At 35.1% G+C, this 121,450-nt stretch overlaps 1 protein-coding gene and 1 pseudogene across 2 annotated transcripts; both read right to left on the bottom strand.

Moving 5' to 3' along the window:
* Positions 1-15,640: 15,640 nt before the first annotated feature.
* On the bottom strand, positions 15,641-25,235 carry LOC106826091 (UDP-glucuronosyltransferase 2A3-like; annotated as a pseudogene).
* An 18,271-nt stretch (positions 25,236-43,506) lies between these two features.
* LOC106838827 (UDP-glucuronosyltransferase 2A2-like) lies at positions 43,507-100,351 on the bottom strand. Of its 2 annotated transcripts, XM_070505719.1 has the most exons (7): positions 99,557-100,351; positions 85,787-86,416; positions 54,567-54,715; positions 51,991-52,122; positions 50,281-50,368; positions 49,593-49,812; positions 43,507-44,923 (listed from the first exon to the last, which is right to left on the bottom strand). In XM_070505719.1, exons 1-7 carry the CDS (start codon positions 100,272-100,274, stop codon positions 44,644-44,646), a joined length of 2,217 nt encoding a protein of 738 aa, XP_070361820.1. In that variant the 5' UTR covers positions 100,275-100,351; the 3' UTR covers positions 43,507-44,643. The 2 variants fall into 2 exon arrangements, with proteins under 2 accessions (XP_070361820.1, XP_044622033.2); XM_044766098.2 differs by lacking the exons at positions 85,787-86,416; positions 99,557-100,351 and adding an exon at positions 64,060-64,829.
* Between the last annotated feature and the right edge of the window lie 21,099 nt (positions 100,352-121,450).

Raw genomic sequence — 121,450 nt, 5'->3', positions numbered from 1 at the left:
AAGTTGCACCTTTATCTCAAGGGCCTTTGTTCTGGTCATAGGGAATATCTAAAGCAGATACACAATGCATGCTCAACAGCCACGGTCAGGCCCTTTTGGAAAGACCAGGTCAGGCAGAATTAGCTTTATACCAAATGGCTTCCTCATATTCTCCAATATATCCTATTGCTTGCCATTTTTATTTGTCAATATATATATATATATATATATATATATATATATATATATATATACAAAATTAAAGCAAATTTATATTTTCTTAGTTTGAGCACCAAAAGGGACATGTAATAATTTTTCAGTCAAAATTTATCAATCATTGAAGAAAGCTTGTGCAAATTATTCTAGAATTCTGTAACACTGGAGATGTAACTCCAATTGACATTGACCTACTGTATTAATATTCTTAGGATTTGTTTATTTAAAGAGCTATACATGAACTATGTTTTTCACAAATCATAATCTCTCTGTTATTTGTTGTTGTATATCCATCCACCCTAAAATTTAGAGTTTGAAACGGTAACCATAGTTTTTGCTCATGAACCTGTGGACCAGCAATTTGGGCGGGGCTCAGTGAATTGTTGCTTCTTTGGGTCTTGCTTGGGCTCACTCATTAGGCTACAGGTAGCTATCAGTTTAGCTGGGTCAGAATGGTCTAAGAAAGTATCACTCAATTGGCTGGGGTTTGGCAGATTAGCAGGACACCTTGTCTCCTTCATGTGGCCTCTCCTATAGTCAAGTTAGTGCTTTTTCAGATAATAGCAGAATTCCAAAACAGCTTGCACGAATGTTCTAGGCCTAGAACATGAATTTCACTTCTGTTACCTTCCACCGGGGAAACAGGTCATGAGACAAGTTAAAATTCAAAGGATGGAAAAATAGCCTCTGCCTCTTGATAGAAGAAGCTGCAAAGAATAGGGAGCCATTTTTAATACATTACAGTAAGAAACTTCATTAAATATATTTAAAAATTAAGAGAAGGTCAGTTGTGATGAAATACATTTTCCAATCTGGCTTTAGTAAAAAATATACTTTATGTATAAGAAACAATGACTAATTGTATAAACTTTATGTTTACTTGTCTTTAAAATTAAATATTTCTATGAGCTTACAGCTAAGTACCTTTCACGTTTCAGAATCAAAGTCTCCGATACCCTTCTTCTAGATTCAATTTTTGTATTATTTTGTTTTTGAAGATTGGCACCTAAGCTAAAAACTGTTGCCAATCGTTTTTGTTTTCTCTGCTTTATCTCCCCAAATCCCCCCTGCATACAGTTGTATATCCTAGTTGCAGGTTCTTCCAGTTGTGGCATGTGGGATGCCACCTCAATGTGCCTGACAAGTGGTGTCATGTCTGCGCCCAGGATCCGAACCAGCAAAACCCTGGGCTGCCGCAGGTTGGGTTAGAGTGCATTAACCCAACCACTCGGCCACGGGGCCAGCCCCGACAATTTTTCTGTTATTATATCTGAATTGTTTCGTCTGTCTAATCATCTAATATCTCTATTAAAAGGGAAAATCCTTAGTTGTGGATGAGTCGTCCCTGAGCATTATCTAGCATTACTCCTCCCTTCTCAATGAATTAAAAATCATCTGCTAAGTAAACCTAAAACTTTGGGAATTACTTTAGAATTATCAATGTCTATTTTCTGATTCTACAATTAATATTTCCCCTCATCTCAAAAAATAAAACAAAATATGAGGGTATAGTATATTTTTCATATCTGAATGGTATCTAATCACGATTCTGTGAGCACATTAATTCAGTAACAAACATTTATTGAGCTTCTGCTATGACTTTGGTTTCCAGGAGTCAGAAGGAAATATGGCAACATTTACTGAGAATTTGCTCCTTTCCAGGAAATATTCTACATCCTTTATATTTATTAACTCACAGAAGACACACATAGAAATTCTTTTAATAGGTACTACTGTTATCCTCATTTTACAGATGTGGAAACTGAAATATAGAAAGTTCAGGTAACTTATCCAAGTTCTCATGGGAAGAAGTGTTGGGGATGGGATTGAAACATAGCAGTCTGGCCCCTGGACCTCAATCCATTTGCATATTGCATTAATTGATAGAAAAGAAAGAGACTTCCTTTAAAAACTCACATGTTAATTGAAGAGACATTGTGCTAAGCATCAAGCATCCTACAATAAAAAGACCAAGAAAGTTAGTTTTTCTTGCTATGGATGGTCTTTTAATCATTTTCCATTGCCAGTGTATATCTTTCAACTACACAAACTTTGCTTTGCCTCGAGGGGTGCTCCATCATCACTATATACTCACATATATAAAGCATGTTTGTTGGGCCCTTTTGTAAAAAATTTGAAACCCAAAAAAAATCCCTTTAAAATGGAACTTAAATATACTTAGCATTAATGTAATAATTATTATCAATGAATAAGAAGGTATGAAAGGTTAATTTAAGATTACAGGGGAAATAAGGATCTGAGTTATAAAAACACTAACTTTTGACTATATATATATTGTATGAGGGTATGGAAGGCAGTGGCTTGGAGAATAAAACCAAAGAACAAAGTCTCAAAGTGAAATTTGCTAAAAATTAATCAAGGATCATGAGTCATAGAAAATACGCTCTTACATGATATCCCAGAGCAAAGGTATGCAAAGTTATGTGAAGGAAAACGAGGCATCAAATGGCAAAAGATCAAAGAAGAAAACTGGTTGGTAAGTGGAGTGAGAGGGTGGGTAGGTCTGCCCGCAATAAAAGACTAAACAAATAATCCAAAGACCAAAGTTTCTAAGATTAATCTGCTAAAAAGTAATCAGGAATCATAGGTCATAGAAAATAAGCTCTTAGATGAGGTTCCATAGTCAGGACATGCACAGTCATGTGAAGGAAAACAGCAATCAAATGGCAAACAATCAAAGTAGAAAGCTGGGTGGTGGATGGGGCAGGTGAGTGGGTTGGAGGGTCTGTGGGAACGTAAGACCAAGCAAATAATCCAAAGCCACAAAGAAGCTCGGGGAACATTTTAGGTAAATAAGGGGACACTGGGGCAAGAGACTGATACAAATAAGCTTTTCCAACAAAGTCAGTTTTCCATCCTGACTTTTCAGAAGTTTTATGTCATTCCTTGAACAGGCACCACCACAGAAGTGCTGATTTACTGTAGAGATAGAACTTGACACAGGAGATCCCCTGGCCATAAACACTTAAAAGAGAATTTTTAGGTTTGGCTGGTGAATCTCCCTTACCACCCATTCCCACATGCTTGATAATGCTTACTTTAGTCTTTCCATATATATAACTTTTCTGTATAACTTTTCTGTGTAGAGGCACGAATTAGGTATAGGAACACACTTGATAGACTGCATGATGGTATAGTGCCTCAGAGCCCCATTCTTTCCTTGTAGTTATCAAGCAGCCCTCCCTTTACATTAAATCACAAAAATCTATCCACGTCAGAATGTTTCAAGTTTCTTCAGAAATAAAATATAAATGACATGGAGATGGAGGTGAAAGACATCATTTCATTCAGTACATCTCATTCATCATGCACTTTCCTGATCACAGATGGTCCGGGACTTTGGTCCTGAAGGAAGCTTTCTTCCGCAAAATATACAAGGGAAAGTGAGTCATTAAGCTGTGGAAGGGAAAGTTCATTGTTTCCTGGTGAGATCTGTATCATTAGGGAGAACACTTGAGACACTGGGGTTTCTCTGCTTTCCTTTCCCTATACCCCTAAAGGGTACTCAGCTTCCCACGTGTAACCTGTTTATTCTCTGGTGCAACTGGAGACCAGATTGAGATGAGTGTGAACAATGCAAATCCTCACGCTGCAGATCCACATTTAATGTGGGAGATCATTATGATGTTTAGAAAGCGATTTCTTATTCAACCAATTTACTTCAATCCTAGGGGATTTCCTTACTTCAATGAGCAGCAAAGTGGATTCTTAGCTGGGCCCATGTCCCGTGTGAAACTGTCACATGGGCCTTACCCAGAGACTCAGAATCATCAGTTAGTGAAGAAAATAAAACATTTTAAGACACAGGATTCAGTAAAGCTGTCACAAATATCATAAAAGAGGTGCAAATCTAATGCTATGGACATGGAAAATGAGATGATGGTCATTTAGAACATAATATTCATCATATATACTTAATTACAGAGAAATATTGACTTTAGAATGTAATGTCTCAGTTATCTTGAATTTGTAATGCATGAAAAGGAATCAATCTTTAATGAATATTTGAACTTAGAAAGGCTGTAGAGATGAGAGTATATTAGCTATTCAGTCACTTACATGGTCTTCTTTTTGCTTTTTTTGGTTGTTTAAATATTTGTTCATATTTTAAATCACTGGCATATTTTGAACATCTTGACCTACAGAGACCTGAAACTTTATTCCTATATTTCCTAAACAAAAGGATATAAATTCACAGATGTAAGTAATTTTCTTTCCCTATTTTCCAGGAAGATCCACTACATTGTGTGAACTGATGGGGAAAGCTGATATATGGCTGATAAGAAACTATTGGGATTTTGAATTTCCTCGTCCACTCTTACCTAATTTTGAGTTTGCTGGAGGACTCCGGTGCAAACGTGCCAAATCCTTGCCTAAGATAAAACATTGGTCTCTGGAAAAGAGCTTTTCTTTCCCATTCCAGATATTGTCTTATAGAAAAGACACGGGGCAATACATAAAATTGCTTCATCCCATTCCCTCACATATTATGCATTTCATTTTTCATTATCACGGAAGATTCTGGGCTACATAACAGTTGTTACAAGGATGAGAGAAATGCAGGATCATGTGGATAGAGCCACTATAAAACAGTCTTTCAGTGTCCAACACATAAAAAAGGATAGCTTTTTCAACGAATGTATATTCTGTGTCTACATTAGATGCTAGATTCTGCACTCTGCACTGAAGAAGAGGCGAAAGACAGAGGCACAGTTAATCCCCACGTGAGCTTATAGACTGGTCAGAAAAACTATAAATTTTAAGCAATTATATGCAATTGATAATAAAGTACAAAATAAATGTTACAAGTAAGACTGAGGTGATATGGGAGCTCTTGTCGTATATTATTCATGTAAATCACAATCAGGTGTTTAAAAGAATCAAATTCTGATAATGTTAAATTAAAGGTGATGCTCTGCCTTGTTGTATGGTTCTCATACTGTAAACAAGTGTTACTTTCCCAGTCTATTTAATGCCACATTTTTTAATTTGTGTGGTTTATTTGATGATTGCACTGTTTAGAATGGCCCCCAAGGATGGTGCTGAAGTGCTTTCTAGTGTTCCTCAGAGGAAGCAAGAAGACTACGACATGCTTTAGGGAGAAAATATGTTTGTTAGATAAGCTTCACACAGTTCCATGAGTTATAGCACTATTTGCTAGGATCTCAATGCTATCAAATCAACAATATATATTAAATAAGGTGTCTTTAAGCAGAAACACACATAAAACAAGGTTATGTGTTGATCAGTTGATGAAAATGCTATAACAAGAGGCTTGCGGAACCTAGCCCTGTTTCCGCTGGGAGCAATGATTCAGTATTCACTAATGATGTGTTTGCAGCAACTTCACAGAAGATAACTGCTGGGAATAATAAGAATCTACTACATATGCAAAGCCCCTACACAGAGCCAAGCACACAGTGCTTAATAAATATTAGCTATTGTGATTTCAATTTGACTAGTGATCCTTTTAATAAAAAGAAATCATTTTACAAAACAAAGCAGATGAAAACGTTAAAACCTATTTGATACTTTAAGCAGTATCACCAGTATCTAGCCTGGAGGGTTTCCTTCTGAGATATATATTTGAATACGTACATATATGAGTGCGTACTGGCGAATTCCTGATGCTGTTTCCAAAAGCATTTCTGAATGCACTCCAGCATTTGATTTGGTCTTATATGAGATCAAATAACTTCATGGCTCAAAATAGAGCAGAGAAGATTGTAGGCTGCTAATACAGTTTGTGAAAATCAGCCTCTCTCCGGAAGTAGCCATAGTGGGGCATTCAGTAGTAGATAAATTACATATGATATAATTCCATTTCAAACATTTAAATTGCCTGATCTCACTAACTGGCTTGGAAATAAATATAGTAAGTAAGATATCAGGGAGGAGATGCCTAGTGTAATATTAACCTGCACAATAGGTCACAGAGTTAGACATATAAATGGAAGTTTTCAATAATTTTATGTCATAGTCTCCAATTAGTTCATACACAACTGATTTTATGTCTCACCCATTTAAATCACACTCTCAAGGAGTAAAATCCACCTGAAATAAACAATATAGAAGCAAAATTTGTCACATTCCTTATCAGTATGGGTTTAGTTCCCTCGAAATATCTGAGCCAAGATCAGATAGAATCAAATTTATACTCAAGATTGAAGTATTCTATATAAAAATAATATTAATACCTGTCGTTGCACCTTCATTAGGACTTTGAATGAAAATAGGAAGAAACAAACTGCAAGAAGTTTTGAAAAGCTGTCTCCTTACTATGAGATGAGATTAGTGTAACACGCCAATATTAGCAGAGCATGTGCCAGAAAGCAAAAGGATATGAGACATTAAGAAAAGGAAAATTATTTCATAAATTCATAAATCTTTGTGTCTTTCAGTTAATGTAATGTCACCAGAAAAAAAAGGTTAATAACATCAGTGTCTCATCTGAGGATTCATGTAGGGGATCTTTTGGTAGTGGGAATCTGAAACAGCTGGAAAGGTTGTGGCAAATAAATTGAAGGTCTTATTTATGTGCATATAGATGATTTAACAGGAACAATTTCCTTCTTTTACCAAAGCAAGTATATGTAGCCTGCAGAATCAGATCACATTACATGTATCCTTCATAATCTGGAAAGCCTACACACCAAAAGAGACTTCCTGAAAGACTGCCAAGGACAGTGGATCAATTCTGTAACAAATATATTGGACATGAAGCGACATATAAGTTCAAGAAGGCTTTTCACTTTATTCAAGGAATTCTGTTAGGAGTTTAGATCCTTTTAAATTCTTAAGTCAACTCTTTATTCCTCGAAAGAACATCAGGGCCAGGCCAGTGTTATAGTGGTTAAGTTCTCATGCTCCACTTCAGATGCCTGAGGTACGTGGGTTCAGATCCTGGCATGGACCCATACACTGCTCATCAAACCATGCTGTGTCAGTATCCCACATATAAAGTAGAGGAAGATTGGCACAGATGTTAGCTCAGCAACAATCTCCCTCAAGCAAAAAGAGGAAGATTGGCAACAGATGTTAGCTCAGGGCCAGTCTTCCTCACCAAAAAAAAGAACATCAAAAAAACCCCAACCTGTTGATTGAAGAAAGATAGGTTTATTTGACTTATTACAGGAAGGGGGAACAGCACCTTGACAGGGTTTCATTTCTGTTCCAGAAAAGGGAAGTCAGAGGAAGATAATTCTAAGATGTTGGGGCCTATGTTGGTGATATCAAGGAGGGCTTTGAAGTAGGGAATGGTTATAACTGAGCAAAGTCTATGACATAAATTTGGATTGCTGGACACAGCAAGGTCAGGTCTGGAATCTTGTGTAGTGAGAAAGCTATGTGTTTTAATCAGTACACTATAAAATAGCTGATCACATGTTGTCATCCTGGGACTAATTACTAAGCTATTTTTGCTGGGTGTTATCTAATGCAGGACTAGGAAAAAAATTCCTAGTCCCAGTGTTTTTTGACACATGGAATGCTCTTTTATGCACTCATTTAAGAAAATTAACCATGTGTGCCACAATGGTCACCGTTTATTCAATGAAGTCTTTCTCTTTACTAACATCTCTTCTTGAGAATGGATAAATCATCATACTTATCAGGTGCTAATTATACCTCGCCTACAAATTTGCAATAGTTTCTTGATTAGTTTTCTCCCATTTTCCCCTATGTCAAACTACCTTCTTTGCTTCTCTGTCAGAGTTTTTTCCAAAGATGATATAGGAAATCCTCACTACTTTTCTTTGGTATAGTATCTATTTTATCAAATTGGGCTCTTTTTTAGGGCAACTATTTTTTATTCAAAATATCTAGGAATAATTATATAACAATGTTAATTAAAACTTTCAATAGTTGTAAAAATCTAAATTCTCATAATTCTTAACAGGTTTACTGTACTTTTAATGTCATATTTAGTGAATTTCATAGTAGCTTAGTGACCTCTGGTGGCTTAATGGTATGAGTAATATTTGCGGTAATGTTGAGACATGACTATAAACACGTTTACAAGCCCTGTTGTGTCTCCTCCCCTTGAGCTTTGGCAGGCCTTACAGCTGTCTCAGCAAAAAGGATGGAGTTGAAGCGATGCAGCTTCAATTCCAAGCTTGGTTAGAAAATGTGATCCATTCTGTCACTGTCTCTTTCTCTCTCTGTCCACTCACTTTGGAGTGCTGTGCCACACCCAAAGTTTCTGGGTCTAAGAGGTTATGTGATGGAGAGATTGCACAGAGATGCCTAAGGAGTCCGTTGTTGTTTCAGTCCCCAGCAGTCTGAGTCTTCTCAAACCAATCTTAAGGGATCTCTTGCACATACACAAAAAGAAAACTATGCAAGGTGATAGATTAATTAAATTGATTGTGCTCAATACTTAACAATATGTAATATATCAAATCATCACATCATACACTTTAAATATAGACCATTTTATTTGTCAACTACACCTCAATAAAGGTGGGGGAAGAAAGAAATTCTTCTCTCAGTTCCCTCCAACTGCTTTTTTCTCTTTCAACAGTAAATGGTTAAGTCAGCGGTACCTTGTTTTACTGTCGAGTGTCAGAGAAATACTTGATATCATTTGTTGGTTCCTGTAATTTTAAGTAAGTTACATGACAAAAAACTACCTACATAAATTTATCAATCTAACTACACATTTGTAGCTTTTACAGTAGTCCCAGCCCTTTCATAACTTTATCTCCTTGTGCCCTTTAAACCAGCCTTGCAAATTCGCCCAGAAAACAACCAATCCTCATTTTTCCTTTATAACACCATTCTTCCCCATTCCCAGAAATTAGATTAAGGGAATCTACATTCCTTGCTAGATTCTTGGCCTGAGTTTTTAATCCATCACCGGGAAAGGAACTACTGGCAAGTCTGCTTTAAACACTGTTTGACGTGGCTTGAAAGTCACTGTGATGAACCCATCATGGCAGTTGTATCTCAAATGTGCAAGCACTTACTTGAAGCAGGCACACTGAGGATAGTCCTAAGATAATTAAAAGTTCCTAGTGTTTTTGAGACCCACAATCACCTGTAATTTAGTAGTAAAATCTAAAACTTAAAAACACTAAAAAAGGCATTATCTTAACCTAGAATTAGTTAACTCATTAATATTCATAACATACAAAATGTTTTATTTCAATTTAGGAACTGCTCCTGTTATTAAGAACTCTGTTGTAAAGAAATATAAAAAAATAAATTAACTAACCCTAAAAAACTCAAAATATTTTCCACTAAATACTGATATAAACATAACAAAGACTATAAAAAGTTATTCATTTAAATATATGACAACTTTTTAAACTCAAATCTTGTTTTAACACTCATCAAGAATTTAGATGAGATGAAGAAGGTATATTGAAAGAGCATATATTGCAATAGCCTAGACAGTGCTATTAACTCTATTATGCTGCATATGTTTTGTGATAAAAATGCCTTTTTCATTCCAATGTGGACAGAGATTTTGCTTATGGCCATCTGTAGCTAATTCTCAGCTGAACTCATTCTTTTGTATTTAATGAAGGCCATGCCATGTGTCCACATGTGAGTATTTAAGGCAACGCAGTTACAAAAGTTTTTGTGCACACTTTGCATTTTCTGTTTGACACATCATCAGATGAGTTGTCCTTGTGCCTTGGTTTGTTCTCATGCTCTTTATCTTCCCCAGACCCGTTCTGCTTGGGCACTGGCTGAGGTCCCTTCCTTCTGCTTGTGTACACTGAAGAGGTATCTGGACAGAGAGGCTTGGGACATATAACAGACAGAGGCCACATTTGGGCTCTGGCAGGAAGAACCATATGATTTGTGCTGCAGGATGTACTCATAGAACTGCGGGAGATCTTTTGTGGTGAAGCAGCACACAGCACATTTGTGAACCCTACAAACACTTCTCTTTGGCTTTTCCACTGATAGGGTAATGCTTCCTCTGGGAGATGTGAACTTTAAAACTCTTTCTTCCACCTTCCCATTTAGACTGGTAAGCTTGGCATCTTCTTTTGTTTCTGTTTTTTCATCATTTGTTGATACTCTTGGTTATTATTTTTCAGAGTTTTTTGTTATTAGCTTTTAGAATACTTACCAAAATTTATAATTTTGTATTAGAATGATAATGCGTTTATTTTAAAATCTTCAACAGCAATTATTGATAATTGTTATACACTGTGTATGTTGCCCAAAATCAGAGAACTTTTCACATGATGGGCCATCTGATTGGAGAGTGGAGGTGTGTGACCAAGATAATTAATCATTAGAGGTAATGGTTTTATAAAATTAGATTTATTCAGCATTTAATACTATTCTTACTTCAATCCTGCTCTATTTATTATGTACACTGGCTTCTCCACTTAAATTTCACATTCAAATGTACATGCATAATTGCCTTTGTATGTGTTTAATTTTCCCAAAATAAGTATTTAAAAAAACACTTCAATTCAGTCACGGTATTGAAATTATTCTGTTATCCAAAGATTATATTGTGAGTTACCCTCTAACAACTTGTATATGAAATAAAATGCAAAGGAGAGACTAGAAATCACGTATATGAGGAACGCATGCATGTGACAAAGAAAAAATATCAAAGCTACTACAGTCCTCATTTCTGTAAATTGGTCATGATGTCATTGTTGATATGTGTGGCTTCCTTCTTTAGTTTCCATCTAATATTTTCCCTTGCCTTCAACCAGAAACTTTTCTGGGTTCTTTATCTGGGGAGGTAACCCATATCTTCCTTCCTAAAAGGTCTGAGTCTTTAATCATCCTGACTTTTTCTGATAGCTGTTGGTGTTCCATTAACATTTAAATTTGCATGGAAGTAAAAGAGGCATTCCAGAGAATCCCCTGGGTTCCAGACATAGTCCTACTTACCTCCACTGTGGAGCAACAACTAAGCTTTGCCTTAGTAATCAGAATGAATCATCCATACAGTATATTGACATAGATTAACTGATTTTTTTTTCTTTTTTGTCTATTGTTTCAGTGGCATAAAAAGCCCTAAATAGCTAAAAGGTGGCTTTATCTTTCAATTCAATGGAACCATTACTGTATCCTCTGGTGGAAGCATTCTACAGTGAAGATTAAGATGAGTTGCTGGAATGCGAAGGCCTAGAATAGCGTGTTCCAAGGACATTTGAGCCTACTAATGTCATCTTCACAAGGCAATAATGACACCCACCATGTGGAATTGCTGATAAGTACAAGTTAGTGTATGAAAATCATGTAATACGATTCTTGGTAAATTGCTGTGCATAGGAAATGGAAGATATTGTTATATCACTAATGCAGTATTAGTAGTATATTTGTTAATTAAATAGAAAAACAAATAATGATGTTAAATCATAAGTTATTTTCTTTTGCAGAAAGCAGAAATGGGGGAAAATAAAGATAGATGTTAAAGAGAAGATGGCCATTCATGAATAAGATTTTTGAGGTGGATACAAGACATACAGTGGAATATAAGGGCAAAGTAGGGAGCAAGACATTAACAATATTGTCTTCTTACCTCCACTTTATCACAGAAAACTGTTTCTGAGAAAGAGACATTAAATAAACTGGTTCCTGAACAGGCCAATAGATGACATCATTGGACTAGATAAGATTAACAAAATAAGGACCTGGTGAATGTAGAAACAGAGTGTGACTAAATTAATTTGCACTAGTTAATGACATGGAACCAAGGGATGCCACTCTTTTCATAGTATAAATATTTTGGAAGGAATCTTTTAAAATTTATTTATTTTGCACCAATTTAATTAAACTGTAAGTAGGTTTTAAAGACACAGATAGTTAACATTTAATTTAGACAATGAGTAACAGAATGGCTGATACTTAATATATGGATCTTGATGCCATGTCTTCTTCAGGCTCTGTGTTAACTCCCTTGCCCATTCACCATCAAACTGTTTACTTCCTAACCTGAATGCTACTTTTGGAGCATTGTCTACAGATTTTGTCTTAGTTCGTGTGTCGCATTTTATAATCTAGTCTCTGCCCTCATTATTTCACTGAAATAGCTCATACCAGGTTTAGCAATAAAATCTTAATTCAGATAAAAATGTATCAGTTGTTTTGCTTACATGACCTAGAATTTAATACTATTTTCCTTCCTCCACTGAATTTCTTACTTGGTTCCTGGTTTAGCATACCCTCCAGGTTTTTCGCCTACCTTCTATTTGCTTTACTCAGTGTTTTGTTGCCTTTTTTTTTCTTTTATGGCAGCCTTTGTTGGTCTAGTAAACGTGAGTATTCTTTACTTATTCACTAATTTATTTAGGAATTACCAGGCACCTTTTGTGTCTTTCACTGGTGTTAGTCTCTATATGCCTCATCATTTTTGTTGTTCCCTTCACTATCCACACATTTTGTAAGTATTCTCTTTGTTAAAATCTCCTTACTGGAATCATTTGGAGAGAATTTTATTATCCACAGGGAAACTGAGTTATTCTGAGTTGGAATAATCACTTCAGCGTGATTAACATTGAACTGACCGTCATGTTAAAAGAGGGTTCAAAGCTTACTAGGCTCTTCTTGAATATTGGGAGCATCAATTCCACATATGTGTATGTGACCATAACCTATTTAAGAAGTAACCTGTAAATTACCAATTTTTAGTGCATCTAGGGCATGAGTGCTCTCTACTATGTATCCAGGCTGCATTAGAAACTATTCTGTGACAATCCTTATGATTCAGAAAATATGATTTTATATACTGTATCTGTGGCAAATAGAAATGCTAAATCTCTGACAAACCTTAAAAAGGGAATTGTAGGATTTTGGAGCAAAACCATGCCATATTCTCCTGACTGCCCTTCTACATTTGGGAAACAGCTCTTGGGTTTTTACTGAGCTCTAGTAGAAATTGAATGAATGGTGATACAGATTAGTAGGGCTCCTTTTTAATACTCTGATGTCCAATCATAAAAGTCATCGTAAAGGTATAATAAACCAGTAAAAACAGATCATCCCTTTGATCCTGAGTGAATAAACTTTTGGATCATACCGCTAATTGACAAACATTGAGCAATGGAGGAGCTGCCCAGGATAGAGGGCAAATGGAATTTTATGGACAAAAAAAAAAGTTAAATTATAAGCTTCAATCTGCTGAGCAACTCTAGGAGCTGGTACTGTCAAGGCTGTGCCAAAGTAATGAGGCTAATGGTGCCCAGTCTCTGCTTTGTTAGAGATGAGAGTTTCCTTCTCTGAACAACTATAAGAATGACTGCTAAGGGAAGTCCATTCTCAGCCTTTTTTACCCTAGTCTATTCTCCAAGGACTCTGACTAATGCAGTTTGCATCGCCCAGGAGTTTTACCAGCTGAGTTTGATGAGATTGAGCCAAAGGTGAGACCTACAGATAATCATGGCAGGAGGAAAGTAATCAGGTATTATCTTACCTGCTCCTTCTCTGCTTTGGCCTCATCTCACTGTAGTAACTGTGTCCCTCTACAACACCAGGTCGGCGATGCGATCCTGCAACCACGCTCTATATTTCCTGGGGTATAATATTTCTCTTGTCCTTTCCACACTATGGTTAATAGAGAGTTTCTTCTGTACACTGATAATTCCTTGTTTATAACCTTGGCTATGCCAGAATTTCTGGAAGTTGTCAAATCTAAAGTCTCTAGAGTTGAATTGTCTTAAGTAAATACTGTTTTCTGTTGGGATCATAATCGATGTACAGACCTTCTTAATTTCTCTAAACATATGATTTCTTCCAGTCCCATGGAGGAATTTATCAAGGCTATATATTATGGATATGCAATTTTAGATTTCTGGACCAGAGTGCCTCCCTGAATTCTAGACTTGATCTATCTTCTTGGACTTCTAATAGGCATATAAAACTCAGTACATAGCAAAAGGAGTTCTTAAATACCTTCAATGGCAGATAGTTAATTTGGTGGAAAAAAGAGGGTACTACAAGCCTAAATCAAGTCTGATTAAAATACGAATAGTAATCTTTCACTAGAGCACTGCATTGATAAATATTTAATATACCATATCTTGATGAGGCAGTCTTCTAATATCCTGTATTCTTAAATAACAATTGATGAATTAAAACTTGTAGAAAATGGCGACTGTAAAAATTATAATGATCTTAATTATAGAGTAAATATTTCTCTTTTGCTGTAGGAAACTATTTCTTTGATTATATAGAATTATTAGGTTATAAATACTGGTGATTTTTAAATACAATGAATTGACATTGAACTTTAAGGTTATCGATTGCACTGGTCTTTCAAAAATCTCATTAAAGTTACGAAATATTGTTTCTATATTTCTTACATTTATTCCTCTTAAAATAATCTGTTTACCTTTAGAACATTGCTATATCTTCACTTACTAATAGAAAGAAATCATTCCATTGATTCTCTTTATTGTTTTAAGTCAATGCTCAGAATTGTCTCTTATAAATAAAGGACACACAAGAAATATTTGTTGATTAAAGGCAGAAACAGGCCACAGTTGTCTGGTAGAGCTTGTTAGGGACTGAATTGTGTCCGCCCACAATTTATATGTTGATTCCAGCCCTAACCCCCAGTATGACTCCATTTAGAGACAGGGCCTTTAATAAGGAAATTAAGGTTAAATTAGGTCATGAGGGTGAGACTCTAATCCCACAAGATTGATGCCCTTATCAGTAGAGGAAGAAATACTAGATATCTTTTTCTGTCCATGAGCACACAGAGGAAAGACCAGGTGAGGACAAAGGGCAACAGTGGCCATACACAAGTCAGGAAGGGAGGCCTCACCAAAAACCAACCCTGCTGGCACCTTGATCTTGGACTTCTGGTCTCTAGATTTGTGAAAAAATAAGTTTCTGTTGTTTATGCCACTGAGTCTGCAGTATCTTGTTATGGCACTTAGAGTAATATGGAGCTCTATGGAAATTTTGTACACTTTCCCAAGTATGATGTCCCATTACCATTATTTTCAATTTTTGTCCTAATCCCAATAACATTGGGTAAGTAAAGAGGTTTATTTTTATTAAAAAAGGAAATTATATTTTTCATAGCAAGTTAAGCTCCAAAGATTCATATGGTCCATTGCAACTTGTGAATTATACTATTCTGAGCACCCTATATCCATGAAATTTAGTTCATATTTTATTCTCTCCAGCAATCAATGTACTGTGAATCAGCATGTTGTGAGTCAACACTTAAGGTTATAAAATGAAAATAATGATATCATGAATAGAACTTTTAGAGTTACTAGTGTCCCTGTGTCAGAAAGTAGGCAAAGAGAAAGAGGGTAAAGACATCTGGGACTAGAAAAAGGAAGAATGGGACATGTTCATTAGTTAATGATCTTGTTGAATTCTAGGCTTTCTCTGAAGGCTGAGGTAAAAGAAAGGAAAATTTGAAAATGTAAGGGAGTGCTGTGTTCTCACTAAGCTCTTTGTGGCTAGAATGAACGGAATCGTCCTCTCAGGCCTTTGCTAAACTTGGAAAGATCTGTTCCCTCTTTACCTTCTTTCCTGCTTTACCTAGTTTTTGACAAGAAAACAAAAAACATCTTGCGACCAAGAATACAGCAGTTGCTACACAGGCCAGCAGGAACCCAATCACATCCAAAGAGTGGTACTGAAACCAGGTGAGGTCGTGCGTGGGAGGCTGGCCGCAGGTGTTTGGCTCCTTTATGGCACATGACAAACTCGATCCAGAAGACTGCTCAATCCAGGGGCTTTACAGGCTGATCATGGTGAATCCTTCATAACTTCATAGCGTTCTCCTTACAACTGGATAGTAAATACAAAGAAAAATTAATGAAATTTTGTTTCTGTAAAAGCTCGTTATGTGATACATATTATAAAAATTAATCTAAGAGCCATAGAAATTATTATTATAAGAACTTTGTTCTCTCCGTAGGATTTTAACAGGCACAGTAGGGAGATTGAAAAAATATATATTTTTAGCAGAATGTGGTTAAATACAGACAAATAAAAAATTGGAATTAACTAGTTGTTAATTCAAGTCTAATTTTTCCTAGAAGGAAGTTTGACTCTGTATGAACTACAGTTTCGAGGAGATGTCCAGCACCAAGATGGTGAATGACTCAGGACTGTGGGAAACGATCTATTAAAAGGTCCATAAGCATGATTTTTAACATTTTTCTCATATGGTGCATAACACAACCAGTGGTAATCCTTTAGAAAGCAGTAGTACTTACAAAGGATCATTAATGACTGCTCTCAAAGTGCTGAGCAAATCTGCACTTGTCATCGTGTTCATGTTCCACTCTACAGCTACTCCTTTGGCTTTCATGTGAATGATAGTGTCATCCTGATCACCAACCATGGCAATCCCTACCATAGGGACTCCATGATAAATAGCTTCATAGATTCCATTTATTCCACCATGAGTGAGAAAAGTGTTGGTTTGGGGATGACCTAGTTTGGGGATAGAATGAGAAGTAGGGTAAAGATTTCATTATAATATTGTAACAGAATTTCAGAGGCAGAAGAAGAAAATCTATGGGATAAGTCACTGAAGAAGGCAGTATTTTCGGGGCCAGCCAGGTGGTGCAGTGGTTAAATTCACACGTTCTGTTTCAGTGGCCTGGGATTGGCTTGTTTGGATCCCAGGTGGGGACCTACGCACCGCTTACCAAGCCATGCTGTGGCAGGCATCCACATATAAAAAGAATAGAGGAATATGGGCATGGATGTTAGCTTAGGGCCAATCTTCCTCAGCAAAAAGAGGAGGATTGTTGGCAGATGTTAGCTCAGGGCTAATCTTCCTCGAAGCTGACCACATCGGGTATGTCCACCATAGAAAATTGCTATCTCAGAAAAGGAGGCATTAATTCCTCCTGTGTTGCCTTAAACTCTTATCTGAATCATAACAACTATGCATCTATAAAATTAATGGTCAAATCTTTAGTTATATATTTTAAAATTGAAGGTTAAATGAGAAACATTTACAATTATTAAATATTTGTTGTATTTATTAGCTGTTAAACAATTATTCCACTTGTCCATAACCCAAATATACAGCTTTTCTTCCCCGTAGTCTTACCAAGAAGATCATTCTGGGGTATCCAATCCTAGAGGTGAGTATTGGCTCCTAATGTGGCTGGTTTCTTTCCTTTGTATTTCCATAAAACCTGTGCAAGATGGTACATATATTTCACAAGTAAAACCATAGGATAATAACATTTTAAGGTTGTAGAGTTATTTATAAATCATGAATTCACCTTACTGTAGGTGATAGTTGAAAGGGGAGTACATAGGTGTACTTTGTAAACATTGAAAGAAATAGTAGGACTATTTACAAACACCTTTCTAAATGGGCTTGTGCTAGTTGTCTATGAGGTTTACTATTATCATTTTGACTATTATCACTTACAAGCTTCTAGAAGTGAGATTACAGGTGAAGAATCAGAAAATAAAGCAGTACTAGTCTAATCAATCAGAGTGTCAGAGTTAAAAATTGTTATGGACCCATGATTTCTGTATAAATTTAAGTCACTGATCATCCTAGCTCTATCTTAAAATTAGTTTTTCTCAACAATGTAATTTGCTTTATATTTTATCTACTTGTCTTTGGATAATTGCTTATCTTTTCTTTCTTCTTTTCTTCCTACATCCTTCTTTCTTTCCTCAACTTCTTTCTTTTACTACTGTTCCTTTTTTTTTTAAAGTAAGAATGAGATAATGTGTTTCTTATAGGCCATTATTCAATGAAGTATCTTATTTGGTTTTGTTTTTGTAGTTAGCATATTTGCCTACATGGAATTTAACCAATATAAAAAGAGCTCTTGGGTATTTTATAAATAGCAATAAATAAAATCGCTAAAATTTGTATACAAAATCTATAATTGTGGTGATAAAATTAAAATTAATTAAATATCATAAATTAGGTCATGAAAATTGCCAGACTATCACATTAAAATTCCAATTATCTTTTAATTCTAGAAAATTCTAATTAATTAGAAAGACTAAATGAATCAAGGCTTGTAATTCTATGCTCAACTATAATGCATCAAGTCCTAATTCAACCAAAAATGTGGAGGGCATTCTTTAGCATGATCCATCTCTATCTTTTTTTATTTCAGTTCTCCTTTTTCCTGGTCCTTGGAGTGAATATGCTTAAGAACTACATCGAAAATAATCAGCATAGGCCTTAAGATTTCAAAAACTAAAATATGAGCAAAGGGCTTAATGTTTTCATCTCTATTTCATTAAAAACAAATGATTCCAAAAAGGTGTGTTTCCATAGTAATGGTAATGCCCAGTAGGCAAATGATCAAATGTGCCTAAACACACGATTGTAACGTTTTACAAGTTTTTGTTTAATACTGGTGCCTGTTATGTTAAGCATAAAATGAGATTCAGCTTTCAAATGGAAAGACAATTGGAAAATAACTGCCTACAAGATCAAAGGTTGTATAGTAGTCCCCCCATGCGCCCCATCCGTGGTTTCACTTTCTGAAGTTTCAGTTACCCAAATTCAACTGCAGTCTGAAATTATTAAATGGAAAATTCCAGAGATAAATAAATCGTAAGTTTTAAATTGCATGCTGTTTTAAGTAGCATGATAAAATCTCACTTCATTCTGCTCCATCCTGCCTGGATTGTGAATCATCACTTTGTTCAGGGTCTCCATACTGCATATGCTACCCACCTATTAGCCACTTAAAGTAGTACCCCCTTATCCATGAGGGGTACATTCTAAGACTCCTTGTGGATGTCTGAAACTGAGGACAATATTGAACCCTATATTTAGTATGTTTTTGCCTATACACACATACATATGATAAAGTTTAATTTATAAATTAGGCACTGTAAGAGATTAACAATAATAACTAATAACAAAATAGAATTACAGCAATATACTTTGATAAAAGTTATGTGAATGTGGTCTCTCTCTCTCAAAATCTTATTGTAAAGCACTCATCCTTCTTGTGATGATGTGAGATGATACAATGCCTATGTGATGAGATGAAGTGAGATGAAAGATGTGAGCATTGTGACAGGAGCATTAGGCTGCTACTGACTTTCTGATGATATGTCAAAAGGAGAATCGTTGAGTCTGATGATGTTGATGGTTGGATGTCAGGAGCAGATGATGTCAATTTTTTTTTCTTTCCTTATTAAGCTGAGAATTTTCACCTTTTCATTTAAATGAAGCACTTTACGGCTCCTCTTTGGCAGATCTGAATTGCCAGCAATCTCTACTCTTGCTCTTTGGAGCCCTTATTAAGTAAAATAATGGTTACTTGAACACAAGTACTTCAATACTGTGACAGTCAATCTGATAATTAAGAGGGCTACTGAGTGACTAACAGGTGGGTAGGGCACAGAGCATGCATAAGATGGACAAAGGGGCAATTCACATCCAGGGCTGGACAGAGCAGGAAGGTGTGAGATTTCACCAGGGTACCAAGAACAACAACAATTTAAAACTTATAAATTGTTTATTTCTGGAATTTTTTATTTAATATGTTTGGATGGCAGTTGATTGCAGGTAACTGAAGTAGCAGAAAGTGAAATTGAGGATAAGAGAGGACTACTGTAGTAGCTTTCTACCAGATAGACATAAATCGGTATGTATGTGTATTGGAAAAAACAGTATATATTGTGTTAGATACTATCTGCGGTTTCAGGCATCCGCTGGGAGTCTTGGAATGTATCTTCTACAAATAAGAAAATTTACTGGGCTTACTTCCTGTGGAATCTGGGCAAGGGCTGAGGCAATAAGATTGGTCTTTTCTTCTGTGAGATTTTGGATTATTGTACCCAAAGAAAACACTACAATACCATCCGAGTTTTGGACAAATTCTTCCATTTCCTGCAGAGAAAAAATCCCTCTGTTACAAAGGTGCAGCATCACGGGAAATAAAATAAAGCTTGCTTACACTACTAAAATGAAGATTCATGGGAATTGGAGGCATGGCTAGACCGTTTTTATCTTTTGACACCTAGAACCATCTAGTCTTTTTAGGAGTAAGTATGTGTCTAAAACATATGGCTTAAATACATAATCATTGATTTCTAAATAGTCATGGAACAAAACATTATACAAAAAGATAAGGTGATAAGAATACAATGTTTTCCATGGCTGATGGACATGGTTTCCTACCAGGTTTAATTTTGTTAAAAACTGAGTGGCTTGCAAACTCATCAAAGGATTTCTCAAAAGAAAGTCTCAAAATGGGTCTGATTTATGCTTCTGAAATTATTATTATGACAGTTTACATCTAACAAATCATTACTGTGTTGATCTACCTTTTCTTTTAGATATGGCTTCCATGGTAATTTTCCCATGTTTAGGTCTTCCCTTATTAATAGGGCTAAGAAGATATCTGTTAGAATTGTGATATATAGTAATGTAGTGTAAAAGGAGAGAACATTTAAACTATCACTATAAATTACTTATAAGAGACAGTGATTATCTGGCATGCTGATGTATAAAAGTCCCACCTCAGCAAATGCTATCTGCATGTTCTTAACTTGAGCCCTAGCACAGAATTGGTATGTAGTTTCCTCTGTAAATTAAATCCCCTGCCTCACCATTTACCATTGTGCACCTTGGCCGTGGTAAACGCTGGGTTTTTGGGCTTAGTCACATCATATTGTATGAGAATGACATCCTCTAGACATGTGTCATGTATTTGTTGTGAAACCTTTTGTGGCACCTCTAGAATCACCATATTCTCCAACTAAATGTTGTTAAATGATCAGAGAAGAGACGATGTCAAAGTTGAAAGTAAACTTGTATTTTCAGCTTCATTAATGTAAGAAGAATGTCTCCCACGCCTCAGAAAATATTGTCTTATTTTGGTTTATCTCCCCAGACATAAGGAGTTTGAATAAAATTTATGTATGTATGTATGTATGTATGTAAATATATGTGTGCCTATGTATTTATATATGTGTATATATGTGTTCATATATCTGTGAATGTATGTATAGGCATATATACAGAACCATATATATACACACACATATATACATATATACTAAATTCGTTGGGTTCTTGATTGGAGAACCTCTAATTGCTTTTTAATCTGTGTATCCAGTGACTAGAATAATTCTTACATAACAGCCATAAGCTATGATTGTTACTCATACCATATAAACTTCTTATAGTAAATTGATGAACAGGTAAGTTGAATTTAGAAGCGGATAATTTCCCCCTTCTCTCATCATTTTATCTAAGATGATTTTGTGAACTTACATGACTTATTATTGTATATGTGTGAGTGTGTGTGTGTGTGTGTGTGTAAAAACGAGAATGTAAGGATAAAAAAAAAATTGGCACGGTAGGTTGTCTAGAGAATAGAAGCTATCACTATCAAATAAATATTTAAAATGGAAATCCAGGAGTCTTCCTTAATTTTTTCTCTTCCCCCAGCTCTTACTTTCTCTCAATCACTAAATGCTGTTAAACTCACCCCAAAGTGTTTCCTGAAAGCATTTTTATCTCTCTACCATCATGATGAATGCCCTGTTCATGACCCCATCATGCTTGTAAGGAAGACTATAGCAGTCTGCTTAGTGACTTTTATGGTTTTAGTCACTTCAATTATTATCCACGCGATAAAGGTTTGGTGGGTTTGCGTGCAATCCTCCAACAAATTCAAAATTAGGTAAGTATGGAAGAGGAAACTCAAAATCCCAATACGTTTGAATTAGCCAAATTTCAGCTTTACCCAGAGTTTCACATAATGTAGTGGGTCTTCCTGGAGAAAACAAAACGGTTGGGTGGAGGGAATTAGCCTATAAGTTAAATGGGAAAATTGCAACACAAATTTACTGATAAACTGCAAGTGAAAAATGAGTTTAGATCCTCTGGAATAATATGGCTTCTAGCTGTGAAATGAAAAGGGGCATTAATGCAATAACATGGATTAATAGAAAGAAAGAAGTAAAAATGAAAGAATGAATGAAAACAAAAAAGAAGAGTTAAATGTAAATTTATTTTCACAACATGAAATAAATAAAAAATTTAACCACAACTCCAAACTACAAATAAATTTACTACTCATTTTTCTCCAATTGAATGGCAGATTAGCCCCACAATACCTACACCAAATCACCTCAATGGTTTCTAGTCTTCCAGACAAGGATATGTCCATGCCACCCAACTTGTTGTAATCTCAATATTAATTATGTTATTTTAAGATCCATCAGTATCATTCCACCTTATCCTTGTAAGTTCTGTCTCATCACTTCAATTGATGGGCCATTATTTTATTAGTAAGGACTCCTGGAATAATTCATACTCATGATGATCCTCTTTTTGGGACATGAGGTACCCAAGTATATACTATGATTATCACATACTTACTTTATTGTTGTCTTTAAATGATGTGTTTTAAAGTGGACACATCCTAAGTAATCTTAGGATTTTTATGCAGAAGAATTGTTAATTGCAAATAGCCAAGTCAATCATTTCTATTTACAAAAAAAATGTTTTTTATGTTTAATGTTTGAAATTATGTCCGAGGTCATACAGTTCAATGCCTATCACATCCTGCCTTGATTAAAAACCCCTCAGTGATTTTTTTTTAAATTAGTCATTCTCTTGTTTCATTTAATTGTTTTTTCTACCTAAGTAATTTTGTTTACATGACCTTAGGCTTCATTTTAGAAAGATAGAGCTTAACACAGTTAGAGAAATGATATATTTAAAGCAATGATTCATGATAACAAGTATAGAAGAGATGAAAGGAAAGAGAAAGAAAGTGAATTTAAGTACAAAAAGTAAATAATCTTGTGTTTTCTTTGAAATATTACACGAGGAATTACAGACATAAAATTGACCAATACCTCCTTTCCTTTAGTTATATCATTCACATACAATTGAGTTATAATCAGAATGGATAATTCTATAAAATATGTATAATTAATTTATTATTAAACTTCAGCTACCAAGTAGATATTATTATCAAATGCATTTATTATTTTAAGCTACCCAGTGAATCAAGTGAAATGGTTTGTAATTTTAAAGAATTCTTAGGGGTTGCCTAAATGCATGGCCAGTATAGCTTTTGCTTAATAGAACATGCCCTTTCCCCCTTCTTCATTGATAATGTTTTTATTCTCTTGTTGTCAGCTGGAGACTTTCCAGTGGTCTTTACTCATAATCCTATTACAGCAAAGTGTGGGAGTGACCTATTATAGTTCTATCTCTTCAGTTTATCTCTGAGAGTAGGCTTGAGGCCAAGATTCTTGTCTTTTTTACCTAAATCTATAGAGCTTAGCATGTAGTCTGCATCCAGGCAATGCATACTGATTTTGAAATTAATTAATTATAGCAGATAAAGCCAAATCATGTCTGAATCAAAGGAATTTTCAAGTGGATTCCTTCGAACATTGGTTCTGTGAAAAATAAATGTATTCAGTGAATTAAATCAGACCATACTTTTAGTGTCTAATATGATCCTTTGTTAGTTCATGTCTGTGCATACGTCTCAAAGATAGCTCAAGTAGAAGACCATCTAAATCGACTGATTCAGATCACAGCCAAGTGTGTGAAATTGCAAAGCAAACTTTTTAGTAGAAAAGTCAAGGAATTAAAAATAGGTAGAATAAATGTATATCAGCAAAGTAAAAAATAAAAATAAAATCTACTCTTTTACCGCTCAAGACACGAAGTCTTTTGGAATTTTCTAATTACTTTTTCAGGTTTTTGTGTAGCACTCCCCCAAGAAGTATAAAACAACCTAGTAATTTTTTCAGTGACCAAGCATGATGAATCTGGTTTCCGAAGTTTCATCTAAAATTGATGATAGGGATAATGGTGGGCACCCCGTTCCAAGAGCAATGACATAAGGTTGAGAATAATCACAACCAATTATCAAACATTTTTTGAGCAGATTCAGGTGAATTAAATACATTTTCTTTGTTATTTCAGCTTACTACTGGTATCAGGCAAGTAGGTTATCTTACTCTTAGAATAAACCTTATCCTCTCTTTATCAGGAATAGCTACAACTTCCTCTAATATGGAAACTCATTGTACTGGACTTATATGTAATATCCAAATATAACAAATGAACTTCTAGAAGATTAATATTTTTTGTGTTTTGTATTATTTTGCATGAATCTAACAAGTATCAAGGTATCTTATGGGAAATGGTTTGACTACTGTAAAGAAAAAGTAACCATGGCAAGATATTTTTTGTCCCCATTTCCACTTAATTTTTGATAACTAATTCATTGCCATCACTTGTAGAGTTTAAATGGAAGACAGATATTTTAAAATGTTTTCCTTTCATTTACCTAGATTTCACTTAAATCTTTCTAAGTTTCATTTGATAACAAGTTTAAAATGAAAAGCAGAATCTCTTACCTAATGCTTCACTATAAAACTGGTCCCAAAGATGGATATCACAATCCCAGATCCAGAAGTCAAAGAAAACTGAAAGCATTGTATTTTTCACTCTTTCTAGAAAGGTCATTCTATCTGTTAGTCCCAGCATGTGAACAGGTGCATAAGAAGACGGAGCTGGCAGTTTCCCACAGTGTTTCTCCTTCATGCCTCCTACAGAGTCTCTCAGTGTGAGGACAAAAGGGACTGCAAGCAATTCAGCCACCCGCTCTCCACAGGGTATCACAGGATCTATAATCATGACACTAGAGTTGGTTTCCTGGAGCTTCTTCGTGAGTGTCTGATTGTAGACTACACACTCACACATGATTTTCAAACTTCCAGTTATTTCAAAGAAGTAGTCTGTCAGTTTTATAGCTGATTGCCAGGGTGCTATGCTTGGCAAAACATTCAAAATTAGGTCCAGAAATTTATGATTTAAGTTCTCAGATGATTCTTTGTCATATGGCAAATAATACCTCAAAGTTCAGTGCAGAAGGCTTCTTGTAGTCAATGAGTTTAGTATATGAATGAGTCAACACTGTTACCTCATGGCTTCTCTCTGTGAGTTCCTCCAGAATGGTCTTTACAGTAAGCCAATGGCTCATGTCACAGGGCCACACAAGAACTTTCCCACAGAATCCACAGCCAGTGCAACAGAGCTACAGCAGCACAACTGCCAGAGCCCACTTCTCAGACACCATGACGAGAGCTCCCTCACACACTGCTCTGCAGAAGTTTCAGCCGAGCACAAAGGTGAAATGGCAATGGAGACACAGGACAAATTAAACACTAATTTTTAAAGATAAGCTTTTCAGTTGCTAGCAAATTTATTGTTTGTTGAGTGAATAAAACAGAAATGCAAAAATATCTGGGGAAAAATATTCCAAACTTCTAGAACTTAAAAGTAAAATACATGAAATAGAGATGCATTCATTCTCTAGATTGACAATGAGGGCAATAATAAATAAAAATCCCCTAAGTTAATATTTCACACCCAGACACACCCACACCCATATACACAAACACACACTAACACTCATTCCACCCTATATTCAAAGGTTCCAGGTGATTTAAGTGAATACATATTCCACATCGTTTTCGCTATGTGGAATAGCAACTAAATTACTTAAATACATTTGGATATCCATGGGGAATATTTTGATAAAAGTCATATGAATAGTACAAGGTGTTCAGAATTCTGGAGAAAAAAATACAATTACTCCTATATGGAATAATTAGGAACAGTTTTAGCAAGGCAGATAACAAACAAAATGAGATGAAATCTTTGGTAGGATATAAGCAGAGTGTGGCAAAGGACATATTTCACAATAAATAGAAGAATGAGAAAAGTTCATGGATATATGGAAAGCATTTCAGTGTATATAAATCACAGAGAAGTCATGGGAAGTAGGTTGTAGAAGAAAGTTAGATTGAAATAGGAGAAATTAGGCAGTCTTGATTAATATATTATGGGCTTGGATTTTAATTTACAGGCAAAATTATTTACTCAAGTTTTAAAGAAAAGTAATCTAAAGATCAAAATTTTCCTTTAGCAAACAACTCTGGCAGTGAAACATAGACTGGCATACAAAGACAAGAGTTTAAAAAAAGGGGAAAATGGTTGAAAATGTGAATTAGTAAATTAAATGTAGGATCATGGCAGCCTGAAACAAGGACTGATAATAGTAAACGTGAGAAATACAGTTGAAATTTGTGATGACTGATTAAATATAAGACTGGGAAAAAAATGTATAAGAGTGAGGATATATGGCTTTGTACAAAGATGTAAGAAACGTGATTTTCGTGTAAATGAACAAAATGTTGATAATATAATTAGGTAAAATATGATACACAAAATTAGCAGCAGATTTAGCAGTTAATATGATCTATCTGAGATTTTTTTTTCCTGCAGCAATTGAATTAATAAAACAACGCTATGTAAATGTTTATATGCCCCTTGGATATTCAAATTTAGGCAGCTAGTAATGTTTCAGAATATGAAGTAGGTAATCATTCGTCTATCTGCTCATCTATCTACCCCTCTACATCAATAATTAATGAACATCAATGTAATTCTTTTTGCATTAACTCACTCAATAAACATATTCTACCCCCTACTAAATCTAAATTTTTACAGAAGAGTTATAAGCCGTGATGGATATTCACACCACACAAACTTTTACATTACTAGACAAATCTTTGTGGAAGAGAACAGTTTTTCCCATCTTATATCACTTACATGAGATGACTTTGTGAAAAATTGTGACTCATTGTGTGGTATGTGTGTGCACATGCACGTATGTGCATGTTTATGTGTGAAAAGTGGTATTAGAAGGATAAATACAATATTACAGAATGGAACATTATCTGGGGAGCCATGAAAAATGTCATATGTCATTCAGTATGTCTAATAAATGTTGATTCATTATCCTCTATAATTACAACTCTCAAAAGAGATTGGATTGCAGCTATCTCTAGACTAGAAAAAAAAGAGGATGTTCTAAATCTTGAAGTGAAATTTCAAACTTCAATTTTCAAACACAATTTTCCATAAATAGAAATAAAGAGCTCTCCTGGAAAGCTATTTACCTTGCAACTTTCCTAAAGAGATTTTTCTCCTGTTCCTACAACCCAAGTAAAATGTACCCCCTTGCCTTAGTCCCTGTTAGATAAATACCGTATTTTTAATCACATTTATTTATTACTGTCTTTTCCTTCTCATTACTATTTCCTTCCAAAATCCCTAACACTCAACATTTCTTCTCTGAAGAATTGAAATGTGTTATACAATTTTCCTTTTTATTTAAAAAAATCTACCATTATGCTGGTAAAGAACCAACCCAACGTTTGTTTCGCTTATTTCCGTAAACTCTCCTTTATGCTGTTGACCCTCAATCTATTTCTTTTTCTCTTTGCTGAGACTGAGAATTTGTGTTATCCAAATGACTTATAAAAATCCCCACTTAAATATTGCTTTGACTCCTCAAAGTGAATAAATCCAAAAGAGAACACAACATATTAATCTCAAAGAAGTTATTCCTCCTATTGTTTACTATTCCAGTAAAAGCCATCACTATCCAAATAAGCACACAATATAGAAATGCAGGATTCCACCTTAATTCCTTCTCTTCTCTGAACATTGAACTCCTTGAAATCTTTGAATTTACCCCATAGTGTCTCATGAACGTATCTTTATCTCTCTACCATAATAGTAAATACTCTTGTTCTGATCTCAATCTCACTTGTTAGGATTACTAAAGCAGTCTCTCTAGTGATTTATATGGTTCTACTTTCCTACACCTACAATCCAGTATCTACACTTTAATTCCACTGACATTTTAAGATGCCACTTCATTCATGCCATATTTTACCTAAAATTCTCAATGCTATTTCTAAAAGAGCTCATATCACTTATAAGATCTCCTGTGATGTGGAAAATGGATTAGGAGGCACGTCACCATTATTGAGGCGGTAACTTTTAGGGAATGCCGGGTGTCGTATCATAAGGTATATAAAAACTCCACGATAATAGGCTTACCTTAAGTAAAATGTTGGTGGGTTTGCAGTGCAACCCTCCAACAAACTCAAAAGTAAGTAAGTATGGATGAGGAATTCAAAATCCCAATATGTTCAGATTAACTAAATTTCCACTTTCTCCAAGTCTTAACATAATGTACTGGGTCTTCCTGACGAAAATAAAGGGTTTGGTGGACCCAGTTAGCATATAAGTTAAAATGGGAAAATTGCACCAGTAATTTATTGATAAAGCTACTAAGGAAAACATAAGCTTAGGTCCTCTGGAATAATTATGGCTTATAGATATAAAAAGAAAGGGGATATCAAATCAATAATACAAAGGAAGGAAGTAAGGAGAGAGAGAGAGAGAATGAAAGAGAGAAAAAGAGAAAGGAAGAGAGAAAGGAAGATGGAGTAAGGTAGAGAAGGAACAGTTATATGGTAGCGTACTTTTGCTATAATGAAATCAACTAAAAATTTAACCACAACTCCAAACTATTGATGAATTTATGACTCATTATTTTCATCCAATTAAATTGAAAATGTTAAATTAGTTCCACCATATCTGCAACAAATCACTATCAATGATTTTCTAGGCTGCAGCCAGGGATGTATTCCTGTCCTCAGCTTGTTATTGTCTCTGGTTCTCTCAAATGCTCGAAGGATCTTTTGAATATCAGTCCATCTCAACTCCCTGAGTCTAATCTCACTATTTCTCTCTCTTTTTGGGGGGTGGGGGGGGGAAGATTGACCCTGAGCTGACTACTGCCAATCCTCCTCTTTTTGCTTTAGGAAGCCTGGCCCTGAGCTAACATCCGTGCCCATCTTCCTCTACTTTATATGTGGGACGCCTACCACAGCATGGCATGCCAAGTGGTGCCATGTCCGCACCCGGGATCCAAACCAGCTAACCCTGGGTCGCCAAGAAGCGGAACGTATGCACTTAACCACTGCACCACCAGGCACGCCCCTCACTACTTCTGTTGATGGGCCACTATATTCATAACAAGAATTCCAAGAGTATTTTACAATTTTCCTTTTTACTTAAAAAGGAAAACCCACAACTACCAGCCTTTTGGGATTTGAGGAATTCATGTATGTCCTGAACTGCTGCACACTTGCTTTGATGTTGATTTCAATTGATGTTTTTTGAAGGAAGATCCAGATGAGGTATTAATTTTAGGATTAACGATGTTCAAATTACTGGGGAAATCATTTAGATGCAAAAAAATCCATGCTTTTCAACTGAACTAAAGAGAAAAATTCAAATGAGAGTACTTTTCTCTTTAGGATTCTAAAGAAAATTGGTGGTGATACACACCCCAAGGTGAAAGTCTCCTTTTAGAGTCATCACATTTTAGTGTCCAAAGTTAAGTCTGAGGTCGTACAGTTCAATGCCTTTAATTTAATGGTGGAGAAGTTTTTCCTGAGGACACTCAGAATGAAATCGCCAGAGGTTGATGAGAACTGCATCTCACAGCTTCTAAGCCAACGTGTTTATGTTTTCTAGATGCCTCATTCCTCATGCCTCACATTCTGCCTTCACTACCAATTCCATTAGTGATTTTGGTTTGCAAGACCTCTAGGCCACATTTTTAGAATGACAGAGCTTATAACACTTACCAAAATTCTATATTTAAAGGGGTGACTCACAATTATAAATATAGAGCATATCTAATAAAATAATAAAATTGAGTGAAACTATACAAAAATTAGTTAATTTCATAAGGCTTATTTGAAATGTTATATGTGAGGTATTGTGGATCAAAAGAGTGAATTAGATGTGATTAATAATCTTTTTCCTTCAGTTATATTATGCACATACACTGAAGTTATAAACACAGTGTACTAATATAGAACATATTTAATAATCAGTAGTTTGTTAAATTTGAGCTACTAAGTATACATTTTTAGTTAACGACTATGTTTTCCAAGACCATATAGTAAATCAAATGAGATGGTTTTAATTTCAAAGAATTCTTGGAGATAGCCTGAACACAAGACCAAATGCTTTACTTTGGATGAGGCAAAAGGGAGCGGGTCTTCAGTGGTTAGCAACTACCAATATTTCAGATACAAGTCATATTAGGTAGGTAGATATCTAGGGACAACTTTTACTAGGCTGTTTATGTAGGATCAAGTTATTAAGTTCTTGCTAAACGCATGTGAGCAACCTGTGTACAATCTCTTGATTATGTGATTTAAACAGGAAAATATTTGTTCTTCACTTCCTTAATATCCCGAGTTCAGATTCTAGGTGTCCTTACCTAAGTATATGGGCAAGAACAGCAGCCCAAGTGATGAAGAGAAGCCAAAGCAATGAGATGATCAGTGCCTTTATGCCTGGATGGATCCTTCAGTACAGCTTCCTTCCTTCCTTCAGACATTTATAGTAGAGAGAAATAAGCTTCTATGCAACATCAAGCATGATATTTTACCTCTCATTTTACTGAAGCTTGTAGTGCTGTGTCTATTATTTTAATCCAGATGAGAGACAATGGCACTTTGAATGAGGGAAAGCAAATGTAGGTGATGAGAATGGTGCAAATTCTAGATATACTGGGAGGTAATGCTGACAGATATTCCTGGCCAATTGTGAAAGAAAAAGAGAGAGATAAATAATGAGCCCAGTATTTTTCACCTGAGTACTTGAAGGGACTAAGTTGATTTTTACTGAAATAAGGAAGATTCCAGGATCTCTTGTTTGGGGCAGGGTAAAAGTAGGAGCTCAGTTTTAAATAGCAAATATGTAACACGCATGTGAACATTCAAAAGTAGTTGTGGAGATGGCAGTTGGACTTTAAGTCTGCAGTACAGGGTAGATAAACCATAAATTTCATAGTCAGTGACATACAAATAATAATAAAAACCAGATAGTTGGGTGAGACCATCAAAGGAGTTAGTAATATTAAAAACATAATGATTAAAAACAAAAAAGAAAACTGAGCCAATTCAAACTTAAGAGACACACAAACTTGAAATGTGGCATGGTCCTAATACACACTAATGTTCTTATATTATTAAGCAATGTGGTAAAGAAATTAATCATCTTCTTGATTTTTAAAAATATGTCACTAAAATAATACATGATTGAAGAAAAATAAATAAAAGAATTTCATGAAAAATAATAAAAACTTCAACTGTTCCTTAACAATGTAATAAAAAAACAAAAAAGAAAAAAGAATTGAAAAAATCAGAGAAATAGAAACACGTAAAATGATTGCAAAAATAAAATATATCAGTTATCTTAGCAAATACACTTGGATGAAAATTTCCAAGTAAAACATGTAAAACCTAAATTAGATTATAAAAATTCAGTTACATAATTGTTCAAAGAGGCACACCTAAATATTAGTACAGTGTGTAATTTCCAAATAACTAGAAGAAAAAATTGGAAAAGTTCAGCAAAACAAAAACCAGTCTATCAGTTATAAAGACCAAAATAAAGATGGGGAAATATAAACACTAAACCAGAAAATCCATGAAAAGATATTGAACATGAAATACAGTGGTTTCCAAATAAATAAAACTAGTTGAAAATCTTGTGTTTAGAAAATACCCATAAATAGTAGATTTTAAAAAGACTAATTATATTCTGGATAAAAAGAATCTAAAACATTAAAGCATATAAACATTTAAAGTAAGTATATAAGAAATATATCACAAAATAACACAGATGTTGTTATACTGATATTAAAAAATAATTGATTTTAGTTAAAAATCATTACCAAAATTAAAAGTCATTTAAAAATAAAATTTTCAATTCACTAGGAAATTATAATAATTCTATGTCAATGCATAGAATATCACCACCTTAAACTCTATAAAGCGAACATTGACAGAACTATAAGGAGAATTTAAAAACCCACCATCATGGGGAGAGCATTTATCACAGATCTTTCAGAAACTGACATAACAAGTGACATGTCAGCTGTAGAATATGATAGATTTGAGCAGCAAAGCTAACACATTTGATCTAATATGCATATATAGCATTTTGAATCAACAATCAGAGACTACACATTCTTAGGTAAAATATTATTGATTGGTTGCAAGTATAATTAACTCTCTTGCGTAATGAAAAAAATTCAAAAATATTTGAGAAAAATTGTTCCAGCCTTCTAGAACTTGAAACCTAAAATACACAAAATAGAGGTGCATTCAATATCCAGGTTGGTAATGAGGAAAATAAGAAATTAGAAACTTTGAAAGTTCATTTTCTTCACATACCAACACTCACACATGCACTCACACACACATTCTGCACAACCTAAGTTGGAATGTGTTAGGTGTTTAGGAGAATGTAAATCCCCAACTGTTTCTCCCAGGAGGACAATCAAATAGTTTAGTGATAACATCCCTGAACAATGTACTCTGAGCAATATTGTGATGGTCATATAAATGGTGCAATGTGCTCATAAATCCAGAGAAAAACACTATTATAGGAGCAATGAGGAAAAGCTAGTGCCACGGCTCATAAAGGCTGAGGCTTAGTTTGATAGTAGTAAATATGAAGAACAGAGTTGAAATTTGTAATTACTGACTACCTCTGAGACTGGAGAAATGCATAAGAGCAAAGGCACTGATGTGATTTCTACTTGAATGAGTAAGAGACTGATAATATCATTAGGTAAAATGTGATACACAAGATGAGCAGCAAGTTTGGAAAAAATATGCTCCATCTGTGATTTTTAGCCCTGCAGTGATTGATATAATGATAAGACTTCTCTATGGAAATGTTTGTATATTTATGGAGACTCCTTTTTAGGCAAAGTGATGGAGTTTCAAGGAACAGATTGGATAATTATAGATCAGCAAGGATATAATAGGATTTTTGGTGGAACTGGTAGGGAACGTGGTACTTCACAGAGAAAGGAAAAAAGTTGCCTAAAAAGATGATGAGAGAACCTAATTTCTCAGAAGAACGTGAAGCATTTTTCAAATCTTGGGTAGGAAACATTCTTTCCAAGTTGGATACAGCCCAGAAATGATAGGAATATAGACTATATCACTACTGGGAAAAACGTAATTGGATGAAAGCACCTTTAATAATACCAAAGACTGAAGTCAGGCTGGAAGATTACATCTGGAATATGTATGACAAATAAAGGGTTAATTTCTAATAATAATGTAAGAACTTGTAATAATGTGTAAGAAACTTGACCCTATCCAGGGAGGTCAAGCAGGCGCTCACATATGATTTGGTGAGATAATACCATTTTTTTTCAAATTTTCTGGAGACTAGGTTGCCAATATAGACCAAATTTGAAAATGTGTTCTTTCCCAGGAAGTTACTGGAAGACACAGGAGAAAGAAAAACAAGAGGAAAATACTGGGCACCAAAAATTGTGCACCCAACCAAGAACAGTGGCAAAAATATATTGCAGGTTTAGAAATGTGTATAATGGCTAGAATGTAAAAATCCCAGATGGGAGATTGTACTTTGAGGATTCTAAGAAAAATAACTGTGGAAAATAGGGAATCTTATTGAATTGATCTACAGGTGCTCCTCGAAATAAAATAAGATTAAGGTACAGTGTATAAGTAAAAAGATAGGCAATAAGGAATTCAATGAAGAACAAGCAAAAAATAGTTAAAGTTGCAAGACAGAAGTGTAATCAAAATGAAATACTAGACTGCAGTGAAAAGAATTTGCAATGATTTGCTGACAGTGGAGATTTAAGATAATTTAAGGAATGAGTGGAAAATAGATGGAGAGATTTAAGGGAAGTAAAAGTCAGGTATGGAAATACAATATAATTGGCAATATGTGAACTTAATAAATCCAGAAAAACAGCTTATATTATGATTCATTATGGAAAATGGATATGACTCTATTTTAGAAGTCTGAGATATTTAATAGTGTTTGTCTCTGTGGATGAGTCCTTCAATACTCTTCAATTAAATTAACAGTCAACATGTATCACTATATTAAACAATAAGAACAAATTCTAACAATATTCAAATCTTTCAACTAGAAATCACACTGTCAGAAATGTACTCTAGAATTTATTTAAAAATATGTCCACCAGTGATGTTCACTGAACCATTATCATTGATAATACCCATGTCAAATGACTAATATGTCCATGAGGTGTTCCTGATTAAGAATATTATGATACAACTATATGGTGAAATGTTCTCCTTCATTAAATAATAACAGAGGAATCGTGCTTGTGCTCATATAGTCAAGGAGTCCATAGACAGTATTAAGAAAAATATTGAGGTGAATTTTTTGATTATATCTGCTGTGTTGTAGTAAAGAAAATTGGGTATTGAAATCCATTTTAGATTTACTATGCAGATATATGCACAAATTTGGGCAAATTATTGTGGTATATTGATGTAATGGGATGTTACAAAAGTAAAAATGAACAAAATACAGTTTTGTATGCAAAAATGTAAATAAATCAGGAAACATATTGAAGACGTTAGATGTGAGATATTTTATAATCAAATTGCTTTATTGACACGGTTGCAAAACCACACAGACTTTGCCTCATTAGCCAGAGGTGGGGAGAAGGGATCAGGGGTCACATCTGATGAGTAATTATATGGTTAATTATTCTCCAAATGAGTAACTCCAAAGCAAGATTTAAAGACTTCCAGTTTATAGTCTCTGATGTAGTGATATTTGTCCTTCTATGGTCTGTGCAAGTACTGAATTTGCTTTTCCAAAAGTGAATCGGTAGGACGAGCAGTTAATCCAAGAAAACAAACAGGATAGACAGCAGGTAGGACGAAGGACAATTAAGGTGTTAATGAAAGAGTTTTAGAAAGGTCATGTTAATTTTAAGAAAATTTCCCTGGATTACTACTGAAGCAAGTATGGAATTATATTGATATTTTAGGAAAATTATAGGAAATAGACAAGCTTATGTGAAAAGGACTTATTTTCTTTGCTTTGATAAGTATTTGGTATTTATCTCTGAAGCTGGAAATCAAGAATAATTCCCCTGCTGCTTAGGGTCACTACTCATTTGCCATGAATGATGACTGCAAGTTAAAGAAGTGTCTCCCCCGACCATGTGGGATGGCTGAACATGGAGAAAGAGAAGTGTTACCGCAGATGGAGAAGAGGGAATACAGAGTGGTTCACAAAGCCTGGGCACACTCCTAGTAAAACAGGAGGGGAGTCACTGCCTAGAGCCGGGACAGGACGTGGAGTTCACCAGGAGTGCCAAAAGGTTTTTGAAGTGCTGCCAGGTGTAGTGTGGTGGCAGAAAAGATGAATAAAGTGTTTCTCAGTCTATGGAAGAACATGTGTGTAGCTTGAGTCTACAACACTTGAGTGCACATGAAACTTGAAGAAAATGTGAAAAAAAACATACTTTATCTTATCTTTGCAAGAAATCAAACTGTTTACTTCCTAAACTGAATACTACAAACTTGCCTACAAGAGTAACTTCCTTTCCTCCTCCTCCACTTTACATTGAATGAATGTCTATGATGAGACTCATTCCTGTTAAGGTTACGCTTCCTGACATCCTCACCTTGTCTACATTATCCCTCTCCTTTCCTATATCTTCAACTTGTCCTCCATAACGGCTTTTTTTTTTTTCATTGAAGAGCTATACATTCATAACTCAGAAATATCTAATGTAATATCTAATGTAATTTTTAACAGTATTGATTCTGGGCTCCAAGTGTTTATGCTAAACCCTCTCCAAACTCTAACCAGTAATATCACACTGGAAAAATTATTTAATCTATTTGTGCCTCAATTTCCTCATCTGTAAAAATGATATCATCTTCCTATAATGTTGTAAGAATTAATGAAGCTAATACACTTAAAGCACTTAGAATAATGCCACGTGTTTACATGTTAACTTTTTTTCAATCCACAGCTTTATTTTATGAAATTTGTCTATACATTTCCTCTTATTACCTTACTTTCTATATTGTAATCCATTTTCTGTTTCTATTATTTCATGGAAATAGCTCATGCCCAGAATGAGCAACAAAATCCGTAAATCAGATAAACGAACCTTTTGGTGATTTTGTTTACATGACCTAGAATTCAGTGCTATCTAATTTCATATACTGAAATTCTAATTTTGGCTTCTGATTCACCACTTCTCTAGGTTTTCTTTTATCTTGTATTTACCCTATCTCAATCTCTTTTTCTGATATGGCAGCCTCTATCTACCAATAAATGGGAATGTTCTTTATTTATTCACTAAATCAGTTAATATTTACCAGATACCTTCTGTATACCCAGGTGACTGACCATGAGACACTGGGGATTTGGTTACAAACAAGATAGATGAAGGACCTTGCTTTTCATTACCTATATTTTATTGGTCAATACATATTTAAGAAAAAATAAACAAGATAAATAGAGTAGTTTTAGAAAGGAATTATATGTGGTGGGAAAAGATTACTTTAGGTAAGAGGAAATTTAAACTGAAATTTGAATAATTAGACAAGAACTGGAAAAAGCATTCAAGAGAAAGGGGACAAAATGTGAAAAGAGCCTGAGTGTGAGCTTTTTTCTGGCTGGGCAGTACAGGAAGGGTCCATATATCAGGAGCACGGTGTGCCAGAGAAACAGTAGTGGGGCAAAAGGACGAGGTGGACCAGAGTTTCCTCATTCAGGAGGGGCCTAAAGGACATGGTATTGAAGTGTAGTTAATGATTAAAGAGTTTGGAATTGAACAGCAACAAATTTGATTTAAGGTTTAAAAGATCACTCTGGTTGCTGGCTGAAGAATGGATTGTGGAAAAAGAGGGGCAAATGTGGTAGCAAGAAGTATAGTCAGGAGACTGAAGAAATCCACTTAAGAGTTGATGATGAATTCAAAGAATGCTGTTGAGAAGGAACCAAAAGGACTTGAGGCTGCTGGAATGCAGGTGCAAGCTTGAAGGAACGAATGGAAACCAGAGTCATCATAAAGTTTTGATGCTAACCTCTAATAGAATGTGCTGCCTTTTGGTATGAGAACTTCAAAGAATGGAAATGTTGATTACGTGACTTGCAGAGAGGTGAGAACTAGGCATCATGTTCTTGTTTCCATTATTAAATAAGTTAAAATCTCCAAAAAATGAAACATACACCTATGTCCTTATGTAGTCACTGTCTGCTAAGTCTTGCATACACTGTGTGGGTAAACTTATTCATCCTTAAAGATTTTAGTCAAGCGTTATGAAGCTGAAATGTCCTCCTTTAATTTTCTTTCCCTCCTCTCATCTCCATTCAACCTCCCCATCCTCCCACAGGGAAAAAAGTTTTATGAGCTTCCATAATATCACTTGCTTCACTGTATATTGCTTGTAATTTTCCTTGGTCTGAGCAAGTAAGCCCTTGTAAAATTTAAAGTCAGATTTGTGGATTCTAACAGCATTTCATGTATGCTATTTGATTGAATGTCTTCAAAATAAGAAATTAACACCTCAGGAAAAGTTTCCTGGGTTAGTAATAACTTCTACTTTTGCTAGTCTCTGGATGCCTCACCCTTTTTTTCAGTTCCCTTCACACTGACCAGATATTTTCGAAGTATTCTTTCCATTAAAGTGTCCCTATTTGAAACATCTGAGGTGAATTTTGTTATCTGAATGGAAACTGAGTTATTCTCAGTTTGATATAATCATCGCCCCAGGAAAGAGACTATGTAGTTAGACTCTGAGGTTGTTATCGTATTTGACTAATATGGATACCTTCCCTGACAGAACAAAATAAGATAATTGTAATGTTTTCGTACAGTGGTGTGTTAGTCTCCTCAGGCTGCCATAACAAAATACTGTAGACTGGATGGCTTAAACAGCAGGAATTTCTATTTTCTCACAGTTCTGGAATCTGGGATGTCCAAGCTCAAGATAGTGGCTGATTCTGTTTCTGGTGAGAGCTGTCTTTCTGGCTTGCAGACAGCCACCTTTTTGCTATGTCCTCACATAGTGTTGAGAGAGAGAGCTCTATGGTGCCTATTCTTATAAGGAAACTAACCCTATTGGATTAAGGTTCCACCTTTGTGACCTCATTTAACCTTAATTATCTCCAGATAGTCCCTGTCTTCAAATACAGTCATATAGTGGGTTACAGCTTCAATAAACAAAATTTAGGGGTGCACAATTCAGTCCATAGCAAGTGGTATCATGACTCCTCAAATCATCTTAGATTGAAATGTGTTATGATTTGAAATCTGTTGAAATGTTTATAGTGGGAAAGTTTTGTAAGTTCAAATTAGCTCAATATGATGTTAATGGAAGTTTCAGATGTTTCTGACTAAGTTTGAAAGCAAAAATAGAAAAACAGATTAGATTAGGCCGCTGAACTCACAACTCATTGATGGAGAAATAAAAACCTGTATGGAAGTTGTAAAATGATACCTATGTCATGTAGCTGAATTGAAATCATGACTATCAGGCCCCAAATCTAAACGTGGTGGTGAATTACAATGCCTGTTGTATTTGTTTTCAGGGACTGCCATAACAGAGTACCACAGATTGGGTGGGTTAAACCATAGAAATTTGTTTTTTCAGAGTTCTGAAGTCAAGAAGTCTAGGATCAAAGTGTTGCCATGGTTGGTTTCTTCTGAGGCCTCTCTTCTCAGCATTTATGTGGTTATCTTCCCGTTTACATGGTGTTCTTACTCTATATATGTTTGTATTGACTACATTTTCTTGTTTCATGTATACTTGATTCTCTGGTATTTGGGGCCTTGATCCTGAAGGGATCCTGGAGCTAGCCCTTCCAAGGTCCAGCTAATTTCTAGAGATAGCAAATGACTGCCTTATGAGTGTACCTTAGATATACAAACCAACAATTCCAGAGCCCACATAAGCAAACATCTCCTTATATCAAGTTTCCCCACACTAAGCCAATATTCTCCTGCCTTAAATTACTCCAGGGCCAGGTACCAGACAATTAGGGACCACCTCTATAGCCCAGAGCTTGCTGAAATTATTCAAATTATCCAGTCATAAACTCACACAGGCTACCTACCTCGCCTAGGCCATTCCTTCCTGAAAAACTCCAGTAAAGGCTCTGGGCCATGCTCTGCCCTCTCCTCCTCCTGCCTTCTGATCAATCCTGATCCTTTCCTATGTGGTGCTGCATGATGTATCATACCTCGTGTTTCTAGAGATCGGTAAGTGTAAGTACTTCCTTCATAACATTTCTATATGTTCTGTCTTACCACTTCTGATTAAAACAAATCCTGGATACATTTGAACACAAGTATGTGTTCAAATTTCTTTCTTAAAAGGAAACAAGTCATATTGTCAGCCCATAAAACGTGTTAAATGTGTAACCTCACAAATTTCCCTGATCTCATATCAGGGTACTGATTAGGAATGAATGAGATCCTGAGTTTTAGAAAGTGATATTTCATCAGTCACAGATATAACTGAGAAAACTGTTTTTTTAAAACACCTTGAGCTTCTCTTAATGGCACAAGTTTACTCTCCTTCCCTAGCTGAAGAAACTACCTTATAAAGACTTTTTATTGACTTCTCTTGGAATAGAGACCCAACAAGAGCATCTATACTTTTCTCATGACCCAACTCTACCATTCCTTATTGCTTCAGCCCGGGTGGAGAATAATAAAGTTTGCTTTGAGAGAAGCTCACCTACACAGCAAAAAGAATCAATATTTTATCAGTTTGATGGAATGAACTAGAGGCCTATTTTTCAAGGTGTTAGATCAAAACAATAAAAAAAAAAGTAAGACTGAATCATGCCAACTTCACATAAGTTTACTCTTATCCCTGAGTTTGAAGTTAATGTGTTGATCCAAGCAAATAGTGATGCCAAATCAGTCTGTTGGGTTGAATATTTGAAGCTGGGACATAATTGTGGCTTTTAGTTAATAAAATTGAAATGCCAGAACCTCTTTGATATACTATATGAGAAAGACTCTATAGGCTGAGGGAGATTGGAATGTTAGAGAGGCTCTATCAAGTAGAAGCTGCTCAGATGTCATTTCACTATACCACGGAAATGCATTGGTGAGAGGCACAGCAGCTTCCTTGAAAACCATTGTCATGGTTTTCTTTTGTAAAAGATGAACCTGAGAAATGCAGCAATGGAATTGGAGTCCCCAGTTTCACTGGGAATTGCTGGAACTCATAATGGTGGAGGCTGAATGGATTTCTTTACCATCAAAGATATAATTCAGAAAAATTACCAAGTCTAGCCACAAGACCAAAATTGTAGAGTGATTTAACATTCAGGTAATTGTGACATTGACTAATTAATCATATTATCTTTGGCACAAATTATATGAGGCGGCTACTATGGTATTGCTTTACCCTTTATTAATATATAGGATATATCCTACATATAAGCATATATATATGAAATAAGAAATGCCTATATGTAAGAAATAATAAATAGGTATATAGATAATATAACTTTAGATGAGATTTTCCATGGTCACTGTGTGATATTCATCTTATAACTCAGAAAATCCATAGGGATGCTGACCTCAGAAAGATAATAGGATAGGAAGCCCTGGACCCTCCTTCTCCAAATAGGTGCACTGACTCAACAACAATACACAGATGAATTCCCTTTGTGAGAAATTCAGAGACCAGCTGAGCTCTTACACTCTGGGAAATCCTGAGACCAACCACATTAAAGCTGGAAGAAAAATATGTGGTGCCTTTTGCCATAATCTCTCTCTTGTGCTGGGGGGATTGGGGGGAGGACTGAATCATATGTCCAATGTTCTCAATTATCGGGTGGCTGCCGAAGGACTGGTTTTTGTCTTGCCTGAGTCTGAGCACTACAGGAAAAAACCCCAGGGTGGGACCTGCTGAAAGCAAAGGCGACGGTTTGGACTAATGTGCACTTCACATTTGACAATATTCAGACAAACAATCCTAGGATTTTGGAGAAAACTATAACCCATTTTCCTGACATCTCTTTCCATTAAAAAAAAAAAAAAAAACAGTCCTGAGTTATTATTGAGTTCTCTTTGAGACCAAACACCTGACCATGGGCACCAAGTGCTACTTATGATGGTTGTTATGTTGTGATAATAACAGAATATGACTGAATGTTAGCAATAACATTCTATAATTAAATAGATATAGTGTATAGTACAGTAGATCAGAGCAAGTCCAGAAAAACGGGTAGGGACATTGTCTTTGCAGGTGGCTTATACTGTCATGGAACCTACTAATGTCTTTAAATAAATCTCAGTCAATCCCCAACTTCAGATTTATGGTGAAATTAGCAATTGAAAGCAGGAAACAGATCCTCAGTGGCAATTTATGTATGCTTATGCATGATATTCTTGCAGCAGTATGAAGTAGCCATTGTTATAACCTCAGTGAAAGGCATTTTTGAAAGATGGTGAAACAAACCCTTCCTAGGGGGTAGAATTTCAAGTAGTATATCTGGATAACTCCTTTCTATGGAGGAAAAAATGACCTGCTTTACAGATCTACAGATTCATGGGCATTAACTAATGGATTGATTGGTTGACCAAAGACATAGGAAGAATCAGAAGGAAGATTAAAGGCAAGAATATCTAAGGTAGAATTATGTGGATATACCTCATGGAATTTGCATATATTGTGAAGATACTCATATTCTATGGGAATTCCCTCCAGAATTCAAGTGATGTTAACAACTGTCTCAATAATAAGGTGTTCTGCATTAGCAATTCTGTGGATGTCAGTGTCTTTTTCCAACCCTCCAGATTTTGATCGTAAAGCTTATATACAGAGGAGCAGTGGAGAATGGGATGGCTGCACAACATAGACTTCACCTCACCAAGGCTGTCTGGCTACTCCAACTGTTATATGGTCAATCTGTTAATAGAGGATATCTCCTCACCTCCTTCCCAATATGGCACAACTCCCTAGAGTTTTAGCCAGTCAGAAGGTAGAAGATTGCATTGGTCACCTTCCATCCTAGAGGATGCATTTGTTTTCCTTCATAGAAGTAGTTCTAATTTCCAAATAACAGATTTCCCCCTCCTAACCTCTCTGTAGTATTTCTGTCAGCATCACAAACCATGGACATGCAGTCTTAGTAAAAGTCACAGTATTGATATTAACATTGTGTATGACTAGGAAATGCAACAAAATCTAATGTCCGTGGAATATGCTGATTTTATCAAGTTTCCCAGTAGCTGTTAAAAGCTTTTTAGGGTTTTAGCTGGGAAACAATACCCTACATATTTCAAGTGCTGTCTTAATGGACGTAGTGTACGTTTTAAATCAAGATTTTAGTTTGAATACATGGGTTCAGATCTCAAGGGGTTGAAAGTGAGAATGGGTCCTCTAACAAGTGTGCTTCACTATTTCCTCAGACAAGTTTGTCTTCCGTTATTACAACTTGGAGTCAAGCAGTTTGGAAGGTGCATTTCTCAAGAGAAGAATATTTCCACCCAATGATACAGCCATAATTTACTTATATTGGAAATTGTGCATGCTTCTTGATTATTTAGAGCTCCTCTGCTTCAGAATTCAATCAGAGAAGGTGTTACTCACCTGGCTGTGGTAAATAGTCCAAAACACCAATGATAAACCAGGTTACTGACACATGATAAGTGTAGGCAAAATTATGTCTAGTATCTAGTAGACTACCAGGACACATCTTAATACTCTAATGCCCAATAGTAAAGGTCAGTGGAGAGCTGTGGTAAATGATTCAGACAGGGCATATTATCACATTCATTTGGAGTGGATGAAGATTTGGATCATTCTACCAGGTGAAGAACTCTGACTAGAGGAGATGCTGGCAAAGGATAAGGGGCACATGGAATGTTTATAAACAAAATAAGTAAAAGCATTAAGTTCAGCCTCCTGAGCATCTCTATGATCTGAGAATGTAAGAGCTGTGGAAAAATACCCTGGATGACGAGGCTTGATTTCTGCTTTTTAGGAATGAGAGTTTCCTCATCCGAACAGTTAAGAATAATTGCTAGGAAAGTCCATTCTCAGCTTACTTTTTAATCCAAGTATATGCTGCCGTTACACTAACTAACGCAGTTGGTATCACCCAGGAATTTTTGCCAGCTGGCTTCTGATAATATTCAGGCAAAGGAAGAAACCTATAGATAATCAGAGAGCAGTAGGTGAGAGACCAGGTGAGCAACAACTATTAAGCAGAAGCAAGTCTAGTGTGCAATGGGTGTCCAGTTTCAGAACCCAAATGGGTGCAGAACATAGGTAGTGTCCTGCCCCAGGGATGGCCAGCCCACCTCTCATTAGATCTTAGCCATTTCCTGCATTCTAACTGCAGAAATTTGGTGTAGAGCAAGCATAAACAGCTCTTCCGAAAACAAAATAAAATTACAAAAGTCAAAATACATCAACATGAATCAACTTTTAAAAATGTTAACATTTAACAAATACATTTTCAGCCTTCACAAAAAATTGTAGAATTTATTTGCGTGTTCAATAATATACATATTCAAAAGAAGCACTTGTATGTTTCCACTATACTGTCAAATTGGAAGTAATTTTTAATATACCAGAATGAAATGAATAAGAATTTCAAAATTTTCAATAAGCCAATGGATGTAATTTATTGCCTCAATTATATATCAAATATGAAATTAAAATTTTAGTTAGACATATGATTTATAAATAATAAAGCAAGCACAATCTTTAATCTACTTTTAAATTAGTTACATTAATGAAAGCTGATTCAAACATGATCATTTGCCTTTAATTAGTGCTTTGGGTAAATACTTACTATAACATATCCTTGACTGAGCAGATCTGCTAACATCTTATATCCATAACATAACAATTAATTGATGAATTTAAATTTGTAGAAGATACACACTGGAAAATAATATAATGATCTTATATTTTAGGTAAATATTTGTTTTTTGACAGAAAACTGAATTTGATTTTAAATAGTGATTATGGATTATGAGTATTAATGATTTTTAAATATAATGAATTGACATTTAACTTTAAGGTTATCAGTTGTACTGTTAATTAAAAATTTCATAAAAGTACTAAATTTTTTTCTATATTTCCTATTATTTCCTCTAAAAATGATTTCTTCACCTTTAACATATTGCTAACATTCTCTTTCCCTGAGAAAAAACAATGACTCAATCCATCTCTTTTGTTTGAAGGAAATGCCCAGACTCTTGCACTAAATGGCACTCGAGAACACTTGTTGACTGAAGGCAGGGGCGTAGGTCATGATTATCTATGAGTTCAATGGAAATTTATAGACCTTTCTTAGTGCGATGTGCCATCACAGTTATTATCAATTCATGCTCTGACCCCAGTAACATTAGGCAAGCAGAGAGCTTATTTTTATGAAATATCAAATCATTACTCTTTTTATAACATATTAATATCCCGTGATAATTTCCTAAGTTGCACGTTCTAGGAGAACTTATGAATTTTATTCTTCTGTGTTCTCTACATCCATCAGCTTCAGCATATATTTGTCAGGAAAGTTTGAGGAAGAAGGTAAAGCCACCTGGGAAAAGACAAAGGAAGAAAAGAGCATGCTCACTAGTTAATGATCTTGTTGAATTCCAGGCTTTATCTCTAAGCTAAGGTGGAGTGGGAATTTTGAAAACAGGATGGAGATGATGTGTTTTTATTAAGGTCATTGTGGCTAGAATGAACAGGATTGCCCTTTCAGGCCTTTACAAAACTTAGAAAGATCTATTCCTTCTTTTTCTTCTTTCCTGTTTTACCTAATTTTCGACAAGAAAACAAAAAACATTTTGCAACCAGGAATATAGCAGCTGCTGCACAGACCAGCAGGAACCCAATCACATCCAAAGAATGGTACTGGAACCAAGTGAGGTCATGGGCGGCTGGCCGCAGGTGTTTGGCTCCTTTGTGGCGCATGACAAACTCGATCCAGAAGACCGCTCGATCCAGAGGCTTCATTGGCTGATCATGGTGAATTCTTGATAATCTCATAGCATTCTCTTTATAACTGGTAGACAAAAACATAGACAGAAATTAGAGCTTTTGTTTTCATTAAAGATAAGTATGTGATATACATTATATACGATGTAAGCCAAAAGCCATAGATGTGTTAAGGAAAAATTTAATTCTTTTTTTTTTATTTCTTTAATTGCAGTAACATTAGATTATAACATTATATAGCTCTCAGATGCACATTGTAATATATTTCAGATTGTGTAGATTACATCATGTTCACCAACCAAAAACTAATTATAGTCCATCTCCTCACATGTGAGCCTAATCACCACTTTTGCCCTCCCCTCCCTTCCCCTATGGTAACCACCAATCCAATCTCCATTGCTATGTGTTTGTTTGTCATTGTTTTTGTCTTCTACTTATGAGTGAGATCATACGGTATTTGACTTTCTCCCTCTGACTTATTTCACTTAGCATAATACCCTCAAGGACCATCCATGTTGTCACAAATGGCCGGATTTCATCATTTCTTATGGCTGAGTAGTATTCCATTGTGTATAAATACCACATCTTCTTTATCCATTCGTCCCTTGATGGGCACCTAGGTTGCTTCCAAGTCTTGGTTATTGTGTATAATGCTGCAATGAACACAGAGGTGCATGTATCTTTATGCCTTTGTGTAGGAAAAATTTAATTGTTGCTGTGACATGAACTTAGCTGGTTGCATAGCGTTTTAAGAGTTGTTAAGGGAAAAGCACGGAAGAAATATATTCTTAACAGCATGTGATCAAATGCAAGCAAAACAAAATGAAATAAGCCCAATTTTTCTATGAAGAAATTTTAATATTGTGTAAAGTTAATTTCCAAGATTGTTCCAAGACCAAGATTATGACTAACCCAATACTGTGGGAAAATATCCATTAAAAACTCCATAAGCATGGTTTCTAATGTCTGGCTAGTTAAGCACAGGAAATTGGTAGTCAATATCAGCAAGTCATTTTTGCAGCATCTGAGATCTTGGCACTGTAAGAATCCCTCCATTGCAGACACTTTTATGTTTGTGATGCAACAGACATTGTCTATATTGGCAATGTCAAAGTTGGATGGAGATGCTAGGGTAATTTTAGAAATGGCAAGAAGATGAACTTTAGGCTTTTAGGGTAAATAGAAATATCTCACTCGAATTAGAGCCCCTAATCAATGTGGCATCACAGTACCAAAAGTTATAGAGTTAATAGCTCTAATGGTCTCTGAAACAACAATGGGCATAAGTATGTATTTGAAAGACAAGTTATGTTTTCACTTGACATTTCTCAGTGGCTGAGCCAGAATCAGTGTGTTTCCCTTTGGTTTTGTGTTAAATACGATTTCCAACATGGAAACATGAAGATGACAGAAGGTAAGTGATTCGTGAATAAATGTCCTAGTGTGAGCAGGACATTATTGGAATTAGGGAAAGAGAAATGTGGCCATCAATCACCAGTGAACATGGTACAGTAGATCCAGCAGCAAGGGGTAATTTACTTGTGTTCTTTTTTGTTCATAGTGAGAAAGATTAATCATATACTCTTTCAAGTGTATTAAAATATAGTAGAGTCAAAAGTGTAATTTCATGGGGCCCATCCTGTGGCCGAGTGGTTAAGTTCATGCACTCCGCTTCGGCGGCCCAGGGATCATGAGTGCAGACATGGCACCACTCATTAGGCCATGTTGAGGTGGCATCCCACATGCCACAACTAGAAGAACCCACAGCTAAAATAAACAACTATGTACTAGGGGGATTTGGGGAGAAAAAAGCAGGAAAAAAGAAAAAGTGTAATTTCACATGGTTCATCCTAATACTTTTTAGGCAAACTACAGTGGTGATAAAAGCCTATCTCTTCAAATCACATTTTTGTTCAAGATTTTCTCCATTTATAGATAGAGATTTAAATTTGAAATACACCTACACTAGATCGATAAACTTGCGTATGTGAATCCAAATAAAAATAAAGTATGCTTTCCTATAAATGAGATAGGAAAATAAAGGACTATGCTCATAAATAAAATGATTATTTACTTTAGTCTGCACTAATGTGTTATGACTATCTTATAATATTATGAATAATTGAAATTATCATGACATGTATTTGAATATAATATTTTGTGCTCTTTAATTCCTTTAAGAAATAGGAAAATGGAATACAAATACATCTACATGTAAAATCTACACTAGACTCTTTTTCTTCCCAGATAATTTCAGAATTAGTATTAGGTTTAGGGTTAATGTTAGGATATTTTTAGAATAAATAATTTTAGGTATTTTCTTGGAAAATTCTGAGTATTTATCATTCTATCTTTTGCATCAATCATTTCAAATCAACAACAAACTTTAATGAGCATTCTGTGAAATGAATTAGAGCATTAAAAATAATTATAGACCCTAACTACTCTGATACTTAGTAAAATAAACCAAATTATCAGCAACCAACAAACTGATAACAATCTAATAGATTAGACATGAAAGTCATCATTTACGAGAAACAAAAGATCATGCTAAGCCTTGCTGAATCCTAACCCCCTACTCAGCTCCTGAGTTGATATCTATAATCTGAAAATTATGGCAAACATGCATATTAATAAAAGTCATTTAATTGGACTGTGAATGGGAAGGAAAATTAGGCAAACAGGGTTGACTTTTTAGGATGGATTCGAGGCAAATATTGAGTGTTGTCTCCCTTTTGGAAATTAATACACTGACTCCTTTGTCTGGAAAACCCAAGCACTAGGTCTTTGAACACTTGGTTTTACATCGACTAGGTGCACAAAATTCCATCTGAGTTTACCTTTTCCTCTACCTCCTTGTTTTAGTAATATGAATGGAACGTTACAACTAGCCTTCAAGTTTTGCCTCTGAATAAAAATAACTGACTCTGAGATAACCTGGAAATAAGTTTAAGTATAAGGCACTTATACAAAGTCAGAGCAAATACTGAGACAAGATGAAAAACATTCCTTGAAAAAATGTGTACAATATTGGAGAAAAAAACATAAAAACAACAAACTTAGAAGGCAATTAGGCATAGTACCTAATTCAAAAAAGAAGAGATTTTCAGTATAATAAGAACATGAGGATTATGAAATAAGATAAAAATCAGATTATAAAACAAGGAGATGTGATAAAGGATAAAGGTGAGCTGTTGAAATAAATTGTTAAAAATAGTGCTTTAAAGGATTATAACGGAATTAGAAACAGCAAGCAATGTTCATGGAGAAAAAGTGAATTCACTAATTTGTGAACTACTCGAGGAAATGTCAGGGAATTAATAAAAGTAAAAATTGATTAGAAGAATTAGGAAATAACAGAGAAAGAAAACAAATCAAAGTATTTTAACATAGAGTACATTGAAATCTGACATCCCTGAAACGGAGAAAAAAAGTGGCACTAAAAGACAAAAAATTAATTTCTGAAAAGAAAAATTGAATAATGTTTATCCTAGATTAATGGTGTTCAAAGGATACACTATAACCCAGGGAAATTGTAGGGAATGATTTATAAAGATACATCACAATTAAGTTTCTAAATTAAAAAAAAAAAATTTCTTTTCCAGACTGAAAAAGAAACATTTAAAAAGAAAAAATAATCAGCTAGGCCTCAAAATCCTAGAGCAGCATTTAATGCTAGAAGACCATGAATTGTACTTACAGAGTTCTGAAGAAAAGAAAGTGAGAGCTAAGTATATTATATTCAGATAGGTGTCATTTTCATATCAGGGCAATGAGCAAATATGGCTAAACATGATCTCAGGGAAGTCAATATCCATGAGTCTTTATTGAAAGAAAATTCTATATAATATATTCAGTTAAGAATGAATCCAAATATTTTGGAATAAAAAATCTCTATTTCAATGGTGATTACTGATTCCCTTAAAATATAGCAAAAAAGACTAAATAAATGTGAAGAAAATAAGTGCCATAAATATTTACAAATTAAAATTTTAAGTAATACATATTTGAAATAAGATTACTCCCGTAGCATAAGTTCAACTGTTACTGGCTAAAATTAAAACACATAGTTAAAAATAAACACTCAAAACTAAATATACGTACATTATATTACTCCTAACCTTGGTGTGATTTTCAGAGAAAAAATTGAGATATAATGATATATTGTATCTAAAGCTCAACATAGTTTATAGATTCATTTCAATTTATCTTAAGCTAAATCAAATAAAATTTAAAATTTTGTTTAAAAATCCACACACTGTACCAATCTATATTTAAAAAATTATTAACTATTCTAATCTCTTCTCTCCCTATATATGTACATACTGATGAAGGGTATATGTCAGTTTTAACAATGATTATTTTTGAATAATTAATATGGGGCAAATTATCACTTCCAATTTTGTACTTACTGAATGGCTATAATATTTAAATAAGCATATATATTTATAAAAATAAGCATATTATCCAGAAAAAGATGTGAACATTTATGTAATCATTAACATTATTTATTTTGAAAAACATTGAAAGAATATTTGAAATCTTAGCTTTTTTCCCCAATTTTAGCAAATTACTTCAGCAATTTGGGAAACAAAATAATCAAGTAGTTTTTGTATTGGTCATATTACAGCTGTTATTTGAAAATCGACCAGTTACAAAGGCATGAAACATTGTACATTTTCCACTATGAAGGGTAATATAATCAATGGTAAGCCTTTGAAAGCAGTAGTACTTACGAAGGATCATTAGTTACTGTTCTCAAGGCATTGAGCAAATCTTCACTTGTCATTGTGTTTATGTCCACCTCCACAGCCGCTCCTTTGGCCTTCATGTGAGCAATGTTATCAGGCTGATCAGCAAACATAGGAACTCCCACCATAGGGACCCCATGATAGATAGCTTCATAGATACCATTGGTTCCACCATGAGTGATAAAAGCTTTTGCTTTGGGATGACCTAGTTTGGGAATTGGGGGAGAACAAGGTGAGGATTTCATTATAACATATTAAAAGAACTTCAGGGAGAGAGGAGGAAAATCTACAGGATAACTCAATAAAGAAGGTGGTGTTTTCTACAAAAGCGGAGCACATGGGGTCTTGTTATTTCATAAAGCTGTGACCCCAGGAAAAGGCAGAATTAATTCCCTCTGTGTAGTCTGGAAAGACTTTACTGAGGAGGTGATATCTGAACTGAGGTTGAAACTGGAAGAGTAACGAGAGTCTTAACTGAAGATGCTCTTTTGTGAACCAGAGGAAGCATGAATCTGTAAAATTAATGGCCAATTCTTTAATTATATCTGCTTTAAAACTGAAAGTAAAATGTGAAAACTTTAAATTATCAAATATTTGTTAAATTTATTTGTTGTTAAAGTTACTTAACTTATCCATCATTCAACTACACAGCTTTTTTTTCTCTCAGTCTTACCAAGAAGATCATTCTGTGGCATCCAGTCATAGAGCCGAGTATTGGCTCCTAATGTGGCTGGTTTCTTTCCTGTGTACCTCCATAAAACCTGTGGAAGACAGTGTTTTAATTTTGCAAGTAAAAACACACAATTAAGGCATTTTAAAGCTTTAGTGTTACTTAGAAATCATGTAGCCGGCTCTACTTTATTTGACAATTGAAAGGAATATAAAAAAGGTGTAGTCTGCACACTTTGAAAGACATAGTAGGACTAGGGGCCGGCCCCATGGCTAGTGGTTAAGGTAGGCCCTCTCCACTTCAGTGGCCCAGTTTCAGTTTCCCAGCATGGACCTACACCTCTTGGTGGCCATGAGGTGGCAGCAGCCCACATAGAAAATAGAGGAAAATTGGCAACAGATGTTTGCTCAGGGCGATCTTCCTCAGAAAAAAAAAAAAAAAAAGTTATAGTAGGACTATTTATATCTACTTTTTTGAAAGGGTTTGTACTAATAGTCTATTTAGTATTGTCACTTTAAAATGATATTTATCACTTAAAAGCTTTTGGGAGTGAGATTGTGAGTGAAGAAATAGAAAACAAACCTGACTAATTTAGTCAATGAGAGTATGGGGTTAAAAAGTATTAAAAGAAACATGAATACTGTGTAAATTTGTTTATGTCGTGAGGCCATCCTAGCTCTCAAGTTTCAAATGTAATGTTTTCCAAAAATATAATTAACTTTAGATTTTCATTGCCTAGTTTTTGGATAATTGATTGTCTTTTCTTCCTCCCTCCTTCCTTCCCTCTTCCTTTCTCGCTCTCTTTCTTTCTTTCTTTGTTTTTTGTAGTTTTTGAGGGAGGCTGAGATAAAGGTTTGCTTATATTCCATTCTTTAAAGAATTGTCTGGTTAGGATGTTAACCTTTTGTTGCGTACTTTTTTTGGGGGGGCACTCTGTAAGACAAATTTCAGGTTAAATACTGAAAGGTGGCAAACTCTTTAACAGAATAGTTTAGAAATAAAAATCTAAAGTTTTAACAGGCCTAATTAGTATACTTGCCGTTAAAGAATTTTATGTACTTTAACTAATATGTAAATATAAAGCGTCCTAGGATATTTCATGAATGAGTATTTAAAGAGTAGAAATCTAGATTTGAAATAACAACAAAATTAAAATTAATTTAGTATCATAAATTTAAAAAATATAATGTGACAATAATTTTGGATTTTTAAATATTTTTAACCATAGAAAATCCAATTTGGAAAGGTTAGACTTCTACTTCTAAACCAACTACACTTTGATAGAGTTCTAATAAAACCTAGAGATCTGATGTATATTCTTGAGCATGATTCCTCTCTACTCTACATGTAACCTCTTCTTTACCTGGATTAGGGAAGTAACACACTTCAGAACTTTTGGGAGTAGTCAGTACGGGTCATAAGATTTCAAATAGTAGAAAGTTATTGGGATCTTAACATTTTCATCTTTATTTCACTGAAAAAAAGACTTCATAAAAAGATGTATTTTCATAGTAATGCCAAGGCTCAGCAGGCAAATAAACAAATGTGCCCAAATACAATACGTTAATGTTTTGTGAAATTTTCCTTATAGGTGGTGCCAGTTATGCTCAGTGTATAATGAGTTTCAACTTGCATCTGGAAAGAGTGCTATTAGCCACACTCTCTCTTCGACTGGCAAAGCAGCTGCTCACTAGGATTGGAGGTTGTACTGACCTTCTGTGGAATTTGGGCGAGGGCTGAGGCAATGAGATTGGCTTTTTCTTCTGTGAGATTTTTGACCATTGACCCCAGAGAAAACACCACAACACCATCTTCACCTGAACTTTGGACAAATTCTTCCATTTCCTGCAGAGATAAAATTATTTCTCTTATAAAAGGGCAGGGGAAAAAAATTTCACCTGCACTTTAAATAAGCAGAGTCAAGAGAAATGTCAGAGACATCCTTAGACTGGTTCTGTCTTCTGCCACATAGAATCATCTAGTCTTTTTAAGAGGAAATATGTCTCTAAAAACTATGGCTTAAGAATATAATGAGTGATTACAAATTAAGTCATGGAACCTAACTGTTATACAAAATGAGTAGGTGATATAGACAGCTCTTCTCATGGTACGTGGAACTATTACTCCCAGGGCTTAATTTTATGAACCCACAGAGTTGTTTGAAAACTCATAAAATATTCCTTGGGAGGAATATTCCCCAAAAAGTTGCTTGAGCTAGGCTTTTAAAACTTTTAGCATGCCAGTTTATAGCCAATAAATTATTAATAAATTGACCTAACTTCCTCTTAGGCATTCAAGATATTTTTCTCTTGTTTATTCTTTTCCTGATTAATAGGGCTAAAAAAGAATTTTTTAGACATGAGATATACAGTAATATGTTTAAAAAGTGATAACACAAACTCCTGCTATAACATTTAAGAGACAGTGTTTCTCTGCCTTCTCATAAGAGTGTGACACTAGCTGCATGCCCTTAATTTGAGTCCTAGTACAGACGCAAAACATAAATTTCTCTGCAAATAAAATTCTGTTGGTCACCACTTACAGTTATGCAAATTGGGCACTGCAAAGTCTGGTATTGGGGTCTTTCACATCGTAATCTATGTGAATGTCCCCCTCTAGAGATGTGTCAGGCTCTCCCTCTGCAACTATTTGTGGTTGCCCTGCAATCACTCTCCCTTAATGTAAGGCTAGTAGAATTACTAGGGGAAGGATGATGCCATAAATAAAAGTAGATTTCTATTTTAGTTGATGTTAGGAGGTTATCTCTGAAGCCCCAGGAATTGGTGTTTTACCATTTTAATTTGTCTATGTAAACAGATGGTTACTGAATTAAAAAAACTGTATACTTACACACATGTACACACACACATATATTGACTTACACACCTACTGTTTAATTTGGATTCTTGATTTGACTGTCTCTCATTGTTTTTTAATGCATGTATCCACGACTGGCATAATTCTTTCATCAGAGATATAAGCCATAGTTGGTATTCATATTGCCCAATGTCTATATTAAAAATTGGGTTTGAAATGCAATGATTTTATCCCTCTTGCAAAACATGTCTGAGTCATTTTTGTGAAACTCTATGTGTGTGAGAAGAGGGGATTGGAAAATAAACATAATAGTGTGGCAAGGTATTATCTAACAAGCCATGAAATATGCCATGTCTCTTTCTGTACCTTTATTTAGATATTGCTTTATTATCTCCTGTAATAACACTCAATAGAGCTTGCTTGCAGCAATAACTTGACTGGTAAAAAAAAAAGCATATTCAGAATCCTGAAATGAAATTATAAACTTAAATATGCACCTTACCCTAGACAGAAATCAAGAACTCTCCCCAGATTACCATTTAACCTGCAATCTTCCAGAGAAATTATGCTCATTTACCTACAATCCAAGCAAATGACTATCGGCCTCCTCACTCCTTATTAATACAGATAGTTAAACACGTTTACCTATTATTCTTTTCTGCTCCTCAATATTGTTTTCTTCCAGCATTTCTGTCAGTCCACATTTGTTCTTTGATAACTTTGGAATGTGGTATATGATTTTCGTTTTCATTCCCAAAAAACCTAACATCATAGTCATAAAAAACATTTCAACATTTAGGTCTCTCAATTATATGACTTCTACTTTATGTTGATTCCCAATCCTTTTCTAATGTTCTCTGCTGAGACTGAGACCTTGTATTACCCAGATGATTCCTAAAAATCCCCACTTGAAAAGTCACTTTGGTTCCTTAAAGTGAATTTGAACTCGAACTCATAATTGTTATCTCAAAAAAGTTTTTCCATTAATTGCTTCCTATCTCAGTAAAGATCATTGCTATCCAGAAGTCCTAACAGGTTCTATGTCTTCAGTCAACACTTACTTCTTCTTACTGACCAAAGCCTGTGGAATCTACCCCAGAGTTTTCATGAAAGCATCTTTATCGCTCAAGCAATTATAGTAAGTGTCCCTGTTCATAAGTCCATCATGCTTGTTGGGAAGACTACAGTAGTCACCTTAGTGATTTTCAAGGTTCTAGCTTCCCATCCCTTCCACCCAGTACCCATACTATAGGCACAATGACACTTAAATTACTTCATTCTTCAGCTTAAATATCAAAGTCCAAAATAAAGTAACATCACTTGTGAAAGACTCCTATGACTTGGAGGATAGATTTGGAGCAGCAAACTGAAGATATCCAGTAGCATATCTCTTTTATTGAGGCTGTAAACTTTAAAGGAAAATCAGGATCTTATCATAAGATAGAAAACATCCTCTACTGTAATAAACCTACCTTAGGTAACGGTTTGGCAGGTTTACAATGCAATCCTCCTACAAACTCAAAATTAGGTAAGTATGGACGAGGAAATTCAAAATCCCAATATGTCCGTATTAGCCAAATTTCTGCTTTCCCCATAGTCTCACATAATGTAGTGGGTCTTCCTAGAGAAAGAGGAAAAAGTTGGGTGGAGATTGTTAGCATATATGTTTGCTGAGGAAAAAATGTACCATTAATATTCTGATGCATTATTAAGGAAAAAATAAATCTAGGTCTTCCAGATTACTTACCATGTCTAGATGTTAAAAGAAAGAGGAATTTAAAGTAATAAGGAAGGAAGGAGAGAGGCAAGGAAGAAAGGAAAGTAGGATGGAAGAAAGTGAGGTAAGAAGGAGGGAGGAAGAGAGAATGTTTGGGTAGTGAAGGAACAGTAATGTGTAAAATAAAAATAAATTCAATAAAAACAAATTCACAATAATAAATTCTTTATAAAAAAGTTCAATTAAGAATTTAACCACAACTCCAAGTACTGTTGAATTTAATACTAACTGTTTCTCGCCAATTAAGTGACAGATTATAGATTATTTCCATCATATCAGCACCAAATCACCTCTCAATGGTTTTCTAATTTCCATTCAGGAGTGTATTTCTACCTTCCAGCTTATTATAGTTTCTGGTTCACTCATCTTGTTGAATCCAACTAATATCAGTTTACCTTATTTACCTAAATTAAATCCCATCACTTCAATCAATTTGCCATCATTTTCTCAGTAGGAATTCCCTGAGTAATTCATACCCAAAACAACTCCCTTTGTAATGTGAAGCACCCATATATACATGGCAAGTATCACACACTTATTTTAGGGTTACTTTTAAATGATGTTTTTTGAAAGGGACAGATTCTAAGTATTAATATTAGGAGATTTGTAGAGAAGAACAGTTATTTGCAAAGGACCGAGTCAACCATTTTTACACACAGAAAACATGTTTTGCACCTAAGTAAATAAAAACTCAGATGAGAATCCTTCTTTCTTAACGGTTCTAATGAAAATTGATGATCATAAACATAACAAGGTGGATAGCCTCCTTTTAGAGTCATTATGTCGTAGCATTTGAGTATATGTCTGAGGTTACCTAGTCAAATGCCTTAATTTGATAATAACGAAGCATTTCCCAAGGACACTCAGCTTGAAGTTACCAGAGGTTGGATGAGAACAGTACTTCACAGCTTCCATGCCAGTATGGTTATATCCTTTAGATATCTTGTTCCATGTGTTTGACATCCTGCCTTGATTACCAATTCCCTAGGTGAAATTATTGTGCATAACCTGTAGAGCACTTTGTAAGAAAGATAGCTTAAAGTAGTCACTAAAATTCTATATTTGAAGCAGTGATGCACAATATGAAATATAAAGCCAATCAAAAGTGAAGAGAGTGAAATTTAACAAACGCATACAAAGTTTACGTATCAATAATTTCATACGACATTTTAAATGCTATACTGAGGAGTTAAGAAAAATATGGAACTAAAACTTTTTCCTATAATTATTATACAATATGAGTCATGAACACTGTGGAGAATTATATAAATAATATATAATTAATAAATGGGCTATTAAATCTGAGTTACTATATAAATATTGTTATTGTTTTAATCTTACATTATGTCTACTGAGATGGCTTTTAATTTCAAAGAATTCTTAGAGGTAGCTTGAATTTACAACAAAGTGCTTTAATGTAAGTAAGATAGACAGGAGGGAATTTCAGTGGGGGACAGCTACCAATCTCTTAGAAGTAAGTCATGTTATCTGGTTATCTAGAGACAACTTTTGTAGACTTCCTGGCTTATTAACGTCTTTCCAAAGGCATGTGGGAAAACTAATATGTACAATTTCTGGGTAATTTTATTTTTTTAGAGCAATCTTTAGATCACAGCAAAGTTGTTGGGAAGGTGGAGATACTTCCCACATACCCTTGTTCTCTAAAAAATCCTCTGGGCTCTGCCTAGTCAGCCCTCTTCCCACCCCACCTTGACAACCACTGAATTTTGTTGTCTCCATAGTTTTGCCTTTTCCCCGAATGTCATACAGTCTGTAGCCTTTTGAATTGAATTCTTTCACTTAGTATATGCATTTAAGGTTTTTTGATGTCTTTTCATGGTTTGATAACTCATTTCTTTTTAACACTGAATAATATTCCCTTGTCTGGATGTACCACGGTTTATCTTATCCAACTACTGAAGGGCGTCTTGGTTGCTTCCAAGTTTTGGTAATTATGAATAAAGCTTTTATAAATACCCATGTGCAAGTGTTTGTGTGAACATAGATATTTGAGTAATTTGAGTAAATACGAAGGTGTGAGATAGTATGGTAAGATTATGTTCAGTTTTGTAAGAAACCACCAAAGTGTCTTCCAAAGCAGCCGCACCATTTTACATTCCCACCAGCAATAAATGAGAATTACTGTTGCACAACTCACCAGCATTTGGTGTTGTAGGTGTTCCACATTTGGGCCTTTCTAATAATAGATGTGTAGTGGCATCTAATTGTCATTTTAATTTGCATTTCCCTCATGACAAATGACATGGAGCATCTTTTTATATGCTTATCTGTCATCTGTATATCTTCCTTAGTGAGGTGTCTGTTAATATCTTTGACCCATTTTTCAATCGGGTTTCATGTTTTCTTATCATTGAGTTTTAAGAGTTCTTTTAATATTTTAGATAATAATCCTTTATCAGACATGTCTTTAGCAAATATTATCTCCCCTTCTGTGTCTTGTCTTTTCATTCTCTTGACATTGATTGTCTTTCACAGAGAAGTTTCTAATTTTATTTTTTATTATTTACTGATTTATTTATTCTTTCATTCATTCCTTCATTTGTTCATTCACTCATTCATTTTTGGTGAGGACAACTCACCTTGAGCTAACATCTCTTACCAATCTTCCTCTTTTTTTTACTTGAGGAAGATTAGCCCTGAGGTAACAGATGGAGTAGGTCTGCACCCAGGATCCAAACCCACAAAGTGGGGCAGCTGAAGTGAAGCATGCAGAAATTTAAACACTTGGCCATGGGGCTGTCCCCTGAGAATTTTCTAGTTTTAACAAATTCCAGCTTATCTATGTTGTTTTTCATGGATTGTGCCTTTGGTATTGTATGTAAAAGTCATTGCCTTACCCAAGGTCATCTAGGTTCTCTCCTATGCTATATTCTAGGAGTTTTATACTTTTGCATTTTACGTTTAGATCAATGATACATTTTGAGTTAATTAATGTGAATGATATAAGGTCTGGTATAGATTCATTTTTTGCATGTAGATGTCCACTTGTTCCAGCACCATTTGTTGAAAAGACTATCTTATCCATTGTGTTGCCTTTGTTTCTCTGTCAAAGATTAGTTAACTATATTGTGTGAGTCTATTTCTGGGCTCTCTATTCTGTTCCATTGACCTATGTGTCTATTATTTTACTAATACCACACTGTCTTGATTACTCTAGCTTTATAGTATAGATGATTTGAAATCAGACAGTGTCAGTCCTCCAACTTTCTTCTTCTCCTTAAATATTGTACTGGCTATTTTGAATTTTTTGCCTCTGCATGTAAAATTTAGAATCAGTTTGTCAATATCCATCTTTCAATCCAACTTGCTGGGATCTTTATTAGGATTCCATTGAGTCTTGGATCAAGTTGGGAAGAACTGACATCTTGATAATATTGTGTCTTCCTATCCATGAACATGGAATATTTGTCCATTTATTTAGTTCTTTAATTTGCTTATCAGAGATTTTATCAAATGCTTTTCCTGCATTTATTGATATGAACATGAGATCTTTCTTTTTTAGCCTTTTCTTGTGATGGATTACATTAACTGATTTTTGAATATTGTATCAATGAGGATAAATTCCACTCTTTTGTGGTGTATAATACTTTTTATACATTATTAGATTCACTTTTCTAACATTTTCTTGAGGACTTTTGCATTTATATTTATGAGAAATATTGATCTGTAGCTTTCTTTTCTTGTAATGTCTTTGTCTGGTTTTGATATTTGATATTTGTTTGGATTTGATAATGCTGGCCTCATAGAATGAATTAGGAAATATTCTCTCTGCTTCTATCCTTTCTTAGGATTTCACCTCTTTGCTTGCACAGCCCATATTTTCTTGCATGCTGACCACTTCATCCATTAGAGCTCTAAGGATATTAATCAGAGTTGTTTTAAAAGAATCTTGGGTGACATGTACTAAGTGAAATAAGTCAGATGGAGAAAAACAAATATTATCTCATTTACATGTAGAGTCGAAAATAAAGCCAAACTTATAGAAACAGAGTAGAATGGTGGTTGACAGGGGTGGGGGAAATAGGGAGATGTTGATCAAAGGGTACAAACTTCCAGTTATAAGATGAATAAATTCTGGGGATTTGATGTACAGTATGGTTACTGTAGTTAACAATAGTGTATTACATACTTAAAAGCTGTTAAGAGACTAGTTATTAAATGCTATCACTACAGAAAAAAGTAATTGTGTGAGGTGATGGATGTGTTAACTAACGTTATTGTGGTAAACATTTTGCAATATATATATGTGTTAAGTCATCATGTCGTATACTTTAATCTTACACAATGTTATATGCCAATTATTTCTCACTAAAGCTAGAAAGAAAGAACTATTACAGAATAAAGCAAGTAAGATGATAAATAGAATCAAAGCCAGTTAAGTAACAAAATTTCTGAATGACAAAGCAAACATGGCAGATAAGTAAAGAAAAGAAGGGACCTTGAGTAAATGGTGATGGTACAACTCCTTATCGCTGTGCAAGAGTAGGAAGAAAGAAAGAGAAAAGTAGAGAGAGAAGAATACAAGGAAGAAGGAAGAAGGAAGAACAGTAAAGGAAGAATAGAAAAAAGAAAACTAATTGACCCCAATCTACAAAACACACAAAAATAAAATACTAAGTAGCTCAAAACATTCAAAGGAAAAGCAAAACCATAACTCTCTGAAGACAATATAAAAGGAAACCTTTTTGTTTTCACAGTAAGAAAGAATTTCCTCAAGTGCATAAAGAAAAACACATAAAGAAAATGGTTAATTAATTCAACTCCATTACATTTAAAACATAAAAGTCATCATATGATATTTAAGAGAATGAGAAACACATCATAAACTGTGAGAAGATATCTGTAATACCTAAAACTGATAAAGGCTTATTTAGAATACATAAAGAATTTGTTGAGTCAATAATGAAAACACAAGCAAACTCATTAGACAAAATAAACAAAAGACATGAGCAGGATATCTACTGAAAAAAAAATGGAAATGGCCCTTAAAATATGAAAAGTTACTCAATCTCAGTAATAATCAAGGACATCTAAATAAAACATAAGATATAATTTCAGACGAAGCAGATTGAAAAGATTTAAAAAATCATTTGTTTTCAGGATTATAAAATTAGAACATAGTGACAGTTGCAGAACTTTCTGTAAATATACTACATATTTACAAAAGTGTACACATGGCACACTAAAATGTGTCAGTTTTATGGTATATTAATGGTATATTAATTATATTTCAATGCAACTGTGAATGAAAGTCATTCAGTGATACATTAAGGATGTGGAGCAATGGGGACTAAAATACACTGTTGGTTAAAGTTTAAATTTTATAATCTCAGTTAAGTATAAATTTTTGAGAAAAGTCTGAATAATTACTTTCAGACCGAAGGGGAAAAATATAGGTAGTTTATACTCCATTGATACTATCGCTTTTACACAACAGGATACACATAGAAGAATGTTCATACATTATACAAAAAACTGTAAACAACCAGTTGTCCATCCATAAAATGCCATGGTATAGTCACACAATGGAATGCTATCCAGAGCTTAAACAAAAAAGAAAATGCATGATTGCATCTCGAAAACAGTATTGAGCATAAGTAGCAAATCTATGCTTTCATTTGTATGATATTCAAAAAACGAAACAATAAAGTGCTGAGAGAATCCCATATAGATAGTAGACTTAAAATTTCTAAAAGAATGTTCACCAAAGTCAGGCTTGTGGTTTACATTGGAAGAACAGCATTTCTAAGATACTGACAACAATCTATTTATTACCTTGGCTATAGGGCATACAGAAATTTATTTAATTTTTCTTTCAATTGTACACTTACATTTTATACACTTTTTTGTTGGTATGATACTTTCTAAAATCTGAAAGTACTGCATAATATTTTAAAATATATAAAAAATATTTTTTGTATCTGTATAAATTAGTTTAAAATTCCTAAGTGAATTGATGGGCTTAAAAATATATTTGTAAAGCATATCATAGAAAAAAAGCTTAAATTCCCTAAAATGCCAGAAAAGTTATAGACCAATAAGATAAACAGTCCAAAAGAAAATGGAATAATTGCTGCCCACCTTAGAAGAGGTCTGAGGATAAAGCCTAAATGGTTCAGCAATTTTAGAGGATATTGTGGCAGAGATATAAATACAGTAAGTATAGGGCAATATTTTATGTAATACGAGAATTGGAACAACCCAAGCAGCACTCAGCACTAGACTAGCTCAGTGATTCATTGCCTCCATTCAAATGGACACTAAGTCAATATAAAGAATAATGTAGATTTTAAAACATTTTGTGGAAATATGTCAAAACTACATCAGGTGAAAAGTAGAGGCAAAAATGAATATTTAGTAATTGCTCCTATTGGTGCAAAGAAAAAAAAGACGTATATGCATACTTATGTTTAATGCATAGAGAATATCTTGATGCAAAGAAGTAGAGTTAATAGTGCTTACATAGGAGAAATATGAAACCAATTATCATTCATTATATATATATATATTTGTTCCATTTGAATTGTTTTTTTTTTTTTTCCTGGGGAAGACACCCTGAGCTAACATCTGTTGCCATTCTTCCTCTTTTTGGTTGAAGATGATTCACCCTGAGCTAACATTTGTGCCAATCTTCCTCTATTTTGCATGTGGGTCACCACTACAGCATGACTGCTAATGAGTGGTATAGGTCCACACCTGGGAACTGAACCTGGGCTGCTGAAGCAGAGCACAGGAACTTAAACCCGAGGCCACAGGGCCAGCTCTCATTTGAATTTTTGACCATTTGTATTAGTTATTTTTACTATGACATCAAAAATGAAATTATACTTATGGTGCATTCAAAATTGCCTAAAGAACATGAGAGAATACAAGAATGAAAATAAATCAAAGTACTTACAACAAAAGAAAAACTTGTTAAAGATGATAGAGTTAAAAATTTGCCATTGTTTCTAAGGACTACATTCATTCCAGTGTTTATACATGAAGAGTTCTATACCTTTTGTCTATTTATGCGGAATGTGACAAATGTCCTAGAAAATTATTGATCGGAACCAGGGAAACATTCCCAATTATCAAAATATATTTATAGTTCTATGTCTTACATTTATTTCTGAGAGTAGAATTGAGGCCAAGATCCTGGTCTTATTTACTTTAAATCTGTAAAGCCTAATGCACTGCCTATACCCAGGTAGTGCTTGCAAATTGTTAAATCACTTACTGTGAAATCAATGCAGGTATAAATTCAAATCATGTATAATGCTAACAATTTTTAAAGTGGGTTCCTTTGAACATTAGTTCTGTGAAACAATATCTATCAGAAAATCATTGTTATAGACTGAATTGTGTTCCTTTAGTTTTCATACGTTGAAGTCTGACTGTGTTTGCAGATAGGTCCCTTAAAGAAGTAATTAAGGTTAAATGAGGTCATGGAGGGGCCCTCATTCAATATGACTGGTCTCCTTATAAGAGGAAGAGACACTAGATATGTGCACCCTCAGAGGAAAGACCATGAGAGGGCATAGTGAGAAGGTGGCCATCTACAAGCCAGGGAGACAAGCCTCAAGAGAAACCAGCCTTGATGACACCTTGATCTTGGACTTCTAGCTTCCAGAACTGTGAGAAAATAAATTTCTGTTGTTTATGCCACTTAGTCTGGGGTATTTAGCTATGGAGATCCAGCAAACTAATATAATCAGGGAGTTAAATTAGTTAATATTTCTAATACCCAATTTGATCTTTTGTTTGTTAATTCATGCTGCTTCATGATTCTCAAAAATGGTTGAAGTGAAAGCCAGCCTCAGCTGATGAAGTCAAATGAGAGTTACATCTGTGAAAATTGCAAAGTAAAACCATTCCTTATTCCAGGGGCTGGCCTGGTGGCATAGTGGTTAAGTTCATGTGCTCTGCTTTGGCAGTCTGGGATTCACAGGTTCAGATCCTGGGTGCAGACCTATGCACCACTCATGGAGCCATGCTGTGGCGGTGTCCCACATACAAAATAGAGGAAGATTGCCACAGATATTGGCTCAGGGGCAGTCTTCCTCACCAAAAAAAAAACAAACAAAAAAACCAAAATCCTTATTAGAAAAAGTGAGCAATTAAAAATAGATAGAATAAATATAATTAGTGAAGTAAAAAAAAATATGCTATCTTTCAACCCCAAGCTATAAACTCTTCTAGAGTTTCTATTTAATTTTTCAGGTTTCTGTATAATACTACTCCAAGAAGTATAAAGCATCCTAGAAACTTTTCAGTATGACCAGCCATGATGAAATAGTTCACATAGGACTTACTGAAGTTTCATTCCATATTTATGAGAGAGATAAGAACGGCAGGTACTCTAGCTCAACAGGAGAATGGTATAAATTTGAAATGTAATAATCCATGATTCTCAAAATTTGTGGAGCAAAATTCAGACAAATTAAATTATATACCAAATTTTTTCTTTTTTGAGGAAGATTAGCCCTGAGCTCACTACGACCAGTCCTCCTCTTTTTGCTGAGGAAGCCTGGCCCTGAGCTAACATCGTGCCCATCTTCCTCTACTTTATATGTGGGATGCCTACCACAGCATGGTGTGCCAAGCAGTGCCATGTCCATACCCGGGATCCGAACCAGCAAACCCTGGGCTGCCAAGAAGCAGAACGTGCAAACTTAACTGCTGTGCCACCGGGCCAGCCCCTATTATATACCAAGTTTAATCCCATTGTTAATATAGCTCAGGGTTCAGTTTATTCCTGGAATCAGGGAAGAAGATTATCTTATTCTTACTACAAACATTACACTCTGTCAATAAGAAGTCAAACCTTCTCCATTATGAAAATTCACCGTACCAGACTTATTTGTGATATTCTATATCTGATAAAATATACATCTTCCATTGGATCAACATTTATTAGTGTGTTTTATGTTTTGTTTCTTTTGATAACAACCTATTAAGTATCAAGGTATCTTACAAAATGGTTAGATGACTATAAAGAAAGAGTAACCATGGCAAGATATTTCTTGCCTCCTTTTCCCAATTAGTTAGTGATAACAGTTCATTGCTATCATTTGTAGACTTTCAGGGAAAGTTTTAAAAATATATTCCTTTTATGTTCCTAAACTTTTCTTAAACCTTCTGTTTCTTTTAATAACTACTTTAGAATAAAAAGCAGAGTCTCTTACCTAATACTTCACTGTAAAACTGGTCCCAAAGCTGAAAGTCATATTGGTGGAGGAAAAAGTCAAATAAAATAGAAAACAATAAATTTTTTACCCTTTGCAAAAAGGTCATTTTGTCTGCTAGTTTTCCCATGGCAACAGGCACGTAGGAAGGTGGAGCTGGAATTTTCCCACAGTATCTCTCAATAATGCCACCCAGAGAGAACCTTAGCGTGTACACAAAAGGGACTTCCAGCAACTCAGCAATCAGCTCTCCACAGGGCATCACAGGGTCTATAACCACTACATTGTAGTTGGTTTCCTGGAGTTTCTTCATGAACGTCTGGTTGTAGACTACACTCTCACACAGAAGTTTTAAATGTCCAGTAATTTGAAGAAAGAACTCTTGCAGTTTTCTTGCAGACTGCCAGAGTGACAATGTTGGTATGACATTGGTAGCCAAGTCTAAAAAGTCATTTAGTGAATTTGCAGCAGTCTCTCCCTCCTGTGGCACAGGAATCACCTCGAAATTCAGTGCGGAAGGCTTGCTGTAGTCAATGATGAAATTATATGGAGAAACCAACACAGTCACCTCGTGGCCCCTTTCTGTAAGTTCCTCCAGAATAACCTTTAGATTGAGCCAATGGCTCATGTCACACGGCCACACCAGGACCTTCCCACAGAATCCATGGCCAGTGAAGCAGAGCTGCAGCAGCAGAGTTGCCAAAACCCATTTCTCAGACGCCATGGCAGCAGCTCCCTCGTGCTGCTTTGCAGAGGTTGTATATTGCTGGGCACAGAAGTGAATTGGCAATTTAGACATAGATCAAGTTAAAAATTAATTTTTAGAGTTAGGAAATGACACATATGCAGAGAACATTGTCAGTGTTGGTGACTCAGCACAGCATTATATGATATTTTTTTCAGGAGGAGATATGAAATGTTTAAATATTTTGCAGGAAATGGTTGCAGCATTCTAGAAGTTTATTTTAAATATGTTAAAATAAAAAATTATATTTTTTAATTTGCAATTTTTAAATATGAAAGAAAAACATTTAAATAAGTCTAGTAAATAATATGGTATACCTTATGGAGCATGGCGATTGATAATTTGGGGAAACATAAGAACATAGGTCTTGCCGTAAGACTGGTTTCAAGATAATATGTGGATAACACACATACATCAAGTAATAACGGGAGGAATACACTAAATATTATACAAAGGTACAGCATTTAAGGGCCACAGAAGACGCTGCCACTCCAATGTGAGGAAAATCAGATGAAGCTTCAGGATGGAGGAGGCATTTCAGCTGAACCCAGAAGCAAAAGGAGGATTCTGAAGGTGAATGGAAGAAATAGAGAAAAAGAAGGATGATATGGAAATCATGGTCATTAAGTATATAGTTATCAGTTCAGATTATGTACAGAGCAAAGGCTAACACAGAACAGTGCCGAAAAGGAAAATATTGCTTAAAATAGGACACTTTGGAGAGCCTTAATCTGCATAAAAATTTGTCTACTAAAATTTTCAAATCAAGTTCAGAAAATGATCAAATTTATCCTTTAATGAAACTATTCTGGCATCTACATAGGATTTGAGCCGTAGAGAAAAGAGAATGTATAAGGGGTTAAAAATAAATATTAAGAAAGAAAGATTTGATGAGATTGTCAGGGAGAATACAATTTTAGTTTATGAATGGAAAGCACAGAATGAGTCTTATGGTTAATGAAAAGTGAGAGATGACTGGCATTTAAAAAAACAAAGTGCTCAGTTTATAGTTTGAGCAACCAGAGTATGATAATGACAAGTAAAATCATGAAACACTGAAAGAAGAGTAGCTTTGTGAATATTTTTTGACCTGCAGTGTGTGAGTTAATGATAGGACGTGTCTGTGGAGATATTGATTTGACCCATGAACACTTGCATATCAAGGGAGGGGTCAAATTTAGAAACATAGAATTTGTGTCCAATCATCCGTCTATATTTTAATCCTATTCCAATTCCAATTCTTATCCAGTCCTTTAATATGTCATACCTTAGACAAGTAATGTTGAGCACTTAGTATATGCCAAGTTCTATGCTGTGCACAGGGGATAAAGAGACAAGCAAGATCAGTTCCAATTCAAATTGAGTTTACAGATTATTGCAGAAAATAAATCAGTTAAACCAAATGGTCAAATTTAAGGGAGATGCATCTTAGATGGTAGGGATGAATTGAGGAAAGGCAAAGCCCATGAAAGATGTTGCTTGGTGGAAGAAAGGAATGACAAAAGAATGCTTTAGCTAAGTCGTTAAGAATGGCATTTAGCAGACCGAAAATAATCATTTGAAATTAAAAGACACTATTAATGTATCTGTGTTTTAAGAAGTGTGACATTATTATATCAAGGATTACATTCAGTTGCAAAATTATCTTCAGTTCAATAATTTGAAAGAGACATATTGAAATTTAAAATCCCTTGAGAGTTTTTCTGTTTTCCTAAAAAGAAGCCCCAAAGTACATTTGTTTAGAAGGTATAAAGATAAATCTAGGGTCAAGGGTTGGAGAGTTGTACTGTGTTGCATAATTAGGCTTTGCATAAAATTCTAGTGATAACCGGTAGACAACAGAGGCTGAAAAAGAGTCAGAAACAGGAAGCTAGGACAAGACCATAAATCTACTAGACGAAAACTGGGACAGTAGAGTTGTAATCTTAGAGGATGAAAGTCCTTTCATACAGGATAAACAACCCAAAAGTGATAAGGAAAAGAGACCCATAAGTTCATCTACTCACTATGGCAAGACTGCTGAGCTGCTAACACAGTTTAAATAAAGCCAAGGAAAGAGCAATGATATATAATACAGCTCAGAAATTCACCTCAAAACGTACGTGTTATTAGAGAAATATCTCTAAGTTGTTTTATTCTATGAAATACCTAAGGTAGAGTTCAGGTTAGGTAGAAGGATTCACTTGGATAAATTTAAAAGTACATGCACATTTTTGCTTATGTCAAATGAAACACTTAAAATTATGTATAAAATTTCCCCTTTGAAATTCATTTTTGACTTGACCAGAAAGAAAAAAATCAGCAGACACCCTAAACAAAAGTAAAAACAGGAATTCTGAGGTACAAGCTTTCACCAAACTTGAGTCGTTTCTTTGAAGGATACACAGGATGTGGCAGGAGTAGGGGAACAGGAAATTCTGAAATCTTGCCCAAGACCCCCCACCCCAGACATACATTCACATACTGCTAGATTCCCAAGATGCATCCTCAGTTTTACAAATGAATTCCATTACACAGAAGTTTTCAGTAAGGAAAATTGCTGGTTTTGACTTGGCACTGTGAATTAAAAAAAAATCTTCCCTTAGAATTCTTAACACAATTAGCTTTTATATGGGTTTCCAGTTCAAATTCCAACTAGAAAAACTCTTTGAAGAAACTTTGACCCAATCTTCAAAGACTTCCCACACACAAAACTTCAAGGTAAACAAGCAGCTCCCTTTTTCAAGGAAACAAAGCTTCATAACTGAGAATCAGCAAAAGCAACAGAGACCAGAAATAGAAACACAATGATTTGAAATAGTATGATTATTTGAAATAAAATCTAAAGTTATTTTGTACAATATGTTTGAGTATGAAAGCAAAGCCTGAAAATATGAGCAAAGAACAAGAAATTAAAAGGAATAATTGTGAAAATTTGCTAAAGAATCCAGAATTTTTAGAAATTAAATCAACAAATGAAATTTAAAACTCAATGGATAGATTGGAAAGTGGATTAGACACAGTTGTAGAAATACACAGTGACCCAGAAGAGAAATCAAAAGATATTATTTAGAGTTGAGTTCTGAAGAAAAAAACATGTAATAGGAAATATGATAGAACAGTTAAGAGTCATGGAGAATAGACTAAGATGTTTGAATCAAGTTGTTGGTTTTGCTTACTTGGTACCTTCTCTCTCAATTCTTTTTCTACTCTTTGAAGCTTGCCCTTTTTTAAGTGCAACCAGTCTGCACAACTAAACCCTACACTTATGTTCTTTTAACCAAATCTTTCCATTAATTTTAATTTTTTAATAAAGAATCATTTTAGACATAGAAAGTTGCAGATGAAGCTTAGAGATCTCTGTATACTCTGCAGTAATTATTACTATGGGTATTTGCCTAATGGTCATTTTCTATTTCCATTTTTCCTTCTATAGTTAGTAATTGGAATTTTACTATAAAATATAGCAAAAATGTGTTCAAACAAACTATTAGTATAGTTTGCATAGACTCACATATCTCCCTACAAGATACTTATTAAATACAAAGGGTAAAATAGGGAGTATCCTGATAGACACCATCTCAACTAAACGATCAAAATTTTTGTCTCCAATAATAACCTATCTATTTAAGTACCTCCTGATATGCCACACCGTGGAGGACAAAAGATCACTTCTGTAATATTCTTACCAAAAATGTATAATCTCTCTCTAATCATGAGAAAATATCAGAAAAACTCAAACTGAAGGATCTTCTAAAAAATAACCAGCCAGGAAGAAGAAACACTGTGGGAATTATCACAAATTGGAGAAAAGTAGGCGGCTAAATAAGCCAATGCAAGGGGGAACCTAGATTGTATATTGGAAAGAAGGACATTAGCAGGATAAGTGTCAACCTGTTAACAAGAATTCCTAGTTTTGATGAATTTATTATGGTTATATAAAATGTTAATATTAAAAACCTGATTGATTTAAATTTTTCCATTATTATTTATTTTCGTTGAAGTATTATTGGCATACAATATCCTATTGGCTTCAAGTGTACATCATAGTGATTTGGTATGTATATACAGGAAAAAATCACCACGATAAGTCTAGTTACCCTCTGCCACCATACAAAGTTATTACAATATTATTGACTAAATTCCCTATGCTGTACGTTACATCCCCATGACTTATTTATTTTATAACTGGAAGTTTGTACCTCTTAATCTCCATCACTTATTTCACCCACTCCCCAACACACCCCTCTTCTGGTTACCACCAGTTTGTTTCCTGTATCTATGAGTCTATTTCTGTTCTGTTTTGTTTGTTCATTTGTTTTGTTTCTTAGATTCTACATGTAAGTGAAATCATATGGTATTTGTCTTTCTCTGTTTGACTTACTTCACTTAACAAAATACCCTCTAGGCCCATCCATGTTACTGCAAATGGCAAGATTTCATTCCTTTTTATGGTGAATATTCTATTGTATATATATATATATATATATCTGATATATATATATATCACATCTTCTCTATCCATTCATCTATCAATGGACACTTAGGGTGCTTGAATAGCTTGGCTATTGCAAATAATGCTGCAAAGAACATAGTAGTGTATATATCTCTTCATATTGGTGTTTTCATCTTCTTTGGATAAATACCCAGAAGTGAAATTGCTTGATCGTATGGTAGTTCTATTTTTAATTTCTTGAGAAACCTCCATACTGTTATCCAAAGAGGCTGCATTAATTCACATTCACACCAAAAGTGTACCAGGGTACTCTTTTCTCCACATCCATGTCAACCCTTGTTATTTTTTGTCTTTTTGATAACAGCCATTCTGACAGGCGTGAGGTGATATCTCACTGTGATTTTGATTTGCATTTCCTTGATGATTAGTGATATGGAGCATCTTTTTATGTGCCTGTTGGGCATCTGTATGTCTTCTTTGGAGAAATTTATATTCAAGTCTTCCGCCCATTTCTCAATCAGGTTGTTTGTTTGTTTTGATATTGAGTTGTCTAAGTTCTTTATATATTTTGGATATTAATCCCTTATCAGATATATGATTTGCAAACATCTTATCCTATCCATTTGGTTGCCTTTTTGTTTTGTTAATGGTTTGCTTCACTGTGCAAAAGTCTTAGTTCAATGTTATCCCATTTGTTTATTTTTGCCCTTGTTGCCCTTGCCTGAGGTGACTGGTCCAAAAAAGAAAACAATGTTGCTAAGGCTGATGTCGAAGAGCTAACCACCTATGCTTTCTTCTAGGAGTTTTATGGTTTCAGGTCTAAATTCAAGTCTCTAATCCATTTTGAGTTTATTTTGGTATATGGTTTAAGATAGTGATCCAGTTTCATTATTTTGCACATATCTGTTGGGTTTTCCCAACATTGTTCATTGAAGAGACTATCTTTTCTCCATTGCGTATCCATCCTTGCTTCCCTTGTCATAGATTAATTGAACATATATGCATGGGTTTATTTCTGAGTTCTCTATTCTATTCCATTAATCTCAGTGTCTGTTTTAATGCCAGTGCCATACTGTTATGATTACCATAGCTTTGTAGTATAATTTGAAATCAGGGAGCATGATACCTCTGGCTTTGTTTTTCTTTCTCAAGATTGTTTTAGCTATTCTCTTCTATATTTATTAATTAGAATTTAAGAATTTCCTGTTTATTAAATTATTTATTTACTTTTATCAGTATAACTCATATAAATTTATTTTATTTGATAGATTGTATTCAGTTGTTATCGTAAATTTTATTGCTCAAATTGTCAGAGATTTTTGGAAATTTTTTTTATATTCGATCCAACATCCCTTCGATATGGTGCCATCATTTTTAAACATTTTTTTTACTTTCTGATGTTTCAGGCTCATCAACTATTTTCACTGCCCCAACCTTAAAAATGAAGCATTTCTCCAAGGAACGCTGGCTCATTTTATTAGAAAATGGCATTTTATTTAGAAATCAATATGAGCATGTTAGGTACATTCATTGCTACTGGGTTTTAGTCTTATTCAGCAGATAAAACTAGTAAATATATGTATGCATAGTAATACATAAATGGCTATCTATAGTACTTCCATATCTAGCCTTCTCTGTTTATTTCTAAGACATTTCTTCAATAGTGAGAAACCTGTCTCCCAATATCACTATATGTTTACTTCTTTTTTTTTTCACTGAGGAAGATTGTCTTGAGCTAACATCCATTGCCAATACTCCTCTTTTTTCACTTTCATTAGCCCTGAGCTTACATGTGTGCCAATCTTCCTCTATTTTTTTGTATGTGGGATACCTCCATAGTGTGGCTGATGAGCGGAGTAAGTCCATGCCTGGGATACGAACCTGCAAACCCAGGCCACCAAAGTGGAATGTGCGGAAATTTCACCACTCAGCAACTGAGCTGGGCCCAATGTTTACTTATTTGATCAATCTTAGTAAATACATGGAATAGTTTCAGAATTGCTAGCCCATAGACCTGTGATAAACAATTTGCAAATCAGAGTACAATATTTCCTTTATAAATTTAGAATTAAGGCGGTGGTTAAATACGTTTGCACAAAGAAAATAGGATTTTACAGGCATATTCTAAGTTAATCACAAGTAATAAATTTTTCTTCCATAGGCTAAGAAGAACAAAAGAAGAAAGAAATATTCATTTAACTCGTCCAAAAAAGCAATGCAACCTTATCAGAAAAGGACTGAAGGAGAACCATATTCAAGGTGCATAATCACTCATGAATACAAAGGTGACTATCTCTATCAAATTATGAGCAAATGGACTCAGTAATGAACAAGAAAACATAAAATATCAGGATTGCATTGAAAGTTCAAGGGTATAAGGAGGGCTTAATAGGAAATCTTTCAATATCATATACAATATTAGCAGATTAACAAAAGGAGAGAAAAATTATTAATATCTCAATGTATATTTAAAAAATGCTGAAGGACATATAGCCCCAGGATATTCACCCAGAAAGTTATGAGCAGACAACTGCAAAACATGCAAGGGGTGGCCTCTAAGATCAACTAGCCCCCTGCTGACCCATATTCACATAAGCATCAAGAAGACCAATCCAGAACAGTTCTGCCTGGCCTAGATCAGAACTGTGAGCAGATTTGTGAGCTAAATAGAAAGTTGTTGTTTTAAGACCCTAAAGCTTTGGGTAGTTTGTCATGCACTAAGGCAAAACTAATAATAAGTCTTCCAGCTTTGCTTTACTCCATTTTTTAAATCCCAGAACTCTAGTTTGCTTTCACTCTAGATATTCACTCTCTTTTCTGCACTTCAATGTCCAGTGGTATGCTATGAATGCTTAAGAACTGGCTTTCTGTGGTAAAAGAAAAGGAATAAAACCATGCTTATAGCATTTACCTGTAGCTGTGGTGTAAATTCATCCTCCTTGACTAATTTCAACTCACTGGTTATATAGCAACCAGCTTGTTATGTAGGAAAAACTCCTAACGTTAACACTTAACTTTCATGAACGTGTGATAGGTCCAGATAACTTCTGGCAGATCCATTTATGACACCAGCCTTGATTCATTCATGTGCCCAAAGTCCATCGACACAAGTTTTATTATACAGAAAAATGTTGTTCTCCCTAACACATGCTGCAGACTAATATTTGAGCTTATAGATATTAGGCCTAAATATTTTTTTCATATAACAAATATAAAGCATATAGAAATTCTTTGCTTGGCAATGCAGAAACTTTCCTTAGATAAACCTATTCCTCAGGAGAAATCTTGGAGAATAAATAAATGACTTCGTCTGTGGTTCATTTTTATAGCTACATCACTCCCCATCTCCACTTAGGTATATTATCAATATATGCATTTTTGTTATACAGCATTTTTCACTCTTCAGGAAAATTGTTGCTTTTGTTATATTTCTGAAAGGCCAAATGGGTAGAATCTCTCTTCTTTCTCAACATCTTGGAAAGTGCTATTTAAAAGATTACCTTGGAAAGATTATTTTTCTAGAAAAAACTATGCAATCTAACTCTGATAAAGAACTACTTCAACAATCGACTGTTCTTGAACACTGCAACACAATACTTGACATTTCAATAAAATGTCTCCAAGGCACTGGATATCTATAGAAAAAGAAGAAAAGAAAATTAAAAGCGATTTTTTTAATCTCATATAATATTATTAATTTCTTTTATTTAAAGATTAGTAATTCCTTTTAGGATTCAGTATTTTTGAATCAGCCCAAGTATTCTGCCTGTCGCATGCCTTTTACTGCCTATGCATTTCACTGATAGTGTAAATGGGGACTAAACCTGAAAATGCAGACCATTTGGACACTATTAAAAATGGGAAACATGAAGACCAGCATGCTTCTTATTAACATTTGACAATGGGGCCTCCAAAGAAATATTGGATCCATGATGCTTCACATGTTTATAGCCCTTAGTAAAGATAATAGAAACTAGATACTTGGCCATGCTCTATACTTCATAAAGGTAATATTCCAAACAGAAGTGTGAAAACATATTTTGATCCATATGGTAATTTAATGGTGCACCATTAGAATGATCCTGTTTATAGATTAAAAAGGAATTTTTTCCAGAAATTTTAGAAAAAATTTTACTACACATTAAATGCATGTGCTTCATTAACCTGACAAACTCAGTTCTTTCCAACTTCGTAAAATTATGCTATGTCTTCTCTCTCAGACACAATCTATGAAAGAAATAATTTTTAAGCTGGACTTCATTAAAATTAAAAACTTTGGCTCTATGAAAGACAATATCAAGATAATGATAAGACAAGCCACAGACTGAGAGAAAATATTTGCAAAAGACATAATTGATAAATGACCATTATCCAAAAATATAAAAAGGACTCTTAAAACTCAACAGTAAGAAAATATATAATCAACTTAAAATATAGATCAAAGACGTTAACAGATGCCTTACCAAAGAAGATACACAGATGGCAAGTAAGCATATTAAAAGATGCTCTACATAATTTGTCACCAGGGAAATGCAAATTAATACATCAATGAGACACTACTACACACATATTAGAATGGCCTAAATCTGGAACACTGATACCACCAAATCCTGGTGAGGATATGGAGGAACTGGTGCTCTCACTCATTGTTGGGGGGAATGCAAAATGGTACAGACACTTTGGAAGACACTTCAGCAGTATCTTACAAAAACATACTCTTACTATATGATCCAGCAATTCTGCTCCTTGGTATTTCCACAAGGGAGTTTAAAACTTATGTCCACACAAAAACCTGCATAGGATGTCTCTAGCAACTTTATGCATGATTTCCAAAACTTGGAATAGCTGAAAACTTCCCTAACCTAAGGGAGGAAACAGACATCCAGGTACAGGAAGCACAAAGATCACCAAACAAGATAAACCCAAAGAGGCCCACACCAAGATACATTATAATTTAAATGTCAAGAATTAAAGATAAAGAGAGAATCCTAAAAGCTGCAAGATAAAGGCAACAAGGGACATACAAAGGAAACTCCATAAGGCTATCAGTTGACTTCTCAGCCAAAACCCTACAGGCAAGAAGAGAGTGGCATGATATATTTAAAGCGCTAAAAGGAAAAAGATACTCCATCCAAATGTCAAGGAAAATAAAGCTGGGGTAGTGATACTTATATCAGAAAAAAATAGACTTTAAAACAAAACCTGTAACAAGAGACAAAGAAGGACACTACATGATGATAACAAGAACAATCCAACAAGAGGCTATAACACTTGTAAATATCTCTGCAACCAACATAGGAGCACCTAAATATATAAAGTAACTATTAACAGACAAAAGAGGAGAAATAGATGCAAACACAATAATAGTAGAGGACTTTAACACTCCACTTACACCAGTGGATAGATCATCTAAACAGAAAATCAATAAGAAAATGTTGGTGTTAAATCACACATTAGACCAAACGGACTTAATAGATATACACAGAATATTCCATCCAAAAACTGAAGAATACATATTCTTTTTGAATGCACATGGAACATTTTCCAGGATAGATCACATATTAGGCCACAAAACAAGTCTCAGATCATTTTGAATAACTTTAAGAAGATTGAAGTAATACCAACCATCTTTTCTGAGCACAACAGTATGAAATGAGAAATCAACTCTAGGAAGAAAATCAGAAAAGTCAAAAATATGGGGAAATTAAACAACATGCTACCAAACAATGATTGGGTCAATGAAGAAATCAAAGGAGAAATAAAAAATACCTGGAGAAAAATTAAAATGAAAATAAAACATCAAAATTTATAGGATACAGCAAAAACAGCTCTAAGAGGGAAGTTTATAGCAATACAGGCCTACCTCAACAAACGAGAAAAATCTCAAATGAACAAGCTAAGAGACCACCTAAAGGAACTGGAAAAAGAAGAACAAATGCAGCCCAAAATCAGTAGAAGGAAGGAAATAATAAAAAATTAAAGCAGAAATAAGTAAAATAGAGGCTAAAAAGCAATAGAAAAAAATCAATGAAATGAAGAGCTGGTTCTTTGAAAAGATAAACAAAATTGACAAACCTTTAGCGAGACTCATCAAGAAAAAAAGAGAGAAGGCTCAAATAAGTAATATCAGAAATGAAAGAGGAGAAATTACAATGGACAACTCAGAAATACAAAAGATGATAAGAGAATACTACAAAAAGCGTTACAACAAGAAATTGTATGATCTAGAAGAAACTGATAAATCCTTAGAATCATACAAACTTTCAAAACAGAATAAAGAAGAAATGGAGAATTTAAATAGATCAATCAACAGGAAGGAGATTGAAACAGTAATCAAAAATCTCCAAAAATGTAAGAGTCCAGGACCAGATGGCTTCCGTGGTGAATTCTACCAAACATTCAAAGAAGACTTAATACTTATCCTTCTCAAACTCTTCCAAAAAACTGAAGAGGCAGGGAACCTTCCTAGTTCATTCTATGAAGCCAACATTATCCTGATATCAAAACCAGACAAGGACAACACAAAAAAAGAAAACTATAGCCCAATATCACTGATGAACATCAATGCAAAAATCCTCAACAAAATAGTAGCAAATCGAATGCAACAATGTATTAAAAAGCTCATACACCATGATCAAGTGGGATTTATTCTAGGCACGCAGGGATGTTTCAACATCCACAAATCAATCAATGTGCTACACCACATTAACAAAATAAAGAATAAAAATCACATGATCATCTCAGTAGATGCAGAGAAAGCATTTGCCAAGACACAGCATTCATTTATAATAAAAACTCTGAATAAAATGGGTATAGAAGGAAAGTACCTCAAGATAATAAAGATCCTGTATGATAAACCCACAGCTAATATTCTCAATGGAGGAAAACTGAAAGCTATCCCTCTAAAAACAAGAACCAGACAAGGATGCCCACTGTCACCACTCTTATTTAACAAAGTGTTGGAAGCCCTAGCTGGAACAATCATGCAAGAAAAAGAAATAAAAGGGATCCAAATTGGAAAAAAAAAGCAAGTGAAACTGTCACTATTTGCAGATGATATGATTTTATATATTAAAAAACCCTAAAGAATAAACCAAAAAAGTTTTAGAAATAATAAATGAATACAGTAAATTTGCATGATACAAAATCAACATACAAACATCAGTTGCATTTCTATACCCTAACAATGAAGTAGCAGAAAAAGAAATCAAAAATACGATCCCATTTACAATTGCAAGAAAAAGAATAAAATATCTAAGAATGAATTTAACCAAAGAGGTGAAAGACCTATACACTGAAAACTATAAAATGTTGAAAGAAATTGAAGTAGACACAAAGAAATGGAAAGATGTTCCCTGCTCTTGGATTGGAAGAATTACCATAGTTAAAATGCCCATACTTCCTAAAGCAATCTACAGATTGAATGCAATCACAATCAAATTTCCAATGACATTTTTCACAGAAATAGAACAAAGAATCCTAAAATTTGTATGGATCAACAAAAGACCCGGAAGAGCAAAAGCAATCTCGAGAAAAAAGAACAAAACTGGAGGTATCACACTCCCTGGTTTTGAAATATACTACAAAGCAATAGAAATCAAAACAGCATGGTACTGACACAAAAATAGGCACAAAGATCAATGGAACAGAATTGAGAGCCCAGAAGTAAACCTACATATCTATGGACAGCTAATTTTCTATTAGGGAGCCAAGAACATACACTGTAGAAAGGAAAGTCTCTTCGATAAATGGTGTTGGGAAAACTGGACAGCCACATGCAAAAGAAGGAAAGTAAACAATTGTCTTACAACATAGACAAAAATTAACTCAAAATGGATTAAAGACTTGAATGTAAGACCTAAAACCATGAAACTTCTTTAAGAAAACATAGGCAGTACACTCTTCAACATCAGTCTTAGCAGCATATTTTCAAGAACGATGTCTGACTAGACAAGGAAAAAAATAGAAAAAAAAACCAAACAGGACTACATCAAATTAAAAGGCTTCTGCACAGCAAAGGAGATCATCACAAAATGAAAAGACAACCTAACAATTTGGAGAAGATATTTGCAAACCATATATCTGGTAAGAGGTTAACACCCAAAATATATAAAGAGCTCATACATCTCAATGATAAAAGAACTAACAACCTAATTAAAAAATGGTTAAAAGATCTGAACAGACGTTTCTCTAAAGGAGATATACAGATGGCCAATAGGCACATGAAAAGATGTGCAACATCAACAATTATCAGGAAAATGCAAATCAAAACTATAATGAGAGGTCACCTCACACCTTTCAGAATGGGTACAATTATCAAAACAGGAAATAACAAGTGTTGGAGAGGATGTGGGAGAAAACGGAACTCACATACACTGCTGGTAGGAGTGCAAACTAGTGCGACCACTATGGGAAACAGTATGGAGGTTCCTCAAAAATTTAAGAATAGAACTACCATATAATCTAGCTATTCCACCATTCAGTATTTATCTAAAGAACATGAAAACACGAATGTGTAAAGACACACACACCCATATGTTCATTGCAGCATTATTCACAATAGCCAAGACTTGGAAGCAACCTAGGTGCCCATCAAGGGACAAATGGATAAAGAAGATGAAGTATATATAAACAATGGAATACTACTCACCCATAAAAAAGGATAAAATCTTGCTATTTGGGACAACAAGGATGGACCTTGAGGGTATTATGCAAAGCAAAATAAGTCAGAGTGAGAAAGTCAATTACTATACGATCTCACTCATAAATAGAAGATAAAAACAACAAACAATCCCATAGAGAAAGAGATTGGATCGGTGTTTCCCAGAGGGGAAAGTGGAAGGAGGAGGGCAAAAGGAGTGATTAGGCACATGTGTATAGTGATAGATTGTAACTAGTCTTTGGGTAGTGAACATTATGTAATCTACACAGAAATTGAAATATAATGATGCACAGCTGAAAAATTTATATACTGTTATAAACCAATGTTACTGCAATAAAAAAAATTAACTCAAAATGCATCGAAGACAAATATACGACCTGAAATCATAAAACTAGAAGAAAACATAGACAAAAAATCTCCTTGATATTGGTCATGGCAATGGTTTTATGGATATGACACCTAAAGCACAAACAACAAAAGCAAGAATAAATAAGTGGGACTACATCAAACTAAAAATCTACTGTAAGCAAAGGAAATAATCAACAAAATGAAAAGGCAATGTACAAATGGGAGAGCATATTTGAAAACTACATATCTGATAAGCAGTTAATATTCAAAATACCTAAAGAATTCATATAACTCAACAGCACAAAAACAAATAATTGAATTAAAAAATAGAGGACCTGAATAGATATTTTTCTGAAAAACACATACAAACAACCAAGAGGCACATGAAAAGGTGCTCAAAATCACTAATCATCAAAGAAATGCAAATCTAAACCACAATGAGATACCACCTCACACCTGCTAAAATAGTTATTAAAAAGACAAGAGATAATTTTGGAAAGAATGTGGAGAAAATGGAACCCTTGTACACTGTTGGTGGGAATGTAAATTGGTGCAGTCACTATGTAAAAAAGTATGGTATTTTCTCAAAAAATTAAAAGTAGAACCAACATACGATCCAGCAATCTTAGTCCTGAGTATATATCCAAAGGATAAAACCATTATCACAAAGAGATATCTGTACTTCCATGTTCATTGCATCATTATTCATCATAGCCAAGACACAGAAGCAAACTAAGTGTCCACTGATGGATGAGTGCATAAAGAAGATGTGGCATATATATGTGTGCGTCTATATACACATATATGTATACACACAGACAATGGAATATAAATCAGCCATGAAAAAGAAGGTAATTCTGCCATTTGCAACAACATGGATGAAACTTGAGGGCATTACACTAAGTGAAATAAGTGAAACAGAGAAAGGCAAATAGTGAATGACCTCACTTACATGTCGAAGCTAAAAAAAAAGCCAAACTCATAGAAGCAAAGAGCAGAATGGTGGTTGCCAGGGGCTGGGTGTGGGGGAAACAGGGAGATGTTGGTCAAAGTGTGTAGGTTTCCATTTATAAGATGAATAAGTTTTGGGGATCTAATATTCAGCATGGTGACTCCAGTTAAAAATACTTTACATTATATTTAAAAGTTGCTAAAAGAGTAGCTTTTAAAAGTCCTCACCGCATACACAAGATAACTGTAACTACATGAGATGATGGATGTGCTAACTAACCTTATTGTGGTAATCATTTTGCAATATATTCATATATCAAATCATTACTTTGTACATCTTAAACTTGCACGATATTATATGTCCACTTTATCTCAATAAATCTAGAGAAAAAAGAAAATTATACTAAACCTTAAAATATCAGACAATAACAAAGCTTTTAAAGTCTTACAAGTGTGGGAAAAGAAGGAAAACTTAAGGATTATTTTCATAAAATGTCTATGATATGATTCCAAAACATTAAAGAGATTGCACACAAGTGAATTTTTTTCTATTTCTATCCCATATTTCATCCATCAATGCAAATATAATCAGTAAAATATTAGCAATATGTACAAAAATGATTGTAAAATCATTCCAGTAGTAATTCAGTAATGAGATATCCATTTATATAATTCATCTATTAACCCAACTAGAAAATTATATAACTCTTACTACTGGTAGACAAAAAAAGTGACAAAATTTGACACAATTCTGATTTACAAAAGAAAACACTACGTGTATTAGGAATGAATTAATATTTTCTTAACATGACTCATAAATGAGCAAGTTAATTGAGTAAAATTTAGAATCATTTCAACTGAATTTAAAAATAAAAGATAAAGGCGACTCTCTTCACTAGTATCAAATAAGTCTTTGAATTTATCAGAAATAAAATTAGGCAAGAGAAGTGACATAAGAATTAAAAAATGAGATATAATCTATTTCTAGTAGCAGTTTTATGAATGTGTATCTGGAAAACTACTGGAAATCACAAGAAAATAAAAACAAACGTAGGATACAAAATTAAAATTAAGTGATAATTAGGATTAATGCGTACAAATGATGATCTGTAAAAGAGAAATTAAAGAGAAAAACCATTTATAATGCCAACAACAACAAAACAAGTTAAATCATTTGACTAAAATTTAACAACAAATATGCAAAAGGTGAAATGAGAAACACAGGTAAACACTCCAGAAGACACCAAAGATGCTCTTTAAAAGTTAAAAGAAATAATATATTCTTGAAATGGAGACTCAATAAAAATGTCATTTTAAACTAAATAATTGCACTTAATTATACTAAATGTTAAAGTTAAATATTTGCACTTAACTGTAGTAAAGACAGTAATAGTTCTTTTCCTCCTCAGGAGCAGATTGAGAGTCTTTCTAAATTCCTCTGGCAATGTGAACAGGCAGGAAGGGCCGAGGACACTGGGGCCTGGCATGCTGTTCCCTGAGGATGCAGCCTTGTACACGGGAGAGCAAAGTTCTGCAAACTTAGAACCATACACTCCTCTATGACAACACAGAGAGTTTGTAACAAAATAGTCAGCCTTTCAACTTGCAAAAAGAACTGTGTCAAGTTAAAAGGATGTCATGGTAGTGACTTCAGGAAAGTTGGATGAGAGAATGCTCATAGGAAACACCAAATCAACAAACAAAGGATGGGAGGGAGTTGAGCAGACCTGTCTCTTTTTCTTCCCTATTTATTACTTCTAAAATTAAAATTCTGTAGTCATAGAGTGGCTTATTCCTTGGAACCAGGATCTTAGGATCTTATCTGGTTACATATTTTGTGAGCTCAGCAAGGTTACTAAATCTTTCTGAGTCTTGATGCCTCATGTGTAAAAGATAATGATCATTCTTGGTTGTTTCTTTGTGTGTATGGATTAGGAATAATTTCTTCAATGGATTTATCAAAGCTCTTGGTACCAAGTAGGTGTTTAGTAAAAGCAGCTATTTGTTAAGTTAATGATGAAGATGGTACAATTAGCAAAGGCATTAGCTGTAGAACCACTAAGTAGAGAACTAGAGCAGAGATGCTTGATGGATCACAAATTGAACACTAGTGACAATATAATCATATTACTTTACAGTTAAAATAATTAGAGGATGCATTAAAAGCCCCATAAAAGAAAAATGAAAGTGAATCAGAATGAAGAAGAAAACTAATTGCAAGGAGTTATCAACTCTAAGTGTCTGAAAAGGTCTTGGAGAGCAGCTTTGTTAGAAAGCGATCCCAGAGATTGATTGATGTATTAGTTACAAAGGTGCATATATTTGAAAAAACATACCATATTGCATATTTTATGTATTTTTTTACCATATGAAAATCAGCCCTTAAAAGAAAAATAATGAATAACAGTACACATCAATAGCATGGTTACAATTAAAAAAAAGTGTTGGTAAGAATGGAGGATAATTGGAATCTTAGTAAATGACTAGTGAGATTATTAATGGCATGAGTGCTTGAGAAACTAGATTTTAGCAGTATCTACTAAAGCTGAACATATGCACACCCTATGACCTAGCAATTCCAATCTTACATGTATACCCAACAGTATGGTGTATGTAATTCCCCAAAAGACATGCGCAAGAATGTTCATAGCAGTGTTTATCATAAATAGCCAAAATCAAGATAGTCTACATGTTTATCAACAGCAAAATGGATAGATAAAATGTGGCATATATAGATTCCATTGAATCTATATAGCTATGAGAATGAACAGACTACCCACATGCAACACCTTGGATGAATATAAAAACAATGTTAAGCAAAAGAGCAAAATACAAAAGAGTACATAATGTGTGGCTCATTTATACAAAATTTAAAACCAGGTAAAATTCATCTATGGCATTGGAAATCAACAAAGTGGTTACCTTTAGATGGAATTTGCAGGGATTGATATGAGAAAGGAGGAGGAGTCAAAGGTGTAACAATGTTTTCTTTCTTGATTTGGGTGTTGGTTGCATAGGTGGGTTTACATTGTGAAACTTCAGTGAGCTGTAACCTTTATGGCTATGTTTGACTTCAGAAGAAAGGTTACACAGAATTTTAAAAACCTCACAACACTGACCGTAGGAAAGCCGCACGTGAGAAGGAATTAGAAGCCTTATATGAGGGAAGATTAACAGAGAGATCCAGGCTTTCCAGGGAAAGGATGGGAGGTGAGCAATGAGGATTAGAATGGGAGTGGGATGCAGAAAAACAGACAAACGAAAACACTGGGTTCAGAAAGAGAGTCAGAGATCAGATATAAAAAATGTTAAGATTAATCTAGCTCAGTTCCAGGCAAGTGGGGTAGAAGTGAAATGTTGAGGCTTGTTTGTTTTTTTCAAGGGGTGGGGAAAGGTAGCATTATTTCTAGGGAATCCATCTAACATTTAGCAGCAGGGAAAGAGGGACCAACATGGAACCAACATGGTACTGACAGGTAAAAGTAGGCTACACTGGCCAAGTGTTATATAAATTAGTCCTGAGCTTTCTGCTGTCTTGATCTGCAGCACACTGGGAAAGATGAAGACAGATCAGGAAACCAAAAGACACAGACAAAATGGGGACAGCAGGTTGCCTTACTTGTTTAACTATTTTTACTACAGCGTTCAAGCCCTCAGCCTTCCCAAAGCTGCAGCAGAGACTAGAGCCAAATCCGACCCCCATGAGAACTACCTATGTCCTGTACATCAGATCTCTTAGAGGTTAGGAGACAGATCAGTTTAAGTGCAATTTCAAGGTGTTCAGCAGAACACTTGGCCTGGGCAAGATTTATTAATAGATTCTCTCCGGGATGTGAATAGCAATGATTGTCATATTCTCAGGTACGCCTGTTCCATTAGGTGTTTAGAAGCAAATTTAAAATTGAATTAATGATCATTTTTATTTGCTTGATCCATAAGATTTAAGATCTCCTTACTGAAAAATAAAACAGGGATTTTAGTCAGTGCAGTTAGATATTTCCTTGTTACTTACTTCTATTTCCGCCCTCATAAATATTTGGGGCTTTTCTTTACCACAGTTAAACATGTTATTGTTCTAGTCTATTTTTCCCACAGAACTGAAGAACAGCCATGAAATAGACACTCCACAGAAACTTGACATATTACTAAACCGTTTGTGTTCTTCTGTATTTGATAATGCTATCAAATATGAGGTACCTGACCTATTTCAGTGTCAGTTTACAGTTACCAGGTGTCCTTAATACTTTAAGAATGTAATTGCAAACAAAGACAAACTGGATTATACCAGTTCTTCCTATAGATGAACAAAATATTCATTGTAATTATTTGTTGTTCAAATACCTTTAGTAACATGAGGAGCATAAAGGATTTAGGTAAACAAGATATTCAGTTCTTCAAAAGGTGAGATTTGGAAATTAGATTGTTATGCTGTGAAAATGAGAAGTGAGGAACATTCTGTTTTACAAAGGCTTTTCCACACATTATATAATTTGTCTTGGTTTCCTTTGAGAACGCAGATTTAGTACACCCCAGAGGCCATCTGTTTTCTGCAGATGTTCATTGTCTGTGTGCAGAGCCCCATGGTCGTGTAATTAGGGATTTGTCATTGCAGCGTTCTTGTGTAGTTAGGTGTAAATAATATTCAAAGTAAATATAATTCTTTATAGTTGACATAGCATATCCACATATATGGTGTTATATGATCATACTCAAGAGTCCAGTGAAATAATTACCTCATTTTAAAGAGGAGGAAGTGCTGTGATGCAGAATTTAAGTTACTTTCCTGATACCACACAGTCAGCAACTGAAACTTGAACCCAGAACCTCGTGTGCTTTCCAAGACCCTTCACCATCTTAGTTTTTCTAATTCCCTTATTTAAGGAATGTAGATTATTTCATTCAATACCTGCAATAGTTGGTATGTGATACATATATGGGCAGAGATAATTATCATAGAACACATTTAAAATGTCTTGGGAAATAATCATATAAATAACATCTAAATTTAAAGCAAAATATGTTTTTGAGACATATGAAATTTAGAATCCAGAGAAAAAGGAAATATGGTTACGTTGCATTATAATGAATATAAAAATACAGAATTTTACTTTCAAAATTCTACTTACCATATCATCAAAAGTATATACAAATTTTAAATACACTGTGTATATTTTATTTATATGTATGATATGTTCAATATCTTCCCTCTAGACCAATTCTATAAAGAAGTTTATAAGTTTAAGTGATAGAAAATTAGATGAAGAACATTCCAAAATCCAGGAAAAAATTACACGATTTCTACTTGTGAGAGGTAAGGTTAAGGTCAAGTTACAGGAAAGATACTCCTGCATCTATGACTTGCCACTGATCTTTGAATCTGTTCTTATCTATGCCTGGAATGCTTTTCCTCCAGCGATCCTATCCGTTCTCACCCTCACTCCCCTCAGATCTTTGTTTGAATGTCACTCTTTCATTTGAGACCTTCCCTGGACACCTTATTTAAAAGTGTAACCCTACTCTCAGAAATATTTATTCTTCTTATTTTACTATATAGCATATATCGCAGTCTAACATCCTATACATTTTATTTATTGTCTGCATCCTCTTACTAGAATGTACGCTTCATGGTGGTAGAGTATATTTTGGTCTGTTTTGCTAACTGTTGTATTCCTAGTACCTAGAAAAGTGGCAGGTACTGAGTTGGTATTGAATAAATAGTTCATTACACAAAAGAAGGAAGAAAGGATGAAAGGAATGAAGGAAGGAAGGCAGAAAGATGTGGAAAAGGACAATATTTTGCATATTACCTTTGTAAGAAAGTAGCATTGGTAGCATCAACTGTTAATTCCTGCTGTTAATTAATATCGCTGGTACTACTCATAGGTCTAAAGAAAAAGCATTCAGGAGAGAAAAAAATAGAGAAAGAAATGAAGGAAGGCTCATGAAGGTCATAAAGGAAAGTAATATAAATGACCAACCAGAACTGGCCTTGACAGTTTGCATTATTTTGTTTGATCCTCATAAGGAATCTTCAAGGCAAGGAAACTTGAGGATTGCCAAAGGATACTGAGAAATTTAAGCTGGAGACAGTGCTAGCCCAAGCACCCAGAAGAGCCTAAGGATGGAGACAGAGTGAGACGCAAAGGAGAGTATAAAGTCAGGTTTCCAATGCTCAATCCTAGGCTTTTTGAAGTTTTCTGGAGACAAAGAAAAGAATGAAGAATGAAGGAAGGAAAGTAAATCATATATCACTTCGAAATGTTTGCCAGGGTATTTTTTGGCCGTGTCATAATTTATTCTTGCAAAGATACTTTCATTTCTATTTGAAGATTGATGTACACATTGATAAGCTATGACCTAAATAAGCACAAGATTATTTGCATTGAAACAATAGCATACATATTATTACCATTCCATTTTTTAGAAATTTTTCCAAAGAGAAGGATCAGAGACTCGTATGAAGACATAGTAAGTACATTTACTTCAGCTTGGCATATGCAGTGGGATGTAAATATTTTGCTCTATTACCAATAAGAATAAATAAGCTATGTAGAGTCATTAATAAGAGATTATTTTAGAGACTTACCTAGAACTTTGCTGTAGTATGAATTCCATTCTCCCCAGTAGGATTGAAATATATAATCTTGCAGAGAATAAGATATGGTATTTTTGACCCTTTCACCAAAGGTCATCTGATCAGTGAGCTCTGACAAAGCTGCAGGTACATAGGAGGCAGGTGCTGGATTTTTCCCACAGTGTCTCTCCACTGTTGAGGCTGGAGAGAACCTCAATGTGTACATAAATGGAATTCCTAATTTCAGAGCAACCAAGTCCCCACAGATTGTTACTGGGTCTGAGACCAATACATCAAAACCACCTTTCTGAAGTCTTGCCATTAACTTGGGGTTGTTTAATATTCCATCACAGATTTGTATATTAATTTGAAAAAAAGTATCTAGGAGTTTTCCTAGTTCTTTGTAGAAGGTCCAGAGTGTGAGAGGAGTTGGTCTATGGTCTATCCACAGCATTATCATATGTTCAATTAAGGAATCTATATTGCTCTTCTTGTAGGAAACAGGTATCTCCTCAAAATTCACAGGAAGTTCAGAACTGGATTTGATGAATAGAGTTGCTGATGAAGCCAGTACAGTCACATTGTGATTTCTTTGAATCAACTCTTCCAAAATGATCTTAATATTTAACCAATGACTACCATCTGTTGGCCAAATTAACACATTCCCACTTAGAACAATTTCAGTCACAATCAAATTAAAAACCAGCAGCTGGAAAAACTTCTTAGGCATGGTGATATCCATTATGGAAACCATCCTATTGTAGACCTTTTAAGATGAAAAGAAACTTTCAAAGTATACTTAGGTAGATTTTTCTCAAATAAAATAATATTTACTATGATGGCCACACATTCATAGGTCTATTGATCTATAGATTAAAAATAAAACAATGTAATTCAAATTTATATATACATTAATATGATTATTCTAAAAACAGCAATGAAATCTGGTCCTATTTTAAACACAAAGAAGCAGGTAGGTTATAAGCTTGGTATCTATGTACTCTGTGATAATAATTATGATTTATAAAGTGTCTTCAGTTTAATGTATATTTCCAAAACTTAGGTTAAAAAAAACAATTCTTACTGCTAACGCCACTTTTTCAATACTTATACTGACTTCAAGTTGGATATCTTCTTTATACGGCATTTTTACATGCATTTTCTAATTCACTGTTTTTCACAAAATCTTGTGTGACAGAAGTTATTTACTCCATTTCACAGATGATGAAATTAATGTTGAGTTGCATGCCCAAAAACATATGACAAAGTAGTACAATTGGGACTATAATCATAACATCATTTGACTCCTTGTTGGATTTCTACAGTATTATGCCTCATCTTTGTTGTTTTAGGAACTTCGGCAATGCACAATGACCAGCATTATCGTCGCTTTTCCATGGCTTAATATTTTGGAAGAAAAATTAAAATAACCTTCACTTAGAGGAGCCTTGCTCAAATATTTCAAGATGTTTTAGAGTAATTGGTTGATAGAGTAAATTACTACACAATTGATAGAGGATAGTTTTCTTTTCTGATCAAGCAAATTGATCATTGCCTCCTTGTTCAGGGAATTTTTCACTTTCTTCCACATGACATCTTCACACACAAATCAAGGAGATACGCCCTGGCACTACAAGGAACCACACGATTTTTTACTCACAGCTATATGGTAGCTTAAATTAGGTGGACTCTAGAGTTCAATAGCCCCAGATTCAAAAACTGTCTTTTTATAAGCTTTGTGACCTGGGCAATTACCTAGACTCTCAGCCTTGGTTTTCTCATGAGTAAATGAGACATAATGATGTTAGTTATATTACTTTGTGGATTTAGCAAAATTGCTTTGCAAACTGCTTGGTTTACTGTAAGAGTTTAGTAATGTTAGTAGTTTAATAAATAAACCTAAAGATTCATCAGTAAATCAGTGGGCTAGCTACAGAATGAATGGCTTGATATGCCTATAATAATACCTATCAGTTGGGATTCTTAGTGAAAGCCAAACTGAACAAGAGCATCTATAAATTGATGCTATTTTAAAAGTTAAAATTATTTGAAGCTGCCATTAAAAAGAGAAAATAAGAACAAATAAAGTGATTAAAAGAATAGAAACCAGGAAATAAGAATGGAAACTAAGTGGTGGGTGTTCTTTTCACTCTGTTGCCTTCGAATTGTGTAATTTCAGGCCCTTGAATAACAAAAGGAACAGGAAGACAGAGAAAGGGAAAAAGAGGAGAGAGAAGAGAAGCTTTTAGAATTATTGTATTTGTCTCCTTTCAAGAGTCAGCATCAATTTGGGTATCGTGGCAGTACCTTTAAAAGTAATTAGATTTTGAAACAAAACAGCAAAGAAAAGAGCATGGATAATCTTGAGAGTCATTAAAATAGGCCTAGTGAAAAGAATTTGAAACATCTTCATAAAGAAATCTGTTGTTACCATGATCTTCCAATAAACAGGAGACAAAACACAACAGCATACAAGGCATGACAGAAAGTCTATCTATAAAATACTTAGATTTGTCCAATTATTGAGGTCCATGTAAGTAGAATATAATAATTAATTGGCAACTATTCACTAGTGATAGCTATGCTAGCACTTAGAAGCTTATTAAAGTATATCCTAGAATCTCAAACACATGTGAGTACCCCTAAATTATCCTGAATAAAAACAAAATTGAAGAGTTTGTCAAAATTGACCATAGTGGAGCCATTTTAAAATGGAATCAGAGCTGCCTTTCCAGAGAAAATATCTTACAGTCTTTTTTTTTTTTTTTGAGGAAGATTAGCCCAGAGCTAACATCTGCCACCAATCCTCCTCTTTTTTGCTGAGAAAGATTGTCCCTGAGCTAGCATACATGCTGATCTTCCTCTATTTTATGTGGCACACCTGCCACAGCATGGCATGCCAAGCTGTGCATAGGTCCACCCCCAGGATCCAAACCAGCGAACCTCGGGCCTCCAAAGAGGAACATGTGAACTTAACCACTGTACCACCAACCACTCCCTATCTTGCTATCTTGATCCTTGGACTGGACCAAACCTTTGGACTGGGCCAAAATAGCAATTGTTTTACAGGCAATTCTTTTTTCTTTTTTAAAATTGGCACCTGAGCTAATGTCTGTTGCCAATCTTTTTTTTCTTTTATTTATTCTTCTTCTCTGCAAAGCCCCTCATTACATAGTTGTATATTCTAGTTGTAGATCCTTCTGGTTGTGCTATGTGGGATGCTGCCTCAGCATGGCCTGATGAAGCAGTGCCGACTCGGCTCCCAGGATCCAAATCAGTGAAACCTCAAGCTGCCAAAGTGGAACGCACGAACTTAACCACTCAGCCACGGGGTTGGCCCCTGGGCAATTATTTGAGAAGTTAACAAACAAATGGACATTCTGATCTGAAAAACTCGTGGTTATGGATTTTCTGAAGATAGAATCAATAGTCATTCAATGTTTAGCCAAGACTAGCTCTCTGCCTCCAGCTCCAATTAAAATTTTGGAATACAACCTCCCTTCTGTGCCTTTAAAAGCCTCTGACTTTTACTCCCTAGTGGGACACTGTTTGAGTTTCTGCCTGAATCTGTGCTCCCTGAATTGCAATTCTTGTATCCCAAATAAACACTTTGCTTCTGGTGTCTATTTTTGCAGATTGACAAATTCAAGGAGTTAACTTGCCACTGTTAAGTGGTTTCTTCAGGACAGTAAAATAAGTGTCTAATTTAGTGAAGAAGAATAATAGGAGAAAAAAGAACTAAATAACAGCTGACATCTTTTTTTTGTTTTCAGATTATACTTAGATTTTAAAGTGTTTAATCTCATTGGCATCAATGTAGATGTCTGTTACATTTATTCTCTGGTTTCTTGTATGCCTAAAATGTTTCATAATTGCATATTCAAAAATTATAAAAAGATAAAAAATAAATTATATTTGGGGATGTATGTAGGTATAACCTTAGATTTAAATTTCCATCAAAGGAAAAAATAATAATTCTTGCCAACTATGTCTGATTTCATGACAAAAATGAGTTTCAGTAATTTAAAATTATCACATATTTGTTTTCTTTATGGATTCATTTATAGTTATGCTGAATTAGAGTTGAATAATAGCACAGTAGGATTATCATTCTGGAGACAATGTTGGTTCAGCTCGTTCAACCCCATCATTTTATATGTAAGAAAATTGATCGAGGGAAGTTTAAATAATCTCAAAGTCACAATGCTAGTCAGTGGCAGATTAGACAAATGCGTAAGTACTCTAGTTCACAGTCTGATATTCTTCCTTCTATATTCTACTTTTTATGTATTTATTTGTTTTGGTAAGGAAGATTGGCCCTGAGCTAACATCTGTGCCAATCTTCCTCTTTTCCTTGAGGAAGATTGTTCCTGAGCTAACATCTGTGCTAATCTTCCTCTATTTCGTATGTGAGACTCTCCCATAGCATGGCTCAATGATTAGTGTGTAGGTCCATGCCCAGGATCCAAACCCACAAACCTTGGGCCACCAAAGTGTAGTCCACCACCTTAAACTCTATGTTACCAGGTGGGCCCCAATATATTCTACATTTTAAATCCAATAATTAGGATATATTTTATAACACTAAAAGTTAGAAAAAAGTTACATTTCATTATTGTGAATATTTGAAAATATGACATCTTAAACATAACTAATGAGCCCAGAAAATAATATTAAAAAATTCCTATGAAACATCAATAAATGAGTATCATGAGTGATAAAAAAGTCAGCTATAGAGAAGTTGCACCAATTAGAATATTGTCCTTGTACTTTAAATCAAATTCTCATTTTTATTCCAATCTCTGCCTACTTTGAAAGGGAGGGCTCCAAACAGTAATAAAAGAGATGTAAAATTCTCAGAATCATATTTAATAAGATTCGTGCATAACACTTGCTGGAGAATGTTTAGTCCAACTGTATAAAATTAATTTAGAATTAAAGTTTCTTAAAATATGTATAATGCTATGAGTTTGAAATGAGAATCCTTAAAACCGACATTTTTGTTTGAAAGTTCTTTCTTCCAATTTTTCCCCCCAAAGACATGCCTTGGCTTGAAAGTCTCTTCTTTCTGTGTGCTCTATGAGCATTAGAATGGACACCTAGAATTTAATTGCTCTGATTCATTTCTCATTGTCTCTCAGACTTAGAGACGGCCCAGTGGCAACAAAAGTATAGAAACCAGCCTTCCCACTGTTTTAGGAACTTAAGTAATCAACTCTTGGTAACCTTAACCTTTTAGCCTCACAATAGTGCTTTAATTTTATTTGAGTTCTTTGACTGGCATTTACTTAATTCTTTTAAAAGCTTAAATTTATATGTGCTTTCTTTTTTCCCTTTATTTTGTTGTATATTAACTGAGTATCTTTCTAGATCTTTCTTTTTAACTGAATGTCTCTGTCAAATTCTTCACCACTTTCTTGATTGCAATCTCAGGCAAATTACTCAGTCTCTTCATTAAAAAATGGGGGAGATTCTTTGGAGTTTTCTGTATATAGAATCATGTCATCTGCAAATCATGATGGTTTTAGTTCTTACTTTCCAATTTGAATACTTTTTGTTTCTTTGTCTTTCCTAATTGCTCTGGGTAAAACTTTGAATACTATGTTGAATAAGAGTGGTGAGAGTTGGCATTAGAGGAATACCTTTCAGTGTTTTACTGTTGGGTATTATTATGTTAGCTGTGAGTTTGTCAATTATGGTCTTTATTACATTGAGATACTACCCCTCTATACCCATTTTACTGAAAATTTTTATCATAAATGGATGCTGAATCTTGTCAAATGCTTTCTTTGCATCTATTGAGATGATCATGTGATTTTTATTCTTCATTTTCTTAATGTGATGTATCACATTGATTAATACACAGATATTGAGTCATTCCTTCATCCCTGGAATAAATTCCACTTGATTGTGGTTTGTGATCCTTTTTAATGTATTGTTGCATTTAATTTGCTGATACTTTGTTGAGGATTTTTGCGTCTATGTTCATCAATGATACTGGTCTGTAATTATCCTTTCTTTTTTGTGTTGTCCTTGTCTGATTTTAGTATCAGGGTAATATTAGCCTGGTAAAATGAGTTATGAAGTGAAAACTCTAAAGAATCCACCAAAAAACCATCATAAATAATTAACGAATATAGTAAAGTTGTGAGGATTAAAATCAACGTACAAAAATCAGTTGTGTTTCTATACACTAACAACAAACTAGCAGAGAAATCAAGAATACAATCCCATTTACAATCATAACAAAAAGAATAAAATACCTAGGAATAAATTTAGTCAGGGAGTTGAAGGACCTATACATTGAAAACTATAAGACATTGAAAAAATCGAAGAAAACCTAAAGAAATGGAAAGATATTTCATGTTCATGTATTGGAAGAATTAATATAGTTAAAATATCCATATTACCTACATCAATCTACAGATTCAATACAATCCCAATTAGAATTTCAATGAAATTTTTCATGGAAATAGAACAAAGAATCTTAAAATTTATATGGAACAAGAAAATACCCCAGATGGCCAAGGCAATCTTGAGAAAAAAGGACAAAGCTGGAGGTGTCACACTCCCTGATTTCAGCATGGTACTGGCAGAAAAATAGACACACAGATCAATGGAACACAACTGAGAGCCCAGAAATAAAACCACATATCTATGGACAGCTGATTTTCAACAAAGGAGCCAAGAACATACAATGGAGAAAGAAAACTTTATGCAGTAAAAAGTTTTGGGAAAACTGGACAGCCACATGCAACGGATGAAAGTAGACCATTATCTTAAATCATACAGAAAAAATAACTCAGAATGGATTAAAGACTTGAATGTAAGTCTCCCAGAAGAAAAGATAGACAGTACACCCTTTGACATCAACATTAGCAGTAAGTATCTTTTTGACTGTCTCCACAGTCAAGGGAAACAAAATAAAAAATTAAAAAATGAGACTATATCAAACGAAAAATCTTTTGCATGGCAAAGGAAACCATCAACAAAATAAAAAGACAACCTACCAATTGGAAGAAGATAATGGCAAACCATATATCAGGCAAGGAGTTAATATTAAAAATATATAAGGAACTGATACAATTCAACCACAAAAAAATAAACAACACACAAAATGAGCAACGGATTTGAACAGACATTTTTCTAAGAAGATATACAGATTGCCAACATGTCCATGAAAAGATGTTCAGCATCACAAATGCAAATCAAATGCAAATGTTCAGTTTGCATTTGTTCAGTTCAATTTGTTGAACTGCAAATGTTGAACATGCAAATGTTCAGTTCAATTTGCATTGATTTGCATCAAATGCAAATCAAAACTACAATGAGATATCACAATACCCTCATTAGAATAGCTATTATTAAAAAAACAATAAAAATTGTTAGAGAGGATGGGGAGAAAAGGGAACCCTCACACACTGCTGGTAAGAATGTAAATTCATGCAGCCACTATAGAAAACAGTATGGAGATTCATCAAAAAATTAAAAATAGAAATGCCATATGGGGGCTGGCCCCATGGCTGAGTGGTTAAGTTTGCATGCTCTACTTTGATGGCCCAGGGTTTCACCAGTTCAAATCCTGGGCATGGACATGGCACTGCTTATCAAGCCATGCTGAGATGGCATCCCACATCCACAACTAGAAGGACCCACAACTAAAAACGCACAATTATGTACCAGGGGGCTTTGGGAGAAAAAGGAAAAGTAAAATCTTTAAAAAAAAAGGAAAGAAATGCCATATGATTCAGCTCTTACACTTTTGGGTATTTATCCAAAGAACACAAAAACACTAATTTGAAAAAATAAAGGCACCTCTGTGTTCATTGCAGCATTATTTACAATATCTAAGACTTGGAAACAACCTAAATACCCATCAACAAATGAATGGATGAGTACAATGGAATACTACTCAGCCATAAAAAAAGATGAAATCTTACCATTTCCAACAACATGGATGGATTTTGAGGGTATTATGCTAAGCAAATACGTCAGAGAAAAACAATTACCATATGACTTCACTCATATGTGGAAGATAAACAAACACTTAGATACAAAGATTACATTGTTGTTTACCAGTGGAGAAAGGTGTGGGGGGAGGACAAAAGGCATAAAGGGGCATGTGTGTACAGTGACCAGTAGCAACTAGACTTTTGGTGGTAAATGCAATGTAGTCTTTACGAAGTCAAAATATAATTATGTACCTCTTAAATTTATATGTCATAAGCCAGTGTTACCTCAAAAAAAGTGGGGAGAGGGGCCAGCCCAGTGACACACCAGTTAAGTTTGCACGTTCTGCTTCGGCAGCCTGGGGTTCACTGGTTTGGATCCCAGGCACGGACCTATGCACTGCTTAGCAAGCCATGCTGTAGCAGGCGTCCTACATATAAAGTAGAGGAAGATGGGCATTGATATTAGCTCAGGGCCAATCTTCCCCAGCAAAAAGAGGAGTATGGGTGACAGATGTTAGCTCAGGGCTAATCTTCCTCAAAAAAAAATAATGGGGGAGAGGGGCTGGCACAGTGGCATGGAAGTTAAGTTCATGGACTCTGCTTTGGCAGCCTGGGGTCCAGATCCTGGGCATGGACCTGCACACTGCTTATCAAACATGCTGTCATGGCATCCCACAAACGAGATAGAGGAGGATTGGCACAGATGTTAGCTCGGCAACAATCTTCCTCAAGCAAAAAGAGGAAGATTGGCAACAGATGTTAGCTCAGGGCCAATCTTCCACAGCAAATACAAAACAAAAGTGAGAGAGAATAATGGTGCCTATTTCCTAGAGTTGTGAGAATAGAATGAAAAAATGCATGTAAATTATTCACAATAACATCTCTGCTCAGTAAGTGTTAGCTATATATAGCATTGTATGGAGAGAATCTTACTTTAAAGATGACCAGTGCAAGCAGATCTCCTCACCTAGACCCACGTCCTCTCTTCCACGCCTCGAACCATGGGCTGTAGGGCAGCTGAGCTTCGGCGCAGATGTACCCAAACACTGCAAGTTCCTCCACAAGTGTCAGTCATGTTCAGTCTCGGGGTATGTCACAAATGATCTTTTGCTAATAAGATATTCAGTACCAAAGTTCACAAATGACTAAGAAATACACGGATATAAAACTCAAGATTATACCCCTAAAAATTATAGTCTCCATTCTCCTTCATTGAGTAGGAGCAAAAAAGAATGATAGCTCTCTGGGAATTATGCGTGCCCCACATCAAATTCTACCTCGGATGCCATGCCTATGGCTGTCATCTGGCTCATGGGTCATTGTGAAAAAGGGAATCCTACCAGAGGCATTTGAAAGATTCTAACCCATCAAGATTAATTTACATTAAAAAAAGTAGAGGAAGAAAGGAAGGAAAGGGAGAGCGAAGCAAGGGAAAGACTAGGAAGAAAAAACCAATCCAAATGGAAAAGTATTACTCTTCAAGGAAAGGTCTCCAATGCATTTTTTTCTTCTATAAAATGACTACTGGAAGTCAAGCACTATGAAGATATACACATTCAAATTTCTTTCATTTCTAGCACTTTATTTTACATTTATTACCTGTGCTCTGTGAATAGTTCATGTAAAGATATGAATATTATAGTCATAATTTTCTTTGAAGATCTGTTCTTTTTCCAGTTTAATTTAATATATGTGTAAGATAGTCTATTGTTATCATAGATGACATTAGTTAGAAATTACTCACTTAATTATTCATATATAATAAAATTGTGTATTTATATAAATCTAATGTATGAAGATTATTCACACACACAATAAAAGGTATTTTTTGTTATAGGCTATCAACTTTTTTTTTTGTGGCTATCAACTTTTAACAAACATATTTCAAATCTGTAGAAGCCTTTTCTTTTATGTAAGTTAAAGGTTGCTTATGAAACTCTCGTAGGACCAGAAAGCTGTCCTCAAGCATATCATCCCAGGCAGCAGAGTCACCTGAGGACCTAGGCTTAAAGCAATAGCAAGTTCCCTAGTGATAATATGGCCCGATTAAACTGCATTCAGCAAATTAAAAATGGGCGAGAAATATAATAGCAGATTTCAAAAGTTAAATCTATTAGAAGAAAGAAAAAAGGTCCCCAAGAAAGTTTAAATCTAAAATATTCAAATAATTGATGGATTTGCACCTGAAATCTTAAAAGCAGAAAAATTTTCCTAGAAGCTTTGGTGTCAGAAAGACTTTAGTTTGAAAACTATTTTCTCAAACTATTAGCTATATGATTTTATTTTAACATGCTTGATATTTCCAAGCCTCAGTATTGTGATGGTTTTTCCTTCACAAATTCATTGCAAGGATTAAGAGATATAATACGTGAGAAGCACTTATTATAGCATCTAGTGCATAGGAAGAGGGAACAAATGTTAGCTGGTATTATTATAATGATATCCATGAGTTTGACACAAATACCCATCACTTGAAATAAAAGAAGTAATTTTGACATTATAATATCCAATTCCTAGCAATTAGCAGAGATTAAGGGCTCAGTGCATTTCACTACAGAAAAGTAATCTTACAGAAAGTTGTCCTATTTATTTACTCAGTTGTAGCAATTTGAGACTTGAATAGATATGGATTCACTGCAATGACTTTAGAGTATTCAAGCTAAAGTAAAAGATACATTCAAATTACACATTGGAAAGAAGATATTTTTATAAGTCAGTTCCATCTACCATTCTCATTTATCATAGTATATATATAAATTCTTACACAAAAATACTCTGTCATGTCAGTACCTTTTCTTCTTACCTGGTCTTTTGACTATGAGTGCTGATGTCCCTGGGCATCAGTAAGAATATGGCATTTTAGTAAAAGCAAACTTAAGTAGTTATTTTAAGCTGGAAGAGTGTAATTTGATAAGAAATATGATCAAAAACAGGATAAGAACATTTTTAGAAATCTTCATTACATTACCATGAACACATTGTTAAGAAAGATTAGTCTCATGTATTAAGACTGGGAGAATAGTGTGGTTTTATTACCAGCATTAACTTACAAGCAATATACAATGGAGCATGTGATTCTGAGACTGCCAGCATGGGAAGGTTTATCTCTATCTCGGGATAATCTCACCAATATGAATAAGGAGCATCATAATCATGATAATTATCGTTTCAAGGTTGAGAACGAGTAGGTGATAAAAACATAAGTGATGAAATAAAAATGCAAATGTATTGTGAACAAGGAACATTCCATGTACATTCTTCTATTCATAACTGAGATGCACATCTTTAGTTGTCACTATTAATTTACTGCATGCATGAGGAGATTAAAGGGTTTTTCCAGATCTTGACACCTTCATTGCCTCATAAAATTGAAATCTCTTTATTCTCTTTCTCCATTTTGAAGATTCACTTTTAGCCCTATAATGTTGACCATTCACTTCTATCTTCATAGGATAGTTTATAATCATCGTAGTAGCTATGCTTATTCTCTCTGAATGACAGAACAACAAAGTCTTTGTTTACATTCCATAAGATAAACATCTATTTTTGAATTTCGGAGCAGGTATTTAACATATCCAGAGGAGACGATGACTTTTGCTGATTATCAGTTGGCTCCCCAGGTTTGGTCATACTCATCCACCTTTAGTAACTCCCTGTCATTCTACACTAACCTATGCATAGCTATTTTGATTGCTATAGATCAATTTTACAACTATTTTAGAATAGAGGTTTGTAGAAAAGAAGCCAGTGTGTCAATAGCTATCACTACAGAGGAACATCAAATTTTCTCATTTCATGCAACTCACTGTTTTGTACATTGGACTTTGTCATCTTTAAATAATTTTAATACCATTTAGAATTTTCCTTCAGTAGCTGGTAAACATCTCTAGACCTCACAAATTCTGCTTAGCAGACAACACTGCAGTTTCTGCAGTATATGCAAAATAATGTTCAATTGTTTGAATATTCTTTGAATTATGGTTTTATTATTATGTTAAAAAAATGAAGGCACGAAAATTAATTTATTGGTGTTAATGAAGAGAAGTTAAAGCCTCAAAACTTAGTAGCAATCAGAGAAACACAGCTTGTCAAAAGTGGGAAACATTCCACCTCTATCTGAGTATCACTGGGGTTAAATGTTTGTGAGGTTTATCATAAAAGCAAAGTAAAATATTGAATATATAACATCTAAGACTACGTACAAAATACAGGTGTAATTATGTATGGTGAAATGAAGAAAATAATAATATTTACAATCTTTAAGTCCACTGCTTGACTTTAAATCATTTGATTTTTTACAGTTCTCGAAATATGTATGAATGCCATGCATGTAAGAGGAAAGCAGAAAATGTGGAAATGAGGTTACTGTCAGAGAGAAAAACTTATATGCATACCATCCTTATGTAGATGGCACTTAAATCTCTAACCCATGACACTCCCTCTGAGATCTCACCACATATATCCTACTGCTTACTGGACTTCACCAGATATTCCCCAAAGCACCTCATATGTAACATGCCTAAAGTTGAATACATTATTCCAATTCCCAAATTTGCTCTCTCCCATATTTGCTATCAGTTTACTGTACCATTTATCATTTACTGAAGTCCGAAATCTTGATACCATTTTAATCTCTTCTTTACCCCCCTTAACACTCCTCACCAATAAACCCACACATACATAGTCAATTAATTTACAGCAAGGGACCAAGAATATGCTATGGAGAAAGGACAGTCTTTTCAATAAATGGTGTTGGGAAAACTGGGTGGTCACATGCAAAAGAATGAAACTAGACCCCTATCTCACACCATACACAAAAGTTAACTCAAAATGGGTTAAAAACGTGAATGTTAGACCTGAAGCCATAGAATTCATAGAATAAAAGAAGACATAGGCAGTAATTTCCTTGACATCTCTCTTGTCCACGATTTTTCGGATTTGACACCAAAAACAAAGGCAGCAAAGTAAAAATAAACAAGTGTGACTACATCAAAATGAAAAGCTTCCACATAGCAAAGGAAACCATCAACAAAATGAAAAGCAACCTACAGAATGAGAGAAAATATCTGCAAATCACATACCTGATAAAAGATTAATATCCAAAATATATAAAGAACTCAACAATTCAATATCAAAAAACAGTCTATTTTTTTAATTTTTATTTTTCAGAATACCACTGTCTCCTGTCACATACATACAGTCGATTTTCTTTATACTATCTCTGTACTTCATACTTATTCCATTACTCATTTCATTCATATTAAAAAATTCCCTTTTTTGTCTGACTTCTTTGCTTGTCTATGAAATGACAATGACGTGAAATGACATTGAAACCAGGAACTTCATCTTAGTCTTTATTGTAACCTCCCTGTTTTAGGAAATGCCTAGTAAACAGTAGGAAACCTGTGAGCAATGATCAGAGATTGTCCATATACATAATGTTTTTAAACACACACACAAAGGTCTGTATTAATAATGGACTTGTTGAAAGTTTAATCTCTCTCAGCTTTCCCCAAATACTATTGAAGATTCTAGGCAATTTCTATTTTCAGTGTAATATCTAAATGAGTATCCAGTCCCACTTTTAAGCTAAGGTATTTATCACTATATCTTATCCATAAAAAAGCTTAATTGGTATCTTCAAATCTATAAAGTTAGAAAACAACACACTGTAGTTACAAAGCATATTGTGTTTTATCTTCTTTCCTGCTATCATATGATCATGATCAATATGTAGAACTAAAAAGAATAACCATAGGGAAATAAAGAAGAGGTGATAGAAAGCTCTGTTTTTTCAATTTCAAATAATAATAAAAAAATTATTACATACCCAAGGCTTTACTGTAGTAGGAATCCCATGATTTCCAAAGAGTATCAAACATGTAGTCCTGTAGATGGTAGGAGATGAAATTTCTTATTCTGTCAGTAAAAGACATCTGGTCGTTGAGTTCTGATAAGATAGCAGGAACATAGGAAGGAGGGTATGGTACCTTCCCACAGTGCTTTTCTACTGTTGAGGCAGGAGAAAACCTCAAAGAGTACATAAATGGAATTCCCAGTTTTAAAGCTATTAAATCACCACAAGGAATTACTGGATCTGATACCAGGACCTCAAATTTGCTTTTCTTCAGTTTTTCCATCAGCTTTTCATTTTTGAGAACACCATCACAGATTTCTTGACATACCATGTGGAAGTCCTCAAGGACTTTGGCTATCTCCTGATAGAATCTCCAAATGGTTGAAGGAGAGGGTCTATTTTCCATCCATGTCAAAACAAAGTCCTTGATCATGCTTTCTATTCTTTCTTTGCTAAAGGGTACCTTATATGTTTCAAATGTTGGAGATGAGTTTGAGGTTGGCACGATGAAAAGTGCACCAGAGGCAACTAGGACAGTCACATTATGTTCTTTTTTAATCAATTCATCGATAATTATCTTAACATTTAGCCAATGACTACCTTCCATTGGCCAAATGAGAACATTCCCACCAAGAGTGATTCCTAGGAGACTTATCTGAAGAGACAGCAGCAGAATGCTCTTGTTTAACATGATGTGGCTTGATGGAGAAGATTTGATGAGATGCGTCACAAATGAATTTCTCTGCTTTTCAAAGTAAAAAGGAAAGAAATTATTTTTCAATTTTGATTCAAACCATTGATACCCTTAAGAGCCTTCTCTTTACTAAAGATATTAGCCATGATAGCTCCATATTTTATGATAATTTTAGGTTTAGGGGTAACATGTCTCTTAACTTTCAACCTGTTTTTTTAGCTTTGATTATGATTCTTGCTCTCTGATTCTTTTCTTGAACCTGATCCTACAACCCTTTCTTTGCATCTCATAATTGTTAAATTCGTACTATGAAATTGCATGAAGCCACTGTACATCTCAATTCTAAACTCAGGCCTGGGTACTGAAACCTCAGATAGGATCTGAACTCCCTCAGAAATGTAGAGATGCTAATACTACATGTTTTCCAATGTGTAATAGATTTTATATAGTCATTAGCAACAATTAAACATTATTATAGTAGTTAGTTGTGAACAGATAAGATTATCGCAAAAAGAATACTTACAAAAAGTTGAAGTACAAACAATAGAGTAAGCATAATATTTACTACTACTTTAATAATATGTTTAGGAAAGTACTTTGTGTTAATAAATTACTGAGAAAAATTACAAGTAAATGAAAAGAGTAGGTACAAGTAATATTTACAAGAGATTTGGGTAATGTTACTGGAATAGGAGCTATTTGAAGAGAATTGCTAATTTAAGCATGACTTCTATGGAAAGTGCTGCTCATAAGCTAGCTAGCCTATGGGTAAAAGGACTACTTTATATCTAGACTCAGCCTTTAATAATTGCTAGCGCTTATTAAGTACTTGCGGTATGTCAAGCATTGTGCAAAGCGTTTTACATATATTAATTTCATCTACTTCTCACTAAAAAAAGATCCAATGAGGTAGGTACTATAATTATTCCCACGTCAAAGATCATTACTCAGAGAAGTTGAGTAACTCGCCGAGTTGATACAGCAAAATAAGAAAGGAACTGGAAGTAGCAGCCTTAAGGCTCTTTGGTTTCCAGAGTGTATTGTATACACCATTAGTACAGATTGTCCTATCAGAGTGCACCACATCCCCTTATCAACTAAAAGGTGCCTATATATATGAACCATAAACTGACTAAAACATGTCGACATGATATAAAATGCACAATATAAATTTGTGTAATACACAGGATATTGTAGGATCCTGTCATCCATGTGAAATGACCTCTAAGAAAACTGTGCTTATGTGTGCATGTGTCTGTGAATAAGCAGAGATGACTCTTTTTGTGTTAATAACCCTGTTGAAGCTAGATATGCTATATCTTTTAATGATGTCTCTTCTGAGGTCCCCTGTCACCAAAGATGATGTTGTGAAAAACATTTATTTGTTCATTAAAACAATTACTAACTTTACAAAGTACTATTCAAAGCTCAGCAGATTAATCATACAGTTAGTTGAGAAGGTGGATTTCAATTAGAAGCTCTGTATAGTAAGATTTTATGGTATGTACAAAATTTCTGCCTGCTGTTGTCAACCTGGTCCATAGTTATTTGCCAGGAGATTTTAAAATAGTAGTCATGATCCACTAGAATGAACAATTAGTCACAATTCACTGTGATTTTGTTCATTTTATTCACTAGCAGGGAATCAGATCAAGTTTTAAACAATTGAAATATATCTTTTATTCAGTTTATATATTTTTATTGGTAGCTTGTAGGCACAAAACTCCCTTCTAGGTGAAAGATGAATCAAAGAGATACTTCTCATATCCATTTTATAGTCTACCAGTGGAAGATAAGAAAATTGGATATGTAACCCTAGCAAAAATCAGCATAATATATCAGAGTCAACATGAAATCACAAAAAGAATTTAGATTTTAGAATCAATTAGGCCAAAGAATCCTAGATTAACATTACGCTGCTTGATATTTATGAGATTCAGTTTTCTCATCTGTGAAATGGAAATTAAAAACAATTGAAGAGACTTTGTGAGTATCAAATAATACAAAATAAATGAAATATTTATTTATATATAATAAATGAATAACTATGCATTAAACATTATAAAATGTGTAATAATATGGACTATATATAAGATAAATAAATATTTAAATAAACAAAATAATATTGAGTAAGCAACAAGTGTAATTTCTGGAATAAAAGACACGCTTAAAATCTGGCATATTTCCCATTTAATTCCGTCTCCATTTCCTAACTAGAGAAAGCGACAAGTGCCTTCAGATAAAATGATATGGGAAGAATGTTTCAGAGCTCTATAGAGATTGCTTCCAGGTTTTTTTGTTTTTGTTTTTGTTTTTTCCCAGTGAGAGGATCCAGGGCTAAGAATAGGAAAGTCTTCATTAGAGATATGGTATTTGATAGTCGTCTTGAAGTCTGAAGTATCCGGACATGAGTGATGAGCAATGTACACAAAGGAAACCCGTGTTATTTCATAAATAATATTTTTTTATTTTAAAAATACATCACAGTAATGTGACCAGTGTTAAGACATTTCTCAAACTATTGAGGTTAAATTTTTGATTTGTTTGTATTCTTAAATTTAATAGGAAACTAAATGAAGAAATTATATGGACCACAAAGGTTTAAAGAGGTTAAAAAAAAGTTTTTTTCAAAAATGGCTATCTAAAGTTGTTCTAATTATTCTGACCTTAAGACTACTGAAAAACTAGTTTAGTCTTTCCAGAAAATTTTTGAGAGATTGTAGCTAAAATTATGACATATATTTGTGAAATCAGGTTAGTTTAAAGAAAAAGCTAACATATTTGAAAAGAAGGTAGAATATTGTTAAAAACAAGACAACAGGCTCAAAATGGAGTCACTCATGCTAAGCCCCACAACACCAAACTGAAACAATTAAGTTTCAGTTTAATTAAAGTCTAATTAAAGAGTTTTGGCCTCTCCCAGAAACAGGATCTTAAACCAATCAATTGGAAATTACTTGATCAGCAGACTCCTGCCATCCCCTAAAAGAAAGTGACCTTCTCACAACCAACCCACTTTTTGCTAGTATAACTTCCTTGTCCTGCTCCCTTCTGCCTGTAATTGTCATTTTTTTACAGCTCCTCAGAGCTCCTTGATATCTGCTAGATGAGATGCTGCCTGATTCATGAATCATTGAATAAAGCCAATAAGATTGTTAAAATTTTCTCAAATTTTGTTTTTTAACACCAAGCATTAGTATAAATCTTATTTGTTATTTTACGTATGCCTAATGAAGGAACAAACAAACTCTCCACTGAGAGGAACTAGAGGTAAGAGACGAATTTTTAAAGAAAACAATGAGCTCACACTTAGATAGAACTCTCAATTTATTGCTTTACAATATAATTCTTTCAATATTTACAAAACTATTCTGAAGTGTAACACCTGGGAGGAAAAAAACCCCTCGAATTACTTCAAAACTGAAAACGTTTTCAAAGGAAAGTAACAAAACACACCAAAAGTTAACCCACAACCTTATAATGGTTATTTCTTTTAGAAGAAAATATTATAAAATAAGTCCAAATGTACATTATACATTGCTTGTATGCTGCTTGCCATGAGTTTTAAAAATTTCTTACCTGAAGTTGCTAGCTGGAACTTTAATAATGCTCCTTTGCCATTAGGAAGTTGAATTTAAATAAATCCCAGTTAGGTAAGTGTAACATGATGAGAAATGTGATCTTAAATGAAAAAAAGATTATACAGATTTGTTTACTCTTAGCATTCCTTACTCATTACATTATTAAGCAGATTAACCTCTTGTTAAAAGTTTATCCCTTTATTAGTTCCCTGGAAATTATTTGCACTGAATATTGCCCTTCCTATCATCGTCTCCACTGCCTTAACCCCCACCATCAAAGTGTGTCTGGATGTATTCTTAGTGGAGTCAGCTCTACTCAATCTCTGTCTGAAGTACACAGTCAAGAGAAGAAAATAAAATTTAACTTTGTTGCTTCCTTTCCAATTCCAGACCCATTGGTTACTGATCCTTTTCTACCCAGGGACACCAATACTTTCTTGTTTGTCTTGTTTTATGTCCCAAGAACTTGACTTGTCTTTCTGCCTTCCTGGGGCATAAAGGTTATTATCTACTGCATATACAGCAGCTCAACCGTCACATTGGTGGACCAAAAATATGACCAGGCAGAAATGTGGGTTGCACTTCATTTACAGCTGGTGTTCTGCCATTTACTAGCTCTCAGGGGAATTGTCTAAGTCCTCCTTTCTCTTTGGCCATATTTTGGGAGTGGTTCTGGATCTTGGGAGGGTAGTATCCTTTGCACCCTCTTTGGGGATGCCCCTTTCATCTGATGAACAAATGACAAGCCATAGGACATATTGGAGTATATGGGGAAGCCATTTGGGTTAAAACTAATTTGGCCTGACCTTGTTTTTCCAAAAGTGCTTGATTTGGCCAGTTGAGCATGCATTATTCATCTGCTTTAAACACTTATTATGCCCCCAAAACAAGAATGATGCCTCTAAAGATAGGGATGTAGCCTCGCCCATATCAGCATTTCCTTTAGGATAAGCATCTCCCTCTAAAAAGCAAGGATTAATTACTGACCTGCTATGCTCACCTTGTGACCACTGACCTGCTGACCACTTATTTGCTGTGCCAGCCAAGCATCTCGTGATCATTGTAAAAGGGGTATTCCTACCATATGGAGTGTATGTTCTTTGTTCCAAGATGGTGTACAACCACTCTGTACACCCCACTTCTTTAGTGCCCTTCCTTCCTTGGGGAAGGAAGACCCCAGGCTACTCCTCAGATCTGGCTCATAACAAACCCACTCCAATTTTGATTTATAGATTGATTATGGATTATTTGCATTGACATTTCTTGGTGTAGTTGTGGCAGAATTTCAGAGAAACCGAATGGAGACCACATGGAATCTATACTGAACTGGCATTCAGTACCAATAAGGGCCCATTGAACCCCTCCCCAGATCACTGCATTCTTCAGGTGACTCCAGTGAGTTCTCCTGAAACCCAGATCTCCTTATTTTAAGTTATGGTCCAGAATTTATATGAGTAGTGTCAAGCCTTAAGACTAGGTGTCTTAAGGGGGTCCCAGTAAGTACCCTAGGTAAGAGAAACCTAGAAGAATTTCCTAGACCAGGGGAGCCTAGTGGGAACTTTGGAGTGAATGGGGCTGGCTTAACTTTTTAATTTGGCTTTAAATTGGAAAGGATTTGTTTATTAAGTCTGAATAAACTTCTTGATAGAGAAATGAGAGTCTGAACTTGTTCAGCTCTAAAGAAAAGGGAAACCAGCTCTTCCCAGCTGTAAGGCATTCTCAGGCAAATAAGAACCTAGTGGGAGTGTCTGAGGTTTAGCCTCAAGAGGCATAGCAGTCCCATAGAGAATTCCATTGTGAACTTTCACTTTAAGTAATTGACAGCTCATCCAGGGATGCACATATGAGGGTTGGTCACCCACTCACTCCAAGCCCCGATGGCAGTTTTAGACTTCTGGTGGGAGAAACTGAGGCACTTTTATGACCTTTCTCTAGGAAGTAAGACTCACAAGCAGCACATTTTTGACTCACTACACTGTCCCTAGAAATTGCTCAGACTTTACAGTAAGACAAAGTTAAAAGAAAAATGGGAAATCAAGCTTCTAAAAGCTGACCAGTCCTGAATGGGTAGCCTTCCCTCACAACTCCAACTGGCTTCACGCTGAAACTTACAAGCGCTTAACAAAATGGCGGTAGCTGTAAATGTCTGGGAAGGTCACTTGGGATAAATTAAAATTACAGTGGCCACTGTCAGGCTCTTTTTTAAAAGCCAGATAATAGAGAAATTTTTAAAGAGGTGAGCTCACCAACTTCTAGCACAATTGCTAAACTAAAAGTTCTGGAAGCTGTAAATATTTACAAAGAACAGCCAAAAAAAAAAAAAAAAAAAAAACCTCTTACTAAGTTTATTACATGTCCTGAGGGCTTGGTTTAGTCATCATCAGGTTGGAGTCCCAAAATATGGTCAAAATGCAGCTTCACCCCATTTTGCAGTCAGAGATGGTCAGACAGAAATGTGGTTTGCTCTCCATTCACAGCTAAGGGTCCTACCAAACTGCTGCCACCCTCAGGGGGATTATATTGGCCATTAGAAGGAACATTCCAATTAGATAAGATCATCTAAGAAGAGCAAATAAAAGTAAAGACTTCAAAATTCCAAAAGAACTTTATTGAAAGATTTTTTGCAAAAAGCTAATAAAAATTAAGTTACGAAAGTTAACTGAAGGAAAATATATTAGGCCGTGGCTTTACAGACATCCCCAGTAGTCTACTCCCAGATTTAATGAGACTCGGAGATTTTCTGGAAACTGCTATGTTAAAGATTATCAGAAGTATTCAATACCACCAGGTAGTTGCAGTTTGTCCTGGTTGAAGCCTACGATATTTTAAAAGATTTAGCAATTTATCATCAAAAATTCAGCCAAACTGGAAGCTGATATTCAGAGTTTTATAAGAATCTTTTTAGGCCTTATTCCCTAAACTAAAATAAAACTAAGAAGCCAGAGGGCAAGAAGCAAATTAGGGATGATGTCTTTGGACAGATAGATTAGCCTATAATGTCATTTAAGTTACAAACCAAATCTGAGAGCAACTGTCTTCAAATGACAAACCCTGGCAAAATTGGAAAGCAGCTCTATAGGCAGTTCAGATTCCACCCATCTCCTTTATCTCAAAAAGGCTTATCGCCTTGCCTCTCCAGGAACTGTAATTTAGCCCATCACCAATTCCTAAGACTAAAGAGAAAAAAAAAGGGAAAAAGGAAAGAAAATGGCCATAAGAGTGCCCTCACCAAAAATCTAGCATTTTGAGTGTCTTCTCCACAAATGTTAGTAAAAAATAGACTTAAAACAAAATTTGGATTCATAACTAGAGGGCCTTGTATTAGTGTACCTGATTCATGGCAGTAATTTTAAAACAATAGCTAGGGAGTCTCGGTGTTTGTGTGTGTATGTGTGTGTATGTGTGTGTGTGTGTGCTATCTTACCTCCAGATGGTATAAACTCTAAAGAGCTCTTTTCAGTTGGCTTAAAGTAAGCACTTATATAAGTTATTTCTTATTGTAATAGCAACTAACCCAAATGACTTTCAAGTTAACATAATAAAATTAATCTTTGGCAAGTGAAAGCTTATTTAAGATTGTTGGTTTGATTAAAATGGACATGTGTTTAGAGTTACCAGCACTGGATATGATACAGACATGCAGCTTTTATTCTACATTTATTGGTCAAATAAGCTGATTTTATCTCTACTGCAAAACTGATTAGCAAAAATAATAGCTTAAAATGATAGCTAATTTAGTCTAATGTCTCATGAATATTTATAAGCAATCTAAATAATTTTTTCTTTCTTTTTTTTTTTTGAGGAAGATTAGCCCTGAGCTAACATCTGCTGCCAATCCTCCTCTTTTTGCTGAGGAAGACTGGCCCTGAGCTAACATTCATGCCCATCTTCCTCTACTTTATTTATGGGATGACTACCAGAGCATGACTTGCCAAGTGGTGCCATATCCACACCTGGGATCTGAACCTGCCAACCCTGGGCAGCTGAAGCAGAATTTGCGAACTTAATTGCTGCGCCACCAGGCCCAATTATTGGGAATGAGTAAACTAAATAAATGTGAAAAAATAAAAGTGTTGGGGGAACTTTTTAAAATAATTATGTGTTATGGCATGTATATTTGAGATAACTTCCAAAATCTCCCCAATAACTTGAAACTTTGAAGCTTTGCTAGGTGAAGTTAAATGATAAAAAATTCACTGAATATCTGGGTCATTTTCAAATAAGATAAAGTACTGAAATATTGTTGCTAAACATGTATAAGTTTGTCTATTCTTGGCTTCTTATTATAGAGAAAGTAAAAAATATTAGGGTCTATTAATAAATATGTCTTATTTTATTAAAATTGAACTATGAAGTAGCATATTTCTAAAAATTATAAAAAGTATTTATAAATTCACCAAGTCACAGAATGCTAATGTAAAAGACAGTTTATAATTGTTTATGTCTTAGTTTTTGCTAAAAATTAAGGTCTGTAAGCATTAAAAATTCTAATTAATACATGTGATTAAATCTACTAAAGTTTAACAAGGAAAACATCTTTTTATTCAAGGAAAGTAAGATGTATGTTTTCAGTAAAGAAAAGTATAAAGAATGGAAACATTTTTGTTTGTTTTGTTGAGAAAGATAAACTTGTCCTAAAGTACTAGGAGGCAATAGAGAAGGCATGATATAAATTCTGAATGTAAAAAGAAACTTATAGAAAGTTTGTGGAAAAAGAACCCTGAAGAAAGAATTTTGTCCATGGTCAAGGTGGCTAAGATTAAAATGAATTTAATTGAGTGAATAAGTTTTACTATCAGAAGTAAGATGGTTCAAAGATTAGAGTTTGATTTTCTTTTTCTTAAAAGGATAATTTTCCTAGACTTTTAGTTTGCTCTTGATAAAGAGATTATAAAAGGTTTTCTTTACTTTTGAATGAGTCTCACTTTGGTTAAATAGCTAGCTAAGGGAGCTGGCTCTGTGGCTGAGTGGTTAAGTTTGCATGCTCCACTGTGGTGGCCCAGGGTTCGGATCCTGGACGTGGACATGGCACCACTCATCAGGCCACATTGAGGCGGCGTCCCACATCCCACAACTAGAGGGACGTGCAACTAGGATATACAACTGTGTACAGGGAGGTTTGGGGAGATAAAGCAGAAAAAAAAAAAAGATTGGCAACAGTTGTTAGCCCAGGTGCCAATCTTAAAAAAAAAAAAAAAAGATAGCTAAGCATTGTTTCACAGAGTCAAAAGATCAGCAAATGCTTGTTCTTATTTGACAAGGTGTTTTAAAACTTTTTTATATTTTTGATAATCTCCCCAAAATTCGGATCCTAAAGGAAGTATTTCTTTGGGCTCAAAAAATAATTTATCTGAGAATTTTCAGAGGCGCCCTGGCATTTCTCAAAGAAATTTGTTCTTTCTTCCTGTAAAGAGGGAGATACTAAACTAATTAGGCTCCTTTAGTATGCTAAATTGCATGGGAAATGTTGTCAAGTAAATGATGATAAACCTTCTTAGGTTATATTGTGTAGGTAAATATTATTCGCTATCTTAACCCTGGTACTTTGCTTACATCACCACAAGAGGAAAAGACCACATCTGTATTTTATTATCTAATATGGTTTACAGATGGGTCTTGCTTAAACCATAATCAAGGACATTATCAAGCTGGATATGCTCTCCAGCCTTGAAAATGCCCACTACTTTCTTTTAACTCTGTTAACCCAGTAAGAGGTTTCCTTCTACAGGTTCAAAACCTTGCCATGGAAGAAGAGAAACAAAAGTGGCAACAAAAGGGGCAATTTTTGACACCACCACGCAGATTTGGCTTGGGTCCTAATAACAAACCATAGTGCCTACTGGAGCACAATTGCGACTGCTCTAGCATATACACCAATTAACCCACTGGTCACCTGAAAAGATTATTTCATGGGGAAAACAATACTTTTGGAAACTTTCTCCCACAGTGGCTCATAAAGCCTATACTCAGTGTGCTATATGCCCAAAATACAATCTAGGGAAACTATTTCATGGATCACAAGGCCACTTTCCCCATCCTAAGGAATCCATTAAAGCATGGCAATTGAACTTTGTTCAAATGTCACCGTCTCAAGGATAAATATGTCTTGTAATGATCTGTATGTTCTGACATTGGATTGACACCTTTCCTTGTAGAAGGTTGATGACTTTAGGTAAATTGTTATTGCAAAGGATAATTCCTGTTTGAGGAATTCCTGCTGAGTTACATAGTGATCAAGGAACTCATTTTACTAGCCAAATGATTAAATCTGTTTGTGACATTTGGCCAATAATGCAACACATTAACTAATGACACAATCAAAACTCAATTGGAAAAGCTTCAGAAGAATTTGATCTCTCATGTCCAAAAGCTCTTCCACTACTGTCTCTCAATCTTAGATACATACCCTTTGGTAAACATCAGCTGTCACCTTTTGAGATTATAATTGGACAGACTATGCAATTAGACAAAGGAATGTATGAACCAATTTTACTTAAAGGAGATCTTAATTATTTCAAGGTCTCATTGAAACACTTTAAAGAAATGAGAGGTTGGTAGACGATTCTTTTCACAGTGAGCTCCTAGGAGAAGAAAACCTTTAGGATCATGAACAACAATCTTGGATTTTGTTTATTGGAAAAGACACCTGATAAAAGACTCTGTGTAGCCCTGTTGGAAAGGACCATATCAGGGACTTTTAACCAATTCATGTGCTGCAGAATCAAAAGGCATAGACTCATGGATTCACATTTCTGATTTAAAAGAAAAAAGCTTCTCCACCACAGTGGGTTTTAGTTCCTATTTCTGATACCCTACTTCAACCAACCAATGTGAACATCTCCAAACCAGGATGAAAAGATGGCATCTGTTGTAGACAGCTGTCCCAAGACTCCAACCAGTCCTGTATTACCAACCTTATATCTTCTCACTTAAACCTTTGTAATTCTTAAACCATATACCTGTTTTATAACTGTTCCATTTAAGGATTTCAGAATACTATCATACTTAAAGAAAGTGATTGGTTTACAACAGACTGGTCTTGAATGCCAGGCATTTATCAGGAGGCTCCTAATAGAACTCAATGGTTATGTGGAACAAAGCTCTAGCTTTGGCTACTGCCTGCATGGCTAAAACACTGTACCCCTAGCTTCCCTTGGATGCAGTGCACTGAACTAACACTATTGCCAAGATTCCTTTCTTTAAAGTCAGAGGAGCTCATTCAGTGTTCCACTGGTATGGCTGCCTAGTAGCTATATTTTTTCCCTCCTTGGGGCTAGAAGATGTCCTATCATATATAGAAGCTCTGACTACATTTACTCAACAAGCCCTTAACAATAGTCAAGCAGGAATAGACTTATAACTACTAAAATATCTTTAATGTAGAAAGGTAGTCCTTCAAAAAAGAATAGCACTAAATATTTTAACTGCATTCCAATGTAGTATGTGTGCAGTAATTCTAACTGAATGCTGTGTTTTTAAAGTAGATGAATCTTCCAATGTGTTTTCTCAGGTAAAGCACATTAAAAAAATAGGTGAATACCTTAAGCAATTCTATACCCAGTCTTTATTTGTTTGGTTGGCCCTCTTGAGATGGTTGTTCCTTTTTTTGATATGCAAAAAAACTCATTTTAAAATTAATCTTCAAACACTGAATTGTCATTGTTACTGTACCAATTCTGAAATTGTAAACAACGTGAGAAAGCAGAATCAAATGTACAATGTTTGAGCAGAAATCTAAAATTAATTGAAAAATTATATAACCTATGAAATGTTTCTTCTGTTAATACATACCTCTATGCTTGTCTATTTCCCCAAAACATGGATAACTGGGCAAATAAATGAGATAAAAGCCTAGCACCAAGGGACATGATGGACACATGTTAGGCAGCGACCAGTCTGGCACTAAGGGACAATATTTTGATCATCAAAGCTTTCTGTCAAATGTTTATTGATCAAAAGGGATAAAAATGAATAAATGACAAGCAATAGGGTATATTGGAGTATCTGAGGAAGCCATTTGAGTTAAACTAATTTGGCCTGAACTTGTTTTTCCAAAAAAGCCTGTTGAGCACACATTATACATCTGCTTTAAACATTTACTATACCCCAAAAACAGGAATGGTGCCCCTAAAGATAGGGACATAGCCCCCCCGATATCAGCATTTCCTTTAGGATAAGGATCACCCCCTAAAATCTGAGGATTACTTCTGACCTGCTGTGCTCACCTTGTGACCACGGGTCTGCTGACCACTGATTTGCTGTGCCAGTTAAGCATCTCTTCAAATTGCAAAAAGGACTTTCCTATGATATGTAATGTATGCTCTTTGTCCCAAGATGGTATATAACCACTCTGTACACCACATTTCACGGTGCCCTTCCTTCCTTGGGAAAGGAAGGCCCCAGGCTAGTCTTCAGATTTGGCTCATAATAAACCCACCCTAATTTTGATTTATAGATTGATCATGGGTTATTTGTATTGACACATCCAAAGGGGGATTTTGCAACACTGCCAGGACTATTTACTGTTTGTCTCTGATGAAACTTGACAAGATATTTGACAGGAGTTTTTTCAAAGTAGTTCTATTGTTCGAAGTTGGAAGCCAAATTGGAATCTGATATTCAAAGCCTGATAGGAACTGTTTTTTAGGTCTTCTCTAAGCTAAACCTACAAGAGGGAAAGAAAAACATTCCAAAGACAAAGGTCTAAATCTAAAACATTAAAATCCTTTTTGATTCCCATCTTCGTTGAAAATCTTTTCTCTGATCTAAAGAAGCAAATTGAAGATATAAGGTAGGAAATATTTTTCCTTTATCCTTCTAAGTTCTTACTGCTGGTCTATTAATTAAATTGGCATAATATAGATTAACAGGATAAAAAATTATTTTGTATGTATGGGGGTCTTACATAGACATGAGAGATTTAAAGATAGACAGTCATTTGAGGCTTATACTCCATACTGAGCCAAGGAGAAGGGGGTAGATGTCTGAGATTCCAAAGGGAAAGAAGACAATCCACAGGAAGATGAGAAGAGAAAATGTTTGGTAAATAAATGTTTATCATGCTGTACAGAGACGATGGGACACAGAGAGAAATTTGAACAAACAGGCCTTGTTGAGCTCCCCACAGCTTATCCCACCTAGCCCATAGACTTTGTAGTTATCTCTGGTGATAGCTCTCTTCTTGGACCAGGTCCCTTATCTGATTATTTTAGGCAATTAAGGGAGAGGTAAAAAGCTCTTCCTGAATTTTGGGGGCCTTGATCATCTTCAACTCAAAATAATCTGCATGCCAAAGTGGCACATTCTGGGGACACTTGTTTTAAACCCCTTCAGTTCCCTCACCTAAAACTTACCTGGAAATTTCCCACATTAAAGACTGAGCTGGTGTCTATGGAGAGAAGAATGAGGTTAGTAGCTGGGTGGTAAGAGCTCTTCAAAGGGAAAAAAGAATATAGATTAGAATGAGGATGAGCAAACAGAAAAGAACAAAGCAAAGCACATTTCCCCATGACCTAGTAAATCAGTCTCCCAATCCTGAGAATAGATCAGCGCAGTGAAATGTTTGGGCTTCATTTATTTCATGGAAAGTGTTAGTCTTCTCTTTTAATAGATGTAAGTTAAACACTTTTTTGTACTGTTTGATTTACATAGAGGTAACATTTTTTACCAATGATTGCACAAGCTCCTCCTTACTGGGCATTCAGTGTGTGTAGAACATGATGATTTTGGAGGACAACAGAGGTTAAGCCGTCAACTTTTAACTGGAGTATTTCCAAAGTTTGCATAATAGTATTGAACTGTTGTTCTAGTACCATGGAAAGATTTAAGATCACCCTTTCCAATTCATAAGATCAAAGCTTGGGAACAAAGTACTTAACACTGAAAAGAAGTTGGAGTGATGATACATAAGTAGATTACTGAGACTTCTCATCCAATACGTTTATGTTGCATTGCTTTGTGAACAAAGGAGATCAAGGGTGTAATTTGGTTAGAATTTAAGTTGGAGTATCTGGGGACAGAATGAGCAAGCTATTGAAGTCCATATCATCCTGACCCTTTAGGTGGGGACACTTTATATACCTTGTCACCACACAAGGCAAAAAGTCCAATGTGATTCAAAAATAAAGTCAAAGTGCAATGCGTAATTTCCCAGCTCTAGGACATTCCATGATCTTTGCTACTAATGAAGTTAACATCCATACATCTCCACTTTCCATGTAATCCTGTCAGTTTGTAAGAGCAAAACAGGTTGTGAAATATCTGATATAGTAGGCCTGCATATGGCTTTGGCTGCCTTAAAGCTTAGTTTTGTCGCCTGGCCAAGTTAATCCAGATTTTTGGTGCATCCATATATACTTTGGGGTATTGGGCAGTTTGGTTAGAGGAGCACCTGAGATACTTCAAGTCATGCAAGAATAGACTGTGAACCATCCAAAGCTTTTGGAGGTTTAGCAAACATCTGTGCCATAGAAGGTACTTCTAGAGTGACTTTTAATTTCCTTGGCAGGTTTAAAGATGCCATTTATGGAATCATGCCACAAGGTTTGCTTGCAATATTGTCCAGGTATATCATGCAGGAAAGGTGTAGTGGCTACCTCTTTTCAATACAAAGGGAAAAATTTGTACCTATTGTCTTTATCTGGGCAAAGGGCAGACATCAAGCTTATATAGAGGTTTTCCTGGACACAAATAACTCACCATAATAAGAAGCAGAGTAATAATTTTCTAGTCATTCCTCCCTCCAGTCATTCCTCCATCTTCCATGCTTAGTCCACCAAGTATTCATGTCAGCAGAAATGAAAATTATTTCAGATTTTTTTGTAATATCTAGATGTTGGCATGACCAACAATAAGACTGATTAGTTAATGTGGTCAGGGTTTGGTAAACTGGCATAAGAGGGTGTTTGTTCTACACATGATTTGTTTAAAAAGTAAAGGATAATAAAAGCAAAACACAGATAAAAAGAGAGTCCATAGAGGAAACTCTGAGGGGGGAAGTAGGGTAGACAGAGACCTCCACTCTCCAGTCAACCTACTAATAAATGATTAAGAAATGTGAGAAACAAATGTTCACTATTAAGAGAAGGTGTTTTTTTTTTGTTTTGTTTTCTGTTTGTGTGTGTGTGTACGCGTGTAGGGAGTCTTAAAAAGAGGGGAGTGGCTGGGGCTGGCCCCGTGGCCGAGTGGTTAAGTTCGCGCGCTCCGCTGCAGGCGGCCCAGTGTTTCACTGGTTCGAATCCTGGGCGCGGACATGGCACTGCTCATCAGACCACACTGAGGCAGCGTCCCACATGCCACAACTAGAAGGACCCACAACGAAGAATATACAACTATGTACGCGGGGCTTTGGGGAGAAAAAGGAAAAAATAAAATCTTTAAAAAAAAAAAAAAAGAGGGGAGTGGGAAAGTGAGAGTGAGGTTTCTTCCATGATCTTGGGAAAAGCTGTCTCTTTTATGATGCCATTTGGTTCTGGGGCCTCAAAAATGTCCCTGGAAATGCTTAATTTAAGGTCATCTGTAGGCGTTGCATACCAATTGTCTTGAGAGTGATGTTTTGGGTCTATTTTGTAATGGCTTGTGTGAATCCAGGATGATTTTTCTTGTATTTTGATAGTAGTGTAGGTGGTTAGCAGTAATTTATAAGGTCCTTTCCATTGAGATGACAGTACGTGCTTTCTTCTAAAGACCCTGATGTACACCCAGTCTCCTGGTTGAAAAGGATAGCAAGGCTTGTTAGTGGTAGGAGGCCATGGATCTTTTATCTTTTGATGATGTGCTTCAAGTACACTAGTCAGTCTTTTTATATTATTTGTCATAGCATAAAAATTAGTGCTCACTTAACCCAAGAACCAAAGATTTACAGATGCCAGTAGACATTGGGTGACTGAACACCATTTCAAAAGGGGTCAATCTGTCTCTCCTATGTGGAGCATGTTGGATCTTTCTAAGCCCAGGGTAATGCTTCTGGTCATTTAAGTCCAGTTTTTTGATAGATCTTTCCTAAAGTTCTTTTAATGTCTTGATTTTTATGTCCCACTTGCCCTGATGATGGAGGATGATATGGGGTATAAAATTTTAATAAGGGGCTGGCCCTGTGGCCGAGTGGTTAAGTTCACATGCTCCACTTCGGTGGCCCAGGGTTTCTCTGGTTTGGATCCTGGGCACGGACATAGCACCGCTTGTCAGGCTACATTGAGGCAGCGTCCCACATGCTACAACTAGAAGGACCCACAACTATGTATTGGAAGATTGGCAACAGTTGTTAACTCAGGTGCCAATCTTTAAAAAAAAAAAAAACCCACCACCAGTAATTAAAAAAAAAAAAGATTTAGTGAGTATCCCAGAGTTTTTGCAAGCAATTGGTTTATCTCTGCTGTAAATTGAGACCCAGGGTTTGATTCAATGCATAAAAGAATGCCAAAGCAAGGAATAAACTCAGTTATTAATTTCTAAACCTCTGTTGTAGCCCATCTAGCCAGAAAACATTGAGTCCATCCACTAAACATGCAGACAATAACCAAGCAGTGAGGGGAGCTGGCCCAGGGGCATAGTGGTCAAGTTCGCGTGCTCTGCCTCAGCAGCTAGGGGTTCACAGTTTTGGATCCCAGGCACAGACCTAGCACCACTTGTCAAGCCACACTATGGTGGCATCCCACATAGAGTAGAGGAAGATTGGCACAGATTTTAGCCCAACGACAATCTTCCTCAAGCAAAAAGGAGGAAGATTGGCAATAGATGTTAGTTCAGAGCCAATCCTCCTCACAAAGCAAAATACTAATAATAACCAAGGAGTGAGAACAGCCTAAAGCTGGAGGCAAATCTATAAAATCCATTTGGAGTGCCACAAAGGGCAGTGTAGGTCTAGGAGGACTTCCTAAGGATAACTGATTTCTTTCAGAAATTTGGAAAGATTTATGAGTGGTCCACTTGGAAATAATTTGGTCAGAAATGTTGTTGAAGCCAGGGAAAAACCAATTGTCTTTTAGTTCCTTAGCTATCCTCATCTGCACATTTGTCTCATCTGATGGGAGACAAGGCAAGCCAGAAAAATCAAAGGAAAATGGGCTATAGGAAGTCCATTTGGCCCAATGTATAATTCATCTGATAATTGTTTGGCATTCTTTTGTACCTATTTGTCTTTTTCAGATTGTGGGGCATTTGCATGATAATTAATAATATCAGTAAGAGATAAAGACAGGTTTAGAAACTGGGTGGAGAAAGAACAAAGGGGTCCACTTGAGGCTGCATACTTATCAGCTTTGTCAGCCCAATCATTTTCTAAGGATAGGGTATCAGTCTTAGTATGTGCTGAACAGTGAACAACATCCATTTCAGAAAGGAGGTGAACAGCTTGTAACAGGGCACAAATTATGGCTATTAGCAATACTAGTACCCACAGAAGTTAAGAATCCACAGGATTTCCAAATTGTGCCAACAGCATAGCAGACTCCAAAAGTATATCTAAAGTCTGTGTAAATCTTGACAGTACTCTCTTCCACCAATGTGCAACCTCTAGTAAAAGCTACGAGTTTGGCAGCTTGGGCTGATTTTACAGTGGGCAAATAATATGTCTTGAGTGCTTCATGTGAAGAAACTATGGTATAACCAGGCTACTACATTTCCCCGGGAATTTGTTTCACAGGAGCCTTGCAAAATAGAAGTAAGTCTTCTTTATCCAAAGTGGTGTGTAAGAGATTCTCTTGTGGCTTTGAGATCATTCCCACAGTTGCAAGGCAATCATGTAGAAAGATGTGAGGGTCTCCATTATCAGGCAGAAGCAGTAAAGTAGCTGAACTTAAAGTGTTTCAGCGACATAAAATGATGGAAGGGTTAGTCCAAGGGTCTGCTCATTAGTGGTCTGTCATTGTGTAGAAAGGTGCTGTGTCTTGGGAACTTGTAAGAGAGCACACACAGCATGAGGAACATAGAGGTGAACAGGGGAGACTAATGTAAGAGTTCTGGCTTTGCCAATCAAGGTGGCAGATGTGGTTACTACACACAAGTATGGGGGCATTGCTGATGCCACAGGGTCTAACAGGTAGGATAAATATGCTATAGGGAGTATTTGAGAGTATTTGTTCTAGAATACTTACAGCAATCCCACTATTTTCATGGCAGTATTGATGAAAAGGCTTGCCAAGATTAGGTACACTGTGAGCTAGGGGTATTGACAATGTTAATTTTAAGACTTCAAAGGAGGTTAATGCCTCTGAAGACCAGGACATGGACTCTGAGGTGGTATTTTGGAGGAGGGAATACAGAAGTTTAGCAAAAGCAGCAAAATTAAGACTCCATTAGTGGCAGTAGCCAGCTGCCTCTAGAAATTTACATAGCTTTTTTCATTTGAGGGAGAAGGGTGGACAAAATTGACTCCAGGCATTTTACAGTAAGCTTTTGAATGCCTTGAGATATCTCATGTCCTTAGCAGGTTACAGTTGTTTGCACCCATTGAAGTTTAGATCTGGAGGCTTTATAGCCTCATTCAACTAATGCCCTTTATTTAGGAGGATGAGGGAGTCTATAAGAGCTCACTGCTTAGTTTGGTTACAAAGTAAAAGATAATCAATGTACTGAACAAGAAGGAGCTGTGAGTAAAGGCTACAGAATCCAAGTTGGCTTTAAAGACTTGGGAAAATATTGAGAGAGACTCCCAATATCTCTGAGCTAGCAAGTCTATGTTAACTATCTCCATCTAAATGTAAATGCAGAAAGAAATTGTGAATCAGAATGCAATGGGATTGAAAAGAAAGCTGAGTAGAAGTTCATAACTATAAACCAGGCTGCATCAGCAGGAATTGAGGTAAGAATAGTGGCTGGATTAGGTAAAACAGGGTGATAAGGAATTACAAAAGAGTTTATAGCTCTTAGGTCTTCTACAAATTAATAGATTTGGTTTCCATCTGAGTCAAATTTACCCTCCTTCTTTACTGGCAAGATTGGACTGTTACAGGGTGAGGAAGTAAAGAGAAGTACACCCTGCTGCATAAAAGAGTTTATTATGGATTCAATTCCTCATTCTGCATCTCTGGAAAGAGGGTATTGGGCTACTGATGGAAATGGTTTAGTCTTTTTCCAAATAATTCTCACAGGCCCAGTCTTCAGTAACATTCCAACTTCATTTGCATGTGTAGCCCATAGACTAATTGGGCTATCGTTTAAAGGCTCATCCTCTTCAGAGGAATGTAAATCAAGATGAGTTTCCAGAAGGAAAGTAGGAACTTTGGGGTTTGGTCTGAAGGCAGGGAAATAAAAACAGCTTTCTTATTACATTTTATAGTGGCATTAAATTTACATAGCAAATCTCTACCAAAATGGTTTGCTAGTAAGGAATCGGAAACTAGAAAGGCATGATGAGTGTTAAGAGAGCATAAGGATATTAGGGTGGGTGAGATACGGTCAGTGAAATAGGTTGCCCAGAGTCTCCAATAGCTTGAATAGAATAACAGGCGACAGGTAGAGATAAATACTTTGAGTAGATGGCAGGGAAAGCTGCACTGTGTCAATTAAGAAATCTAGTTCCCAATCCTCTATTTGAAATTTAATGGCGGGCTCTGGGGTGTAACTGAAGATCAACTGACCCAATCATTTGAGGGGAAATTGTCCCACAGGAAGAGAAAAAAAAACCTTCCAGGAGTGGCAGAGTTTAGAGAAATTTTTTCTTAAACTTCCCTTTCTCTTAAGTACAAAAAAGTTTTCCTCCAATGCCCTGATCTTTTATAATACCTGCAATTGTCTGGAGGCAAATAAAGAGGGCTCTGAGTGGCATTTAAGTTAGTCTCAGAGTCATGCTTTTGCTTTTCTAAAGATTCAAGTTGCAAAGCAAGAATTATTGCTTTTAACTCTTTTTTTCTGGTATTTTTGTAAGCTAGTTTTGAAGAATTGAGTGTCTGCCTCTATTATGAAGCTCAGAGTTTGCCTAGAGTACCCAACCACACTGTTTTGAATTTTTTTTTTAATATATCAGGGCAAAAATTTCCCACTGAAGCAGAAATTAAAAGAGCTCTATCTTCTGATATGTTCTGGAGCTTCCGGGTTTTAGTGCAGTATGCTTTTGAAAAATCTTTATAAAGCATTCAACAAAGACCTTTGAATGATCTCTTTCTTTCTGAGTGCATAATTCAACCTTAGACCAATTCACTTTAGGAGGGAAAGCTTCTAAAATTACTCCTACCAAGCATTGAATATCAGCCTCCAGCTGAGCAATTTCCAGGTCATTTGTAGGAGAGCCGGGGAGAGATTCTAACTATCTATTTCCTCTGTGAAGGGGCTTTCCCCAGGGGGCTGTCTGGCTTGTCTGAGAGCTACGGTATAATCACGGTGTGAAAAACACCTTTAGCAGCCCATCTAGCTCTCTGTGATTGGGGTTGTGAATGGCCACTAATCTTTACAAATCTTCTATAAATTTGGTAGAATCTTCCAAAAGTGGAGTCAAAAGGGCTTTATAATTTAAAAAATATGCTAAGGCCCAGAGAAAATAAATTCTTTGCGATGGGGGTCCAGGATATATCCACAAAGGGCATTTCATAGCAATGCCTGGAGCTGGCAGAGACTGATTACAGAACCCTGGAAAGTAGGAGGAGTCATAAGGACAGAAAAGTGGGCCATATCATCCCCCTAGGGTGGTTCTGCTAAATTCACTTCCTGGCTTTTAGTATATACTTGAGTAACCTGTATTTCCCAACTTGGAGATCAGGTGAGAGTGCTCTCTATAAATCTTGTAAAGACAGAAGTCAAAATGAACAGCAACGTGTCTAAGGGATTTTCTAGGGATGTTGGAGGATTGTTAGGATCTAAGAGAATTGGCTGAAAGATGGAGCTGGGTTTTGAGTGGAGGGGTTTAGACTAGGGATCCAGAAATCCAAAAGAACTTCTGGAAGGTCAGGTACAGGGAGTTGGAGATAAAGGCTTATATAAGAGGGAGGAGAAGGGGAATTTACATTGATGTAGTTTTAAACTTTAAGTCCTTTAATAAGATGAAAGAAGAGAAATTGGACTCTTTTCAATTTGATAGTCCCATAGGTACCAATTAGAGAGGTGTTTAGAATGAGAGCTCTCTAAACTTTTTCTTTAATATAGAAGTTTTTCCAATTCAAAGGATCCATCATCCGGCCACTGATGAGTAGGATCTTCAGTGGTATGTTTATTCCAATAATGTCTCAATTCAATAAGCTTTTTCATGGAAAGACTTGGAGGTAACTTTACAGGCTTAGAATAAATCTTTGCCATGTATGCAAGAGGCATCCCTTGAGTGGGTGCAGAAGATACAGCACCTATGGTCCAAATGTTCACTCCTGAAGATAGTCTAAGAAAGAAATCCCCTTCATTGTTACAGTTGGCAAGAATGTTGTAGTGAAAGTGGTAACTCCGGTTCCCCACGAGTATCTGAGATGCCTCCAGTCCCAGACGCACTAATCTGTGATGTGGAGCAGGTGATACCGGAATGGAACTTTTCCAGCACTAACAAAACAATGAAAGTCAAGACAGCAAAAGTCCTTTATGGACTAGGACCCTTTACGATAAACTCCCCTGAGAGTTGTCACAGTCAGACAAAGAGAGTACTACTTCTGACTTTATGTCTCAAAATCCCAACCA

This window comes from Equus asinus, chromosome 3 (genome assembly GCF_041296235.1).
Source record: "Equus asinus isolate D_3611 breed Donkey chromosome 3, EquAss-T2T_v2, whole genome shotgun sequence".
Lineage (NCBI taxonomy): Eukaryota > Metazoa > Chordata > Mammalia > Perissodactyla > Equidae > Equus > Equus asinus.
Note: the sequence above shows the minus strand (reverse complement) of the source record. Positions and strands in the feature narration are given on the sequence as shown.

Excerpts from the sequence above, each read along its gene's own strand:
- LOC106838827 (XM_070505719.1), bottom strand. The coding sequence starts at position 100,274 with ATGTTAAACAAGAGCATTCTGCTGCTGTCTCTTCAGATAAGTCTCCTA. Across the intron at positions 50,369-51,990 it reads TCGCCCAAATTCCACAGAAG|GTTTTATGGAGGTACACAGG; the intron begins GTCAGTACAACC and ends TGTCTTCCACAG. Across the intron at positions 49,813-50,280 it reads GCCACAGAATGATCTTCTTG|GTCATCCCAAAGCAAAAGCT; the intron begins GTAAGACTGAGA and ends TTCCCAAACTAG.